General features: G+C 44.7%; 2 protein-coding genes across 4 annotated transcripts; both read right to left on the reverse strand.

Moving 5' to 3' along the window:
• Nucleotides 1–19,154: 19,154 nt before the first annotated feature.
• CFAP20 (cilia and flagella associated protein 20) lies at nt 19,155–32,688 on the reverse strand. Its single transcript, XM_055332899.1, has 6 exons — nt 32,410–32,688; nt 22,491–22,570; nt 21,617–21,728; nt 20,529–20,717; nt 20,072–20,182; nt 19,155–19,593 (listed from the first exon to the last, which is right to left on the reverse strand). The coding sequence occupies exons 1-6, from the start codon at nt 32,491–32,493 to the stop codon at nt 19,588–19,590; spliced, it is 582 nt and encodes a 193-aa protein (XP_055188874.1). The 5' UTR covers nt 32,494–32,688; the 3' UTR covers nt 19,155–19,587.
• Nucleotides 32,689–40,451: 7,763 nt separating this feature from the next.
• Nucleotides 40,452–79,900, reverse strand: CSNK2A2 (casein kinase 2 alpha 2). 3 transcript variants are annotated; one of them, XM_055331558.1, is made up of 12 exons: nt 79,741–79,900; nt 78,893–79,004; nt 69,101–69,202; nt 66,724–66,774; nt 56,987–57,046; nt 51,434–51,517; nt 50,533–50,643; nt 50,192–50,293; nt 49,560–49,660; nt 48,322–48,470; nt 46,701–46,795; nt 40,452–40,902 (listed from the first exon to the last, which is right to left on the reverse strand). In XM_055331558.1, the coding sequence occupies exons 1-11, from the start codon at nt 79,842–79,844 to the stop codon at nt 46,719–46,721; spliced, it is 1,053 nt and encodes a 350-aa protein (XP_055187533.1). In that variant the 5' UTR covers nt 79,845–79,900; the 3' UTR covers nt 40,452–40,902; nt 46,701–46,718. The 3 variants fall into 3 exon arrangements, with proteins under 3 accessions (XP_055187533.1, XP_055187535.1, XP_055187534.1); XM_055331559.1 differs by lacking the exon at nt 40,452–40,902 and adding an exon at nt 40,916–42,322; XM_055331560.1 differs by lacking the exons at nt 66,724–66,774; nt 69,101–69,202 and having other exon boundaries at nt 79,741–79,899.
• Nucleotides 79,901–111,326: the final 31,426 nt, after the last annotated feature.

The raw sequence follows: 111,326 nt of genomic DNA on the forward strand, positions 1-111,326 counted from the left end.
CTGCTGCTGCCAGGATCAGCTGAGAGCAGAGCCCATAATCGCTGTCCCCTCAGGGTTCCGCTGCCTGTCCTGGCTTGTCCTGCTTGTCCTGAGCTGCCCTGGCTGGGCCCCGCGTCCCCCTGAGGACTCTGGGAAGAGCTGGCCATCTGGGGCCAGCCGTCAAGGAGTCTTGCTTCAGCGAGGCTCTTGGCCCAAGAAGCAGCCTCCAACCAGCACTCAGCCCGGAGGAAACCCCTGCGCCTCAGGCCTCATTGTGTTGTCAGGATGTCCCGTTTCCTGACCGCCTAACCTATTTATGGGCCACAATGGCTGCTTCCCTGGGGAGGCCTCTACTGTACTTGGGCCCGTCCTCTTCAGGCCTCATCTCTGGACTTGGCCCATATGTCACATCCTAGGCCCAGCCTGGGCTCACCCTGGGGCAAGGACAGTAATGGGTGTTACCTCAGGTACTGTTCCAGTGGACTGCTGGAGGCTGCCCGGCGTGGGCTGAGGATTCCGAGGCTCTATGTGGACTGAGCAGGAGAGGGTGTGACAGTCCATCCACTGTGACCACGGTGTGGTGCTGAGTGACACAACCTTGTAGCCTGGTGACAGCAACCTTCCAATCTGGCCCAACTTCCCTTCTAGGCTCATCTCCTACCTCCCCTCCATCCTCCTCCCCTCCAGTCAAAGGTCTGCCCTTTGAACATACACTGCCTTTGCCTGCCTCAGGGCCTTTGCTGTATTGCTCTTCTGGCCTCGGGCATCCTCCTTCTCCCTGAGTAATTAAATCAGGCAAGATTTTATCAAATGGAGCATTCAGCCCCAGGTAGCTGGGTTTTGTTTCTTTTTTTTTTTTCAAATTTTATTTATTTATTTGACAGAAAGACAGAGCGGGAGCGGGGGCACAAGAGGGGGAACAGCAGGCAGAGGGAGAAGCAGAGCCTGCACAGAGCAGGGAGCCCAATGCGGGGCTCCACCCCAGTACTCCGGGATCGGGACCTGAGCCGAAGGCAGAAGTAACCGACTGAGCGCCCCAGGCGCCCCCCCAGTTAGCTGTTTAGTTCAGCAGTTCTTACTCAACCTTCCAGGCCCCAATTAGAAGATCGCCTCTTCTGGAAGGCTCTCCTGTGCCCCAGGACTGGGCCACATAACGCCCCACGCCCTGATACCATTCTAGAGGAGAGGCCTCCAGATCAGTTTTGTGAGTGTCTAGGGTCAAGCTCCCTGGAAGCAGAGCCGGAGGAGGGAATTCCTGTGCAAGTGGCTTATTGAGTGGCTTATCCAGAGGACAGGGGGGAAGGAGAAGAGGGCAGAAGCCCAGCAAGACGTGGTTCCAGGAGAAACCTTGCCTCAGCCTGCTCCCCCGAACTCCAGCGTGTGAACGGCCCCAGAGGAGTCGAGCACTCCAGAGGCACAGGGCCTGGGCTGCTCTAGCCCCATGTCAGTCGTCGCGCAGAACCTCCCGGGCATCTCCAAGTAACGGTGCCCATCGGCCAAGGGCAGCCTCTGCACAGGGATGGGCAGCCGAGGGAAGGGCACCAGCCCTGGGATCTGGGTGGGCATGAGCCGCATCTGCCCCTGGGAATGTCCAGTGCCCCCACCATGTGTGAGGCGCCCGGGGCAGGTGCAGCATTTGAGGCCCCGCAGGGCTCCTAGTTGGCATCTACAGATAGCTCAGCCCAGGGAGGGCAGCAGCTTCAGACTGAGTCCAAGGCCTGAGCCCAGGCCTTCCCAGCGGGCCTGGTGCCTACACCCCTGGGCCCCATCTCCTGGTTGGGTCCCACCTCCCTCCCCAGGGCTGTTACTCAGCCTGGCTATATGTTGAGCAGGTTCCAGGAAGGCCACAGGCCTCTGTGTAGAGGATGTTCTGGACTTGTCCCCAGCCTGTCCACCTCCCAGTCCTCCTCCTGGCCCGGGCATCATCCCCCTACACAGGTCACCTCTAGACTAGCAAGCAGGATCCCAAATGCTGCCTCCTCCTGGAAGCCGCCCTAGACTTGCCTAGCCCAGCTCCACTCCCCACCCTAAAGACAACTCTAGGACTTACATGATAGAAGATGATTTGTGCAATAACCTAAATATTAGAAGCTTCAAAATAGCCTTTCTAAAAGTTGTTTTATATCACCCATTTTTACAACCATGCCTCCACAAAGACAGACCTGCTGTGCAAGGATGTGAAGCTGGCCTGCCTGGGTTATGGTGCTGTGTTGGTTCATGGTGGTCTGTGTCGGGTGGTAGCAGCAATGTCACCACTATCTTCTGATACCGTCAGTATGGTGCTGTCAGTTATGGGCTTGGATGGGTGGCTACTGTTGACAGGCTGCACGACGCTAAGTTAGTGTGTGTATTGGCCTAAGCTTTGCCTTTCTATGCTCACTATGCTCATTTGAAATCAAGGTCTCTAATGTTCAGAAATATGGTTAATTTTGGAACTGGGGACCAAATGATAACAAATCTATACTTCATGTATCCATTTAACACCTCTCAACCTGTACCAGGACCTGACACATAGTACATATCAGTGGACAGGTGGGTAGTTTGGTAGATGGGTGGGTGAGTGGGTGGGTGGGTGGATGGATGGATGGGTGGAAAATGTGTAGATAGCTGGGTAGATGGAAGACCAGGTAGTTGGGTGGCAGGGTAGTTGGGCAGATGGGTAGATAGGTAGGTGATTGGGTGGATGTGTGGCTGGCTGGCTGGCTGGCTGGCTGGCTGAATAAAGGGTAGATGGCTGGGTAGATGGGAAGCTGGGTAGTTGGGTGGCTGTGTAGTTGGGTAGATAGGTTGATGATTGGGTGGGTGGGTGGACTGATGGATGAATGGGTGGATATGAATGAAGGGATAAGTATGTGCTTTACAAAGAGAGAAAATGGAGTTCCAAGAGGTAGTACCACTTGCTCAAGGTCAAATAAATGGCAGAACCAGAATTCCTTACTTATTCTTAGGGCACTCCAACCCCACAATTTGGAGGCATAAGGTATGGAGGAAGGAGGAGATAAGGATAACAGGTCTCTGGAGAAGGGGAGTGGTGAATTGGTCAGAAAAAAGGGGATACTGGGGAGTGGGCATGGTTCTTGCTGCTTCCTGCCCCCTAGTGGTGGTGGTTGGTCTCCAACCTGACCACCCCACGGGCTGACCTCAGGGACCTAGATCATCCAGCCACCTGGCAATGGTGTTTACACTGGGATGATAGGGTCAGGGTGCAGACAGGGGGGGGTCTGGGGGAGAGCTGGGTCCCTTTGAGCAACTTACAGGGGGAGAGATTCATGCCCAGAAAAGGGGTAGGGGCTAGCGGGGTGTCCAGAAGCCTTACTGAGCGTCCCTAGCTCACTAAGCAACCTATTTGGGTAGGGCAAAGGAATTGTGGTAGGGTTTGGGCCAGGCAGAAGAGAGAGGAAGGGGAGTGTCCTTGTGTTGATAGCTCCTCCAGGAACCAGTTCAGTTCATGCTTGGAGGAAGGAAGAGAGAAAAACAGGCCACCACCTAGACTACCAGGCAGGGAGCTGGAATCCCACTCTGCCCCAGGTGTACCTTGCAATCTTAGGGCCTAGGCCCCCCAGGCCTCAGGATCCTCACTGGCAACTGAGGACAGGAACAGCACCTGCCCCAAGGATTGGTATGAGGACAGTCAATATCCAGGGAGCTCAGGGACATGTGCCTTCCCACCTTGGCTTCTGTGATCCTCACGTCAGCGCTACTAGGGAAGCAGGGCAAATGTCATGCCCATGTCTCAGATGACAAAACTGACGCTCCAGGTGGTGAGCTCAGGCATGCCTCTTTCCCCCACTGATGCACCCTGTCTCTCCCTCACCCATGGCTACACATGCTGATGGCTGGGTGCCTCCATTTCCCACCTGCACTAGGGCTGCAACACACACACACACACACACACACACACACACACACACACACACACACCTGCCCCCTCCGCAGGGCTGCCCTGGGCTCAGCAGAACTAAGGGTGGGAGCTGGGAGCAGTGCATGGTTTTTCCAGCTGCTGAACTCCTTCTGCCAGAAAGTGAGGGAGGGAGGAATGGGAGGGGAGTGGGACAGCGGGGATGGGGGTGGGGGGTGGTGGAAGGGATTGGGGGGAGGCAGCACTGGCTGTCTATTCTATGGAAGGATCAGTTTTTCCCTGGAAACACTGAGTGGAGTCCGGCCCTCCACCCCTCTCCCTTTTCCTGGAATGAAGGCTTTTGGGGTGGAGAGAAGGTCCCAAGGCTCGCCTGGCTGCATGCGCAGTCTCACTATGGGCCCAGCTTGGGCTCCAGAGCCCCCTTTCCCCACCCCATCATTGAGGCTCCTAAGTACCTCTCTGCCTCATCGAGGGAAACTGAGGCAGATGATCTGAAAACCACCTTCCTCCACCACTGAGCTCTATCAACCCAGAGGAACACAGCTCAGTCCATTTCTTTTGAGGGGTAATGGTGACCAGTCCCCTGCCTCGGGAATGCTGGGGGTCCACTGAGGGGGCCACTTCCATTGGCAGGCCTGCTCTGTCGCATCATCAAGACATTGCTACTTCTGTCCAACCAGATCATCCCTGTTTCCTCCTCTGTGAGTTGGAGAACAGGCTGATATCCACCTTACCCCTGCCTCCCTTGCTGGCCAGTGAGGCCTGGGCTGAGGGTGCGGGGCGTGGGGGGCATGGACAATGGAAGGCCTAGGCCAGGAAGGACTGGGGGAAGTTCTCTGGTTTCTTGCTCCTCTGCCTGGCTGTGGCCTAGATCTTTCTCTCTCCCCCTGACTCCTACTCTGCCTCCTGCTTTCTGGCCTGCATATGCTCTTCCTCCTTCCTCTCCCCTCTCCCTTTGCCCTCGCCCAGCGTCTCCCTCTCTCTGGGTGCTGGTCTTGTGCAGGATCTCACTTGCTCCTTCCCTGTCTTCTTAGCCTTCTTGCCCCCATCTCCCTCCCATGTCTCTGTTGGGGCAGTGGCCCGGTCACCTCCTCACTACCCACAGGTCCCTGCTGGCTCCTTTCCTGCCTCCCCCTGGCTTCTCCCCTCACCCCCAGGTCCCCTCTGGCAGGCTCCCATCAGACAGACCCCTGGGGGGGGGCCATTGCCTTCCCAACGAAGTCCCTTCCCTGGTGGCAGCCTCGCTGGCCTTGCCCCCACTGCCAAGAGCCTCCACCCACTCCTGGCACATATTGGCTGCAGGCTTGTCCTCCCTCTGGGCCTTTGCACTTGTCCCTTCCACGCAGCAAACCCCGTGCCTGCTAAACTCACTTCCAACTCACTTCTTGACCGGGAGCCCTCTCCACCCCCTGGGCTTTCCCAGCTCAGCTCCCTCTGAAGGCAGGGAATGTCAAAGCTGCTGTCCCAGAGACCTGACCTGAGCTAGGGGTGGGAGATCCAGGTAAACACTAGCCAGGAGGAATCCCTAACAGACCCCAGGGGAGGCCAGCTGAGGGGCAGCTCCAGAATAACAGAGGTGGGGGGGGGGTTCTGAAATACCAAGCCTAGACCTTTCATTTTACAGCTGGTGAGTCACGGCTCCCTCTGTGGTGTCCCAGGCAGGCACCCCCAGACCCAGCAGGGGACAGCTCTTTGTGGCTCTCTGCTCTCAGGGCACTCTTGGCTGATCAGTGCCCCCCAGCAGGCTGCCCGGGCTGCAGGCTGTAAATCACCACCATTGTCTGCCCCATTCTAGCCCACACTTTAAAGGGGACGGACAAGAATCTCCCCTCACTGGCCCCTCCGCCAGCCAGTCGAGAGGCTGGCGCAGCAGAAGAGAAAGGGGGTCTTTATGCCCACAGGCAGGAGGGCACCACATCCCCGCCCAGTCCCCCCACGATGCCCTCTGGTGAAAGGAGCCTTTGTGAAGCCCCTGAGATGGGCCGGAGCAGACACGCAGCCCTCCCCAGGCGGGGGCGGGGGCGGGCAGCGGGGGGTGCTCTGCCCCGGGCGGGGGGCATCACAGGCCATGGTTGGGGAGGCCTCGGGGGCCCAAGGACCTGAGGAAGAGGCTGAATGGTGACAGGAAAGGAGCAAGGACACGCTCACACCACAGCACTCGGAAGTGGTCTCACGGTTGCCAAGTCCTGTGTGCACACAGGCCCTGACCTCGCCCAGCTGCCAAGGGGTAACGTAACCTCTTATGGACCCGTCACAGGGGAGGGCCGGCCTCCTGCCTTGCTGAGGGCTTTCTCACCTGCTCTAGCCCTCAGCCACTCAGCTTTTAAGGCTTCTGAACCCCTGGCCACCCCGCACCCCACCAGGGACTTTGCAATACCGTTCCTTCCACCTAGAATGTTCTTCCCCAGGAGCCTGCACCACTGGCTGCCTTCTCAGAGAGCCTGTTCTCATGGCTCCCGACTCTACCTCCCCTTCCCCACCTGCTCACCCTCTAGCCAGCTTTGTCCTTTGTCATGTTGCAATTTCTGTCAGTCTTTCCAGCTAGAAGGTAAGCTCAGTGAGGGAACTTGTGTCTTTGCTTTATCTTGCCCCAGAGCCTGTGACACACAGTAGGTTCACGCTGAATATTTCTAGGAGAGAATGCATAGATCACTCAATTTCATTTACCCTTCCTCCTACCCTGAGAGGGAGGCACAGTGGTTCTCTGTCAGGGGATAGAGGCATTTTTCTCAAGCTATGCACTGAGAAAGAGGTAGAATTGGGATTTAGAGTCAAGGTTGACTGACCCCAAAAGCCATGCCTTTAACCTGCATGCTCCCTGCTTCCCTATGGCAGGCACCCTGCACACATCAGGCCCCCACCTGGCAGGATCCCAAGGACAGAAGGCCTTAGCCCTTAGAGAGTGTTCTTGAGGATGCCGTTGAGAAGCAGCTCTGGAGTTCCAGAGACGCCATCGCTCTTGCAAGTTGGATGGGATCCAATGAGGGGTCCTCAGGCAGAGCTCCCTCCCCATGAGGACGCAAGCCCCACACGGCCCAGCTAGGTATCATCAGGTGGGGCTCTGGCTCCCCCTGGAACTCTAGTGGTCCCCACCCTCACACATCCAGGTGGGGCAGTAACATCTGCCTGGCAGGTGCATCTGTGAGGAGCACAGGTGAAAATGTGCAGGAAAGGGATCTTGGGACCCAGACAGCAAAGCCCCCAAATAAAAACATGACCCTCACCCCATCTGCAAAGGCCTGAAGCTGGCAGGAAGCTAGTAGGAAGGACGCCAGAGAAAGGCTCAGCCCCTCTTGGCCCTCAGCTGGAGGAAAAGGCTGAGCCAGGGCTGCCAAAGCTGTGAGTCAGCTGTCCCTGAAAAGCCAGGCAGCCCGGGGCCCAGCACCTTGGAACCCGGACCTCCTCTGTGGGTGGAGAAGGTAGAGAGGGTCTCTCCAGGAAGGTGCAAAGCCATCCAGCCAGGAGCCATCTGAATCTGTCTTTTCTGAGCACCATCTAAGTACCTGGAGTGATGCTGGCAGCATGTGCCTTTCCACGCTGGTCCCTGGGAAGAAGCTTCCAGACAGAGGCTGAATGGGGTAGCCTGCACCCCTGCGGACTGCCTTTGTCCCCCTCTGGATCCTGCTGCCCCAGGCCCACAAGCACAGAGTGCCCCTGGCCCCAGGGCCCCTCTGAGCCAGGGACAAGGACTTAGGGAACAGCAAGGCAGCCCCTTCACTGTGCAGACAAGGGAATCAGTCCATGAAGAGGTCACACAACCAGCTAGTGGCAGATCTCAGCCCAGAGGCCTGGCACTTGGCTCTGCTCTGAGGACAAGACACTCAAGGGCAGCTGCCCCTCTCAGTGCTGGGTCGGATGTTCTGGCACAGGCAGGTTCTGACTCCAGAGTGGAGATTCCATCCAGTGCCCCATCTCTCACTGTCCCCCACCCCCACTCATGATCCAGCGACACCGGGATGTCCGGAAGTTCCCCACAACTGGCCAGGCTCTCTCCAGCCTCTCCTCTTGCCCTCTCTGAATTCCTACTCACTCCATAGAGACCACTCTGCAGGGCTGTGGTTCAGCCCCAGCTCCCAGTGCCAAGGCCTACACACAGGAGGACTCAGCATTATCGACTGAAGGGCCTGCAGATGAAGGAGAATGAGCTCCCGGTGGTGCAGGGTCTCTTGGATGGGGGTAGGGAGCACTTTGCTCCTCCCTCTCCGGCTTCCCTCCTCTAACTACTTAGGTAGCTGGGAAGATTGGGGGGCGGTGCCTGCGAGAGGGAGGGGCTACTCTCCCCCACATTGTCTCTGTTTGCCTCGCCTTGGAAGGGCCCACTCCACCCCTGCTTTGTTGGCCCCATTTCTCACTTCGGCTTCCTGAGCCCCTGATGCAAACTGTCCCCTCCTCTCTGTATTTCCGTGTTCAAATTCCAGGCACAGGGATTTGAAGGCTGAGTCCTGGGTCACCAACCAGTCAAGAATTCATCAGCCAGTCATTTCCAGCAGACACTCAAAAGCCTATTCATTCATTCAAAATATGTGCTTTGCGCACCAGACTGGTGCTGGGCACTGTCCTAGGTGCTGGGGATACAGCAGGGAAAAATGGACGCAGGCCCTGCCCTCTTGGGCTTACAGTCCAATGGGCTCCTCCCACCTCACTCCACTTTTGAGAACCTCCACCTTCCTCCCTGATAAAGATTTCTTGCTTTCTCCTCTTCATGAAACCCCTTCTGGAGCCCTCTATGAAGGCAGACACACTGCCATGGCCCTAGAGGGAGGCCAGCTGTGATGATACCCATGAGGATGATGAAACACAACAAGAACTGTCACCATGACAACACTCCTGTGTGCTGGGTTTGGCTCTAAGCACAGTCCATCCATTCTCAGTGGATCCCCGCCACAGTCCTATGGGGTGCTGATTACTATTGTAATTCTTGTTTCTGTAAAATGCAACAGCTCAGGGAGGTCAACTTTATGGCCTGAATTCACAGGGCTGGTAGGAGCCAAGATTCAAGTCTATATTGGCATGTCCCAGAGGGAAGGGCGTAACCTTTGGCCACTTGGCTCTTCCCTGCCCAGAGTGCTCTCATCTGTTCATCTCATTACCCCACAGGCAAAAGGGCAGGTGCCACCAGAGTATGGTCCCCACCAAACTTGCTTTCTGCCTGGAGGGATGTGTTGCGGAAGTCCGTCTGGAAGAGGGGGTGGGCAGTGACCATAAGCTGCTCCGCTAGCCCTATCCCTTATAGGCAACTCCCCCGCAGTCCCAGCCTCTGTCCCAGGGACCTCCTTTCCTTCCCCACTGTTGCAGTGGCACAGGGTCAATACGGGGAGGTTGTGCCCACCTTCCCCACCCCTTCCAGCCAATCCAGACCACACTCAGGACACTAGCTAAATGTTTTGCATCCTCCATCTTGAGCCTGTTTCCTCCCTGGCCTGTTGTCCTCTACACCCCTGGTCTCAGGGATGACCGTGTCCTGCTCCCCAACACCCCTGTAATTAATCATACAGACTGCCCTCCCAGTCAGGCCCGGCTTTGGCGCCTCCAGCCCACCCTGTTGCCAGACCCCAACACAGCCATCCGTGTCTCCTGGTCAGAAGCCAGTGACCAACTCAAAATAACTATTTCCCTTCCCTCCAACACAACTGTCTTCCCTGGGGAGGATAACAGCTGCAAGGGATTAGGGGTGGGGAACAGAACCAGAGAGAGCCCCCCACCCTCAGCCCTACACCCAGGCCCAAACCCACAGAGCTAGAGGCTGGGGCAGTGGATGTGGGGGCGAGGAGGGAAGAAAGTCCCTGTCCCCAGGAGCAGGAGGCACTGAGGGGAGCTGGAGGGCAACAGCCACCCCCAGCACAGGACCCCCTACCCCCCACCCCAGGCCCAAGCCTGAGGCTGCTGCCTGGAAGTCAGGAAGAAGGAACTGCATGCTTTGCTACAACGGGAAGCCAAGGGGTGCCCACTTCCGAGCCTTTGCTCCTGCTGTTCCCTCTGGATTGCCCTTCCCTTTGTGGCCGGCGTCCATTACTCCCAGCCCCTCAGAGTCCTCCATAAAGCCCTCCCTGAGCCCCCAGCGCCCTAACCAAATTCAAAGACTGGAAATTACAGCCTTCACCTGGCCACACACCATCTCTAATGGTATGGCTCACAGGAACAGAGGCCCGGCACTGAAACGGCACAACCACCTTCAGCTGGAGGAAGTGGGGGCTCTTTGGGACCCTACTGTTGAAGGGGACCGGCCGGGCCTCACTCTGAGCAGTGACCTCTCACCCCGGGCTAGCTCAGGCCAACGGACAAGGGGAGGCATGACTGGGCTGGGGAGAGCCGCCGGCAGCTGGGGGGGGAGTCCCCAAGGCAGGGGCCGCCCCAGGTACGTCTTCCAGGAATAGGGCGCTCGCTACCTTCTAGGGTGCTGCTTTTCTCTCAGGGTGGCTGCTCTGTGCGGGAGCTGGAGTCTGGCCCCGCGGAACCGCCATCCAGCCCCGGGGCCGCTCTCCCCGCCCACTCGCCCCGCCGGCCCCGCCCACTCGCCCCGCCGGCCCCGCCCGCTCTCCCCGCCGGCCCCGCCCACTCGCCCCGCCGGCCCCGCCCGCTCGCCCCGCCCACTCGCCCCGCCGGCCCCGCCCACTCGCCCCGCCGGCCCCGCCCACCGGCCGGCCCCTCAGGCGCCGCGCACCACGCCTTCGTCGTCCCTCTCCTGGGGCAGCTGGAGCTTTGCTTTCTCCTGCCAGGTCTTGGTCACACGTTTAGAGCCCGCATCCCACACAAACACGAGAGCGGGCATGTCTCACGGACCTTCACCTGGCTGGCGGCTCTTTTCCTCCTGCCGTTTTTTTCTTCCAACTTTGAAGACAAGCTTACATTACACATATTTTTGGTAAACCATCTCATATACTTTTTGGAACCGAGATGAGATCTATGTTAGGAAGTAAATAAATATTACCTGCTCTGTCCCGTGCATTTAATTTATCCTTTCCTCCCCTTGCCTGAAGGCCCTTGGTGTCTGGAAAGGGGTGGGTAATAAAGAGGACCAGCTGGCTTTGCTTTCTTACCAGCCTCCTGTGTTACTTAGGTTTTGGTAATCTGTTGCTACTTAGGGAACCACCCCAGAGCTTTCTGGCTTAAAACAACCAATTTTGGGCAGCCCCAGGTGGCTCAGTGGTTTAGCACTGCCTTCAGCCCTGGGGCATGATCCTGGAGATCTGGAATCGAATCCCGCATCAGACTCCCTGCTTGGAGCCTGCCTGTGTCTCTGCCCCTCTCTCATGAATAAATAAATAAAATTAAAAAAAAAAAAAAACAATTTTATTTGCTCCTGATTCCTGCACCTTGGCTGAGCTCTCTGGGCATTTCCCTTGTCTGGTCTTGCTGGGAGCCACCTGCCTAGTGTCACTCAGCTGGAAACTGAGGCCATGCTTTTGCATATAGTTCAGGCCTCCCAGTCCATCCTGGTCCAAGTGGCTCTCCATGCAGTTGCCCAGACGATGGCTCCAGCAGAGGTGCTAAGAACAGAGAGTGTTTCCAATAGTAAAAACACAGAAACTGCTAGGCCTCCCTAAGGCTTTGATTCAGAACTGGCACAGTGTCACCTTTGCCACATCCCGTAGTTAAAGTAAGTCACAGGCCCAGCACTACACAAGGTGTCCATACCAGCAAGCAATGTCTATTGCAGGCCACCAAATTCACAGGCTGTCATAATGTACTTGGGACACACTGGAAGCAATTCGTGAAAGATTATGACAACAGGAATCTGACGTGATAGAAATACACAGGCTTTGAACTTCTCTATTTTTACAGTTGAAAAAAGATAAGAAATAAAGGGGATACTGAGAGGAGGCATCCAGTTCACTGTTCTGGGTGGACCTGTCTCAGGCAGCTGTCATGGCGAGTCCCCTTGATTTCTAGGAAGTTGAGGCTTTCTGTCTGATGGACCCTAAGTGGGCAGGGAAGCTGTTGCTGATGCCAGGGCCTATCCCTTTGGGAAATGAGCCTTCAGGCTGAGCCTTCCATTTACAAGAGGCCTGAAATGTAGGCTTGAGACATCATGTCTCAATGAGGTTCAGAATGGCCAAAGTATCCAGCCAGGAGTGAAAAAAGATGATGCTCATCACTCATCATGCAATTCTGAACTTGCATTCCATCCCCAAGGTTCATCACTTAAAATGCACCATTTTTAATTAATCCAGTCATCCCTCACTGTCCAAGGACCAGCAGCATTAGCACAACTTGTGGCTTGTTAGAACTGCAGATTCTGGGGCTTCACCCAAGACCTGCTGAATCAGAATTTGAATTTTAACAAGATCCCCAAATGATTCTTATGCACAATTACATTTAGGAACCTGTTTAAATCTGTTCTTAAAAACATGATTATGCTGCGTTGTACTCTTTTTTTTTCTTGGTGATAATAAAGTCTTATTTTTTTAAATTTTATTTATTTATTCATGAGAGACACACAGAGAGAGGCAGAGACACAGGCAGAGGGAGAAGCAGGCTCCATGCAGGGAGTCCTAGGCCGAAGGTGGCGCTAAACCGCTGAGCCACCCGGGCTCCCCAATAAAGTCTTATTTTATTTCAGCATTGTACAATTAAAATTTCCTTTATATATGGGCACTGCCCAATAGGGTAGGATTAGCCAGCTACAGACCACTTGGAATGTGGCTTGTATGACAGAAGAATGGAATTTTAAGTTAAATTTAAGTTAATTAAAATTTAATTTAAAGAGCCACAGGTCACTAATGGCTACTATATTAGCATGAATTTTAAATCTACTTCATTTTTTAAAAGTTCTATACACGTAAAAAATTGCTGCTGGGCTCCCTTCATCTCCAGGGGATTTGCACAGCCGTGAGCTCCTTGTTATGATATGATGTTATGATGTCAGAAGAAATAGATATTTTGGTGCTTGACCTGAGTACCTGGCCAGAACTACTAAAACCGTTGTGATTTCCTATGCCATAAAGGTGCTAAGGAGCATCTTTTTTTATTTTTGGTCTTTGACCTTGGTTCCTGACAGAGCTCCTAAATCCCTTGGAGTTTTCCTAGGTGACAGAAGTGTCTTTTGGGCAGCCCGGGTGGCTCAGTGACTTAGCACCGCCTTCAGTCCAGGACGTGATCCTGGAGACCCGGGATCGAGTCCCATGTCGGGCTCCCTGCATGGTGCCTGCTTCTCCCTCTGCCTGTGTCTCTGCCTCTCTCTCTCTCTCTCTCTCTCTCTCTCTCTCTCTCTGTGTCTCTCATAAATAAATAAATAAAATCTTAAAAAAAAAAAAGGAGTGCCTTTTGTTCCAATAAAGTGACTCTTGGCAGGCTCCTGGGTAGCTTCAGCACTGGGGCTGGTGACCTGAAAGACCAAGTGTGGTCAGAAGCTTGGAACTATCAATAGCCCTTCACACCCATCCCTTGTGGAGGGGAGAGGGGCTGAAGATTGCAGTAACCAGCAATCATGCCTCCATGATAAGGCCTCCAAAAAATTCCTTAAAGTATGGGATTTGAAGAGCTTCTGGATGCTGGTACCTCTGAGGCTCATGGAGCCCCCAGTGGGAGGGGAAGATGGCAGCTGCAGTAGGTTCCCCCTACCATGTGAGCACCCTTCAGGCCTCAGTGGCTTCCTCAGGCAAGTGGGGCACAGTTCCCACAGCAAAGGCGAGTGGTCCTTCTAGTGTTCAGCTGCCTAGGGAAGCTCAAACTTCTTCATTTCCCTTATTTGAGGTTGCTGGGATTTCCTGGGGCCTGGGCAGGGTCTAGTAAGGGAGCTTGTGGTGAAGAGCATCTCCCCTCCACACCCACTGCCAGCACACCAACCAAAGTGAGTACAACCTCTGGGATGAGCCTCTGCACCCTTTCATTATACAGGAGTATGAGAAGTACCTGTTCATTGGTGAAGTGAGGCATGTCCAAATACATGACTGGCCAGAAACGTTATCTAGGTGCCTCTGTCCCTAGTCAAATGGGGCACAAGAATTTGGCAGGCCCAGCCATGTAAGCCCTGCAGAATGTTTGAGTCTGGTATGCCTATAGGGTCTGCAGCTCATGCCCCGAACCCACCCACACACATTCAGCAGAGCATTCCCTGTGAGCCTGCTTGGTTACTTGATCCCCGCCACACATCCTCCTGTTCCTCAAGGAAGTACACAAGAAAAGAGCAAAGAGATGCTTCAACAAGTTTTTGGGACGGGTGGCACGAATCTTTCTCATGTGCTTACCAGTCAATATCATACATGTGGCCTGAGATGTACTTTCAGAGCCGCACACCACCTTGCAGCCAGCCCCAAGGGAGAAAGAACAACAGCTTTACACTGCCTCTCACAGGTGGGGGCCCCTGACAGTCACCAGGAACCCAACATATTGGCTTAGGTAGGCTTCCACAGTGTGAACCAAGAAAAGAGGCTTTGAAGAATTCTACCCTTCAGGGTTCAAGTGAACATGAGTGCAGCCTTGGAAAGGAGGCAGGTATGGAGGGTGCCCTGGAACCCAAACGCTGCTGTGCATATGGACTGATTCTGTCTTTACTGAATTTACTGTATTTCCTCCCAACCACTGGGAGGATTCACAACTGAAGACTAGACTTTCTGGAAGAGAGTTGGGAGAGACCCAAGAGAGGGAGAGCACTCATGGAAATCCTTGTTAATCTTTTATTTCCCCCATGCAGTGAAATAGCAGAGGCTCTCAGTGACATTCTACCCCCTTAATAAGGGGTTCCATCCACCGCACACTGTTTTGCTTTGCTTCAGACACCATGGATACCAAGAGGCACAATTTTTCCAAGGCTCACGCTTCATCCAGATGTTCAGAGCCTTGTGGATTTACAATCTGGAGCACCTCTACCAGGGCCCAGAGGCACTCGTGGTTTGCATTACAGGACTCCGTATTTTCAGGTTCTGGAAAGGGCGCAGAGATGTTAAGTTACATACTAGAATTTTGTATAAAAGGAACTTACTTAAAGTTCAAGGAGGGCTTTGCTCAATGCTTTTCTTTCTTCCTGGCATCTGGCCTATCTGCACCTAACTCTTGCTTCCTCCAACTTGGAGCAGCTTCATCAGTGATAGAAACACCAAAAGTCACCAGGGGACTGCCATGCAGATATCTGGGCCAGATTTAGATCTACTGAAGGAGACTCTGCATCTTAATGAGCTGGGCCCCAATAGCCTGCATTTTAATAGGCCAGGGCTAAGTAATCTAAATTTGACTTTAAACCAAGGAGTATAATCAGAAGAATGTATTCGTGTGTATAATTCAAATTGTAATGAAACAACATCCGTGTGTAGACACTTCCCAGGTTAGGAAATACAGCCCTGGTGGCCCTTGGAAGTCCCCTGAAGCACTTCTCCCATTGTTCGTGTCCCCATCCCCACCCCCCCGCCGCCAAGGTAAAGCAATCTCTCAAGCCCTGAGATTCTCAGTACCCCCTGCCTGTCGCTATGGACTGTCATTTATCAATGCAACCTAGAACAGCACATTGTTTGGCTTATCTAAAAATAAGAGGGAAGTGGAATCATTCTAAATACTGTACCTTGCTGTTTTCACTGCACATGGGGTCTGTGTGCTCGCTATTACTGCACCTAGCTGCAATGGGTCCCTTTTTCATGGCTGTATCATATTCCACAGTGTGAAAAAACACAACCGATCAAAGCCCTCATTCATGGGGGTCTCTTGCAGCCCAGTACTGAGGTAAGCTTCCTCATCTGGCTGCTTTTGTTGAGGAGGAAACAGTGGGTCAAAGAAGTCGAGTGATTTCTTGATGGGATGAGCACTGGGTGTTATACTATATGTTGGCAAATTGAACTCCAATAAAAAATATGCAAAAAAAAAGAGAAAAAAGTAGAGTGATTCAAAGCCTGGCATGGGGGTTCAACAGCCTGATTTTGCAATCCGCTTCTACTAGTTGGGGGATCACGGTGTGAGCTCAGGCATGTTCATCTCTGTGCCTTGGTTTTCTCATCTGTAAAATGAGAGTAATGGTGCCTGTTTCAGTGCTATGATAATTCAGGAAAACAAATCCATGTAAAGTAGTTAAAACTTGGCCTGGCCCCTTCAAATACTTTCAGTTCAGAAATGGGACCCAGGGCCAATCCAGGTGGCTCAGTGGTTTAGCGCTGCCTTCAGCGCAGGGCATGATCCTGGAGTCCCGGGGTCGAGTCCCACATCGGGGTCCCTGCATGGAGCCTGCTGCTCCCTCTGCCTGTGTCTCTGCCTCTCTCTCGTGTCTCTCATGAATAAATAAAGTAAAATCTTTAAAAAAAAAAAAAAGAAAAAAGAAATGGGACCTTTCTGTGACTCAAACCTTTGCCCTGCTGCTCTTTACCCTCAGCCTTAGTTGCTGAAGGTCCGCTAACACGCAACCGTGAAGTGACAACTAGGCCAGCCCCTACCCCAAAGGCCGAGCTGAGTCTGGGCCTTGGGCTGTCTTCAGCAGCCAAGTCTGACCTGGCTCAGCCACCCAAGGGATTCTCCGACTTCTCACTGCCCTCTACAAAAAGGGCACAGCCAGCCACACAGGAGGCAGGGGCCACGGACACCAGGAGGATGGGGATGGTATAAGATCAGGTGACCCACATCCTTGTTCCACTCCTGCCACTATTAGAGGGGTTAGCCCAAGCCTCATCAGTGAAATTGAGGGAGATAAGTCTAGACAAGGAGAGGACCAAGATCTTTCTCAGTGAATACCCTAACCCTTGAGGCTTTTGGCTTAAGCTGGGGAAATCACTTGGGAGACTGTCCTCTGGCATACCTATCTTCCTGAGAAAGCCCCAGAAGGGGGCTGGTCTGCTACAGGGAAAGCAGTCAACGGGCCAGCGGCACATCAGGGCTGTGGTGGATCCACTCTCCCCCAGGATAAGTCCTGTTGGGAATGGACACATATCCAGCCCATTAAGTTCATGACAATTAACACTCTCATTTTTTTTAAGATTGTATTTATTTATTCATGAGAGACACATAGAGAGGAAGAAACATAGGCAGAGAGAGAAGCAGGCTCCCTCTGGGGAGCCCGATGTGGGACTCGATCCTAGGACTCCAGGATCATGCCCTGGGCCCAAGGCAGGTACTCAACCGCTGAGCCACCCAGGTGCCCCAACACTCTCATTTGGAAGGCAATTTCTTCTAAAACATATCATGACTTTAAAGGAGCCTCATAATGCAACTCTGGCTGCTTCAATTTCTATAATCTAAGGTTGGTCTGGTCCCAGCACCATGGAGGAGGCTGCTAACCCTCACGGTCTGTCCCTCCCTCCTTCCCTCAGCCTCTTAACTGGTCTTTGCCGTCTTCCTGGTGAGCTGGAAGGCTTGAGGGCAAGGGGCCATGCAGTCGTTGGTGCCACAATTCATGCTGGCCTGGGTCCAGCTTAGATAATACATCCCTCATCACCCTCACTCCCCCTCACTTCCTCTCCAATGGATATGTAAAGCATCTGGGAACAGCTGCCGCCTTCACCCCAAAGAGGGAGGTGAGGTAATCCCCATACATAGTCTGACAAGTGCCTCAGGGTGAAAGGGGCTCTGTGTGAAGGAGAGTGTGTTACTGTATTTCTCTGTACTTCCAGGAGCACTTCCCTGATGGCCTGGCACTAAAGAGTGATGAAAAGCTAACAGGGTCTTCTCGTCTCCATAAAAGCATCTTTCATCCCACGACAGACTCCATATCAGAAGGAAGATTTCACTATACAGTGACCAGAGACAAGGAGCTCTGTTGAGGTCCCAGGCCACCCCACCACCACCATTTCTGAGGATCCCCCTGTAATGTAACCCTGCAGGCTTAGGAGATAGGCACATGGAGCCTAACAACGGCAATGCTAATATGTTTAAGGATGGAGAAGCGGGAGGACGCTCAGCTGTGACGGGTTGGCCCTGAAAGAGTAAGGCAGTGTCACCTGGGTGAGTAGTCCTCTGCGTGCTGACCCACTGGTGACTGTCAGAGGGGTGGCATCCATGAGAAAGGTAGCTCCAGTCTAGTCGTTAGCACAAAAAGAGAGGGCAAATTTCTTGTGACCGAGCCCACCTGAGTGTCAAGCACTCAGCAACTGTGGGGAGAAATGAAATTCAGGGAGTTGCATGAGGTTGCAATGGAGCACCTTCGCCTCCAGATGCACCCCCCTCACCCGCCCGCCCCCCCCCCCCCCACCTCCTGAGGGATGTGGCCCACAGAACACTGCAGGATAAGGATGCAGGATAATGCTTCTTGCCACTTAACTTCACAGAAAGTAGCAATGGCAGTGTCCAAGCCAGAGCTTTTTCTACCTCTAACCAACGTTAAGATGGCTGGTGCCAATTCCAACATCCTTCCTATGGAATGGAACTAGATCCAGGGGGGTTCCCTGGGGCAAGCACAGTATCTGGGACGGCCTTTTGTTCTTTTCTTGACTTGGAAATTCTTATTACATAAAATTACTTTTCAAAAAAAAATTTTTATAGTACAAAGTCTACATGTGATACAATAACCATTCTCTCCAGCTGTAATCACTGTACTAGTTCTTCTGTATCCTTTGGGACCCAGGTGCATCTGCATATGCTCTGCTCTGCTTCCAAAAGGCTTTCCTCAGGAATGTTACACTTGGTACGATTGTATCACCTAAGTGTTTAACTTTTGTAAATTTAACTGTTTGTGCCAGAGTTGGTCATTCCCTAAACAAGCATATGCCCAAGAAGTCTGAGTGGGTAAAGTGGGGTCCGGTCTCAGTTCTCTCATGTGATTCAAGTGTTTAAGAAAACACTTCTCCTCTAAGTCCCTAAATTCTAGGCAACCACTTCACCTGGAGCTCAAATAAGGAAATGGGGATTGGCTCCAATGCTGAGGGACACTAGTTGTGCTATTTACCGAAGAATAGGTGGAGCGCCAGTAGGACAACTTCCTAAGGTATTTAAGAGCATTCTGGGGGCACATGGGTGGCTCAGTCGGTTGTGTCCAACTTCTGATTTTAGCTCAGGTTGTGATCCAGAGTCTGAGATGGGGCTTCATGTGGAGCTCCGCACTCAGCTTAGCCTGCTTCAGAGTCTCTCACCCTCTCCTTCTGCCCTTCCCCCCACTCATGCTCTCTAAATAAATAAATAGAGAAATATAATTTTTAAAAAAGAGCAATCTGGACTGGATGCCACTTTGTCTTAAGCTTGACATAGGCCCCAACCCCTAGTAAGATGATTCTACTGGTCATACACTGTTCACATTTTTTTTCCCATTTAATCTTGAGAGTTGTTCTAAATCAGTATCTATAGATTTGTCTTGCTCTTTAAGTGCTTACTGCAAGTTACTCCATAGCATAGGTGTACGGGATGTTCTTTGGAAAGAGCTCTATGTTCACATCACAAAGGAAAGAAAAAATACTTAAAAACGAAGAACAAATTTACAAACCAAGAACATAGTATTTTATTCATTTCCGGATTATGACTATTACACAGCATATACATATATTTAGATAATATATAAAACAATGAACAAACCGTAGGAAGAAATATTGGTCTGAAATTGCCTTATGGGACATCTTTAATTCTGTAAGTTCGTGGTAAATGTATCTCCCCACGCACTGGGGCAGGCAGCAGGATAAACTCCAGCATTCGTGTTCCAAAGGACAGCTTATTCCCTACTGTACTTATAATGCAATTATGGCATTATGGCATGGTCACCGGTGTCCACAACAAAGGATACCAAGTAGTAGATAAAAGAACCACAGCACAGTAAACTAACAGAAATATTTGTTTTTTGCATTGTCCTCCAGATAGTTTCCTTTTTAAACTAAGAGCCATGTCCAGGGTCTATCCCTTGAATTGTATTCCAGTTATTGCTAGGAAAAAAGGGGAAACAAATAGAAGAGGCATCAGTTTAAATTCTCAGAAAATAGATGGTCGGTGCCACTGACACCCCCCCCCCCTTTGGTGACACTGGAAATGTATGTCAGCAGCAGTCAGGCATGTAACAGCCTGCCATTTTGTCAGAGACCAATGGGCTGCTAGTAATTTGGGGCTGATAAAGAGGTTCGGATGGAAGACATTTTCCAAGGAAAGCCCGTGAGCCGGAAGCAGCAGGATACCCACCGGGAGGGGCAGGACCACCCTGTGGAGGTAGAGACAGAGGTAAACAGAACATTTCACAGGATTGATCCCGATTCAGTGCTGGTGGATAAAGAAGACCCAAGGTCTTAGGATGAAAGGTACTCCAGCCCCCATGTCAACATGGAGAAGCTCTGCGGCTGAACTCAGAAGAGAGCACTTTCCAGCTTCCCCAAATCATGGTCTGTCCTCCTCTGAGGAAGGCTGGCTTACCTTTGCTTTGTTTTGAACTGGGAGATACAGTTTGAACTCTGCTGGCAGTTCATCTTCTGAGTAGAGTCTGTCTGAGAAGTAAACCCGTCGGATGCGACAGTTTGCATGGATCTGTGGGTGCAAGATTTTAAGAGACAAAATATGATTGACCTTCCTCTTTTCCTGCTTCTCCTGGAACCCCTCCCATGATGCTGTCAAAGCTTCATCTCGTTGGCATCTCCTCAGCATGGTGTAGGGGTGGATTCTTGGAAGAGGGATATTTTGCTTGCTATGTTCTCCCGGTATATCTGAGCAGACACCTGAATGTGTGTCCTGGACCTCTCTGAGCCTTCTGGACAGTGACCTGGGCACCCTGGCCAGAAACCCCTACTGTTCTGTCACAAGGGCCATAAGCCTGCATCAGGCAGAGCACAATCTCCTCTCCCGTTTGGGGTTCCATCAGAAAAGGAAACAGTACCTGCACTCTTAGGGTCTCGATATAATTTGTGCCATATGCCCGCCTAGTGAAGTCTGACAGATTGAACTGAATCTGGTTCCAGCCATCATCCAGCCTCATGGGCATAGTACAGATGAACGGTTTGACTCGGGTGGTGCTCTGGTAGTTACTTGCTCGAAACCGCCGACGCACATTCTTATCATCTAGTACCTGTGAAACACAGAAAAAAAGCCACACGGGCAGCCCCGGTGGCGCAGTGGTTTAGCGCCGCCTACAGCCCAGGGCGTGATCCTGGAGATCCTGGATGAGTCCCATGTCAGGCTCCCTGCATGGAGCCTGCTTCTCCCTCTGCCTGTGTCTCTGCCTCTCTCTCTCTTGCTCTGTGTCTCTCATGAATAAATAAAAATAAAATCAGAAAGAAAAGAAAAGAAAAGAAAAGAAAAGAAAAGAAAAGAAAAGAAAAGAAAAGAAAAGAGAAAGAAAGAAAGAAAGAAAGAAAGAAAGAAAGAAAGAAAGAAAGAAAGAAGAAAAAAAGCCACACTAACTCTACCTTGCAAGAAGCAAACAACCCTCGTAAGACAAGGGCCTGAACTCCCATAGCCCAGTTTCCCAAGGCTGAGGCCCAGGGGAGAATAAACAGACCAGATACAGGTCACACTGGATGCAGATGGCCCGGAAGTAGCAAGTTTATCTTGTCCAATGCCGAAACAACGCCAGCTGCTTATGACACATGACACATCCAAGGGCCCACAGACCATAGGATGATTTCATAAATCTTCTTCCATTTGAAAAATCAAGTTACCAGAACAAAGGCCAACGATAACCAGTACTAAATGGATACTACTCTAACCTTCAAGCTTTGAAATCCTGTTGCCATATTGTTCAGATTTAGTGCTTGCTGCTCCTTTAAAAACTTGGCATGACAGGTTGATTACTAATACCAAATTTCTGTTGTAATAATAATGGCCACAACAAGTGTACAGTGGAGGCAGAAAAGAACACACATAAAAGAATAAAGACACTTTCCTAGAGCTACTTTATTCCTCCAAGTTGATAGGCCATCCCTATGGTATAGCTAGGAGTGTACATAATCATATGCATCTACTAACCTGTACTTCAAAGGTAAAATACTTCTTCAGATTTTTGATAATCATGACGAGGAAGGGAAGTTTAATCCCTAATGTCTTCTTTGGATCTGCAGGACATGTGATATACGTGGTGCTGCAGAGAGAGGAGATGCTTATAAACACACCAGTTGTCTTTTTCCTCTGTGCTATACAAAGTGAAAACACTCGGTCCAAGAGGTAAACTGGAGAGCAGATTTAAAGATCCAGATACATCATCCAATAATCCTTCAATCCACAAATTAGCTGATGCTTTTATAAAAATAATGCCAGACTCTCAAACAGAAGCTTAACACAGAGCCAGACATCAACAAGAAAATACCTGAGAAACAAAGCCAGGCCGGTGATCTGAGCAATTTCCTCCAGCGAGAGAAGACTCACTTCTGGTCTAAGAGAACCATCAAGTGATAGAAAACCTGAACTAAGACCACTGTAGCCCAGAAAACCACACTGGGGCCCAGGCCACCTGGCTGATTAGTGCCACCCCTCCACACTCATCCACCACATGCTTTGGTTACATATTAATAACAATATAACTACCACTTAGCACTTAGTATGGGCTGAGCAGGCTTTATCTATAAATCACTTACTTAACTATTTACAATTATAATTCACTAAATTGTTTACAGTTCACTTACTTAATCTTCACAATAACCCCATACAGAAGGTGTCTTGTTATCCTCATTTACAGATGAGGAAACTGAGGCCCGGGGCATTAAGTAACTTGCTCAAGGTGAGCTGTCAGCAGCCGGGCTGGTTCCACAGCAGGTGGCTGATCCTGCGGTCTGTGCTATTAACCTCTATGATGTACTGCCTCACTTGTGCACAGTGTCATTGGGTGAACAAAAGGGCCATCTACCTGACATTTGTTCCTTCAATCTCTAGTACCAGGGACTGGATGTCGTTATCAGTGATTCTTTTGATATGGCCGTTCCGCACCTACAATGAAGAAAATTAAACTGATTAGTTCTGAAATATTTGGCAATTAGTTTAAGATTCTGAAGGCTGAATGGGACCATTTAAAATTTCACAGTAGCCCTCGGAGCATAACACAGAACTCTGTAACATGGTATAGTTGAGTTTATACGTAAATAAGCCATGATGTTACCTCTCTACAGGGTCCCATCAACCACCACAGGAATTGGAGGTGATCTGGCAATCTGTACATCAGGATAATGTTGTATATACTATGCACTAGGAACATTCATATACATTCTCGGACTTAACTTGAAAACAAAAATCACGAGGTAGGTGGTATTTTACACATGTCGACATTGACACCGGGGAATGTTAAACAAGGATCCTGAGAGAGTAGGATTAATGACCAGGCTTTCCACTACCCCACACTGCCTCATGCATTTTGGCCAGAAAGGCTGAATGCCGGGTCCCACTGAGAAGGAGGGTGGCTGGGGTGCCTGGTTGGCTCATTCAGTTAAGTGTCTGTCTTTGGCTCAGGTCATGATTCCCAGGTCTTGGATCCAGCCCCGTGTTGGACTCCCAGCTCAGCGGGGAGTCTGCTTGTCCTTCTCCCTCTGCTTCTCCCCCCAGCTTATGCTCTTTCTCTCTCAAATAAATAAGTAAAATCTTTTTAAAAGAGAGAGAGAGAGAGAAGGAAGAGAGAAGGAACCAAAAAATGAAAGCATTATTTCCCCAGTATGAAGTATTATGTTTATCTTCTAAAATGCTTAGTATCATGTTCCTACTTCATGCTTATCTTCTGTTCCCTAAATTGCATTTTGGAAGTTGTCTTATTTTAAAATTTTAGTTGGTTAATATACAGTGCAATATTGGTTTCAGGAGCAGGATTCAGTGATCCATCACTTATATACAACACCGAATGCTCATCACAAGTGCCCTCCTTAATCCCCATCTCCTACGTCCCCTTTAGGAACACTCAGTTTGTTCTTTATCGTTAAAAGAGTCTCTTAAATTTCAACTTTCTAAAATGAGAATTCAAGTCTCATCTTTGCCATACACAAAAGCCTTCTTCTTTAGCATTTCATCCCACATTGACCTCTCTTCTTTCTAATTTGTCTGCCTTATGTAGCCCAGATGACATAATTTAGTACTTCATCCTACATTGTTTTGTATTGTCTGCTACATATGTAGGAGGTACAATATAGGGAGGGATCAATACTCAATACAGATTCCCCTTCTCAAAATATTCAGGAAAGCACAGATACCATCAAGCACTGAACTGTGAAGCACCTAATACGGATGAGCAGAGATAGGCACAGGTATTTTCGAAATGGGGCTGGCCTATTAAGGCTGAATGTATTCACACATGAAAACAATCAACCAGCTTTAGAACAGGATGCACCAAAAGCATGTAGTCCTTTCTCAGGTGTAGTGAAAATGGCTGTATTGGTCTGTCATAGTCAGTGGCTCAATCCTTTGGCTTTCCACTAGGCTTGCATATCAAGAGAGAACATGGTGCCAAGTCTGATGGATAATTATATTTTGCAAAACCTATTATTAATAATACGGCATTTGGTTTCTAGACATCAGTCTCTGTGACCTATTATTGTGAATTTGATCCACTTATGGCATGCTTGGTGTTCCCATGTGCCCATCTTTTTCTGCAAGATGCAACTGAATCTAGTCTCCTCCAAAAAGTAAGCTCAAAGGTAGGGATCAAGCATTAAGCATCGTTTGTGTCTTCTACAATGCTTAGTATTATGCTAGGTATAAACTAAGCATTCAAATATTTGCTGACTTCTGGAACTTGTCACCCTGAGAGTTGGCAAGGATGAATAGATTCAAGGAGGATTTTTAAAAAATTCCTGGATAACATACCCACCATGGACTATTATAGGAAGCCAGAGAGCCTGGGGTATATCACAAAGCCAGGGAGGCTGCCAACGTGAAGAATGCTTTCCCACAAATCAGCCTTTGGTGCCCATTATCAGAGACAGAATGCATGGTGGATGGGCCTCAGATCTCTGCCAATGCAGCATTTCTTAGGTTCTTAAGACACAAATGTCACATTGAAGTGCTTCTCAAACAAAGCTGGTGACACCCAATGCCCTCCTGCTTCAAATTCTGGGCCTCTTTCCCAGGGAGATTAAGCACACAAAGCCTTGGGTCTGTGTAGCACATGCCAACACTGCCCACCTCATTCCCCATCTAAACACTCTTGACCGAAGTGACAATATGCCTCCTCTGTTTGTTAGCCCACAGCTACTGGGGAAAATCAAGCAGGCTTGGTGGTGAAGGAAGACTCAACTGAGAAATTATTTCCATTTCCAAGTAATGTGAGGCAGTCACATTGTTAAGAGCTGCCAGTATTCCAATAAGATGCAAACACTAATTTTATAACATATGGCTAATTATTCTAATATAGTTATATCTAATATAACTTCTTTCTTTCTTTAAAAGGTACATGATGCAACAATTAAACAGATGGTTAACTTGATTAATTAGGGCTCAAGGACAACTATTGCTAAAAGGCAACTTGTTGCCTGAAAACACTGCTTGAAAGCATGGCTTCAAATCTTACCTCCCAAAGGTCTCTCCTAGCACAGTGAGACTTCTCTCAGCTCCAGAAAGCCCAGCCAGATTTCACAGGGAGGAAATGTTAGGAAACTTGCTTCTGCCCATCTCCAAGTTTATAGCAAATGACTTCACTCCAGCAAATGTGACTTTTCAAGTCTTTACAAAAGAAAACGCTGCCTTACAATGCATGTAGAAACCACCAGACTGGAAGCCAAAACAGACTTGGTATATTCTCTTCTACTTCTGCCCTAGAAGTAAGCTCATTTTCAGTTAGACTTTCAATAACTTCTTAAAGAAAAGTTTTTCGGGGATCCCTGGGTGGCTGAGCGGTTTGGCGCCTGCCTTTGGCCCAGGGTGCGATCCTGGAGTCCCGGGATCGAGTCCCGCGTCGGGCTCCTGGCATGGAGCCTGCTTCTCCCTCCTCCTGTGTCTCTGCCTCTCTCTGTGGTCTATCATAAATAAATATTAAAAAAAGTTTTCCTCAGCAACACATCAACCACCACACTCATAGACTTTTTTTTTTTTTAAGATTTATTTATTCATGAGAGATACACAGAGTGAGGCAGAGACATCGACAGAGGGAGGGAGCCCAATATGGGACTTGATCTTGGCACTGGGATCACCCCTAAGCCAAAGGCAGATGCTCAACTGCTGAGCCACCCAGGTGTCCCTATAGACTTAACTCTTATAAAATTAACTTGGTCCATAAAACAAGAGAACTCAGGAAAAAAGGCAGCTTTTTCAAAGGAATGCCCACCAGTCTCTCTGGAGTTTGAAGTAGTCTTGTATCACCAGCTGCCAGAGTTTTGAAATCAAATTAAGTTGATCTGTTAGTGAATTATGATTTTTCTCCTTTGTTGTTGTTGTTTTTAAAGATTTTATTTATTTATTCATGAGATACAGAGAGAGAGAGGCAGACTCCATACAGGGCGCCTGACGTGGGACTCATCCCGGGTCTCCAGGATCAGGCCCTGGGCTGAAAGGCGGCGCTAAACTGCTGAGCCATCCGGGCTGCCCTGATTTTTCTCCTTTATTAAGTTCACAGGGCTGCAAATACAAACTCATTGGAGAAGAGGGGTGGGGCAGAGGTGCAATTAACAAGAGACAAGAGCACTCGAAGGAAACCTCCCCAAACCTCTTTAGGCTCTAAAGCTAGGATCAAAGGGAAAAGGAGGGTGGACAATTTGGGGGAAGGCCTCCCAACCACCCTGGCAATCTGGCTGTCACCACCTTTAATTGTAAAGTTCTTCCAGGAAGCCACCCCTCCTCAGTCCAGCTCTGACAAACACATACAACAAGATACACGGCCTCAGAAAGCATCAACTTCCTTTCCTTAGCTCCTTCCAGTTCAGAGGTCACTAAGCAGGCCTGGCTTTGAAATGAAGATAAAATGAACTGGTCAGCATTTATTGCTTAGGGTGGAAGTGGGTTTTATTTTACTTCCTTCTCTAAATGAGAAACTGCCAATTGTCTTTGACTTGTTAATTCTTTTTTATTTCATGACACATTCCCATTATCAAGGTGTTGGCTACATGTGTTTTATTCCTCAAAAAAAAAAAAAAGGCCAATTCTACATTTTTTTTCATGAGTTCCCTACCCCCCTACTCCCCACCCGACTACCCCCAAGCTATGAGCTACAGGACCCAGGCTTCTAGCTGTTACAAATGAGAACCCTTCTCAGCCTCTGCAAATGTGAGGAAGGGAGCCTTCAAGCCCTTGTTGCAATCACTCTCCCAGGCTTTCCATGGTTGCTGAGGCAACTAATAAAGAACACTGATTTTTTTTTTTTTCTCCTTCAATGTAAGCTCCAGGGAGGAGGGTCAAGCTGAGGGGAAAAAAGTACTCCTGGGATAGGGAGGAAGCTGGCCAATGCTCCATATTTCTTCAAGTGTTTTAAAAATAACAGGAGTTGTATCCATTCCCTACCCCAACCTTTCATTTCTCTGGCTCCACCCACTTATCCTGGCAGACAGCTGAGCCCTTGGCCATCTGGCATCCTAGTCTTAATGACACATGTTCCAATTTACATTAAGCCTTTAAGAGCTGTCCATTTTAGCAGGAAAGTTTCTGCCTGCGGCTAGGGGCTGGGATCTAAGTCTGAAAACAGGCAGAGGGAGACCTCTGTGGGGAAAAATAGGCATAGCTCGGTCTCAAGGCTTGGGCCTTGCAGGCTCCGATGGGTCAAAAGCTTCTTTCCCTTTGCTGCACTTAACAGGGACTCTCCAGACAGCACACAGGCAACTCTCGGCATATACAAACAACCCTTTAGTTAAAGTAAGGATAATTAAGTGCATTGCTAACCAGTCTTCCCAGCAATGCCTTGCAAGGGCAAGTAGAACTAAAACCCACGCCAGAGTCCAATTACAATAAAAGCTGTTATTCAGAATAATAAACATCAGAGTGATCCAGGGAAAGTCGGAAAAAACAAAAACAACCAAAACCCAAAACAGTTGTACTACCTTCCCATCCAAATGCCCTTGATTCTGCTACTGGAAACTGCAGCAGTTTAACATGTACCAATAAGGTTTGCTAATTAACAACTAGACTGGGGGGGGCGGGGAGCGGGCAGGAACATGGGTGGCTCAGTGGTTGAGCATCTGCCTTTGGTTCAGGTCGGGATCCTGAGGTCCTGGGATCGAGTCCTGCATCAGGCTCCCCATGGGAAGCCGGCTTCTCCCTGTGCCTGTGTCTCTCATGCATAAATAAAATCTTAAAACAAACAAACAAGAAAAAACTAGGGTATGGAAACTACTTTTCTGGAGACAATTCATTTTTAAAAATGGGAACAGGGAAAATAAATAAGTAAAATTAGGAACAGGGAATGGGAATCTAATACTATCCAGAAACAATCACAGAAAGTCTGGTTCTAATATTTCATTTTGGAATAGGCAAGGATCAGCAGCAGCTGAAAGACAAGGTGAGAGGCAAGAAAGAGAAGATGGTATGAATGAACATTCTCATCTAGTAGACTTTCAGCATGTTAGACTTATATTTATAATTTGAAATGTGAAAACTGTTTTATACAGACATAAGTGAGAACAGAACTGTCTGGTATCTTCTTTACAAACCAGAAGTAATGACTATATTAAACATAAAAGTCCTTTAGTAAATATAATATTTGCTGGTCCCAGAAGTTAAGGGAACATCAATCAAGAAGCCCCTAATTTCTCATAAGCTGTTGGTTAAAAAAAAACAAAACAGAGATCTTGGGGCTCCTTGGTGGCACAATTGGTTAAGTGACTCTTGGTTTCGGCTCAGGTCATAATCTCAGGGCCATGGGATCAAGCCCTACATTGGGCTCTGGCTCAGGAGGGGGATCTGCTTGAGACTCTCTCTCCCTCCCTCTCTCCCTGCCCTCTCTCTTGCTTTTCAAACAAATTTTTTTAAAAAAATTGCAGAGGCCTGGAAGTTTACAGTATAACCAGGCATACAGATTTTAAGAAGCTAATTTCAAGTATGAGGATGATGATGAAAAGGAAGTAGAGGTTCTATAAGGGGATAAAAATGAACTTAACCTTGGAGGAGTTGAGTGGATATAAACTAACGTAACCTGAGGAAATGCCTTTGCACTGTGATCCAGAGACTAATGAAGAGGTGGCAAGGGGAGTCCCAGCAGAGGGATGGACGAGTATAGAAGCCTGAAGGTTCGAGAACATGACCTCTTTCAGTTCAGTGGGAGGTTACTGCTAAGGTGAGGGAAGAAAGGGAGGTGAGCCTGGAGAAACAGTGAAGCGGGCACCAGACCATGTGCTGTGTGGCCTGAGAGCCATGTTAAGGCTTTTAGACAGGGAAAGCCCTGGTACAATGACTAAATTATTCTAATTTCTGAAATCTGACTTTACTGCACTTCCTATTTCTAAGCATCAATTATAGACTTATTTACTCTTGAGCAAATTTCTCAGTTTCCTGCCCTACTTAGTACTGTATGCCATAACTGCTGCCAAGCATTTTATATACACCTTCATTTAATCCCCAGAACCATGGGAGAAGGTGGAATCATTACAAAATGCGCCACAACGCAGGTGTTACATATATTAGTAACCACACTCACGACAACAGAGTTTGTTAATTCACTGGTATTAGGATTATGGCATTCACTCCACACATTCATAAGGAGACACAGCCTAAACAGAAGCCAAACCTAGGGATGCCTGGGTGGCTCAGTGACTGAGCATCTGTTTGCCTTAGGCTCACAGTGTGATCCTGGAGTCCCGGGACTTCGGGCTCCCTGCATGGAGCCTGTCCCTTTCTATGTCTCTCACGAATAAATTAAAAAAAAAAAATCTGGAAAAAAAAAAAAGCCAAAACTAATTTTTCCAAGATTATTCTTCACAGAAAACAAACTATAGAAATTCTGTCTTCATATACTCAGGCAGGGGAATAGTAAAGTTTGTGAAATCAAAATAGTAAAAACAGGGATCCCTGGGTGGCGCAGCGGTTTAAGCGCCTGCCTTTGGCCCAGGGCGCGATCCTGGAGACCTGGGATTGAATCCCACGTCGGGCTCCCGGTGCATGGGGCCTGCCTCTCCCTCTGCCTCTCTCTCTCTCTGTGTGTGACTATCATAAATAAATACATAAAATTTTTAAAAAAATAGTGAAAATAGCCATATGTACCTACTGGCAAAGGTCAGAGTCATTTCTTTTCTTAAGATTTCATTTATTTATTCATGAGAGACACCAAGAGGCAGAGATATGGCAAGAGATATAGGCAGAGGCAGAAGCAGGTTCCCTGCAGGGAGTCTGATGTGGGACTCCAGGATCACACCCTGAGCCAAAGGCAGATGCTCAACCGCTGAGCCACCCAAGCAACCAGGTCAGGGTCATTTCTAAGATAAACGTGGGCAGTCCATCCGTCTTTCCATCAAACTTTGCCTTTACTGCAACTTTGCCTTACTCCCTGAGAGTATGGAAAGGTCTTCTCTCTGCTGTCACCCCAAATCTACACAATGCCTGTGACTTAACTGCTGCTCAATAAGTCTTTGATAAGTCTATCAATTCCCAGTGTTTTCCCAACTGGGTTGGAGTCCCAAAACTTCCTGAGGACTCTGTAATACAGCCAAGAAAAGGCACACATACAACGAGGCCTATGAATCTGATCCCAAACCTGCCATTCTTCTTTTCCTTACCTTGCCCCAGGGGAAAAAATTCACCCCTAAACACTTTGTAGTCTAAATACAAAAAGTAGAAATGTAATTAACTTTTACTATTGAGAACTTTGTTGAAAATGAGTGTTATTCTATATGTTTTCTTTGCTCAAATGTGTTTCATTTAGGCCCTGTAACCCTGCCAGTTGTTCTAATGTTTTCACACGTGTTTATGTCATCAGGGTACCATCCGACCTCTAGTGGTGTTGTTAAGGGACACAGTGCACCATGGTTACTTTGCTTTTATACTCCATGTGTAAACATGTTGACTAATCAAAAATCTGTAAAAAATAGGCTACAAAAGATCAAGCCCCAAAGGGTTAAAATGGACAACTCTGGTAAGTTTCACACACTAGAAATGCTGAGGCCTCCCTAACCCTGGACTTGTTTCAGTGTTAGTAAGTTCTCTGACCTGCTCTGTAAAGCTCTCCTAGATCAAGTCCCATTCTCTAGTTTGACTGCCTCATATCGACAATTCTGTTACCATTCCACGTTCAAGGGCACAGAAGGTCACTCTCTCCAGGCCTCCTGACAGCCCATAACTAAGTCAAGCCACAGCTGTGAAGCCATCATCCTTACAAAGTTTCTTTTTTTTTTTTTTATAATTTTTTTTTTAAATTTTTATTTATTTATGATAGTCACACAGAGAGAGAGAGAGAGAGAGAGGCAGAGACACAGGCAGAGGGAGAAGCAGGCTCCATGCACTGGGAGCCCGACGTGGGATTCGATCCCGGGTCTCCAGGATCGCGCCCTGGGCCAAAGGCAGGCGCCAAACCGTTGCGCCACCCAGGGATCCCCCTTACAAAGTTTCTAGGTATATTTATTCTAGGTTCTCTTTGCAGAGATGTGATTTCAGAGTTTACAGTGTTTATTCCAATGTGAACAAAACCATGGAACTGAAAACCTCAGTAATGTAAAATAAACAAACAAACAAATAAATAAATAAATAAATAAATTTAAGGAACTACTTTCCTGTGTAATACTCCTGGTATTAGCCTTAACTTGTAAAAGAGGAAAACTGGTCAAATTTTTCATATATGCATAAGCTCCAAATAACTCACTATACTCAGATCTTTCAACTATCTTATAAAAATGACATTAAGAACACACCCTCAAAGCTGCTTTGGAAATGCAGAATTTCCTAGTGGTGACAGGCAGAAGGCTGTCCCTGTTCTCTCCCAATCTCTGGGTTGCCCAAAACACTATCTGTGGATAAGGGAAGACAAAGAGTTGTTCTGAGATGAAATCCAAGATTCTTGGCTTCATGACCAATAAACTGATTATTTAGATGATTCCACATCCATCTCTATAGAAACACCATTCAACATACTACTTCTCTATGTTCTCCCCTCAGGAATCACAATAAAGTGCCTAACTTATCCTTAACAAAAAAAAAAGGGGGGGGGAGTACAGCTGACTGGGAGTTTGGATGAGAAATGAAACGACTCAGGACAGGATCATTATCTCCAGGGGTCAGTGAAAAAGTGTTATCCAACGGATACCTCAAAAAATAATAATAACAACAATGAGGCTGAAACCTGGCTCTGAGTTTATTAATCCAAACAAAGCTTTATCACCATTTTGTAACTTTTTCTGATGCAGGCCATCAAGCACGGAAGGCACAGTACTGACCCCAAGTAGCACTGAATGTGGAGCAAGGTTCCAAAGGCCCCCGAATTCTCCCTGGAGATCACTGGAAGGAAAGGAGCAAATGAATGAAACCCAAACATAACTGCCTCTGGCTGTGTGCCTGGAACAAAGGTCCGTGTCTTGTGCCCAGCACAGTGCCCGTCACCCAACAGGGTATCAGTAAATATTCGTGAAATCAGCGAACAGCAGCTTCTTTCAACTGTGTGTTCCGAAAGCGACCTCAAGTTGTAAGTTTATGCGTTTCACGCTAGGACACGGAACCACCGATCCCCCCGCTATATAAATGGGGAAACCGAGCAAGTGACTGACCAAGTCAAGACCGCGGCGAGGTTCGGCGGTCCCGGCACACGGCGGCCGCAGGCCACGGAAGCCCCGGCCACGCCCCCACCTCGCGCCTCGGGGCCGGGGTCCCGCCGCCCGCCCTCAGCGCCCGCACGAGGAGCGGCGCGGCCCCTGCGCCCCGCCCAGCCAGCGCCCCCAGATCCTGACCTTTTTGTCCCAGATCTGCAGGGGTTTGCTGCCAATGCTATAGAGGATGGAGAGGAAGCCGCTCTGGAACGTGTTTTTGAACATCTCGCCCGCGGCCTTCCCAGCCGCGCCGGAGCCGACCCAGATACGGACGCCGAGGGGCGAAGGGAAGGCAGGGCCGGCCCCGGTCCGAAGGAGAAGCTGCGCTCCTGGCCGCCGGCTCTGTAGTCACCTGCGGCTAAACTTGGACGCGAGACGCCACGTCCTCCAGTTTCAGCTCCCCGAAGGCAAAAAAAAAAAAAAAAAAAAAAAAAACCTCAACTCGGAAACCACAGCAACGGCCGCCCGCGCCGCTCTCCCCGCCCTAAATGGAGGCGGCGGACCTTCCGCCGCGTAAAACGGATCCCTCCGCCCCCTTGGCCCGCCCCCGAGCGCGCGCGGCCCAATCCTGACACGGGCTCACGGCTTCCGGTCCCTCCGCTTTTGGGCCCGGGTGGAAAGAACTCTGTTGTCAAGGGAATATTTTTCCCATCTCAGTCCTCCTGAGTTGCTTTAGAAGGCGGAAGAAGACGGGAGATTGCAGAAGGTGCGGCGCACCCGCGAGATGTCAAGGAAACGTGGCGGGGGCGGGGTCAGGGACCGGACGGCCTGGCCCCGCCCCCGCCCCCGCCCCGGAGGGACTGGGAGGAGTTACAGGGGCCGGAGCGGAGAAAGGCGCGGAAGGTGCTTGGTAAGCAGCGGCTTGCCTGGTGTTCGGAGAACGTCGGGGCAAGGTTAAAGCCGCCGACCGCTCTTGCGCATTCACTGGGCTCATTGCCTCATATGCATCACTGCTTTGATTATCAACAGGGTCACATGAATATACACCGTGTTGTCCTGTGGGATGCAAACCAGTGCCCTCGGGAAAACATTACCTGGAATTCACTAGCAAACAAAGCCTGAATATTAATATAAAAGCAGAAGTGGGATCCCTGGGTGGCGCAGCGGTTTGGCGCCTGCCTTTGGCCCAGGGCGCGATCCTGGAGACCCGGGATCGAATCCCACGTCGGGCTCCCGGTGCATGGAGCCTGCTTCAACCTCTGCCTGTGTCTCTGCCTCTCTCTCTGTATGACTATCGTAAAAAAAAAAAAAATATATATATATATATATAAAAGCAGAAGTTAATAAAATTAAAATAAAGTTGAGTTGGTTGAGTTGAATCAACAGGGTTTTTTGTTTTTTTTTTTGCTTTTTTTTAGATTTTATTTATTTATTCATGAGAGAGAGGGAGAGGCAGAGACACAGGCAGAGGGAGAAGCAGGCTCCATGCACCGGAAGCCCGATGTGGGATTCGATCCCGGGTCTCCAGGATCATGCCCCGGACTGAAGGCGGCGCTAAACCGCTGGGCGACCCAGGAGTCCTTCAACAGTTCTTAAAAAATCAACTAATACTTAGAACATTTTTTATTTATTTTATTTTTTTAAGAACATTTTTTAAAAGACATAAAATAAGCTCTGATATTTCACGTGTGGAAGAAATCCCAAATGCTGGAGACCTATCTATCACTCACTGAGCATCTACCTCCATATTATACCGTATGCCCAGGCCTGGTCTGGGTGTTGTGGCTACGGAAAAGGGAGTTTGTAGTGAACATCATCATCAAAACAGCTACAAATGGCTAAGATCAGTGGAGCATTCATTAGGTATCTGGCACTATACTAAGAGCTTTAGCTTTTACTAAATCATTTAATCCTCACAGCAACCCTGTGAACAATCTAGCCAGAATTTCCAGACATGGTAGAGGGGGAAATATATGGATCTTATTAGGATAGAAACTAAAAAATTTTTTATATGAAATAATCATTTTTGGATGACTTCTGGGAACTCTATATACTTTAGGCCAGTGAACAATTTATCCCTTCATTGTTATTAAATTTTTAGGGATCCTTATTTGCCTCTTCCAGCTTTCGATGGTCCTAGCTGTTCCTTGGCCTGTGGCAGCATTACTCCAGTCTCTCTGACATCTTGACATAGTTTTCCTGTGTCCCCTCCTCTTATAAGCACACCAGTTATTGGATTTAGTGTCCACATTTAATCCAGTATGACATCATCTTGAGGCTTTCAACTTACTGCATCCACAAAGACCTATTTCCAAATAAGTGCCCATTTTTGAGGTTGTGTGTAGACATTAATTTTGAGCAGACACTATTCAACTCAACATAGTACCTCATCAGAGAGGACTTCTTTGACAATCAACCTGAAATGGACCCCCTACCCCACTTTATTTTTTTTCACAGCACTAATCACCACGTCATAGTCTATATAGTTACTTATTGCTGTCTCCTTTCCCCTGATTTTGATCTTCTAGGAGAAAAAATTTGGTCTGTCTTGCCTATTGATGTATTCCCAATACCCAATGCAAGTGCCTGCATAAAGTGGAAATGCAGTAAGTATGTGTTGATTCAGGGAATCAGAGTCACAGACTTGGGGTCCTGGTTACTACAGATCCAGCACAGGCTCTGTCTCTCCTAGTTTCAGCAGCTCCACAGCCATCCAGCTAATAGAGATCTTCTACTCTGAATTAGGGCTCACCTAGACCATTTGCCTGCTCACATTTCTCTAATTAACCATGCATTCTCCTCAAATAAAGTGAACACCTTAAGTGAGTGTGGGCCTAAGTGCCTTGAACAGATAGCCAATCAACGAGCAAGCTGATGGAGAAAATGAAACCATTTGCTTCTCCTAACTACCCATTCTCAGTAAGTGTCTGCCTGAACTGTGTTCAGTTCTTCCTTATATTGGATTTCAAAGATGATTGTGATCATGACCTTGGCTACAGTAAAAATGATTTGATCAAAGGTTTGGAGAGCATGAATTAGTGAGTTGGCTCCATTACGGACCTAATTTTGGTATGCTTTTTTCAGGTGCAGATTGTATCTCTGTGCATTGTATCCCAGCACCTACCCAGTACCACCATCATGGCAGGCACACGATGAATGAATGGATGGATGAGTAGACTAGAGCCAAAAGGACACCTCTGACATTTATTTTCATTTCAAAGGTAATGTTGACCAAATTAACCTAAAACCATGTGTCTCTCACAGAAAAATGCATTTAAGCACTAAAATTCTTTAGGATTGCTTTCCATCAACATGGAGTTATGTAATGACAAAACACAAGAGAAATCTTGCTAATTAGTTGCTTCCTTCAATGATTCTCTAATTAGAATGGAGTGGGTCAGTTAAAAAAAATTAATAAATAGAGAGGAAGCAGAGCTTACTGAGACAGTAAAGGGATTCCAATCTGGGTAGTTGGTGAGGATGCAAATAGGCCATTAAGAGTTTTAGAACAGGTAACATAATCCTAACCCTCATCAAGTAAGGTATAACATAGGGGTGGCCTTGAAAACCCCATTACTACTGCAAGGGGCTTAGTTTGTTTACCTGAAATTTGGGTGAAACCATTGCAGAAGTAGCAACTAGTACATGACCAGCTCAGAATCTCTAACCATGAATGTATCACAGTCCTGAGTTTAGATAGAATATGTTACCTTGGTAGGATATCAAAACATACACAGAGATTATGGCAAGTAAATTAAAACCCTGGTTATCAGTAATCTATGTCAAATTGAGGAATAAGTTTCTGATTATTGTGATATTTTGTTAAGATAATGTATTAGAGAATCTGATACGTTGAATTTAATTTTAAATGCTTAAAGGAATGTGAAATTAGATCTGTGATTTTAACAATGTCGAAGAATTGTAAGTATATAAGCATTTGATGTTTAAAGATTTTTATTTATGGGGATCCCTGGGTGGCGCAGCGGTTTAGCGCCTGCCTTTGGCCCAGGGCGCGATCCTGGAGACCCGGGATCGAATCCCACATCAGGCTCCCGGTGCATGGAGCCTGCTTCTCTCTCTGCCTCTCTCTCTCTCTCTTTCTCTCTCTCTCTCTGTGTGACTATCATAAATTTAAAAAAATAAAGATTTTTATTTATTAAATATATGAGTTTAGACATAAATATGTTCATATTTGAATGCTTAGGAAAACTTCATCTAATTTTAGGTCTTCCCTATTAGCAATTGGAAATGTTTGTGGAATTCAAACAGATTGGGTATGTGGTTGACTTTGAAATATCTAAGGAGACTAGATTCAATGTACAAACAATATTTACAGTTTATTTTTTTTAATTATTTTTTTAAATTTTTATTTATTTATGATAGTCACAGAGAGAGAGGCAGAGACACAGGCAGAGGGAGAAGCAGGCTCCATGCACCGGGAGCCCGACGTGGGATTCGATCCTGGGTCTCCAGGATCGCGCCCTGGGCCAAAGGCAGGCGCCAAACCGCTGCGCCACCCAGGGATCCCAATATTTACAGTTTAATCCATTAAGTTTTGAGATGATTGAACCATCAGTCAAGGAATAAGCAAAAGTGTTTATATACAAAACCAACTAGTTTGTAGTTAGAACAAGACTTGGAAATCAATGTTAAAAACACAAATTAGATTTTAAATGTACAGCTTTAATAACTAAGATACTATTAGAAATGCCAGTAATTATAAGCATCCTTTTCAGTGTGCAAAGGCTCTGGTCAGACACCAGAATCTGATGGACAGTGTTTATTCATGTCAAACCCTAGGAACTCTGAACACTAGTCTCCTCCAAGAGACATGAAGTACTTGCCACACTGCAAGATAGAGTTTATGCCCCACCCTCCTTGCTGATAGGGATGGGAAGGTCTAGCAATGAGAGTAGTTGTACCTGGAGAATCACCCTTTTCCTAGGAACAAGGATGGAAGAGAGCCTTGAAACTGGGTGTTCAGCTGGTGGATGGAGAACCACTGCACGCCAGCACCAGTGGTTATACCCAAAGACCATCAGCCCTGACAACATCAGTTGAAGAGCCAGTGGTAGGCAGATGAGGCTCCTGTTCATCTGAGATGAAATTCAAATGGGACTCTGTTGGGCCCTAGCATATTATTGTTTTTAAAATTTATTTTTTAATTCACATACAGAAAATTTGTGTGTGTGTGTGTGTGTGTGTGGTTTTGACAAAGGCACCAAGTCATATAACCATTTCCGTATTAGGATACAGACAATTCCATCAGCCCTCACATTTCCTCCTATTATCACCCCCCTCCTTCTGCCACAGGCCATGCTTAATCTCTGGCAACCACAAATCTGTTCTCCATTTCCTACATTTTGCCCTTCCCAGAATGTCATATAAATGGAATCACTCAGTAAGTAGCCTTGAGTCTGGCTTCTTCACTTTTATAATGTGTTTGAGATGTACATTTTAAAAGCTTGCTGAATATTCCTCAAAGTGTTCATCCATTCCATACCCACCCCTCTGTCCAGGGATATTTTAGAACATTTGCTGTCCCCCTGCATGCTTACTTTTGAAGGCTTCCCTACAGCATTTCAAACATATTAAAAGGTAGCCATTTTTCATATTTAAGGTAACTTTTTCTCGTATTTTTTTGAAAAGATCTTTTTGATCTTTTGAAAAGATTGCTTTTGAAATTATTTGACTTTGTGATTGTGACACTTCACCATAATGAGAAAAATAATTTTTTAAAGCAAATAACAATGAGGCTCATAGGATTGGAAAGACATGTAAGTACATTTATTGATTTTTTACTTTGTAGCTTTCTTATGTGAGCACCAATGCTTTTTCAGGCTTCAAACATTCCTGTTTCCCTGGAAAGCTCAAAGACTCTGGACACCGTGTCTCAAGTGCCTAACAGGGCCCCACAAGAATTCCAAGGCTAAAGGCATCACGGTTCTGACCTACACCAGTGAAAGAAGGGAAAAGAAGACTGCTTTCTCTGAATCATAGCAATGCTCTTTCTAAAACAAAACAAAGCATAGAGCACAGTAATTCTTTTTAAAGATTTTATCTCACAAACACAATGAACTGTGTAAAAATGTTATGTGCAAATGTGTTCACTGCAGCAGTACTGGTAATAGAGTCAATCATCAGTAAGGGATTGCTTTGCAGGTCGTACATCACACACTGGAACACCACACAGCCATGAAAAGGGGTGAGGTAGATCTTTACGTGCTAACAGTGAAATTGTCACAACTCAGTGAAAGCACAAGTTGCAAAAAAAAAAAAAAGATGGTATAGTTTGATTACATTTCTGTAAAAATAAAAATCATCTTGATGTTAGTAAATGTGAAGAAAAAAATTCCACAAGATATATGCCAAATTTAACCATGGCTTCCTCCAAGGGAGGAAAGAGTTTTCATATGTTCTTGTGGTAGGATGGGAGTTGGGTGTGGTGGGGGAAGGTGTTCATGATTTACTTTTTGCAACATTTGAATTTCTTGCCACCAGCATTATTACTTTGGTCATCAGAAAAGTTAAATAAACATTAAACAGCCCAAAACACAAGCGGGAACATTGACAGATGTGAATTGATGTTCTGGATCTCCAAGCACGTTGTGGATGAGCTTTACAGACTGTTTTTGGGTAAGCAGGTCCCTGTCCCCTTCCCTCAAGGTCAAAAAAGCCTAAGCAAAAACTCTCTCCCACCCAATAGTAATCATCCACACAAAAAAGAAACTTATCTGATATGCTTGAGAGGTTTCTGGAAAAAAAGACTTTCCCACTGGGAAGTTAAAGAGCACCTTGGTTGAGAGGATAAATGGGGAGCTAGCATTCAAGTTCTGCATGGCATCTAAGAATTCCCAAGTCAATCAACCTCGTCTACTCTGGACAGACCCTTATCCCCTGGGAAGGCTATCAAATGCTGGCGGGTCAATGCGAAGGGAACGTGCTATGTAGACAAACATGCACATGCAAAGCACCGTGTCGGTAGGAGCTTCAGGGACGTGCTCATTAGACCAAGATATGGAGATGCCGTCCCCCAGAGACCTGGTCATTTGCAGAGCCTTGAGTCAGAAGGGCCGCATGAGAGAGCCCACTTGAGAAAACCAGGCCAGTGATGGTGCTGCAAAGTCCCAAGTCCATTCACTCGGCGTCCTGTCGGCCTTACAAAGTCTGCTGGCAGTGGGCCTGCAGGCCCTCCTCGCTGATGTCCGGGGGGCAGGCACTGTCTCAGGCTCCCATACCTGTGGAACTGCTTGCATACGACAGAAGCTGCTCCAAGGGACACTGTGATGCTGCGGTGACCCCGAGGGGCCTCTTTGCTTTCCCCCCACAATTGCTTCAGAAACTGTGAGTGTCCACACCTGGTTCCCACAGTCACCTGTTCAGGACAAGCAGCAAAGACAGAAGAAGGAATATTGTGGGACCAAGTGGCTTTTGTGGAGAACTAGTGGGCGCCCCTGAACAACCTGGGCATCAGGGTCAGCCCATCACTCCTGCTCTCTATGGGCTGTGGCAGGACATGGGCCATGGCCCAAGGCAAAGCTGTATGGCCACCAGGTTATGGCTGCTTTCACCTCCTGATGGCACGGCTGTCCTGGGAGGGCAGGCCTGAGGGAGCCAGGGAAGGCTCATTTGTAAAGCAGGTTTCCTTTTCACTTAACAAATACAACCGGTGCTTCCACTGTACCCTTTCTCACGGCTGAGTGGGCCACTTTTCCTTCCGGCTCATGGGAGCTTCCGAATGCCACAAGAAACAGCCCATGGATCTGGACCCGAGACCCTTGATCCCTTCCCTGCTGTACAACAGCAGACTCACCCAGCCTCCAAGGTAAGATGCCTTTCCAGAAAGGGCCAGGGGAAGAAGATGGGGAGTTGGAATGAACTATGGAGACACCAGCAACAGAAAGCAAAGAAGGGACTAAGGCATCCTCCAGACGTCACTGGAGGTGACATTGGTCTACCACCTAATCACTAGGTTAGAAGGGTCAAGGCAAAACATGGCTTTCCTGGCTTGCCCAGTCTACTGGAGTCACCTGCCATTTGCCCCACTCCAAGGATCAGTTTACGATACCTGTCCCACTTATCTCTGGTCAACAGTGTCCTTAAAACTGGCCCTTCTCACCTCTGGAACTCCCCCTGCTTTCCTCTGGCTAGAACCTGGCATGAATGCTCTTCTATTTCACTCAGTTCTCTGTGGCCATGGGTCTTGGTTAATGGCCCCTTCCACACTGAAAACTCTCCATACATTTCTTTTAAAACCTTTTATTCAATAATATATACTTTTAAAATTATAATATGTAACTGCCCGTCATGCCATATATTGCCCCGTTCCCCCACTCTGGAGTCTGTGGTCGGCTAGTTAACGTGGTCTGCTGGAAAAACAGGCGGCCACAAGGCCGAGTCAAGGGACACGGGGGAGCAACAGTAACCAACAACCATTTTGCATACCCTTCACATTTCCCATGCTTTCTGGGTCAGGAGGAAGTCAACAGGAAGCCAAAGGCGTGTGAACCTTTTACATTCGGAAGTGAGGTTTGATATACGGTGGTGGGCTGCCCTTCGGTTGGTCTGGTTCGTGCTGGCCAAACCTGCCACCATTTTGTGTCTGCTCACGGAACGTGATCTCTCTACACACGTTAAGACGTTTGATTTGGTTCTTGTTCTGCTTATGGAAAAGTGGGAGGAACCGCAACAGACCTGGGGAAAGAGATGGGAGGAGGGGAAAGATGGCATTAATCAATCTGACCTGGAGTGAGGACAGGCTTCCACTTGCCTGCGGCTAGAGTGCTGGGAACAGAGTACAAGCTTAACTTTCCCATGCCACTTTGTGGAAAACCTAGTAAGAACTAACTTTATGATCTCAGGTTTCAGAGCAATACCCTCTTCCTTCCTCTGTGATTGCTACTAACAAAGATGGTCTAAGGTGTGGTCTTCTGGAAAAGCAAAGGGAAAGCTCTGGTTGTAGCGTGTGTTCCCTGGGTCTCCTCCCCACCTCTTGGGCCCAGAACACAGATTTAGAAGCCCTGAGGCCTTTTGACCATTCTGTGCAAGCAGAGCAAGAAGCTCGGCATTTCCAACTCCACATCCCCATCAGCCGTGGCCCCATTTACTGAGGACACCTCGGGACTAATCAGAGGACTGTATTTACACCAGGAAAGTGCCAAGTTCACAAATAAACAAAGAGTAGAAAGGTTAATATTTTTAACTTTCCCCTGGGAGCAGCTGTGTGGCATGGCCTGAAAACCCCATTTCTTCTTCCACGTCCAGCACAGTGAAGTGGGGCGGTGAGATGCCAGCAGAATTATAGCAGTGTCTCAGAGATCCACCCTAACACCAACAAGAGAAAGGACTATGCCCTTGGGAAGGAAGCTGTTACAGAAACATCGTCTCATGAAAACTTTCCCTGGACAAAGGAAGGGTTCTACACTCTTGAGCAAGGCCACATGGTGTGGAAGGTTAGGAAAGAAGGGTCTTATTTGCCTTACAGCACTTCGGCAACTGACTTCCAATTGTCCAGCGCCACAGAGGGATCCGTCAGTGAGAAGCACACTAATTAAAGACACCACCATCTGCCAAATGCAGACTCAATAGCGTGTGCCTGCTTGTGATGCAAGGAATGGGGGTGGGGAGAGGTTTTCATCAACACAGAGCGCTCTGCCACAAAGGTAAAAGCTGTGCACTGGAATGGGCCGATCCCAGGAGCAGGTGCCTGGGGAGGGCAATGAGGAAGCAAGTGCCAAGGAACCACACAAGCCCCCATTGGGACACCAGTCTAGCCCCGCCTCTCTCAGTAAAGGAAAGCCCCACCGGAACATAGGGATTCACTGCAACCTCCATAGCACACATCTTTGCAGTTCAAGGTTTCCCCCTTCTCTCCCCCAAGACACAGGAAATACAAGCTTAAGGTCCTCAGAACAGTGGCTTGTCTCCCGCTTTGGGAAGATGGTGGTTATCAACATTTTTATTTATGAAAACAGGAGTTAACATGGCATTTGTCTTTCCTCTAAGGGCAGCAGCACGTCAGTCATGCATCAGTCATCCAGTGATACAAAGAGATGGCCAAGTGTGTCTGAAGTGGTCATTTGGAAAGGATAGGAACCCAGGCAGTGGTGCTTTTCTGCAAACAGAAGGAAATAGTTGGCTCCATGGGTCTTGAAGATTTATCCAAGCTTTCCACAGGGTGTCAAGATTTCTGTCCCAACCTCTTAGTCACCATTTACAGCAAGAAAAGCCAGCAAGTGCAAAACTGTTAATTTATTGATTCAATGAAAGGTTTTTTTTTTTTGAACAATCCCCAATACATGCAGTTCAGGGTTAAGTATCACATTTGTAGCACATTGTTGAGTCTCTACACAGAAGTACTCATCCCATCAGCTGTATAACCCATCACATCGCTTTCCCCAGCCTCCACAGCACCTGCTTGCAGTTGTTTCCATGAACACATCCATAGAACTCAAAAGTATGTATTATTACTGGTTTTCTTGGCCAGATGCTTCACCGCCACCTCCTCTCCCCAACTCCCACCCTGGGGTTAGTTATTAAAAGCAGGATGTTATGCCATCTCAGATTTATTAAACTCACTGATAAACTGTGGCTTCTCGTGTGCCCCCATGGACCCTGCTTTTGGAAGGGCTTAGATTTCAATGACCTTAACGCTGATCTGTTATTATCCAATCCCATTTATTTGTAGGAGGGAAGTTTGCTTTTTCCCATGGGTGCTCATGCAGTAACAGGTTTCTAAACAAATCGTGCAGTCTGAACTGGCATTAAGGGAAACTGCTGAGTGGGCTTAGAACCATTTCAATCATATATAAAAATTCTTCCAATTGCTGCTTGTGTTCCCCAAATAGTTTTTTTTTCCCCCAAATAGTTTTGCTTCCATCCTTAATACAGCACCTGGGAGAACCTAAGTTATTTCCCTGAGTAGGTGTGGACCAAGACCCAACGCCACCAGCTCTTTCTGGGACTCAGCATCTGCCCAAGGGCACCATCTTCCAGTCCCACCAGGATCAGTCCAGGGTGCCGTGCCCAACTCAGGACACAATTCCAGATCATGAACATGGTGCCCCCTAACTCTCTCAAGAAGTCATGCTCCCTCCTCAATATCTACCCTTTGACTGATTTTCTTACTGTTCCCTTTCTTATGACCACCTCCTCTGAGCCCCCAAGGATTAAGCTCTTCTGTCTTCTCCAGCCAAGCAGACTGAGCCTCTTCCTTCTCTGAAGGGAACACAGCAGCTTTGAGCCTGGTGAGCAGCGGTGTGCTAGAGAAGGTCTGTTAGACCTGGCACGTGGCCGGTGTGTAGGTGCCTTAGAGAGCCGCCATCGGCACTGCTCTCATTGGTGAGAAGACCCAGGAATGCTTGGTCTGCACTGTCCACTTGGCTTCTCCCACCCAGTCACCTCCTATAGGAATAGGACAGGGGTAGACAGCTGATATGATCCAGGGGAGAATGAACTGCAAGCAAACTGCAGATGAAAAGACCATGTGGCATTTCATCAGTTCTGCTCCTGCCATAGGGACCTGTCAGCTGAAACCAAGCCTTGTACTTATGCTTACTTGTGGCCCAGCAGCCCTGACAGACCAATCTGAATTTGGCAGGGGAACTTTTTGTTCTCACCATACCAGGCCTATGTTGTTGAACACAGGTGGAACCTGAGATGATAGTGTAACGCTACCCTGTTCCCCACAGTTTTTGCTTTTCTTTAGGAAATAACTAAGTCCTTATCATAGGCACTTTTAATTGGTTATAAGGTAACAAAGCAAATAGATGGCTAATCAAAATTACTGAGATGGATTTAAGAAATACTCTGCTGACCGAAAAGGATATTGGGTGGGTAAATCTACCATAGCTTAAGTCTAAAATATAGGAGCAGACTCCCACTCATTCACACATCCACCCACACACACATCCACCTACACCCTTCTCTCTCTCATCATCTTCCCCTGCCTCTTCCCCCAATTTTGGAACTCTCCATGGACCACCTCCTAACCCAGGTAAGTACTCTGAAATCTCGGGGAGCTACGGAATATCTGGAGATGGGTAAGAGAAAAGGTCTGGACTGGACTCACTTTAGTTTGGGAAAGAACAGCCTACAGCCAGCCAGCCAGATGTCAAGGCCAGACTCAGAAAGGGGTTAAACTCAGTTATGTCAAAAAAAAAAAAAAAACCCCAAAAACCAAAAAAACAAAACAAAAAAACTCAGTTATGTCGTCTAAGGTGGGAAGAGAAGTGAAAAATATAGGTGGTGGAAGAGTAACCCATGCATAAAAAGGAAGAATTACTCCCATGTCAGAGCCACAGTCACAGAGCCCCAGGATAGGCAGGTTAGCTCTGTCTGCACTGACTAAATTATGATCAACGGAGATAGGCAGAAGTACATCTGTACAATGGTAAGGACCCAAGTGTACTCTTCCAGATGCTTTCAACTGCCTCTTGGGAACCCAAGGGAAAGAAATGGGGTTTGTACTTCAACAAGACCCTTCAGGTACTCCCCATGCCTAGTTCAGACAGGCAACTTAAAAAAAAAAAAAAAAAAAGATTGGGGAGGGGAGAGAACGAGTGACAGAGGAGACGAAAGGCAGGGGGGCAAAAAAGACACAGTGGCACATCTCCCTGATAACTACCAACAGTGTTGCCTAGAAGGGCACATCAGAAAGCTGCTGCTGCCTGACAGGTCCAGCTGAGAGCTCATGTCTTGGCTTTGATTTTCAGGTAGAACAAATGCATACATTGACACAGAATGTGCAATACAGGCAGGTAGTACTGGTACGAGAACCTTAAATGAATGCATTTCCTGGCTTTGGGATTAGGATCTTTTTAAAAATTTTCAATCTGAAGTAAGAGTTTTCTCTGCATTTTAAATTCCCACCAACCAAACGACAAAAATACAATCTACATTTAGAGATAAGATAGGACCTGCTACCAATACCAGTATGATTTTATTGGAATATGGAATGTAAACAGATGTTTTCAAATGAACAATCTAACCTTATAAAAATGTATGGCATTATTAAATAGGTAATAAAGAAATCCTAAGGTATGATGTGGGTAGACACCTCAAGCTCTAGCCTAGCTGTAAAATCCCCACAGCTGTGGCATGGCTCTGCAACTGGGGGGAGGGGACTGCCTGCAAACCATACTGGTGACAAGTCCCCAAAATGAAATCAGCCCAACTTTTTACTTTTTAAAGCAGAATCTAGCTTCCTTTGCTAACCTGAAAGCTAGCACAATGGATCCCAAGCTCTGACACTTGCTCCAGGAGCTCCAACCCGCACCCCCCGGCCCTCCCTGACCCCAGGTCCCTCGTATGATGTTGCTCTGCTCAGCCGCCTAGGAGTGGGCCACCTTGCACATGCAACCCCAGTCCCTGCATGTGAAGAAGACAGCTCTGCCATCACATCCACTTATCACCTCTCAGAGCTTCAAGATGCAGATTACCCAAATCATAGAGGGAAACTGCTTCTCATGGGGATAAAGAGAGGCAAAAAGGGGTGGGGGCAGGGGACTACATTTTCCTTAACCAACAGGTCTTTCCTAAGTACACTCTAATAGGATATTTCCCTCACTCCCCAACCTGCCTGAAGACCAACTTTCCAGCTTTCATTACAGTTGTAACCAAAAAGTCTCTGTTTCAGAGAGGTGCATGAACATAGGTGCACAAACAGGGACGTATGTGCTAGGAAATGGTAAGGTTTTCCTTATAAGGCTGCTAAAGGAAAAAAAAGGCTACACAGAAAAAATAGCAACAAGATTTTATGGTTAGGCAAATCAACAAAGGTTACAGTGAGCTCCAAGTTATGCACTTCGCATTGAACTTTTGATGAGTCAGATGGACCTGTTCATGGCATCACAAGGTCTCAAGTGATGACTCCTGACATCAAAGGGGCCTCTTATGAGTGATTGCAGTTTGCTCCCAAATGAGTACACTTAGAAGAAAACTGCAGTGGTGAGGTACATTTCCTAGAGAGCTCATGTCATAAAAAAATACATAAAACATGAATTTGTAAAAGCTTAAAAAAAAATACTGTCACTGTTTTAATATCTCCTTTTCTTAAATGAGGCTGGTGTGTCAGTACAGACTGCTGACTTAGCTAAAACTTGAGCCTGAATCTCACCAAAGGAAACCCAGACCACAGTGGAATAGATAGGAAGTCAGATATTCAGAGCTTGTTGACTGAATGGGTTAATTTAACAGCAGTCTCCTGTTAAATAAAGGTAAATGTACAACAACTCCGAGTCTCTCATCTCCCATGCATTCCAAAGGGAGTGTTCCCTCAGATCCTGAACTATGTGCATCGTCACACTGCCACGATAGCAGCTCCCTGTAGACTAGTACTGGGGGATTTCTTTCTTTTTGACAGACATTTAGGTCTTTACTCTTCTTTGCATTTAGAAGGAATGACTAGAATTTCTTTTTATCACATTGTAGTTTTCCTTCAAGATTTGTGTTTGGTTGGTTGGTTTTATTGGCAAGCATCAATGCCTCATTACCCGTCGTCTTCCAAGTTTTCACCGGGCTGCCGTGAGGCCACTGGAAAGCACAGCATTGTCTGCACAAGGCTGGGACTGCTCCTTTACCACGGGGTCTGCAAGAAAACAGGATGGGAGTCAGCCAAGTCTGGGCTTGGAGGTGACAGAGACATCATCATGACAAATCCCCTTCCACAGTGGGACAGAGAGAGAGATGGACAGACTGACGGGAGAGCTGAGGCCAGAAGAGCGACAGAAATCACAGAACGAAGGTTGGAGAAAAATCAGACACTGAAAAATAACCGGGAATTTGCTCTTAGAGTCAACCCTTATACTTGCCTCAGAGGGCAAGTTCAACGACTGAGGCCCACACACACTGACTTCTCACAGCTCAAAATCACTACTAATCTTCCTGTGTGCTACTTTCCTTAGATACTATGTCAGATCCACCCCCAATTTCTTCAAATCATGTGCAGTAATGAGCACTTGGGAGCAAAGGAATGAAAAGAGCCAGCCATTAGAAGACCTATTAATTTTAAGCAACAGTTATTTGAAACATTTTTTTTTTTGACAGAAGATGTGTGTTCAGAAAAGTAGGCGGATCATGAATTACATATTACAAACACCAAAATTCTAAAATTCTTAATTCGATCTAACTCAAAGGTGAAAATAGCATCTTGTGCCAGAAATTGGAAAAAGGACCTCTGGGTTGTACTTGTTAGAGGTCTAGAAGGTAAAAAAAAAAAAAAAAAAAAAAAAAAAGAGGTCTAGAAGGCCAAAGGGTAAAACCTTTCCAATTTGCTGTCTACTAATGCTTATGGGCCAACAGCTTTAAAATTTGTATTCTTCAGGTAAGATGCGCTTAATCTCCAGAGGGGAAGAAAAGAAGGGTAGATAGCATACTGGCCAAGCAAGAGACAGGCTGAAGGTTTTCTTCTTGATCCAGAGAGTGGGCTGAGACTGGTCCTGTAACCTGTATCCCCTATCTCCTCTGTGCCTGGACTAAATAATCTCCTGTTGCCAACAATTAAGGGGAAAGTCTATCTGAGACAGACTTTATTGGGAGGGAGGGGCCAGGGAGCTGTACGCAGGCAGCCAAGAAGCAACCATGTGCACTGAATACATACATACATACATACAATACACACTCTGAAGTGAGACCTAAAAATTCTTTAACTCAGGTAGGATTTTAGTGAGGTCCTTCCATAGCTGCTTTCCTTTCTTCAGATTCCTTTTACTGAATTTAACTCATTTCCTTCTTTAAAAATATACTATGGTCATCTTATTACTTTTAACCAACTACTTTGTTTTTTGAGGGGAAAAAACATGCTTGATTAAGTTTCCACACAGATATATCCAAAAAACAAAGTTCAGATATTTGTGATCTCTCAACCCAGGGCCACAGGGAACGGTCTGCAGACCAGACTCAAGGGGAGCTATGGCAGTGGACAAGCAAACACCTCTGCAGATCAAGAAAAGGAACTGCAAGAGCTGTCTCAATAGTCCAGAATGAATGAGGCCAAATTCCAAGGATGATTCAATCCAAACACCTAGAATTCTCCTGACTGGCCTCAAAGATAAAGAACAGGAGACTTATTCCTTTAATAAATCAGGCCCCTGCAAATGGTCCCTGGAGACTCACAGAAGTAGGGATGCTCCATGGCCTCTTTGGCGGTCAGTCTCTGTTGATGGTCGTATCGCAGAAGTTTGTCCAGAAGATCTAGGGCCTCAGGGCTGACGAGGTGTCTGTTCTCACTATGGATAAAGTTTTCCCAGCGTTTCCGTGAATGTCTGAGGAGGAAAGGGAAGCATTGGTACTGAGATTCAATTCAACAAGAATCCAGACATTACCATGGTTAAAGCCAATAGAATCTTAGAACCCCAGGAGGATTATAAACTCATTAAATCTCATTCTCACAGGTGTCTGCCCCACCCTCCACAGGAGTATCTGAGGCATCCTGAAACAAAAACATGCTCTCTGATAAAATGAACTAAAGCTTCTACATCTGATTTAGAATTTGTGGCACCTTCCTAGATCATTTCTTACATCCTGAAACAAAAAACATGCTCTCTGATAAAATGAACTAAAGCTTCTACATCTGATTTAGAATTTGTGGCACCTTCCTAGATCATTTCTTATGCATCAGGCTTTTAGTCAATTCTGGTGAGGCACAGAGGTTGTGCAGCAAAAATATTTAGAGAGCTAGCCTTGGAAACAGAGGCTCCACAAAACACTGGGAACTGTCAATGCATTTACTTTTCAACACTAGTGCACTGTACCTGCAAATATGCTTTAAAATTTGCCACGTTGGGGGGATCCCCGGGTGGCTCAGCGGTTTGGCGCCTGCCTTTGGCCCAGGGAGCGATCCTGGAGTCCCGGGATCGAGTCCCACATCAGGCTCCTGGTATGGAGCCTGCCTGCTTCTCCCTCTGCCTGTGTTCTCTGCCTCTCTCTCTCTCTATGTCTATCATGAATAAATATATAAAATCTTAAAAAATAAAATAAAATTTGCCACCTTATAGAAAATCCATTCAATAGAACAAGAAAAAAACTATAAATCTCTTCTTCAAAGAAGAATCACAGCTTTCTAAGATTTTCCATTAAAATAAGCATACACTGTCCTGCAGAGCCTTTCACTGTAACAGGATTTTGTCTTCTCTTTTCTATGGACTGACAGGTTATCTCTTGGAGAAGTACAACGATCAGAAGACACATGTAAACAATGCCCAAACCTCAAAACAAGTTTTAAAAAGCACACATGAGAAAAAAGAAGGGTATTTTCAACTTTGCTATGATTAGCAAGTGATTTCGGCGAATATTCCCTCTTCTGAAATGGGTTTAGTTAAAACCCTCGTTCTCTCTTCCTCTCTCTTACTTACTGTCCCAGGATATCGTTGAAGTGCGGATCTAGGTCTATGTGATACTTCTTCAGATACCCATACAGCTCATCTGTACCCAGAACCTTGGCAATGCGAACAAGCTGAAACACAAAACAAACTGACCAAATTACTGAGCACAGAGCTCACCGCAAGCCTGTGAGGATGCTATCTCAAGAAATGAGAGGACTTCTCCATCACTGAATCTCCAGGGACCAGAGGCAGATTGGAGCCCGGGGCTGACAGGAGGCAGACCAAAGGCCAATGATATTCACAGAAAGCAAATTTCCAAACTCCCTTTAAAATGGTAATAACTTATGACAATAATCTTCCAGAAGCTGACAATTACGGGGGCATCACAATCTAATGACTAGAAGCTAGTTTTGTTAGACAAGGTGTGTCTGACTTCTTCACAGACTCACTGTGGGGCATACGTGGAGCTTAATAAGATAGCTTTATCTGGCTCTATGTTTGGGGACCTGGTAACCACAGACAAAATCTCATGAAGCTCTTTACCCTGAAGGAGAACTTAAGTGCAGACACTGAGTGGCTCAAGGATAGCATCCCTGTCAACAGACTCCCATTTCCTTGGCATGTGCCCCCACATGGGGAAGAGCCAGTTAGTGTTTGCTCACCTGGTCATAGTTGTCCTGTCCGTGAAAGAAGGGCTCCTTTCGAAAGATCATGCTTGCTAACATACAGCCCAAACTCCACATGTCCAAGCTGTAATCATACATCTGGGGAAACAAGGTCAGCCTGTTAGTGAAAGGTGTTGCTAATGTATTTCTTTGATCTGGATTTCTAGTCTTCAGTTGACCTTTGCACATATTTTATAATTCAAAGAAAAAAAAAAGTCACTGAGAAAAATCTGAAATGACTGCTTCAGGCTGGGGTTTTGAATGTATCCAAACTGACTTAATAAACAGCACCCGAGCAGAAGCCCTAAGGAAACACACAAAGGAGGCGTGAGTTGTACCTGATAATCCACAAGGAGCTCCGGGCCCTTGAAGTACCTCGATGCTACACGGACATTGTATTCCTGAGCAGGGTGGTAAAACTCTGCCAGACCCCAGTCTATGAGCCGCAGCTACAAACAACAGAAATCAAACCCGTAAAGGAGTGTTTCTAGACGCCTGTGCCTTAGAAAAAGGCCACATCACGTTAGCTGACAATACGTGTGCTACATAACAAATGTTAGCCAGTGCACTGGCAAAAATTACCCTTTCAGCAACTGTGGAAGAGGTCACCTCTAGAGTAGAGCTCTCAGAATCTTATTTGCTTTTTTTTTTTAATTTAAATTATCCTGGCTTATCATTCTCTTCCCATCAATCAAGCTTAAACTTTTTACTCTGCCTCTGTTTTACTTGCATATAACACATTCCCCCATTATTAACAGCTCCCATCATAAGCTAAAGCCACAACAGAAAGGGTTGGAGACCCAGGCCCCACCCCAGGATTGAAGCATTGCTCCAGCTTTTTATTAATCACACAGTAGTGGAATCACTTACTCACCAATCAGGGACAACCAGAATTGGATATGAAAAACAGGAGGGACCCAAGTGTAAAGGCTAGGCAGACTGGTCTAAGGGTCATTAAAAGAAGTACAAACCATCTGCTGGAGTTTCTTTGCGAGGCTCTCTGGAAAACCATGACCAAAATAAACAAGGGACTACAGATAGGCTCACGGGTCTCCTTTCCTTGTGTACCATGCTCATGCAGAGCAGAAAGCAACACTGGAGACTGGAGAAATAACAGTAACACAAGTCTGCCAAAGAAAACAGTACTGGTTTGCAGTCCCTCCTAGGTCAATACCTAGAGTTGTGGTCTGCCCTAGACCTTCTAAGAAAAGCCTTGTTGCTGCCTGGCTGCAACGGTACCTTTTTCTGTTGGTGATCTATCATGACATTGTGAGGTTTCACATCCCTGTGCATGATTCCCTTGCTGTGGCAGTAATCCAGAGCCTATTAGATAAGAAAGGACAGAGAAAAGTAAGCACACTGTCTACCAACCTCCCAACGCAAGCATATTATTTGTGACAGCTTCATGTGAATACAATCTCCCAAGGGGCAGCTTACTGCTGCGACAGAGGACAATAATCATGCCTCAGATGGTACCCCTAGCGCTCTGTGCACACTATGCTGGCAGCCGGCAGAAAAGGGGCTGCGTTAAGGAGGGAAGATAGGAGACACTCCTCTGGACACTCTTGCTACTTGCAGTTAGTAAGTAACACTTTACCAGTAACTTTGACTTAGGAATCATACATTAATCTATTGGTCTAACTCAAAGGGTTTAAAACCAGACCTGGGAAACTCACTAGAGTCCCCTCTCATAGTGATTCAAATGGGAATGACAAACTGTGACATTTGACATGGTTTGTCTTCTAGACAAGTGCCCACTGTGGACTTTTGGGATTAACAAGTATTCTAGTATTAGTATTTTCTTTTACAAATAATCCTTAAGCCACCTGGCCTTTAAGGATTCTATTTTTCCTCTAAGGGAAGATATTGCTTCCTATAAGATAGAGGATATACAGGTAAGATTTTAAGTGTATAAGCCAATGATTTTTTTGAGCACATTCATAAAATTGTGCGACTGGCACCACAATCCAGTCTTGAAACTCCTGCCATCATCCCCAAAATTCCCCAGCAGCTTGCCTGGGATTGGTCACCACTCCCATTTGCCCCCTACCTCAGCAGTAACCACAAACTTGCCATTGCTACTGATCTGCCTTTTCTGGACAATTGTAAAGTGGAATGGTACAATATACAGTACTCTTTTTTTTTTTTAAAGATTTTATTTATTTACTCATAGAGAGAGAGAGAGAGGCAGAGTCACAGGCAGAGGGAGAAGCAGGCTCCATGCAGGGAGCCTGACGTGGAACTCGATCCCAGGTCTCTAGGATCACACCCTGGGCTGTAGGCGGCGCTAAACCCACTGCGCCACCGGGGCTGCCCAGTACTCTTATCTTCTTTCCCTCAGCATTATGTTGCTGAGATTCATCTGTGTTACGTTTTTCTTCCTGAGTAGCATTCCACTGTATGGATGTACTAGTTGATGGATATCTGGGCTGTTTCCAGTTTGGGGCTATTATGAATAAGGCTGCTTATGAATATTCATATACAGGCCTTTGAGAGGACACAGGCTTTCATTTCTCTCATGCAGATTCCTGAGGGTGGAAGTGCTGAGTTTTATGTTAGTTTACATCAAACTTTTTAAGAGTCTGCCTAATTGTTCTCCAAAGTGCCTGCTCCAGTTTACATTCCCACTGGTAATGTATGAAGGTTCAGTTTCTCCACATCCTCGTCAACACTTGTCACTGCTTCATCTTTGTGATTATTGTCGTTCTGGCTGGTCTGAAGTGGGATCTCATGTGGATTTGAATTATATTTCCTTACTCAGGGATCAGGTTGACATCTTTTTGGGTGTTAGTGGTCATGCTGTATCTTCTCTGGATAAATACTGATTCAAATCTTTTACTCATTGTTTCTTTGGGTGGTTTTAGAGAATACAAAAATTTCCTTCTATTTCTCCTTTTTTGAACACAGTAACTATTCCCATAAATTTTAAATTATGCCCTATGGCTTGTCTTAAAAAGCACTGAAGCCTACCTGAGTGCCATGATTTTCTTCTTGAGTAACAAAACAGCAACCCACCATCTTGTGGTTCCTACTATGTGCTTGGCACTGAGTGGTTTTAGGGGAGTTTTCCACAGGACAAGATCAGGGTTTTTCAACCTCAGCTGTGCTGATATTTTGGACCAGATAATTCTTTGCTGTGGGGAGCTGCAGGATGTTTAAAAGAATCCCTGGGCTCTTCTCACCAGATGCCAGCTGCACTCCTCCAAATTGTGACAACCAAAAATGGTTCCAGATTTTGTCAATTTGACTTGGTTGAAAACCACTGGACTGGGTCCAAGAACGATCCCCAAGATCAGCAAATCCAGGAATAAACAAATTTTGCTTTTCCCCAGACACAAAAAAGTAAACAGTGCGCGATGCTTTTTATATGAAGGTAAAAAACATGCAAAACTAAACTGGTGGTAGAACTGAGAATATTATCTTCAGAAAAGGAGATCCGGAAGAGAAGGGGCACAGGACAGCCTTCTGGGGTACTCTTTTTTCTCTGCCAGCCCTGTCCAACAGAACTTTCAGTGATGATAGAAATATTCTATATCTGCACTGTCCAATATGGTAGCCACTAGCCACATGAGGCCACTGCACATCTGAAATGTGGCTACTGTGATAAAGGAAAGGAATTTCAAATTTTTTTAAAAAATTTATTTATTTATGATAGTCACAGAGAGAGAGAGAGAGAGAGAGAGAGAGAGAGAGGCAGAGACATAGGCAGAGGGAGAAGCAGGTTCCATGCACCGGGAGCCCGATATGGGATTTGATCCCGGGTCTCCAGGATCGCGCCCTGGGTCAAAGGCAGGCGCCAAACCGCTGCGCCACCCAGGGATCCCGGAATTTCAAATTTTAATTAAAACTTAAATAGCTGCCTGTGGGCAACAGCTACTGTACTGGACAGCATAGTACTACATAGATCTGGGTGAAGGTTCCACTTATGTAAAAACCCAAAATCCTGTACACTTAAGATTTATTCATTTATGAAAGTTCTACTTCAATGTAATTTTTCTCTGTTTTGTTTTGCAACAACAGGTGTGTAGCAAGATTCCACAACGGCTTTGTGGCAGTATCTTAGGAAACCAGGGCTCCTGAGGACAGAGTTCCCTGGATCTGAGCACAGGCACCCAACAACCACTTCACAGCCCTCTGCCTCAGTTTCTTCCACTTTTTCAGTGAAGCTGAAGATTTCCTCTTCCTCATCTAGTTCCCCCAAAGAGAAAATCTGGCAAGTGTCAATTCTGTTATTTTGCCTAGTCTTTGTCCAAAGGAATGAACTAATAAGGACCATAATACCTGGGGTGTGAGAAATACTTGAGCAGAGGCTGAACAAGTAGAGGAAGGGAATTAATTCTTGTGCCAAGTTCACTAGTCAGACTCCCTATGGAGTCACTGACATGCTTTTAAATTCCTTGGGGGAGCTATTTCACTTTCAAAATCTGGCATTACCTGATCATTAGGCATGAAAGACATTTTTCAAGCTTCGTCTGGGGTCCTATGCCTCATTAGCAGAAAGAATGTCCTTACTGCCTGCCTGGCCGCTACCTCCAGAAAGCAGAAGGGATATCAGACACAAAGGACTATCTGAATGACCAGCCTGTGGAGACTTGTGTCATCGGGATGTCTTTACTTGACCTAAGGACAACTGTGCAAGGTTATAAATCTTCATCTTTGGTGTGGTAAGTTAAAAACACAAAATCTTAACACCTTACTTAAAAATAACCGACTGTGAGATTTAGATTGCGGCTCTCATTGGGTGAATGCATGGGGTTCTCTGGAAAGCACCCTCAGGGAAGGAGCTAGCCTGACAGCTCACAAGACCACACCACCACTAATAACCTCTTCTCCACCAACATCTTTAATTCTGGCATGGAAAGGATATGCAGAAAGATGTAATACACCAAGTTCTACCTTCAAATGTTTCTGATCTTATTGACAAAAGAAAGACCCATTAGTTTTAAGAGTGGACTCTTAAATCTACCACCTTGGTACTAATGATAAGAGGTTTGTGTAAGTGCTTCTAAGAAAATACATTCACCGTACGGGGCTAGTTCTTCAAACTCCCATTCCCTAAAACTCAGCCTTAATTAAACTTGGGATTTTGCTCAAGTAATTGTTCACAATCCCATCCAATCTCCATCTTGGCAATTTTCTTCAATAATGCCAATAACTTAATCATCTCTATCTTTCAGAGGTTCTTAAACTGAGATCCCCACACCCCATAAAACTTTATGTAATACTGTGTATTTACATATGCATTTTTTTGGGGGGGGGAGTTTAAAAGTTCTCATTAGATTCTTAGTGATCCAGACTCAAAACAACTTAGGAGCCATTGGTTTATTCCAATTTACAAGCCTTTTTAGAATTCTTTACCTAAGTGTGTGTTTTTTTTTAAAATATTTTAATTATTTATTCATCACACACACACACACACACACACACACACACGTAGAGACATAGGCAGAGGGAGAAGCAGGCTCCATGTAGGGAGCCCAGTGTGGGACTTGATCCCAGGACTCCAGGATTGTGCCCTGGGCTGAAGGCAGGGGCTTAACCCCTGAGCTACCCAGGTGTCCCAGAATTCTTTACCTAAGTGTGTACCTAGACAAACTAAAAAAAGGTCATTCCTCCACCAACCAGTAATGCTTCAAAATTTCCATCTTGGGATTACTAAGTGTCCTAAAAGGGCCACCCATCACCTCTCCTTGCATGTCTAGGTCAGTCAGGGCTAGAGGATAGGCTGGGAAGGGGATTATGAGTGATGACAAGAGAAAGGAGATCCAAATGCCTGCCCACCCAGTATGCGTGTCCCTTTCTACTGGGACTTCAATGCTCTGGCCCATCAAAAAGTGAAGTCTACTTCCCCACCCTTTGAATCTAGGTTTGGCCAGGATCTGCTTTGGTCAACAGGGCATTAAGAGACATGACACAAGTAGACACTTGAAAAGCACTTACATATTTAACTTCACCCTCTCATACTACTAGAAACCCTGAGGCCACCACAGGAGGAAGTAGCTTAGACTACCCCCATAGAAAGAGCCTTCAGCTATTCCAGTTGCCATTCCAGATATGTGAATGAGGCCATTTGGGACCAATGTGTACCAGTCAAAAGACTCACCCAGCTAATCCCACAGAATTATGAGAAATAGTACATAATTTGTTAAAAATTGTTAAGTTCTGGGTGATCTGTTACACAGTAAAAATTGACAGAATTAAGCAAGCAGCAAAAAGAAAATCCGAAGGCCAACAAGAACTATGAAGAAGGAAGTTCTGATTTTTGGCATGTTCTTGGTATCTCCTGACTGTTCCACAGGAGTTTCTACGTAAAAATCCCACAACAGAGATCGCAATGGAAGTTAAAACAAAAACAAAAATAAACCCTCAGGGCACCTGGATGGCTCCGTCGGTGGAGCCTGTGACTCCAGATCTCAGGGTCATGATTTCAAGCCCCACGTTGGGTGTGGTGCCTACTAAAAAACAAAAAACAAAACAAAACAAAACAAAACAAAACCACCTCACTAAATTCTCTAAGTGTCAAGAGAGAACCTACCTGACTGAGTTCTCTTTGTCCTCTCAAAAACTTCTTGGGAAGTGGGAGGGAGGATGGAGTAACTGGGTGACAGGCATTGAGGAGGGCACCTGACGTGATGAGCACTGGGTGTTTGTTACATGTGACTGATAAACTACTGAACACTACATCTGAAACTAATGACGTGCTATGTGTTGGCTAACTGAAATCATAAAAAAAAAAAAGTCTCCTTTGATGAATACACCTGAAAAGATTCACTGCCTCTGAATGCCACTTACCTTAAGTAGCTCATACATATAAAACCGGATATCGAAGTCTGTCAGGATCTGGTAAAGTTGCTGAAACACATTTCAGATAGCAGAAAGTTAATTTAGTCTCATCATTTTGTCATCCCAAATATTGGCCATAATTCTCTGTAAACTTTACTGCTTAAGTCACTGAAGAACCCCAGGACTTTTTACCACCTGATCTGGAACAAATGAGACAAAGACCAAAGATGAGGGTGTAATACTTTAGTTTTTTTTTGTGTGTGGGGTGGGGTGTGTGTGGAATTCCAAGGGAGAGAAACACTTAATTCACTGTGGATCTTCTAAAAACTTGTTCAATGCTCCATCATTTCAACACCCTAAATTACATTATTATGGAGATAAAGCCCAAGTTGTCCAATTGTCCTCATATTCTTAGTATACTTCAAAGTAATCCACTGGAGCAGCAGTGTCTGTCAGAGAACTAAGTTCTGAGTGCAGAGCAGAACCTGAAGAACTTCATTGGCCCAGGTGGTAAAAAGTGGCAAGACAGTCCACCTGCTTTGGTTCTGGCAGATGGTAAGAGACTTAAGAAAGGAGTACGAGAGTGAGATGTTACAGGAAAAAAAGAATAGACATAGGCACTGAAAATGATTCCAGGTCAAAAGGACATGCAAACAGTTCTCATACTGGGACACAGACATACCCTTTAGGAGTTTTGTTTTTTTAATTTCAATTTCTAAGAGGCAGAGTAGCATTAATACATCCAGGTTCATTAGTCATCACAAACCTTCATCACAAACTATACTATTAAAAAAAAAAAAAAGAAACTATACTATTATTTTTAGTAATCAATTCCAGGTATATGTTTCCCCATCAGTCCAACGCAGCACCTTCTAGAAAATCAGTACACTTTTTAAAACATCCTTTGTTTCTTTACTGAAGACTCAGGCAGTAAGAGGGAAGCTCTCTAAGGAGCTCTGATCAGCATATATAATGTATCTGTGTAAGGAGGAAGTAAAACTACACATCCCAACGTGTTTGTATTTATAATGATATATGGACATTAATATGTGGGTGATTTTGTATATATGTGCGTGGGGGATGGACAGCTGGCACACGGGGAAATAAAGGAAATTTTTCATTGTATACCATTTTATATTCTAGATCCATGTAACTACATCACCTGTTCAGAAAGATGAACAATTTGCCAAATTTAACATCCTCTAAGAACACCAGGATTTAGCTTCCTCCTCAAATTTTCCATTGAGAAGAGTAATTCTCCCTCTGGCTTGGTAAGAGTATTTGATTTCTTCAACCTCAGGCAGCAGCCAGCACAGAGCATGAGAACGTGCGGATCAAACACCGGTGGTGCCTGGGAGCTGCCCTGCTATGGGAGGCTAACCTGGCTTAGGGGGAACTACACAGATGGCACTAGCACAGCACCACTCTGGCTCAGGAGTGGATTCAACTTCAGAACAGCCAAACACCCAAGTATTCTGTCCTCCAGCTTGGCTCCACATGGCAAGGAAGATTTCTCAGCCGGCATACCAACAACCCATATGTACAGACATGGGCTGAAGATACTATCTCTGGGTGTCAAATCAGCTCCTCCTCCGAGGATTAAGGACATCACTCCTAGACTGTGCCAAGTTTAACCTCAAGTCAATATACAGGCACATGACAGTGAAGCAAGCATTTCCTAACCCTCAGAAGGTTGGAATATTTTACCTACAGAGAACAAATATGCAGTATTTTATCATTTGGACTTTTATCTGTGGAAGGTTTTCCTCTCCTATCATGTGGTATCCATACCAGGCATCTGTGTAAATGGTGTTAAGACAGAACACAAAACGTCCTTGGATTGCCAATATAATATTTCTAGCTACTCCAACCAACCTCAATGTTATGTAATATAAAACACTAAATGAATACAGTGGTCAGGCCTAATACATTATGAAGTCCCAAATGATAGGCTGACATTCACTCCCATCTCTTAGGAGCTGTGGGAAGGAGACCAAACTACATCTAGAACATTTTACCTCCTGGGCCTAAAATTCAGGACTCGCCAAGGTCCACAGTCTGGCTTCGTCTACTTTTGTGGCTCTGTTCCCACTGTTGCCCCCAGGGGGTCTCCAACTCTGGCCAAATAAACCTGCTTGCCTCCTCTGTTCTTTCTTTTCCAGGGTCCCCACCTCTTTCCAAACCTAGAACACATCATCCCTCTCCCTTAGCCTGTTAAGTCAAGAGAGCTGACGGTGGTCCCCCTTCCTTATCTGAACTCTCTTGCTATTTACTGTCCTCGGGGGTGTCCCTGCAGTTAATGTTCCCCACTCAGGCACTTGGCTGTGTGCAACAAGAGGCCGCTCCACTCTGCCTGCATCCCAAGTCCCATGCTAGTGTCCTGGCACATCAGGCACACACCTCATGGGGAAAAAATAGGTGCTGTGGCTGGTGGTAGTCACCAGCTTACTAACTCAAGATCTTTGCTTTCCCTCCCTCAAGTATGGTAGGGGCCACCATACAACCTGGTCCATATTCTAAGTATTTGGGTAACACAAAAGCAGAGTAGCACATGCTGTATATATACCTCACCCATGAATAGCGGTACCCAGAAGGCAGTCGATAAATATTTGCCTTTGAAGATGTTCACGAGTCAATGGAACAAAATTAAAACTGTCTTCCAGGAAACACAAGTGTTAAGAGTCCATGACAAGTTATAAAGGGAAATTTCACAAGAACCACACTTTTCTTCCATTCTTCTTGGCCAGCTATGTGGAGAACATTGTTAACCAACCAACTGTGAAATGTTGGCAGGAAATTAGCTTTGCTTGTGTTTTCATGAAATAAGTGACTTATCAAAAACAAGCCTATGCTTCCCAGAAGATTACAAAGGTGCTGAGGAAGAAACCAATCATCAATCCTTGTTTGGTCTCAAAGCCTCAAACACACTGGCATTTTCTTAGAAACCAGGCCTACTCTAGGACTACCCAAAAGGCCCAAGGTGGAAATTTTCTGGGACTTTTTATTAATCTCAGAAAGTCTGAGGAGGACAATGGAAAAAAGGCAATCTGATCAATGGCCTCAGAACCTCTTTGGTCTCAAACTACCACCCAGAATGGAATGGCCTCACGTGGGCCTCGTTCTTGCTGTATACCTGTTGGTCCTCTGACTGCAGGTATATTTCAGCATACCAGTCAGCTATAGGTTCCTCAGGCCCCATCCCCGAGAACTCATTCAGGAGGACTACACACCTCAGCAAGCCATATGTGGGAATCACCAACACAGCTAACTCTCACCCTGCACACAGAGCTTGCAGATTCCCTTACACACACAGCTTGGTCTGTATCCAGAAATCCCAGTGGTCCCCACGTAGGGAGAAGAAAAACTGGGGGGGGAGTGGGATATAAAGTCAAAGATGCTTAATGTAGTTATCACCAGTTCTGGCATTAACACATAACCCCAAGATCCAGAATAAAATCAAGGTCAATATTTTTAGAAATTTAAGGAAGTAGAACAAATCATTAATCAAGCAAATCAAAGTTATTATTAATCACCCGAAAACATCTTAGAAGATCTCCACATCAAACTCAAACAGCATTAACAAGGCCTTAGGACATCAGCTAGTCAAGGCCCACCTGTATAGGAGGGATTCAGAAATTCTCCACAGAGCAACATGGGTCTACTATCTTCTCAAATGGACTCTACTCAGGGTACCTTATCAATCTTTAAAATGTCCAGATGATATACTTTGCTTAAAATGTCTATTCATTTTCATTTATACTCTTCCAAAGGGAAAGAAAACTAAGAAACTTTTTCTGCCATAAACTGTACATTAATTTCCCTGAGAAAATGTCAAGTTTGTGGAGTTTTCTATAACTGTTTATTCCAACTTTTAGAGACTGGCTTTTCCTATTCCTTTGTTTGGAAGTTTTGTCTTTTTTTTTTTTTTTTCTTTTTCTGAGTGTCACTATGTATCTGTTATGATCCCTTTGACACATACAAAGCATTAACTATTTCAAGGAGAAATTGACCAAATCAGTACCTCTACCATAAAATGCAGTATGAAGGGGAAAAACGATTAGGCCACAGAAGATCTGAACTAAATTAACAAGCTTGATGTAAAAAATGGCCATGCACTAAAGTCACAAAGCAATCGCCAACAAAGTCCAAATAACCAACATTATATAGTTCATGTTCCTCTAAACACAGTGCAGCCAAATTAGAAATTAACAACAAAAGACTATCTTTGTTAAAAAACCATGTGGATCCTTCCTCATATTATTCACAATTATACAGCTTCTATGAAGGACATTCCTAGGACTATTACTAGGAAACTCTTAAATATGGACTCTACTATATATCAGATAGCATTATCGTTTAAGTATTGAATTCCAAGTGTCCTAATAGTACTGGCAAGTAGGAAAAGGTCCTACTTAGTTCTAGTGCTAGCATATTTAGGAGTGAAGTATCAAGATGCCTACAACTTACTTTGAGATGATTTCAACAAAAAGATAAAGAAGGGAGGGTAAGGGAAGGAAGAGAACTGCAAATATGGTACATATTATCAACCAGTAAATCTAAGAGAAAAACATGAGAGTATTAATTGTCCTTCCAATTTTCAGTAGGTTTAAAAGATTTCAAAGTACATAGTTTGAGGAGAAAACCCCAAATTCATGAGTTTGGAATTTGTACAACTTTAAAATGAAGATTTTTTTAAAAAAATGAAGATTTATTTATTTGAGAAAGAGTATGTGTGCATGCAAGCCCATTCGTGCAGGTGGAGTTGCAGAGGGAGAGGGGAAAGAAACAAGTAGATACCACACTGAGCGAGGGGCCCACAGGGCTCAATCCCACAACTCTGAGATCATGACCCGAGCTGAAACCAAGAGTTTAATGCTCAACTGACTGATTCGGGTGCCCCTGGAAATTTAATGTTTGATTTGAAACCTATACAGAAGTGAATTTCATAAGCACAGAATGTAGCTAAGATGGTCCTTGGAGTAAGCACAGATTTAAAGCCCACTTACCATTAATCAAGAAAGACATAAACACTTGAAATGAGCAGACTTCGACTCAAGAAGTTAGGGGGAAAACAATGAAAACCCAAGAAAGAAAAGAGTTAAAAGGAACAAAGAAGGGAGGAAGAAAGAAAATAGAAGGAAATAGAAAAAACAAAAACATTTAATTAATAAAACCAAAAGTTATAAGGGAAAGGAGGGGAACTGAGTGGGGAAAAATGAGAGAGGGAGACAAACCATGAAAGACCCCTAACTCTGGGAAACAAATGGTTGCAGAAAGGGAGGTGGGTAGGGGGATGGGGTAGCTGGGTGACAGGCACTGAGGAGGGCACTTGATGGGATGAGCACTGGGTGTTATACTCTAAGTTGGCAAACTGAATTTAAATTAAAAAAAATTAAGAAAAAAAAACAAACCCAAAAGCTGTTTCTTTGAAACTACTATTGAGATCTCTAGCAACACTGGTAATTTTTAAAAAGAGAGAAAAGGTACAAATAATGTTAAAAATGTAAAGAAAGAGGTGCCTGGGTGGTTCAATCGGTTAAACATTTGTCTTCAGCTCAGGTCATGTCCCAGGGTCCTGGGATCGAGCCCCGCATCAGGCTCCCTGCTTAGCAGGAAGTCGTCTCCCTCTCAGTCTTCCTCTGTGCTCTGTCAAATAAACAAAATCTTTAAAAGAAAACGTAATTACAAACATATTAAAGTCTCTGAGCCCTAAGAGAATTCTATTAACAGCTTTAAGTAAGATTGAAAGTGAACAACTTTAGGGGTACTTGGGTGGCTCAGTGGGTTAAGCATCTGCCTTTAGCTCAGGTCATAATCCCAGGGTCCTGGGATTGAGCTCCACATCAGGGATCCCAGCTCAGCAGAGAGTCTGCTTTTCCCTCTCCCTCTTCTCTAACTCATGCTCTCTCAAATAAATAAAAAAAATCTTAAATAAGAAAAAAAGTGGACAACTTTAGAAATAGATACCATCCAAAAAGACTCAAGAAGAGACAGAAAACCAGAATAAACCTTTCATTTATATGTGTGTACATTCTGAAAAGGATAGTCCAAAGTCTCCCTTCCCTCCCTAAAGATATCTAGATAATCCCTATTTCATATAAAGTTTCAGAGAACAGCAAGGAAAAGCTGCCCATTAAACCCATAAAACTATTAAACCAGGGACAAACTACCTCTGGGTGATACCTTAAATCCAGGTACTAATACAAAGAACAATAAAATGAATAGTAAAAATAAAAAACAAGCTTTTCTAATAAGATACAGGACAAAATAAAAACCGTGAAGGACATGAGGACATTAAACTAGCTGATTTCTCTATTTGTGGCCCGTCATACTACCTGAAGAAAATGATAGTCTTACCATGATTTGCTCTTCCAAAACACATCTGCTGATACTGAACAATCTAAGTTGACTAAAATGGCAGGGCTTGACCACGCATAGGAACCCTTTGGCGTGACATGGGAGACCAAACTCATCCTACCCTCTGCTTCTTCCTCAAGTTCATCTCAGGCAACAATAAAAGGAGTGGGGCTTGGCGGGGATGTGGAGATTCACTCACAATAACTAAGAGAATGGAAGAGACAATGACTTTTTTTTTTTTAAAAGATTTCATTTCTTTATTCATGAGAACACACACATACACGGGGGGGGGGGGGTGGGTGGGTAGGGCAGAGACACAGGCAGAGGGAGAAGCAGGTACCATGCAGGGAGCCCAACGCGGAACTCTATCTTGGGTCTCCAGGATCACGCCCTGGGTGCTAAACCACTGAGGTGCTAAACCACTGAGCCACTCGGGCTGCCCTACAATGACATTTTGAAGCTAGATCAAAATGTCCAACTGACACAGCAGACCAAAAGAGCAGAGGGAGTCCAGAACCAGACAACCTCACATGGAAGAACCATAGGAAGGCCCAGGAATCAGTGACCCTGGGTATCAATGAAAGAGTAAACAGATTCAGCTGAAAACAGGAAAATAGGCTTAAAACCACCACACTGAAAATGGGGAATTATGAGAAAGTATGTGTAACATTCCCCATAGCGCCCCCCTGCTGGAGGCCAGGAGGCCCATAGCCAGGCTTGCAAGCTCTACACAGGAGCTGACAAGCAGTCATCAGTAATTTCATGACTCTATAAGAGTAGACAGTCAAAAACCATGACATATCAGACAAGTGTGACAGAGACAAAAAACAAGAACACACAAAAAAGGAATTTAAGAAATTGAAGAAAACATCATTGGGGGGGGAGCCCACACATTCTCAGTGAAAAAATAGAAATTACATCAAAGAACAGGATACTACCTTTAAAAGTTCAGAGAACAGAACAGAGCTGAGAGATGAAATCTAACATTTGAAGGACTTCTAGAAAGCGAGAACGAAGAAAGGAAGGAAATCAAAGAATGTTAAAAATATTCTTTCAAAATAGAAGGACATGAATTTCTAGATTGAAAAGGCCCAGCAAGTGTCCAGAACAAAAGATAAAAGTGACCCATTCGAAGGAACATCATTGTGAAATTTCACAGACTGTGACTGAAGAGAAAATCCTAAAAGCTTTCGAAAGAAAAAACCAAAAGCAAAATCAGATCACGTAAGGTGAAGTCAGAATGGCTTCAGTGGTAATACTGGAAAAAGCTCTTCAAAATTTTGAGAAAATTATTAGTTACAATCCAGAATTCTATGCCACGGCCAGTATGTTAACTGGAAAGATAAAATAAAAATGTTTTCAGATATGCATGGCTCAAAAACATTAATTTTCCATGACCTCTTTAAAGGAAGCGCCTAGAGAAGAATGTGTGCCATTAAGGCATTCCTTTGAGAGCTAAGATGTATTAGAAGTAAGATTTGTCCAGGGAGTTAAAAATTCCTGCTGAACTGTTGCCTGCTGTTACATCATCAGGATACCCATCAATTTAAGAAATACAAAATGCTGAAGTGAAAATTTTATATGTGTGGCCAGACAACTGGTAAAAATTCATTAAGGAGGCAAGAGCATGGGTGCCTGGGTGGCTCAGTGGTTGAGCATCTGCCTTTGGCTCAGGTCGTGATTCCGGGGTTCTGGGATCCAGTCCCACATCAGGCTCCCTGCATGGAGCCTGCTTCTCCCTCTGCCTATGTCTCTGCCTCTCTCTCTGTGTCTCTCATGAATAAATAAAATCTTAAAAAAAAAACCAAAAAAACAAAAAAGGAGGGCAGCCGGGTGGCTCCGTGGTTTAGTGCTGCCTTCAGCCCAGGACGTGATCCTAGAGACCTGGGATCGAGTCCCGTGTTGGGCTTCCTGCATGGAGCCTGTTTCTCTGCCTCTCTCTCTCTGTCTCTCTCATGAAAAAATAAATAAAAAAATCTTTAAAAATAAAAAAAATTTAAAAAAAAGAAAAAAGAAAAAAGGAGGCAGGAGCATTTAAAACTCAGGCATTTCTCCAAGTTTCATTAAGGCCAGCTTTTAAACTTTTGGCATTTAGGAAAATGTTTGGTTTCATTAAGAAATACACATTCCCACTCATGTATCTACACCTTGATACATTGGGTCATTAGTTGCAAAAGTGGGATCAGATGTTTGTATCAGTACTAGCTAAGCACTGCTAGGCTGATGAAAAAACATTTATGTTCTACTGCTATGAGCTCACTATTAACTTCACCTTTGAGACACATTAACAAGGAAAGTTGTTATATATCGAAAAACTGTACTGTATATAAAATTTGCTTGTTTCATAAATTGTAATATCTGTGTTTACTTATTTTCTACTAATAAACCTTAGTGTTGTTTTTAGAGTGGTTACCTGAGAAATATTAAAGGTGAGATGAAGCTCTTTTATTTCTATCCCAAAGTTTCACTCTCAATACTAGCATCTTTCAACTACAGATTTGGTTTTGGCCCTAACTTCCATCACAACAAAATCACATGCCTTTTATTCACTGACAGAGTATTATCACCTAAAAGGTCTCACAACTCTTCTCAAAGTCAACACCACAATTGTTTTTATATTGGTTTTCTTTTTTTAAAAATATTTTATTTAAATTCAATTTGCCAACCTATACTAGAACACCCAGAGCTCACCCCATCGAGCGCCCTCCGTACTGTTCATACTGGTTTTCATATATTATTATGCTCTACCAAGTCCAGGATGCCTGGCCCCAGAGACCTTACCAGAAGTTAAGGTTGTAGTGTCTGAACAATACAAACTCATGAAAAACCAGCTTAAAACCATCCTTTTAGAAGCATATTTTAAATCTAAATTAATATGGATTAATTTATAATGCATTTATAAGAAATGTAAATACCTAGGATAGGGCTTTTCTAAAGTACAGTGACACTTAACTAGCTCTTCAGTGTCCCTTGCTTTGTTTAGTGTTAATAGACACACACACACTCATAGCTTGAATCCCATGTGCTGTTTCTTTTCACACAGGCCCTGTATCCCTTTATTGCTTCCTATCAGCAATGGAAGATTCCTATGCAAATCAAGTATCTGCCTAAAACTATGTTGTCTAAAACAGGAATGTTACAGATGAGGCATTAGTTTAGACCCAGCCCAGTAGTTATTCCTCAGGTAAGCAAGGCAAAGGGTGATGAGTAATTTCACCAAATACAAGAACCCAACCCACTTTCTTCATCCTATACTCATGCTGTAAGGAATCCGATCTGTTGCTTCCCACTCTCACCAATGATTTTTCCTGGCCCCCTCCTGTTCTGTACTATCACCACCTGCCCATCCCCCAATTAACCCATGCCAGAAAGAAAAAGCATATACGCACCTTAAAATCTGTATTATTGATATATTCAAATACCAAAGCTGGTGTCTTTGACTGCAAGAGAGAATAGTAATGCCTTATAAGTATTCAAACAATAAAGTCCTTTGCCTCTGTTGTACCAATCCATCCCCAATCCCACTTAAATGAAAAAGGGATATACTCATCTTGGAGAGCCTATTAAGCATCTTCTCAAGACTAGGTGACTGGAATTTGCTTTCAAATAAGTGGGGATGGCAGTGGTGGGAAAATGGGTGATAGGGAGAGGAAACAAATTTGGCAACAAGTTGAGGCACTGCTAAAGTTGAGTGATGTGTGCAGGGAGGTTCATTATATCATTCACTTTACTTCTGTAAATGGTTGACATTTTTCACAAGTGTTTTTTGTTTTGTTTTGAAGGAAATGTATTCTCTGACTAACCTGTCAGTGGGCCTGGCACATTATGTGCAGATTTATACTCTGCAGTGTTCCAGTCTGCCAACCACAAAAGGAGTGACATGTTTTCACCTTGGTTTAGCAAGCCAGATGCATTTTATAAAATTATCATAGGTCTTGGGAATCTATCAGAGGCCTTTTCAGGATCCAAAAGGAAAATATCTATGATTATCAGTAAGCTATAATGTGAAATTATTGCCTTGGCTAGACACCCCTAGAGAATGTCTCAATTTACAAAGTAGATATGTTCCCACCCCACCAAAATCATACATAACCAACTATTTCTAAAGTGCTACAATCTTTAATGCAATGAGTACAAAATGTCCAATATTTATTTCCTTGTACAAATTTTTCAAATGTCAGATTTACTTAAGTAAGATAAAAATGCTCATTAGCAGTAATAAGCTTCCACAATTGGGGGAGAAGCAGGGGTTTAACAGGTCAGAGAAAGAAAATCACCTTGGAAATCTTTAAGGCTGGGAAGTTTTGCTCAAGGAAGCAGGTGAAAGTTACCTAGTTAACAGGCCACAGTACATGCACACCGGTCTTTGTCAGAACAAGCAGCAGTAGCGGCAGCCCCGGTCAAAGGGTTCCTCACTAGCCTAAAGGTGACAGGATTTCAAGACCACCAGATCGCTCTACTGCCTGGGAGCAAGCCCATTTCCTTAAGTTTTGGGGATGAGGGCTCCCCACACCTTGGTTTTCATCCACGGATTTACTTGTGTTATATAGTCTATAAAACACACACATGCCTAAGGCAACAAATTACAGTATCAGTTAAGACAAGTTATCACTTAAGTCCTATTAACTTAAAAAAAAAAAAAGGCAAAATGAAGAGGCTCCTCATCCAACAATAGTATGTACTGGCTCACACTGCAGGCCAATTTCAAAGATTATGGAGTCCAGAGCTAGTCACTCTAAATAAAGTCAATCTGAGCTGATCAGGCTGATATATTTTTAATGCCAATTAGCTAGAATCTAACATATAACCATTCTTCTCAGTCTTATTCTTCAATTTGATGATACTGTACAATCTTGAACAAATTATTGAACCTTCATAGCCTTCAGTTTTCTTATCTGTACAGTATCACATTTTGGCCAACAACAGTACCTACTCCAGTGGATTGCTGAGGATGGTTGTGAGGTCCACAACAGGGCCTGTACATAGTAAACTTTCAATGCATGTTAGCTAGCACATCGTTTCTTTAGAACGTCTTCAGCAGACAGAATCAAAGACCTACCTCTTACACAAAAAGCTATCATGGGAGGACAGGAAAGCAGGTGAGGTAGAACAGGTGAAGGACAGAAATGGGATGGGAGGTGGTACATAAAAACTTTAGCTAATCAGAAACATAAGGTTAAGTTACTCAAGAAGAGAAAACAAAACCAAACACACCTCAAATGGCTACAAAGTAAGCATTTTTAACAAAAACAGTTTAGTTGTATCAGTATATACAATGTGACACCATGAATTAAAGCCTAGTATGAGAAACAGCAAGATGCCTTCCTTAGTGGGTCAGTGGGGCTGTGATCTCTCTGCCAGGTATCCATGTGGAGATATTTGGTTATTTCCTTCTGTAAAGTCAGACTTTCAAGTGTCAGGCTTAAGTGAAGCAAAATAAGGCTAAGTGGCGATAATAAGCTTTCAAAATTGGGAGAAAAGTAGGGGCTTAAAGATGACGTTCAGCGAACATTTGTGGGCTGAATCAGAACGAGGTAATAAACTGGGGACAGGGATTTTTAGGTTCCATAAAAGTGGTGGTGGCTACTTTTATCACTGGGCCATCATGATTTTTTCTGGTTTCCAGAACTACTCAGGAATAAAGACAAACACAATCATTCCCACTATGTAATAATGTTGCTCATTATTTTGACATTCTGTGTCTTGCACACACATACTCACTCACTCATCCACTCTCTCCATCTTCCCCAACCACCAGGCACCTACCACAGGGTCCTTCACAGTGTCAATCAGCTTAATGATATTTGTTCCACCACGAAGGTTCTCCAGAATCTTAACCTCTCGTTTTATCTTCTTTTTCTTCACTGGCTTAAATACACAAGAGCAATTGGAAGTGAGATTCCTTTTGAAGTTAATAAATAAAACCTTAAAACAATGTCAGCTAATCAAGTGGATACTGCACTATCTTGCACACCGTGTTATGTTAGAATGTCTAAATCAGAAAAGAGAAATCAAGATAAAATGGGGCCTGTCCTTGAGAATGTTTGAGATTAAGTTAAATACAGACTCATGTAGCATATGTGTCAGATCTTTAGGTAGTTACATTTAGGACACTTACAAATTTTGAACACCCATGTCTTACTTTAAAAATAAAATGCTTTCTAGATAACTGCCAAATGGAATGTGCAGTTATAGCTCTGAACAGCTGTATATCATGCACTTGTGAATAGAAAAACTGAAACAAAATGGTGAGACACCTGCTCTTCCAATGAGTTACATGTAATTTTGTCTTCCAGGAGCAAAGACCAGTTCACTGACATCAAGTTACAAACTTGTTTCCCAGCTGCTGGCTCCTATTTCCTGTTGCCACTCCCATTTCCTCAACATCTAGAATCTGAAATCAGCACAGAGCCAGTAAACTACCCAACAGATCCCACTTCTAAAGAAAGAGATGATGGATCAGCAGAGGAGAAAACTGATCTCTGATACAGTACTGATTGGAAACTGCTACCTGCTAACCTCATCTGCTGGACAGAAAAACTAAAGCTCTCAGTCAGAAATACAAGCATTATATGTGCTATTTCTTGTCTTAAAGAATCTGAAGAATGTAAGTAATTCTGGAATAAGAGACACATCACAATCAGCTACGTTTGACAAAGCACTTAGAACATTTGATTGGCACATGGTAAGCACTTAATAAATGTGAGCTTTATTATTTTCATATTTTTAGTTAGTAATAAACCACTAAATTCCTATGTAGTGGACTCAGCCTAGTTGAACCATTTGCCCAAGGTCCCACAGCTGACAGTGAAGAGCAGGGGCACGATCTAGATCTAGACAATAACTTTGCAGCCTCCCTCTTGCCCATGGTGCTCTCACTTCCCAAGTGTGGCTATGAGAGAAAGGGAACTAAGGAAAAGGAGTATTCTATCACTGGGTACTAGACACTATTCTGATAGCATAGGCAAAGAGAGTCCAATGGGTTGGCAATGAAATAAGATTTGAAAAGCCTGCGTGCATGTGGTGGTGGGAGGGAAGAGATGTATACGTATGCCAGAGAAACTGTCATCTCTTGTTGGTCACTAAGCTACAGCTTTAAACAGTAATAAAACAGAGGGAGATTATGAAACACAGAGCACCTGCATCACCTCTAACTGGGTGCTTGACCGACTGGAATCTAGCTGTATTCTTCCAAGCCAGCTGCCACACTCATGTCCCCTCCACTTTGTCAGGGTTCCCAGGAGAGTAGATCTGGCTAATGTGTCTCTCTCCCAATTCCACTAAGGAATCATACCGATTCCCTTTTTTCATAATTAGGGAGCTCAATACTTTGGGGAAATAAATCACTCAAACATGAAGTACAACTTGATCAAAAAAACATCCAGAGAAGGACGTATTACAAAATAAGTAAGCTTTGAAAATGCCAGTCATGAAACAGATGAAACAACTGTTCCAGATTAAAAAGAAATGGCAACTGAATGTAACACATGACCTGGGATTTTCTTTTGCTATAAAGAACATCATATGGACAACTGGCAAATGAGAACAATGGCTGTAGAATAGTTAACAGCATTGTATCAATGTTGATTTCTGATTTTTTATTGTGGCACTGTGGGATTACATAAGAATTGTCCTTGTTTTTAGGAAATGTACACTACAGTAAAGATTACCGCGATTAATTCTCAAGCACATAATTATATATGTATATACATATATGTGTATTTATACATATATATAAGACAGAAACATTAAACAAATGTTAACATTTGAGAAATCTGAGTGAAAGATATATGGGAATTCTTGAAACTTTTCTTTAAATCTGAAATTATGTCACAAAGTTAAAAGAAAAATAAAAGCTGGCTATCGTATCTATTAAATTCAGACACTGCTACCAGTATATTCAATGTAAAAAAATTTGAGAGTTGTCATCCACTCCTGGAAAGCAGTTACAGATCTGAGACTGATCACACAGGAAAAAATACACCACAGTCAGAGATCTGTATACACTAAAACCCTTCCTCTCCCTCTAACAGTGAATTAGTAAGGGTAACCCATTAAATAAATTGCCTTTATGACAATGCCCCATATAAAGCCTTGCTTTGCTCTCCTGTAGTTAGTAACAGGTCACACAGGCACACTGTTCCTGGACAATGCCACTGAGATTAAGGTATCTTTCATTATGTCATAAGGTAACTTATGAAGCAAGTGAGCATATTTTGCTGCCCAACTGTCACCTGTCCAACAACTTTCTCAGAGACTGCGACAGCAGGGCCATTCTGAACTGGCACAATGGTCTCACAGAGTACCTGAAGTCCTTACATCCTGACGAAAGACCCAGAGCTTGTAAAAAAGGAAAGTGACCAATGGCCCAGGACACCCCTCCAAAGCATGGACATCTATTCTCTACAGGAACCAGGTTACAGGTAACTAACTCCCTTTAGCCTCAAGCTTGTTTCTCTGAACCTGGGAGATGCCCCAGAAGCTAAAAAAAACCAATGAGCTCCCAGGGAATTGAAAGTAATCATTTTAAGGTTGTAAACAGAATGGGAAACTGTTAGAAATTCTGAAGGAAGACCCTTGGCATCCTATGGAAAATAGATCATGGATTTTACAAAAATATTCTGCTTTACACCTGTAGCCCAGTGTCTGCCTTCATCTACCCACAGCTACATGGAGAAAATGCTCACTTCCATCACAGTCTCATCATTTCATCCTGCTAGACAAAGTCTCTCCCACCTAAGGTTAATTTACTCCAATTGAGAGAATATCTGGTTAAAAGATTCGAAATCCATCAGTTTAACGGCCTCCCAATCCCTTCACCATTTTGTTTTTTTACAAAGTCTAGTAGATAAAAAAATTTTTAAGAAATTAAAGTACTATATCAAGTTTCAATAATAAATGAATTCTGGCACACACCTAGAGGGAATGTTTAAAAGGAAAAAACTCAATTTGAAATTTTTTGTGCATGAGCTCAGGAAAGGAAGGAAAGGGAGGGAGGAAAGGAAAAAACAGGAGAGAAAGAGAAAGAAAAAGAGAAAGAGAGAGGGAGTAGAAGGAAGGAACTTTCTTAAAGGTTTCTGCCCACATGGTAGAGAGTCCCAGCTACTGAGGACAACCCTATTCAATGTAATCCAAGAGTAAGATACCACTTCTTTCTCCCTATTGATCAACATTGAAAAATTTAAAAGACAAATTTAGCAATGGGCTGCTTAGTTAATGAAGTCAGTGAGCTGTTCTATTTACTTACGGCTGATTTTAAAAAGCCAGATCTGAGCATGATTTCAACTGCTAACATTCAGTTGTGATTCAACTTGTGAACTAATGTATACACAGGCCATAAGAATTAGAACCTCAATAACTCCCAGCAAATGCTAATGGCAAGGTCTCATTTTAATTTTTTTCTAAGCACAACTGAATTAATAAATTCAAGACAAGTGGGAAGATAGCTCAGAACTTTCAAACCTGTAAATAACTTTTATTTCAGTGCCACAGCAACAACTGAGAGATTAATGTCATCACCTGCAGTAAACAATCACAATGAACACTGGCTGCCAGGGATGAAGAACAGAGTAAGGCAGAAAAGTTCAGCCTGGATGACAGCATTTGACTACCTTGGGAGCATCTCTCAAATCCCCTGCAACTGACCCAAATACAAACATCATCTGAGCAATGTTCTTTCTTTTTTTAAAGATCTTATTTATTTATTCATGAAAAACATGGAGAGAGATAGACAAACAGAGGGAGAAGCAGGGTCCCTGCAGGGAGCCCGATGGGGGACTCGATCCCAGGACCCCAGGATCACAACCTGAGCGAAAGGCAGAGAGGCCCAACTGCTAAGCCACCTAGGCATCCCTGAGCAATGTCATTTCTTCACAGCAACTTTTCCCTTAATCGTTCAAGTCCCATCTTTCCAATTATGTTATCAATCCTTGAGACTGGTTACTCTCAGAATCTTTGTGTTGTTTCTTCTTAATTTAAAAAAGGCATACATCAGGCCTTTTGAGTCTCATCAAGAGAATGGTATATAGTCCTTTCTGCTACTAGTCTTGCCCTGTGAAATCATTCACATGGCCCAACTGTAATATTATTAGAACAATGCTTTATTGCTAAGCGCTAGGCATAATTTTAGGCATATTTAATCCACTTTTAATAGTATTCTAAGAGGGCAGCCTGGGTGGCTCAGCAGTTTGGCACTGCCTTCAGCCCAGGGCGTGATCTTGGAGACCCAGGATCGAGTCCCACGTCGGGCTCCATGCATGGAGCCTGCGTCTCTGCCTCTGTTTCTCATGAATAAATAAATAAAATCTTTAAAAAAAAAAAATAGTACTCTGAGAGGAATACTACTGGCACGATTTTACATGAGGATACTGAGGCAGAGTTTAAGTAACTGCTCAAGGTCACAGAGCTTCTCAGTGTTGGGAATGAAGATCTGAATGCAGGCAGTCTACCTTCAGGGCCACTTTTGGGAAAGCAGCACTGTGTAGATCACTAAAACACTGTCATCTACCTACCCTCCCCAGATCTCATTTAATTCTCCTAACAATCCCGTGAGTTTCACACAAAACATTTATGCATTTTACAGGTAAGAAAATAGAATCAAGTAGGTATAAATGAGGAAGCTGGTTCTAGAACCCAAGTCTTCTTCTGACCTCCATTTACAACGTCTCTTAACTACTATATTAACCTCATCATGAGGTGGCAGATGCTAGAATAAGGCTCTACAAATTATCTAGAGCCATGCTGTACACATGAAAATGGGTACTCTATGTCAAGATTATTCTTTTTATACAAGGCTCACTCTCCAACAAACCCAAATATATTAAAGGGATAAAGCTGTTAGCCCCCAAATCTGGCAAGTCATCATAAGGAAACTGTATGTGTTAAAAAAGTATAAACACACTGGTTATGGTGGTTTCAAACCAAGAGAGCAAAGTAACATTTTTCATTTATGCATTAACCTCACTCTGTCTAGCAACCTTCAAGTCAAGCATTTAACTTCCAGAAGAATAACTCCCCCAAATCATTAGAAACAAATTCATTTGACTTCTAATGAGTGTTTATCCATCTTCCCAGTACAGTTCAACACCTCAAGAAGTCAAATATGCAGCAAAGGTCCTAATTGCTCCTGACATCTCTAAGACTCCATGATAGGGACAGAGGACCCTAGTGCTTCTACCCCCTAGCCACCTGATCCTGAGCAAACTGTATGCTCTGGGTCTCAGTTTATCTGCAACAAGGATTTGGGTTCTCTGCTCCTTATTTCGTGATTCTGTTTCACTGTACTCTCAAGCTCAGACCCTACAATCACAATACTGGGAGCAATACTGATTAGGGCCCCTCTGGGTGGCTTAATCATCTGGGTGGCCAACTCCTGGTTTCAGCTCAGGTCACGATCTCGAGCCCGAAGTCAGGCTCCGCACTCAGCATGGAGTCAGCTAGAGATTCCCTTTCTCCCTCTCCCTTTACCTCTCTACTTGCTCATGCTTGCTTACGCTAAGTAAAAAAACAAAACAAAACAAATCAACTTAAACCCTCATCACTGACTAGTTCTCACATAATTTTTTAAAAAATATTTTATTTATTCATGAGAGAGAGAGAGAGAGAGAGAGAGAAGCAGAGGCAGAGTGAGAAGCAGGCTCCCTGCTGGGAGCCCAATGCAGGACCCGATCCCAGGACCCCCAGATCACGACCTGAGCCAAAGGCAGACACTCAAACACTGAGCCATCCAGGCGTCCCTCTCACATAATTTTTAAAATTTATATACTTTTTGATGTTACAACACTTTAATAATACCATTTTAACTACTTTTTATCATATTGTGGGACTCAAAAATCACAAAAACTTTAGATAATACTAATGTCTTGCTTCAGGAAGATGTTTTGGTACACTTGCCTAACAAAGTATAGGAGGGCAAAAACCTACCCACCAGAGAAAGCAGAAATAAAGGAGCAAGCCCGCACCAGCATGGAGCAGACATCATTTTGATAGAACCCACTAGACAATCGTCTGCTCACTAGGAAACAACCCTACAAGATAGGTCATCGGTATGCCTCCCATTCTTCTAACACTACTGCCTCATAGCACAGAATTTTAGAAATATCTACAAATATGTTAAGCACACTTAAAAAGTAAACTTGTAGTAACACCATTCTTTGCATTAATCTTGAGATTTAACCTCTGGGGGAAAAATGGATTTGCCCAACTCTTTATTATTTTTTTTTAATTTTTTTTTTTATGATAGTCACACAGAGAGAGAGAGAGAGAGGCAGAGACACAGGCAGAGGGAGAAGCAGGCTCCATGCACCAGGAGCCCGACGTGGGATTCGATCCCAGGTCTCCAGGATCGCGCCCTGGGCCAAAGGCAGGCGCTAAACTGCTGCGCAACCCAGGGATCCCTGCCCAACTCTTTAAATAAGACTACCAACAGACTACCAACTTATTCTTTTATATGAAAATTTCCAAGTTGGTGCAGCATGGGTTTAAAACATCATGTTTATTTAAAAGTGGTATTGCTCCTAACTTCTATTTAGGAAATAGCAGTTTTAACTTGAAGAATCCCAAGAAGGGCTGAAATCCACACATAGATGGTGCCCACAAAATGCTACCAGTTGTCCAAAATGGAAAAGTGCTTTCATTTCTGCACATACCTTCCAATGAGGTACTAACAAGGGAACTGAGAAACGGATTTTTCAAAATCAAAAGATGAAACTTTCGGCATTTCAGGGGCTTTCTGCCCTCCAACGTTAACCCTTACCACCTACCCTCCTCCCTTTTCTCCTCAAAACAATTTCTGCCAAAAAAAATACATAACCTTCCTATTGATTGGAACATTTTAAGATTTTAACCTCAGGATTTCACTTCAAGAGATTTCTTGAAAATCATTTTGAATTGAATTCAGTATTTCTTGAATATCAATATCAATCTTGATTTCATATCAAGAAATTGTGCCCACCAAATTCTAAATCCCTAAAACCTCTTAAGAGCTCCAATATGTTTTGACCAAAAAAAACTAAAAAAATCTACTGATGCTAATTAAATGACAGAACTCCTCTTGGGCCATTCACCACCATCTGACCATCCTCATTTATTGGAAAGAACTGAAGGAAAACGTTATTGACCAAAAGGGAAGACATACCAGCCTCATGGAATATACCCTCTATCTTGGTCACCGTGTAGACATTAACATTCATTTCCTTCCTGCAGTTGAAGTACAGTAGGCCTTTTATGAAGAGGAAGTTTTCTCTAGATTCCTCTCAATTATGAGCAGCTGGTACTCTGTTAAGGACCTAATTTCCTATGACCAAACACCATTAACAGCAGATGACAGTTATAACTTCTCTGAGTAGGGGCACACACAACTTGGGATCAAGACCCTGTCCATTAAAAAAAAAAAAAAAAAGTAATTTTAATCTACTTTAATTCAGCCTGTGAAAATGAGACAACCACAATACCATCAGCAGTTTCTCACCCCATCCTTCAGCTAGAACAAAATCTGGGGAGAAATGCCACAGGGCTTTGAAAAAAAGAAAAGTGAAGGTGGTTTTCTTCAGCAGCAATGAGTTGGTTCAGGCTGCAGCCTGAAAAGAACTTGTATGGAAAAGATACGAGAAACACTTCATTAACTAGAGCTTCGAAGGAACCTCTCAAGTCTTATTCCAGAACACAGGAACTTATTTGGAACATCTTACAAACCAATGCTAAAATGGGGTCGGGGTGGGGGATGGGAAACAGGTGTTCTAGCTAAGGGTCATTTGGACATAGTGGTTATCAAGTAAGGTTTCCCGTGCCTAGGTTTCTTGTCTGTAAAAATAACCTTTGGCTTCCATGTTGGATTCCCTAAACATATCCAGTGAATCTTTAGAGGAATGATGCCATGAAGACCTCTACACAGAAGTCTAAAGAGCAATGCAATGTTCTCTTGCATGAACATACTCTCACTCATATACCTAAAGGCCATTCCTCCAAAAAAGACCACAGGAAGTTATACACTTATTCTAAAAATGTTGCTACGGCATAAAAGTTTAGTTATTTTTCTGAAATTGTTCTGGAGCCAGCAGTTCATTCTTTCAAAAGCACAGCCGTGGAATATGGATATTCCTAATTTCAATTTATGCCTTTGCTTACTTTGTGTCGGGCTCCACACAGGGAACCTGCTTCTCCCTCTGCCTATGTCTCTGCCTCTCTGTGTCTCTCATGAAAATCTTAAAAAACAACAACAAAAAAACAACAACAAACATTTATGCTTACTTATAAAGGAAAAAAAAGTCACACGGCTTCCCCAGGTAACTTCCCGGAAGGGAATGTTTTGTTAAATATTCATGCTTGTAAAGGGGGGAGGAAAAAAAGACCATGTGACTTTTCAGGTCCAATTCACATTTGGGGAAGAAGGGAGTCAAACTCCACATCTCCAGTATCAATTTCTCACTTCTCACCCCAGTGCCTCTGATGGCACAGATAACTCTGCCTATTTCTCTCTACTGCAACTCTGCTTCTTCATCACTAGGCTTGGATGGTACTGAGGAACAGAACAGAGCTGGTCACTTTTCTGAGAAGTGATTTTCAGACGGTGTAAGCCTGACCCTTCATACGAAACAGGGACACAGCTGCCTCAACTCTACCCTTAAAACACAAAAACAGTTTTTCAATATATCCTTTTTCACGGAGCCTCTGCAAATGGCCACACTGGAAATCTTGTATATGCAAAAGTGCTTATATTATTAATTATTATCATTTCACTAAATGACATGCACACACATTAAACGATCTGGCAACAATGGGGACCCTTCACAGACTAAGAATTACCCCCCTTTTTAAGTGCATCCTATAAAACATTATAAAGGAGAATTTAGCCAACTTACACTCATTATCATGTCTCTACTGAAGAGACAACAAAAGGTGTATCTTTATCAAAGTTAGGCTGCTAAATCAGACACTAAGATGGTTTGTTCCAATTATTAACTTTAGTGATTAGACATGTACTCTTCTACTGCTCCCAATTTCACTTTTTCTATTGGATAAGCATCGATGAACCTTCTGGCTACTACTGGTTCACTGTATCGACTGCATCTGACAAACTTTTACTGCCAAAGGATACGAAACAACTGATCATCCACTGAGGTGTTATGCAAGCTTCAAACCCATCTTTGAAGCTGCTCTAATTTTTTCCAACTTTCTTTCTGAAATAATTTTGAGCACCATGGGTAACAAACTCAGTGCTCAAGGAGCCCCTGAATTAATGGGATCTTCACGTAAAAGCTTTTCTTTCAACTGAACCCCATTTCTTTAATAACAAATGGGACTCCTTTGGAACCTTCGCTTTGGGAGCCCACAGTGACATTTCAGAACAAGTATGTTCCTGAACTATCATACTTAGATTTCAAACAGGTGTACATTCTTTCTTCAAAGTTCACAGGAAAATGGGTGGGAGAAGGAACAGTAAAGGGGCGTCAGAGAGAAGACGTGTAAAACGAAGAGCTTGCACTGCTCATCCTACAATGTGGCTGGAGTTTAGTCCTGACCAGTTAACAAAAATCTTAATGCCATTCATAAGAAACTCACCTTGAGAATTTTTACAACCACTCTCTCATTGTTGGTGATGTTAATGGCCTCAAATACTTCACTATACTTTCCCCGACCAAGTTTTCGAACCAGTTGGTAATCATCTTGATTACTGTGAAAGGCAAGAGTGACACATAAATGCCAGGACTTGGGATTAACCAAGCCTATGCCCATTCTACACCCCCATCCAGCCACTTCCATTAATCAAGGGTTGGAAGCGTCTATACATCACCACACAACTCACTCCCTAAGTGAAAGCCACAACATAAACTTGGCTCCTTTCACTGTGCGCACGGCTCCTAACCTAATTGGACCAGCACAACCTGGGGAGCAGAGGTAGGAAGGCAGGGCCCTGAGCCACTGCAGAAGGGTGAGCAAAGCATCCATCCTGGAGGCTCGGAGCGTGCCTCTCTGCCTGGGGCTCCACAGCAACTGCTTTAGACTTCACGTCCCAAAGGTGGCCAGCGCCTGCTTTGAGAACGTGGATGTCTTTAAAATATTTCCTCTCACCCGGGCTCATTTCAATAAACTAAAAAGGCGGAGAATTTTAATAGCTCCAGAGGACAGCTGCTGCCTGCCCACCCCAAACAGAAACCCAGAAGTGTAAGGAGGAAGGGCTGCTCCCTCATTTCCACCAGGCTCCAGTCCCTGGACCCTACACTTCCCAGTAAGAAGCATTCCTCGGGGTAAGGCGGAGAGAGGGGTGCGCAAGGCGGGGACAAGGGGGGGCGGCGAGGCCAGGGCTGTGCGGTGGGGGAGGGGGCCCTGCCTCCAGCAGCCGGGCGGCGGGGGCGGCCGGGCGCGGGACGGGGGGCGGCCGGGCGCGGGGGGGGCGGCGGCGGCTTTACCCCCAGCTCGGGACGTGAGCCTCATAGTCCCAGTACTCGCGGCTCCTCAGGCTGTTCACCTCGGCGTAGACCCGGGCCCTGCTGCCCGCGGCCGGGCCGGGCATGGCGGGCGGGACCGGGGGGCGCCGCGGGGCGCAGAGGGCGGCGGCGGCGGCGCGGCGGGGGGCGCGGGGCGGCGGGCGGAGGAGGCGGCGGGCCGCGGGGCGCCGGAGGAGGAGGAGGAGCGCGGCGGCGGGCGGCCACGCCAGGCCGGGCCCGCGGGGGCGGGCGGGCTGGGGGCGCGGGGGGCGCCGGCCGAGCCGGCCGGGCCCTGGAGCGGCCGGCGGGGCGGCGAGGCGGGCGGCGCTCGCGCTCCGCGGCGGCCTCCGCTCGGCTCGCGGCCCCGAGGCGGCGGCGGCGGCGGCGGCGGCGGCACCAGCAGCGACGGCTGCCGGCCGGGAAAGGGGCAGCGGCGGTGGCGAAGAAGGAGGAGGAGGAGGAGAAGGAGGAGGAGGAGGAGGAGGAGGAAACCCGGAAAAGGGGCCGCGCTCACTAGGAGCGGCCGCCGCCGGGCCCCGGGCCGCCCAGCCTCACAGCGCCCCCTGCAGCGCGGGGGGACCGGCGGGCCGCCCCGGCCCCGCCCCCCCGCCCGGCCCCGCCCCCTCCTGCCCGGCCCCCGGAGCCCCTTCCCTCCGCTGCCCTGCGGACCTGCGGCGCCGTGCGCCCTCCCCGGAGCCTGCCCACCCCCGCCCTTGAGCCCGGCCCCTCACGCCCCTTCAGGACTGTCCCGGCGACGCCGGCTCCGAGCCCTCCAGCCGTCCGCATGCCGACCCTTCCCGTCAACCAACCCGTCCTCATCAAGTCCCTCCCCCATGACTCACTCCTAACCACCGAGAGCATCCCCCACCTCAAGATTTTTCCCTCCGTCCCGGAGACGCCCCCTCTTTCTCCGATGGACCCTGCCCTGTCACCCAAGAATCCCTCAACCTCAAGACTTCCCCTTCTTTCTCCAACCAGACCCTTCCTCACAAATCCTTCTCTTGCACTCCCCCCTCATTCCCTCCCAGAGCCTTCCCCGAGAACCCTCTGAATGCTCACTGTGTCACTCGGTTAAGCAGGAGTGGGCCAGGGAGCTGGCTGCAAAGTTCCTATTTTTCTCTCTGTGATTAATAAGGGCAGTTCGTGGGGAGGCACGTTGAGACCATGTACCTGTCCTGCTGTTTGGGAGGACAGAAAGCAGGAGAATAGTAAGTCCTGCCTGAAGGGTTGGGGGAGGTGTTGGGCGTGGGTGGAGGGGGAGGTGGCCGACCAAACTTTGTCCTATTTTATGATGATGCTTTTTAGCCCCTGACACTCTTCTCTCTTTGATCTTCTGGGACTTTCTTTGCCTTGTTTTCCCATTCCACATCCTTTATCAACAGCATTTCCCACTCAGCTCAGGTTGCTCTGACTCCAGTCTTTTTTAAAAAAAAAATCTGTTTTCTAGGTGAGACCCTGCTTCTCCGTCCTGATATAGTTAAAAGCACAGACTGAAGTCAGATGCATCTGGGTTGAATCCTGGCTGTGTTGCTTATAAACTGTGTGACCTTGGGCCAATAACTTAGCCTCTCTGTGCTGCCATGTTTTATAGCATAAAAACAGTAATGGCCTTTTCACGGGACTATGGGGAGACAGGCAAGGTAAACCATGTAAAACACTTAAAGCAGTGTCTAGCAGTTACGAAGTGCACAGTATCATTATTGGCAGGCATAGAGCCTTTTTCCTATCACTTCTTCCTCCCTGAGGACACCTCATGTCCAGCTTTTGGTTCCTTCCACCCTCCAGGCTTGGCTGTGGCTGCCTCTTCTCCCTCCACCTCCATGTTCCCATGCTTGCCTTCTTTCTCCTCCTCCCTGAGTCCCACCTTTAAACTCACTTTATTTACTCGGATGTGGATTATATCTAGTTGTAAACATGGGATGGTGTGAGCTCAAAGTCCTTTTACTCTGCCACCTTCCCAAGATCTCTTTAAGTTCATTTTACTCTTTTCAAAAAAAATTTATTATTTTTTAGTGGATTTTTTATTTAGGGGCACCTACCTGGCTGGCTCAGTTGGAAGAGCATGCCATAATCTTAGGATTGTGAGTTCGAACCCCATGTTGGGTGTAGAGATTACAAAAAAGTTTTTTTAACCTTTTTAAAAAATAGATTTAGGGACTACAGAGTGGCTCAGCAGTTGAGCGCCTGCCTTCAGCAGCTCAGGGCACGATCCGGGGGTCTGGGGATCAAGACCCACATCTGGCTCCCTGTGAGGAGCCTGCTTTCTCTCTGAACTATGTATTTGACTCTTCTGTCTCTTTCTGTCTCTCATGAATAAATAAATAAAATATTTTAAAAAATAAACTTATTTATTTGAGGGGGAGTGGGAGAATCTTAAGCAGACTCCGGGCTGAGTGCAAAGCCTGACATGGGGCTCAATCTCACAACCCTGAGACCATGATCTGAGCTGAAATCAGGAGTCAGACTCTCGAGCAACTGGACCAGGTGCCCCATATTAAAATTTTTTTTATAGATTTTTAAATTTAAATCTCTACTTTTATTTTTTTAAGTAAGCTCTACACCCAATGCGGGGCTTGAACTCAAAACCCCAAAATCAAGAGTTGCATCTCTATGGACTGAGTCAGCTAGGCAAGTACCCCTTTAAGTTCACTTTAAATGGTAGAGTTGATTCTTCTCTATCTCAGCACTCTATCCTTCAGAAAACTGCATATTTTGTAATGGTAATTCTGTCTCCACTGTAAAAACAGCATGAGAGCAAGGACTGAATCTGGATGCTCACCACTAGCTCACTCAGCATTTGCCGCATTTAGAGGCTATCAATGAATACAGTGTTACCCCAGAGATCACTTACTAATTACAAAATGGAGGTCACCACTTTAACCACAAGTCAAATTTAACATCATCAATAAGGGACCAACTAACCCTGTGATGTGATGCATCAAGAAGGGACATGGCATCTGCCCAAAATGCTTAACTTGGATCTCATTATGAGGATACAAGCAGACAAATCAAAACTGCAAAATATTCTGCAAAACAGCTAAGACTGGGACTCTTCAAAACTATCAATGTCACAGGAGAAAACAACACGAAAGAAAATAAAACTCTGGAATAGTGTTCTTGATTACAGAAGCCTGAGAGATAGAACTAAATGAAGTGTGTAATTCTGGATTTGATCCCAAATGAGAAAGGTAGGAAGGAAAAGGAAGGAAGGAGGGGTGGATGGAGGGAGGGAAGGAGAAAAGAGTACAGCAAAAAACGCATCCTAATGAATGCGATTACTGGAGCAGTTTGAATATAGGATGTTCATTACATAATAGTATTACATCAGTGTTAAATTTTGTGAGTGTGAGACCATCTTGTGGTTATGCAGGAGAATCTCTTGATCTTAGGAGTTTTTGCCAAGTGTTTAAGGATGAAGTATTATAATGTCTGCAACTTGTTCTCAGATGATTCTCCAGAAAAATGTGGGATCCCAAGAGTACAAGCATACCTGGGCATAGGGGAGCAATGAGGCAGAAATGTTGACAATGGTAGAATATAGTTGAAGACTACAGGAGCTTGCAACTTTTTGATTTGAAAATTTTCAAAACAGAAGCTGGAGAAGATAAATAAAGCATTTATGGAGTGAGTGGACTTTGAAATTCAAGACAGATGCATCTTAATGCATCTTAAGATGTCTTTCTTAATCCTGAGCCCTTGAATGAGCTTCCTGCATTCCAGGAATACCTGACATGGTAGGCAGAATGTGTGGGTCCCTTCACAAGTGTGAGTATGTGTGTGTATGCATGTGCATTCTTTCCTTAGCGTTTATCAGATTCTCAAAGGAGGTTGTAACCCAAAAAGGGTTCTAAACTCCTGGTATGATTACTAGGTCTAACCCCAGTGGGGGCCCCATTCCTCGCCTCCACCTCCTCCCACCTCTGACCCCACACACCCTCCCTGCACGTTCCTCTCATCCCTCACCACCTAACCCACACCCATCTCACGTAACCTGCTCTCACACCTGCTGGGATGCCAAGGATTCACCCACACATTACTCTGGTGCAACATGCTCCTGGATTTGGCTGACACTTCACTAAATCAGCCCTGAAACCTGCAGCCAGTCCTCCCACAGCCACACTATGTTTTTATGATTTGTTGTTAGGTAGGTTGGGCTTTCTGTAGCACTGGTGGAGACCCACCACCTCTCTTTCCTCCAGCCCACTATACAGTGTGCTTGGTGTGAATTAAGATTGGTGATGGGGGATTGTGCTAATGCAGTCCTCACTGGAATAAATCTCACTTGGATATGAGGAGGGACAGGCTAGTGGCTCTTGCAGGGTTGGGTGACAGTGAGCCAGAATTGACTTCTACTAATTACTATGTGTGTGTGGGTTTGGGAGTGAGTACAATTCAGGATTACACAAGGGAGAATGCAAGAGAGCATCTTGGGTCAAATAGCTCAACAATTTCATGCCAACTCTTATGCTCCCAAATTCTATCCAAACACACACATACACACACCCCACAAAAATATAAAACCCTCAGAAGAACACTTTATATCTTCTATTTCTATTTCTGTCTATTTCTAAAACATTTGAGAGATTTTACAGGCTTTTATCTTATACGGCTAGTTCTAAGAACTCAGCCTAATAAAATAACATAAATTATGATCAAAGAATTATTAACAGTGGTGACAATTCATGTGTTCAATATCACCATATCCCGTAAAAACCCTGAGGTTAAAACCCTGATTTTGTAGTGGGTGAATTACATGGTATATGAATTATAGACCAAGAAAGCTGTTAAAAAATCCTGAGATTGGAGTGGTAAGGATCCTGTTTTTGTAGTTGAGGAAACCAATACTCTAATGACATGGAGAATTGAGGCAGAATCTGGATTTGAATTAAGGCCTTTCTGACCATCAACTCCACTTCTGTAACCTCTTTCTAATTCTATATATCCCCTTTCCAAAAGATCAAAAGATGTTCATCATGAAAATTGTGAAAGATAAAACAACCCAAATATCCTAAATTGCAGGACCAGTTAAATAAATTGCGGCATATCCCTATGGTACAATATTAGGCATCATTAAAACTTATGATTATCCTGAACTTTAAGTGATGAGAAAATTTTTATTTCATAAGATTTTAAAATAAGGATTATTTATTTATTTTAAAAAATATTTGTTTGGGAGAGAGACATGAGTGCAAGTGGGGGGAGGAATAGAGGGAGAGGGACAAGCAGACTCCACGCTGAGCTCGGAGCTTGAGGCAGGGTTCAGTCCCACAACCCAGAGATTATGACCTGAACCAAAATCCAGAGTCAGATGCTTAACCAACTGAGCCACCCAGTTGCCCCAGTAAGAGTTTTATAAAAGTTATAGAAGTAGTGGTGGTAAGCAGAATAATGCCATCCTTCCCACCTTGGTCCCCCAAAATAATCTACTTCCTAATCTCTGTGGCTTGTGAACTTGTGACTATGTTATCTTACTCGGAAAAAAGAGACTTTGCAGATGTGATTAAATGCAGGAATTTGAGATGGAGAAATCGTCCTGTGTTATGTCCAGGTGGGTTTAATTTTGTAGGGGTCCTTAAGCAGGAGAGGGAGGCAGGAGCATCAGAGAGGTAGATGTGATGGAAGCAGAGTTCAGAGTGGTGTGTTTGCTGGCTTTAAAGAAGGAAGGGGGCCATGGATCTAAGGATTGTGGGCAACCTCTAGAAGCTGGGAAAAGGCAAAGAAATGAAAATCTCATCTAGGGCCTCCAGAAGGAATCCAGCCCTGCCTACACCTTGACTGTAGTCCAACAAGACCCATTTTGGACTTCTGAGCTCTTGAAGCTTAAAATTATAAATTGGTGCAGTTTTATGTCACTAAATCTGCGGCAATTTATCATGGTAGCGATAGGAAACTCGTTCAATAATAAACATTTACCAGGAAATGCAGAAGTCCATGAGGTGAAAAGTCAAAGTTGCCCTTCTTTGCCTTTCAGGTTCCCACAAGTTGGCAAGTATCCTTAAAAGCCCTTTGCACTAAGGACATAAAATACAACCCATGTTCTTTTGTATTGCTTTGCTTAGTTTCAAAGCAGGATACCAGAGTGTATGTATAGATTTAATGGGTAAGTTCTCAGACATGTAACAAAAACATAGGAAAAGACCTGGAAGGAAGCATACTCTGTGCCTTGGAGTCTCAACATTAGAAAACATAACCTGTGTTTACGGGCTGTTGACTATCCTAGCCCTTCCCCTAACAACTTGTGAGTTAATGGAGACTTTTGGTCAGTTGGGAAAGGCTAGAGAGTAGGGCAGTAGGGTCTTAAATTCTTTCTGTAACCAAGGAGTCTACAAGGAATGTTGGATCCTCATATCTGTCTTTGAGGCTCCAAACAGGTGAATAAAATATGTTAATTAGAGTCCTACTGGCTGCACTTCACCTGGGTACATTTATATGCAATATGCTTTTGTCTCTCTCTCTCTCTCTTTTAAAGATTCTATTTATTTATTCATGAGAGAGAGAGAGAGGCAGAGACATAAATAGAGGAAGAAGCAGGTTCCCTAAGGGCAGCCTGATGTAGGACTAGATCATAGGACCCTGGGACCACTCCCTGAGCTGAAGGCAGATGCTCAACCACTGAGCCACTCAGGTGCCCCAGGGCTATCTCTTTTTAATTCTTTTTTTCCTCTCTAATTATCCTTAAAGTATGACCCACTCTGCCCTCCAACCCACCCAGAAAGTGCCTCTGAGCGGACAGGCAGGGATGGGGGCACAGCCTGCCTAGGCTAGAAGTGATAGAAACAGACATTTTTTGGCTAGTGCTGGGGGGAGTCCCCTTTTATTCAACATTGGCTCACTGGGAAAGGGGGCACACTTTTAGCCACCATCCCTCAATAGCCAACTATTCCCAGAAGCTCAGTGAATTAGAATTCTTCTAATATTTTCAGGGAAGGATGGATAAACTCGTTCGGGCTAAAATGTGAATAACAGCTCTCTAAAAAGGGATTTGTATTTTAAGGAGGGTCAGGACTCTTGCAGAATGTATAGGGAGGGGTACTTTACAGGGTAGGTGGGATTTCTCTGGGGCTTCACCCACTCCAGGAGGTTGTGGGAGGCATTTAGAGGGAAGTGGGCTAACCTCTAAAGAAGCAGGCACCGCATCCATGGTAAGGCTAGTGTACTGAGAAAACCTTCATCTGCTTCCTGCCCAACTGCTCTTCCAAATTGTCCAGAATCACCATCACCTCTCATGTCCCATCTGTCACTGAGGTCTGTCCGGCTCACTTCTAGCCTCCTGTCTGGGTGCCCATAGCCTTGCCTTGACTTACGCAGGCATTGTGTCATCCTTGGGCTTCCTGCAGGTCCTTTGCTGAAGTGATTTCTGGGCTGTCAGACCCACCACGTGATAACTCAGTATCCTTAACCTGAGTGGGTGGCTAGGACTTAGGATGTTCATAAACTTGGACACCAATAATTACATCCTTATTCACAAACCTTTAAATGAAATTTAGCATTTCCTTCCATTATGGATAAACACTCAAAAACAAAAATAAGAACAAAGCACGTGAGCTGTACCTGAGAGTTTGTCACCATTAGAAATCACAGATAATTGCTTATCACTTTGCAGTTGGTGTTATTTTAAAGTAGAAAGTTTTCTCTCCAAAAAGGACCAGCTGCTCTAATTATTGGAGGCAAAAGAATATGAAGGGACCTCCTAACACTGGGCTTTCCGCCCTATGTTCTAGCCCCTACCCTTCTTCATCTTAGGGTATCTGTTTAGAAGATTCTGAGCCTGAGATTTTGTTGCCTTTTATTTTTATTTTTCTTAACTTAAATTCAATTAATTAACATTCATTATTGGTTTCAGAGGTAGAGGTCAGTGATTCATCAGTCTTACAACACCCAGTTGTCTTTACCTCACATGTCCTCCTTAATGTCCATCATCCAGTTACCCTATCCCTAAGCCCCTCCCTTCAGTTTGTTTCCTATGATTAAGAGTCTCTTATGGTTTGTCTCCCTCTCTGATTTCATCTTGTTTTATTTTTCCTCTCTTCCCCTATGATCCTGTTTTGCTTCTTTATTTCCATATATGGGTGAGATCGTATGATAATTGTCTTTCTCTGACTTTTTTTTTTTTTTGCTTAGCATAATATCCTCTAGTTCCATCCATGTCATTGCAAATGGCAAGATTTCATGTTTTCTTTGATGGCTTAGTAGTATTCCATTGCATATATATCTATATCCTACATCTCCCTTATCCCTTCATCTGTCGATGGACATCTGGGCTGTTTCCATAGTTTGGCTATTGTGGACACTGCTAGCTCCATAGCTTTCATTTCCCCCAATAGATACTATACCAAGGAATGAAATTAAAACACGAGACAATGACAACAACAACAAAACTAAAAGATGTTGCATCTGCAAGCTCTACTTTTGTTTTAGGAAATGCATCATTTCTGGGTACTTGCAGAAGTCTTCCTGTTTGACTGGAAGACAACCTGAGAAACCCAGATGCTAGCGATGGGCCCTAGGAATGTGCAAACTTGGCAATTCAGCTGCCCATATGGGGACAGAGGACAACAGAAGTCCTCATGGATGAACTGTCAGCCCCAGAAAGCACAACCCAAGCCCAAGAATAAAATCCAAACTCCACATCTCTGAGGTGGAGGTTGATCCCTTCATTGAGAAAGTGGAGGAGGGGACACAGGTGACAGTGGCAGAGATGATTGGGATAAGGTGGGCCTGGCACAAGCACACTAGACATTGGTAGCATTGGTGGAACCATCATGGAATCAAGTAGAGACTCCCCTAGGTAGAGCAAGAATTGTGTTATACTGCCAACACCATAATCCTTAGACCCCATTCTAATTTTGCCATTTGTCCCAATAATATCCTTTAGAGTCAAAACATCCCCTCCAGAACAATGTTTAGTTGTCATTTTTTTTTTGAATCGAGACATAGTGACATATAATGTATTAGTTTCAGGTGTATGACATAATGATTCAACGCATGTATATACCATGAAACAATGACCATGTTGTGTCTAATTAACATCCAGTGCCACACATAGCTACAGAGTCATATCTAGTTCATTTCTCTCCATTTAGAGCAGTTCTTCCATTTCTTTTCAAAGAGTATTATCAGTTATTTTGTAATCTGTTCCTCGATTTGGGGTTATCTGATGGTTTTTCATGGTTTGATTTAGTTGTATATCTTTGGCAGAAATCACAGAAATAATCACAGAAAAAAATATAATCACAGAAATAATATTGTGTACTTCTTGTTTCCTCCTATCAGATGGTGGGAAATTTCTATTTGTTCCATTTCTTGAGGTATTAACTTCAATTACATGACTAGCATCTGCCAGATTTCTCTACCGTAAAGTTACTCTTTTTACTTTTTTAAAGAAATTTGTATTTTATGGGGAGACGTTTTGAAAACTGTGTAATTATCCTGGTCCTCACCAAACTTTTTATTTATTTATGTTGACAGGGGCTCACAGATTCCTATTTTACTTGGAGAATTATAACTGATTATTGTCATTAGTTATTTTGGTGTTCAAGCTATCCTTTATTTGGCTAGTGGGAGACCCTTCAAGCTAGTTACTGTACCTTTCTAATGTGTCACACAATCCTTTGAGCACTTTCTTCTTCTTCTTCTTCTTCTTCTTCTTCTTCTTCTTCTTTCTTCTTTCTTCTTTCTTCTTTCTTCCTCTTTCTTCCTTTCTTCCTCTTTCTTCCTCTTTCTTCCTCTTTTCTTCCTCTTTTCTTCTTCTTTCTTTCTTCTTCTTCTTCTTCTTTCTTTTTTTTTGGCACAAAGATTGTTCCAGGCTCTTCTTGAACTTTCCCTGCCCCAGGCCTGGAATAAACCAATTCTCCAAGAGGTCCTGATTGTTTTTAGTGGAGAATAATATGTGAAAGTCGAGATCTGGGCATGAGATATGCTCATTGTTATTGGACTGTTGCTCCCAGGCTTTCACCAGTGGCCTGAGTTCAAGAATATATGTACACACACACACGCCATTTCCATCTGTATTTATTGCTATATATATTTGTGTCTATTGAAAACCATGAGTTCACTCCATATCTCTGAATCTAATCTACCACCCTAGAATTCATTCTAGTCTTTTCCCTTTCTATATTTGTAAGCTGCTTTTCTGACAGTGAGCAATCTGGCACGTGCAGGGCTCTTTTAGGTGGTGGAGGGAGTGCTAAGAAATGTCTCTCTGAGGAGGTGACATTTAAGCTGAGACTCGAAGGGAATGAGGGCAGAAGCCATGCAGATTCTGGGAGAACAGTGTTCTAGGAAGAGCACTGCAGTCATTGCAGTGGCCCTGAGCAGAAGCACCCTGGTGTATCTGAGGAGCAGCTGGCTTCCTGTGGCTGAGCCAGTGGGCAGATGACATCAGCCAGGTAAGAGAGGGTAGTTCAGGCAACACTTTGCAGACCGTTGTAAGGACTTTGGTTTTTATAGTGACAAAGATAGGAAGCCAAAGGAGCATTTCAAATATGGGAGGGACGTTCTTTTGTAAAGGATTGCTCTGACTGCAAAATGGGGAAGCAGGGAGAGCAGGGGGAGATACGCAGCAAGCCTGGGAGGAGGCACATGGCTGGAAAGGTGGTGAGAAATTATCAGACTGGGGGAGCCAGCAGGATCTGTGCGAGATCATGGATGTGGCACGTGGAGTGTGCGAGATGGGTGGCAGTACATGGGGCTTTACAAGTGCTTGTTGTATAAATAAAACAGAAAAGTTGTATTCAAAGCACTTAGTACACTGGGTGGCATGCAATAAAGTAATCACAATCCCTGTTTATTATCATTGATGAATGAAGCCGGCTCCTTTTCCCCACCAATCCAATTCCAACCCTGTTCTGGCATCCTAGAATGTTCATACTTGAACAGAGCTACACCCTTGCCACCAGAGCTCCTTCCCATCCCTTCCTGCCTGGTCCAGTGAGTCAAAACTCCCACTTCCTCCAAGCAGTACCTCGGGAGAGTGTGGGTCAGCATCTGATAAGCTCATTCACAACCAGCTATTGACTTCTTGCAAGATGTCTACCCCTCCCAGAGGTATTCACATTTTCAAAGGTGGCAACTTATTTGCTGAGTTTGGGGATAGGGTGGAATCTCTGACTCAACTCTGATGGTAGTGAAGGAGGTCATTTGATTGTGGGCAGTACCCAAATGACCCTTTGCAGAGATTGGGGACATTCTCGAAGGGCCCAGCCCAGGGCCAGCCTGCTTTTCCCCTCTCCCTTGCCTCACTCAGCCATCCTGGGCATTTATTTACTGCCTCCTTTTACATGAGGATGATGTGATCCATGTCTGGCCAGAAGATCATGCATTCTAGATGCTTCCTCCTAGGTGGGTAGGATTTGGTGTAGGCATCCTGCCCCTTTGGGAGCTCCCATCTGTGAGATAGCTCAACAGGGCAGTCTTCACTCATCCATCAAACTCAATCTACTAGTAGAGGCTTAGAACCATCAAGCAATTGTGCTTAGTTCCTCGGTTGTGTGCAAAACTGTTTTCTGTGCAAGACTGATTTAGGAAGCAAGGCCATGAAAATACCATGACAGCACTTCACATCCATTAGGATGGCTATAATCAAGAAGGCAGATGATAACAAGTGTTGACAAGGATGTGGAGAAATTGGAACCCTCCTACACTGCAGGTGGGAATGCAAAATGGCAAAGCCACTTTGGAGAACAGCTTGGCAGCTCCTAAAATGGTTAGGTATTATTACCAAATGGCTAAGAAATTCCACTCCTACGATATGCAATGAAAACATAGGTCCTGGGGCAGCCCGGGTGGCTCAGTGGCTTAGCGCCTGCCTTCAGCACAGGGTGTGATCCTGGAGTCCTGGGATCGAGTCCCGCGTTGGGCTCCCTGCATGGAGCCTGCTTCTTCCTCTGCCTGTGTCTCTGCCTCTTTCTCTCTCTCTCTCTGTCTCAAATGAATAAATAAATAAAATCTTAAAAAAAAGAAAACATAGGTCCTCACAAAAACTTGTAACTCAGATTTATAGCAGCATTTTTCATAATAGATAAAAGTGGAAACAACTCATGTTCATCAACTAATTAAAATATGTATATCTATCCAGGGGCATATTATTCAGCAATAAAAAGGAACAAAGTAGCAATGCATACTACAGCATGGATAGACTTTGGAAATATTGTGCTGGTTGAAAGAAATTAGACACAAAAGACTCACATGTCATATGATTCCATTTGTAAAAAGGTCATCCAGAAAAGACGGATGTAGATTACCAGTTGCCAGGGGCTGGGAGGAAATGGGGAGTGATTAATGGATAGAGGATTTCTCTCCAAAACTGATTATATAACTGTGAATGTACCAGAAGCCATGGGATCATGCACTTTAAAGAAGTGTGTTTACATGAGTTGTATCTGGCTAGGTATAGTGACTAATTGGAAATACCCAGGTCCCTGGGGACTGATCTCCCCTTCCTAGAATGGAGGAAGGAGGATGAGGGATGCCAAGAGCACCACCAAAACTGTGGCCACTTTCTCTGAGGGAAATCTTGCCAAGAATTTGTTTGGGGAGCCAGGGAATAGAATGAGAATATTCAGAAAAATTATCCCAAATTTGGAAATACGGCAAAAGGAGACTGGTGCAGACTGGGGGGGGGGGGCACAAACAAACAACCCCAGCATTATTTCATTATCTAGAGGATATACCTCTGTTTCACTTCATCTGTCCTCTTGACTGGGGCCCCAATTCTGTAAGATTGTGTGCTAGGTTATAGAATTTTGTTTGGTGGAGATGCAAATGATTTTTGTTAGGATAACCTGAAAGGTTATGGTTTTATTGCCCTGTACTATATGAGTCCATTTTGCCTTTAACCTAGCACACTGATTTTCATATGCCTATCCTCATGGATTATATAACCTCTTTCCTCTACTTCTTCTTCTTTTTTTTAAGATTTTATTTATTTATTTATTTATTTATTTATTTATTTGTTTATTTATTTATTTATTCATGAGAGACACAGAGAGAGGCAGAGACACGGGCAAAGGCAGAAGCAGGCTCCACACAGGAAGCCCTATGTGGGACTCGATCCCAGGACCCCTCAGCCAAAGGCAGACACCCAACCACGAAGCCACCCAGGTGCCCCTCTATTTCTCCTTTGTACTAATTTTTACCATCCCACTGATTCCCTCATTAACACGTTAAATATATCTGGGGTGGGTGCTCGTTTGTCAAGTGCCATGTTTTCCATGTTCTTCAAGTTATACTTTGACCGGGGACAGAGGTTATTTTGTCGTGTGTTAACAATGGTATGGGCACAGAATCTCGTCAGTGCCATCAGAACCTGAGCAGTAAAGCAGAACCTTCTAGATGCACGAATAAGGAGCGATTACGAAGGACTCTTGGTGCTTAAGGCAAGAAGAGATATTACAATATCCTATTTTCTTAATATCCTATTTTTAAAGGGGGTTTTGCTTAAGATTTTATGCACACATCTAGGTATATATACAGATACATATTCTACACAGAGGAAGAGAGAAAGGGGAAAAAAAAGACCAGAAGGCTATGAAGGCAATTATGTTATCAGTGATTATCTGGAAGGGATCCAGAGGAAAGATTTTAATTTTCTTTCCTGTGTTTTTTACTGTATTTTCTGATTTTCAATAATAAATACATATTACATTTGAAAGTTTTTCAAAGTTCTTTATAAGAAATCCAGCAAATAAACTTGACAAGGGGAAAAAACTTGGGATTAAGGAAAATTAACCCTGTCTGGGCACTCAGGGAATGGCATGATGGGACTATACATCCTCCTCTAGAAAAACATAGGTAACTAGTTGTAAGGGAACCAAGGGAAAAGAGCGAGCTGACCAGTGTACAGGCTGCCAAGAGGACTTCAGATCATTTTATAGCAGTGGTTTTCAACTGGGAATGATTTTGCTCTGGGGGACATCAGGCAAAGTCTGGAGACATTTTTGGTTGTCACTATTAAGTGTGTGTGTGGGGGGGTTGCTATTGGCATCTGGGGGATAGAGGCCAGGGATGTCACTAAACATCCTAGAAGACACAAGTCAGCCCCACAACAAAGAATTATCTGGTCCAAAATGTCCACTGTTGCAAAATTTGAGAAATCCTGGTTTTTAGCAATAAAGCCAAAGGGGGAAAAAACCGGAATCTGAAGTGTACACCCTGTCATTATAATTATGTACATGTACATAGACTCAAGGATATGGTTAAAGCTATGTACACCTCATTACCACCCACCAAACCCTGTCCCTGACTTTGTAGCACTCCCCTGGGGAGTCATTCCATCCCTGGGGTATAAGGAGTGAGGGATAGGTGCTACCCTCCCTTTTCTTTCCTCTGAGATAAAATTCCTGTCCCTACCATGGGACATTACACAGCTATTTTATTTTATTATTATTATTTTTAAAGATTTTATTTATTTATTCATGAGAGACACAGAGAAAGGGGCAGAGACACAAGCAGAGAGAGAAGCTGGCTCCATCCAGGGAGCCTGATGCAGGACTTGATCCCAGGACTCGATCCCGGGACTTGATCCCAGGAGTCCAGGATCATGCCCCGTGCCAAAGGCAGATGTTTAACCACTGAGCTACCCAGGTGTCCCATATGCAGCTATTTTAAAGAATGAGGTAGATCTCTATATATTGACATTGAAAGAAGTCCAGAATATATTTTTATATATATAAAATGATCCATTTTTGTAAAAGTAAACTATATAAAGAGGTACTGATGCTTGCTTATGTTCATAATGATGCATTATTGCAGCAATTTCTATTATCGGAAAAAATGGAAACATGGCACTTTTAGTTAAAATAATAGATTGAGGGGATGCCTGGGTGGCTTAGTGGTTGAGTGTTTGCCTTTGGCCGAGGGCATGATCCTGGATTCCCAAGATCTAGTCCCGCATCAGGCTCCCTGAAGGGAGCCTGCTTCTCCCTCTGCCTGTGTCTCTGTCTCTCTCTCTCTCTCTCTGTGTCTCTCATGAATGAATAAATAAAATCTTTAAAAAGAGAGAGAGAGATAAAATAATAGATTGAGGATATGTGTTTTCCTTTGCCCCCTCCCCAAAGCCCAACCAAAATCATGGTAAATAAACCAAATTGGTATAAGCTCACAAGAGAACCAAAAAGAACAGGAGAGAGGACAGCAGCGGATGAGAGGTGTTGACAAATTGGGGAGGGGTAAGGTGGAGAGCAGAGGAATGAGTAGAGTTGAAAATGCCTGCTGAAGGCAGTGCCAGTGAGCAGCCAGGCCACCCACTAGCCCTTAGGCTAGACATGTGCTTCTCAGCTCTCACATTTGCACACGGAGGCCCCCACAAGAAGCAGGAAGATTCATGGACCCAAACCAAAAAATGCCAGGAATTGAATCAGAATGATGTATCAGAGGTGGAGAGGGATTGCCAATGGAAGCGTGGCTAGAACCCTGAGAAGCAGGGAGACGCAGTGGTAGGTTGGATTTTCCAGAGATGACCCCAAGCATATCACCCATCGCTTGTGTTCCACAATGTGATTGTGACACTCCTCCTACTGAGAGATGGGGTCTATGTCCCCTCCCCTTGAGTGGGGCAGGCTTTTTACCCACTTGTGACAACAGAACATGGGGCAGTAACACTGTAATCTCTGAAGCTGGGACCATTGTGCTGGAATCCTAAGTCTCTATATAAGCTGTGTGACTGTCCTGAGACCATGATGCTGTGAGGAAGCTTGTATGGAGGAACATGGAATGGCCTTGAGAGAGAGAGGAGAGAAAGAGATTGAGAGACACAGAGACAGAAAGGAACAGAGCAGTAAGTAGATGCCTGGTCCCTGGTATTCCAGCTTCAATTACCTCATGAGAGATCCCAAGCCCATTCCGAGCCTTTCTAAAATTCCTCAGCCACAGAAACTATGAGAGATTTAAAAAATGAATATTGTTGTTTTGATTAGTTTTGGGTGATTTCTTACTTATCATTTATAACTGGAATGACCAGCTGAGGCCACTTTCAGATCTAGGGCAGCCAATAAATTACCTCTGCCTGACCTCGGTAGACATTTGTTCTACAGAAAAATGGAAGCAAGGAGGTTCCAGACCTGAGGACATCAGGCACAGCAGAAGGCAGGAGAGACACTGAACAAAAAACAGAAATGTTATGTGAAAGTCTGTGTGCTGACCAGGAAGATTCCTGCCCCTCCTGCCCCCTGGCTCTAAGGATGCTGCCAGTCAGGCACAAGTCCTCATCACTGTAGGAAACTGGAGGATGGGATCCCTGGGTGGTGCAGCAGTTTGGTGCCTGCCTTTGGCCCAGGGCGTGATCCTGGAGACCCAGGATCGAATCCCACATCGGGCTCCCGGTGCATGGAGCCTGCTTCTCCCTCTGCCTATGTCTCTGCCTCTCTCTCTCTCTCTGTGGGACTATCATAAATAAATAAAAACTAAAAAAAAAAAAAGAAACTGGAGGATTATCTATAGAGAAACCCGCAAAAACTAACCTGTAGATATTATGAGCCAAGCTAAGTCTCCATATAGCAGCAGGAGTGAAACTTTTTAAAACAAATGTTGGATCTCATTGTAATTAATATCCTCAGAGAGATAATACAGTATTGCATCTATGAAACACAAATAAGATTCTATTTAAGAAGAAAAAAAGGAGTGTTTTGGTTTGGGTTTCCCCAGATGCCCATTCCTGAGATAATAATTGCAGTGCAAGTGATTTTTGGCAGGTAATCCCAGAAAATATGAGTTGAGGAGTTGGGAAGTGAGGCAGGGAAGGGAAGGAAGCCAAGAAAAGGTGTGTTATCCTAGCCAGTTACTACTATGGGCACCTGGAGCTTGATATTTCTGGAGAACCCCGGGAACTGGTGTAGAACATGCCTCAGAGGTATCCCAACCAGTGCACAGGGATCTACTAACTGCTTCCAAGGGGGAGTGACTTCTTATTTATAGTTTGTCCTGCACTTAGGCTGAGGATGCTGTTGGGAAGAGAATAGCCCTTGGGCAGAGTATCATAGATATTTGTAATAAATAGCCTTGGGCAGCACTCAGGGGTGAATGCCAAGGGCCTGTGCCAACAGGGTTTGCTGCAAGAAGCAATCAGAAAACAAGAAAGAGTTCTTGTAAATTAAAAATAAAAGAGTGGAAAGAAAATATTCAATGGAAGGTTGACAAGGAAAAAGTTGAAGATAGCCTGACTTAATCGATCTGGAGTGCAGACTGGGCTTTAGGATTATTTAAAGCTCCCAGGTGATTTAAAAGCTCCCTGGTGGCAGTTGAAGTTAAGAACCTTGGCTTGGCAGGAAAAAAAGAAAAGATCACAATAATGTAAACTGCGAATACTGATCTAACCAGAAAATTGTCACATAATCAAATAGGAAGAACAGAGAGAGGGGAAGTAAGTTGGTGGGTATGGTGCATATAAAGTATACCTACCTCAATAGGAAGGCAGTAGATCATGTCTCAGGTTGATAAACGAAGAAATAGCATATAAGTTTCTTAATTACAAATATGGAGGTCAATGCCAGAGGAAACAGTTGGAAGAATACTAATTTTCTCAGAGAAGCAGGACTTAGGTGTGTGTGTGTGTTGCCTTACTGATAATTGCTAGAAACCTTGTAACATTATTCCATGGGCTGTAGTGAGAATGGACTCAGATGAAGGATAAAAGTCATGACAGATTTTGTACTGTTTCATTTTTTCTTCCACAGAAAGTAAATTTTTGCATTATTTGTAAAATCAAATTAAAATTTAAAAACTGAATATTCATCAAGAAACCCAGAAGACAAGCCACAGATTGGGGGGAAATATTTGCAAATGGCATCTCTGACAGAGTGCTATTGTACTCAAAATATACAAAGAACACTGAAACCTCAACAATAAGAAACAAACAACTCAATTAGAAAACGGGCCAAAGACCTGCACAGACATCTCACTGAAGAAGATAGTCAGATGGCAAAGGAACACATAAAAGATGCTCCACATAATATGTACCAGGGAAACACAAAATAAAACACTGAGATACCATTACACACATTTTAGAGAGGCCAAATTCTGGAACACTGACAGCGCCAAATGCTGGAGATGATGTGAGGTAACAGGAAACTCATTCATAGCTAGCAGGAATACAAAGATGGTGCACCGACTGTGGAAGACAGTTTGGCTATTTCTTACAAAACTAAGCATACTCTTACAGTATAATCCAGTGATCACAGTCCTTGATATTTACCCAAAAGAGTTGAAAGCTTATGTCTACACCAAAACCTGTACATGGATATTTATAGCAGCTTTATTCATAATTGCCAAAACTTGAGAGTGACCAAGATGTCCTTCGGTAGGTGAGTGGATAAACTGTGGTACTTCCAGACAATGGGATATCATTCAGAACAAAAAAGCTATAAAAAGACATGCATTTTTGTAAGTGAAAGAAGCTGTTCTGAAAAGGCTGCATACCGTATGATTCCATCTGTATGATGCTCTGGAAAAGGCAAAACTGTGGAGACAGTAAAAGGATCAGTGGTTGCCAGGGTTTGGGAGTGTAGGGAGGGAGTGTATAGGTGAACACAGGGGACTTGTAGAGCACTGAAAATACTCTACGTGGTTCCAGAATGATGGATACATGCCACTATGCATTTGTCCAAACCTGTAGAATGTACAACACCAAGAGTAACCTGTAATGTCAACTATTGACTTTGGCTGATTATGTTACATAAATATTGGCTCATCAATTCTAACAAAAGTACCACCTAGGAGGAGGATATTGGTAATGGAAGAGGCTGGGTATATGTAGGGGCAGGAAGGATATGGTAAATCTCTACACCACTTCCCTTCAATTTTTCTGTGATCCTAAAACTGCTCTAAAAAAAAAAAGTCTTGATAAAGAAAGTTGAATATGATGGGATGCCTGAGTGGCTCAGGGATTGAGTGTCTGCCTTTGGCTCAGGGCGTGATCTCGGGGTCCTGGGATTGAGTCCCACATCGGGCTCCCTGTAAGGAGCCTGCTTCTCCCTCTGCCTGTGTCTCTGCCTCTCTTTGTATTTCTCATGAATAAATAAATAAAATCTAAAAAAAAAAGAAAATATAATATGCGTTATACAGGATCTGGAATGTTCCACATGAAGCTATTAATGGTTTCCTCTAGTGCACAGATTGAGATGGAGGGCAGAAAGGAGGGGAAAGCTTTCTCTTTCCTGTATGCCAGTCAGTAATGATTGTTTGACAAAAACTGTGATAGTATGAAAGCCTTTTCAATAGACTAGGGTTCTGAGAGGCCTGGTAGTTTTGGCTGGCAAGTGTCTTTTGCTTCTGACAAAGGAGGAGGGTGAGGGTTCCAGCTTGGCAGGGATGGGGCAGCTCCAGGGGATCTGGTAAAACCAGCTGTGACATCACAAGGGCATGTTGACAGGGTGACTCACTTTGCAGGAGGGGTGGAGATGGCTCCCTCTTTTTCTTCTACGTGAGCTGCCCATGGGCCTGGAGCCTGCAGAGCGCCGTTGTTTTGGCAATCCTAAAGGAAGAGTTCTTTCCAAATCAATAGAAACAAGGGACCATTTCAACCCAGGCCTATACACACCCAGCCTGGGGTGGGGGTGTGCATTGCTCAATCAAGGTTCATTGATTGGAGCAAAGGAAAAAGAGGAGGGATGGAGGAGGGCTGGGGATGAGCCTTGAAAATGGCAATCTGAACAGTCTTGGGCCTGTAGGTGTGTGTGGCAGTTGGGGATAGCAAAAGCTTCTTATCAGCCATTGAGCTTCATTAGTAACCTTTGATTTAAAAACATTTTTGGGATGTCTGCCTGGATGGCTTAGTTGTTTAAGCATCCAACTCTTGATCTCAGCTCAGGTCTTGATCTCAGAGTTGTAAATTCAAGCTCTTCATTGGGCTCCATGCTGGGCATGGAACCTACTTTAAATAAATAAACAAATAAATATTTTTAAAGTAAATAAAAGAGCTTTTAAGTATAGCCATTTTCTTACTTGGCCCTCAGGATCACCTGGTATAAACATTCCCATTTTCCAGTTGGAGAGACTGAGGCCTAGAAAGATTAGATCACTTATCTGAAGGGTAAGTTAGTAGCTGTGTGCCATGTCCTCTTAGCCAGGCCCACAGACCCTCTTTGCTTTTTTATCTGCTACAGAGTTCCTCCTTAAGACACAGGAAAGATACCTCTGTCCCAAGACAATGGTTTCCCTCCTTGGAACAGTGTTAGCTAAGCAGCTGGTGCCAGGCTAGCAGGTGCAGAGGGACCCTTAGACAAGTGCTGGTCTCTGAGTGGGTCATTACTTCTGCATCCACCCAGGGTTGGTGGAACTGTTGCTCTTGACTGGGCACAGTGCCAAGTACCCTACATGCACAATCTTACCACAAGCCTATAATTTAAGTATAGTATAATATAATAGCCAGGCTCACCCTATGGGCAATTTTTATAACCCTGTTTCTATGCTTCTTCATTTTGCTTTTTAACATATAGTAGTAAAACAGTAACAGTTGGTCTTTCTTGATGCCTGTTGGCCTGTGTTCATTCAATATGTACTTAACTGAGCACTTGATCTGTGCTGGTTTCTACTAGATGTGGGCATATCACAGGGGACAAAATATGGTGTCCCTGCCTTCAAAGAGATTACAGTTTCCTACTGGTGAGGTGGTCCAGAGAGACCACAAACAGATGTTATCACTCTTGACCTTCATAGCATGCTGGTGATATGGGGATAGAGGTGAAGGAGATTATGTCTCAGGTCATGCAGAAAGGAGCTAACAGAGGACTGGGATCTTCTGTGGTCAAAGTGGGGACAACGGGATCCCTGGGTGGCGCAGCGGTTTGGCGCCTGCCTTTGGCCCAGGGCGCGATCCTGGAGACCCGGGATCGAATCCCACATCAGGCTTCCGGTGCATGGAGCCTGCTTCTCCCTCTGCCTGTGTCTCTGCCTCTCTTTCTCTCTGTGACTATCATAAATAAATAAAAAAAATTAAAAAACAAAAAACAAAAAACAAAGTGGGGACAACTGGAGCCATGATGGTATTTATAGAAAAGTGTTACTTATGGGTGCCCCAGAGGTCCTGAGGCCCCACAACACACAGTAGATGGAGAACTCTGGACATCAGCCATCCCTCCCCATAGCCAATTTTATCCAATTTTGTTAGCAGCCCTTTGTAGGGAAGGCAGGCAATATTTCTTCACTTAAGGGAGGTTTGGAGAAGCTGAGTCCCTTGTTCAGGCCACACAATTAGTGGGAGATATAAAAGAATGGGGGTGGTTGGGCTTAGACTCCAAATCCAACTCCCTCTCTTACCCAGCCACTCTGTGGAACTTAGAGGAAGGAGGATGAAAATAAGACCAAGAGGGACCCTGGCTTTCCAGACAGATATCCTCACCATAGTCCCATGCTTTGAGGTTGACAAAGCACTCTGACATTCACATCCTTGTCACACTGTCTGTTCCTTCTTTTGTGGTCACTTAAGACCTCACTTGTGCCCTAGAGGTGAGCATATGCATCAGCAGGAAGGACACAGGTGGTAAGTCACTGAGGAAAAGTATAATGAAGGATCTCTTACAAAGGTGAAAGTAGGATCCAGGGAAACCAACAGGAACTGGTAGTCCCCTGGGGCCTTCAATGGCTAGCAGCCATCATCCCTCTTAGCCTAGAGAGGCAAGGAGAGAGAATGGTTACAGGGTCCAGGAGGAATGGTGTTGTGTGGAGAAGGTCCTTTGGCAGGAGCTGAGACCTTCAGTGGAAACATGCAGTTGGCTCACAGCAACCCAAAAGGGAAAGAGCTAGAAAATCCATACCATGACTATAACCTCTTCTTATCCTCTAGGCTCTTGTGTGTGCCTCCCATTTGATAAGTCCAACCTAAATTCAGAAAGCAAGAGAGTCTGCTTTTGTAGTTTACATGTGTCCATCTCCCAAGGCACAGAGGAGGGTGGAAAGGGTGGAGAGTGGTCATGGAGGGGCAAATAGGAGAGATCTAGCATGGCAGGACCCAAACAGACCAATAGACCTTTACTACCTTTACACTAGGAAAGACACATTCTCTCTTTTCTGGGATTGCTCAGCTGGTAGGACTTGAGGCTGGGGCCACTGATCATCTTTTTACCACATAAAAGTGAAGGTTCATAGTGAAGCCAGCACGGAGGAAAACTGAGTCCAGAAGAGATGGAGGGGATTGATGGCATAATTGTGTTCCTGGATCCAGCTATGCCTGAAGATTGAGAAAGCACCCTTAGAGCCAATGAGTCCTTACTTTGTGTCACCTGGTAGGAGTCAGGATTCTGGAAATCCTGCACTGGAAAGGATCCTGACTGATGCAAGTATCTGATGCACAGGTGCCTGCAGGTGGCCAGGACTGAAGACGGGCTGGAGTGGCCATGACTTGTAGTTTGTGAGCACCAATCCTTGGGGATGGAGGAGTCCTGAGGCCCCGATTTAAGTGATGAACCTAGAGTGGGAAGATGTCCCTAAAGGCAGCAGCTTTCATGTGAGGTCATGACACCAATATAAAACTCTTATGTACCAGCTACTGCTTCTTATGTTTGACATACATCAGATGGTGTTATCCTCTTCAATATCCTCTGGGGGCAATACATCCCTATTTTACAGATGAGGAAACTGAGGCAAAGAGAAGTTAAGTGATTTGCCAGAGCCAGGATTTTTAAAAAGATTTTATTTATTTATTTGAGAGAGAGAGGTAGAGGGGGGGGGAGAGAGAGAGAGAGAGAGAGAGAGAGGAGAGAGAGAGAGACTCTCAAGCGGGCTCCATGTGGGTTGATCCCATGATCCTGAGACCACAACCTGAGCCAAAAACTGATAGTTGGATGCTCAATTGACTGAGCCACCCAGGTGCCCCTAAAGCCAGAATTTGGAATCAGGTAGACTGGTTCTTCTTAATCACTTTCCCTACCCTTCTGCCCTAAAACTTCCCTCAATAAAACTGAGTAAAATCCCAATCAATCAATGTATAAAACAAATATTAGCACAGTTGTTCTGCAGGTAAAGGGGTCAAGGTCAAGGTTCGGAGAAGAAAGACCTGAGTTCCCTGAGATTCACCATCTCACTGTGGGCTCCCCCATCCCCAATTAAGCAGTACTGACATGGGGCCATTATGGAGTGTGCTGGGGAGACAAGGAGGTGATTGGGACCCATATTCAAGAAGAACCTCAAATGCATACTTGGTGTAACTATCTTATGAGAAGCACTGTTATATTTGCATCATACTTTTTGTTTTAAAACCATTGATTTGTTGGGGCACCTGGGTGGCTCAGTCAGCTGGGCGTCTGACGTGTGATTTCAGCTCAGGTCATAATCTTGGGGTTGGGAGATCGAGCCCGGCATTAGGATCCCCAATGAACTGTTAGGATCCCCAATGAACGGGGAGTCTGCTTGTGATTCTCTCTCTCCTTCTTCCTCTGCCCCTCCCCCCTGCTCACTCGTGTGCACACACACTTTCTCTCTCTCTCTCAAATAAATAAGTACAAGTCTTTTTTTTTAAACCATTGATTTGTTAAAACATATACTATAATCTTTGTAAACCTCCCCACCCCCCTTTTGGGGCCCCCACTTCCTTTCCTTTCTCCTTTTTTCTTCTTCTTCTCCTTCATTGTTTTTGAAAGTTGAGGTATAAATTCTCCACTAAAAGAAATTAGAGCTGTTTGGAAAAATGGCTGATTCCAGATTTGGGTAAGGGCAATATAGGTGAACATCTAGTTTGCCAGAAAGTAAGCAATACACAAAAAATGGTAGCAACATGTCAAAAGGAAAAAGGAACCAACTTTAAGGAGCTCCCATTGGCCAAATTCAGTATAAATTGAACATCAAATTAAATAATGACAATAAGGGATTACAACTCATAGAATAAAATAAAAATCCACGAGTCCATATTGATATAAGTAAATAAAGTAGAATTCTGACTTAAGAAACATAAAAGGAATGGTGGAGTTTAAAAATTGCCATTTGCCAGCTGCCATAGTAACAATTTACTCAGCAAGAGTCAACAATGAATACTAAAACTGATGGGTGAAGGTATGATAGGAAACAGGTTATTTACATAGACTTGTATCTCCCCACAAGATACTTATAAACAACAAAGAAAAAAATAGTAACTTTACAGCAGAAAAAATCTGGCAGGCACCACCCTAACCAAGTGATCTAAGTTAAAACCACATGATGTCACATGCCTCCTGACACGTTGCCCTGAGAATGACGCATCACTTCTGCGATATTCCTGCCCAAGATGCAGAACCTGAATATAATCACAAGATAACATAGGACAAGTCCAAATGGCGGAGCACTTTTCAAAATAACTGGCCTTTACTCTTCACAAATGTCAAGGTCACAAAAGACAAAGATTAAGAAACTGTTCCAGATCAAAGGAAACAAACACATGACTTAATGCAATTCTGGACCAGAAAAATTCATGTAGTTATTTTGCTAAAAAGGCAGTAATGAAACAATTGAGAAAACTTAGGTAAGATATCTACATTAGATAACAAAATTAAATCAATGTTTAGATCTTGATTTTTATAATCTTTTAAGGAAATGTTCTTGCTTTTAGGAAATACAAATACTGAGATATATTTATACAAATAAATACTGAGATATTTAGGGATAAAGGGACTCATCAGATCTGCAACTATTCTCATGTTTCAGGAAAAGGGAAACATTTGGGTAAGGGATATAGATGAACATCTAGTTTGATATAAATGAGAGAAAGAGATATTTAAGAGAGAGGGAATGATAAAGCAAATGTAAGATGTTAATTTATGAGTAATGTGGAAAACCTGTGTAACGGTTGTATGGCAATTCTTTATTATATTGTGCGACTGAAATTATTTCAATATAAAACATTTAAGATAGCACCATATTAAAAATACACCTCTTGGAGGGATTATTAATGTGGTCCCAAAAGGGATAATTTATGATCTGAGGCTGGTGTTTGGATAACATAGGATAACATAGGCAAAAAATATACATTATTTTATCAGATAAAATAAGTTAATTATTGGCTTGTTAAATCTGAAGGTCATAACTTCTTTACAGGCCATTACTAATCATAAATAAGTGTATGATTGCAAATTCTTGAATTGTAACATATACACAGTGTATGTTGTAAAGTGTAATTTTGCATTATGTATCATCACACATAGATATAAACATACATGTTTAAATTTTGCAAGCTCTACTACCATTGATGCTCATCCATTGCATAATTTGTTCAGGAATCAGGGAAGGTGGGCATCATTAACCTTATTTTTAAAAAAATTTTTTAAAGATTTTATTGATTTATTCATGAAAGACACAGAGAGAGACAGAGACACAGGCAGAGGGAGAAGCAGGCTCCTTGAGGGTAGCCTGATGTGGGACTCAATCCCAGGACCCTGGGATCACGCCCTGAGCCAAAGGCAGCTGCTCAACCACTGAGCCACCCAGATGCCCCCATTAACTGTAAAAGGAAACTGAGGAAAATCACACACAAGCAAGGGGCAGGATCCAGATTCAAATACCCACCATTTGCTTCGACGTGGATGGAACTCGAGGGTATTATGCTGAGTGAAATAAGTCAATCGGAGAAGGACAAACATATGGTCTCACTCATTTGGGGAATATAAATAATAGTGAAAGGGAATAGAGGGGAAGGGAGAAGAAATGGGTAGGAAATATCAGAAAGGGAGACAGAACATGGAAGACTCCTAACTCTGGGAAACGAACTAGGGGTGGTGGAAGGGGAGGAGGGCGGGGGGTGGGGGTGAGTGGGTGGCGGGCACTGAGGGGGGCACTTGATGGGATGAGCACTGGGTGTTATTCTGTATGTTGGCAAATTGAACACCAATAAAAAATAAATTTATTATTACAAAAAACCCATCATCTTTTGAATTTATTTTATCTTATTTTTTATTTTTATTTTTTAAAAAAGATTTTGTTTATTCATTCATGCGAGACACACAGAGAGAGGCAGAGACACAGGCAGAGGGAGAAGAAGTCTCCCTGTAGGGAGCCCGATGTGGGACCCAATCCTCGTACCAGGGTCAGGTCCTGGCAGAGGGGGAAGTCAGATGCTCAATCTCTGAGCCACCAAGGTGTCCCCATTTTTTTAAAAAAAAGATTTTATTTATTTGAGACAGAGAGAGAGAGAGAGAGAGAGAGAGAGAGAACATGCAGGAGCGAGGGAAAGGCAGAGAGGGAGAGGGAGAGGCAGAGAATCTCAAGCAGACTCCTGCTGAGCGCAGAGCCTGAGGCAGGGCTTGCTCTCAAGACCCTGAGATCACGACCTGAGTCGAAACCAAGAGTCAGGACACTTAACCGACTAAACTACCCAGGCACCCCAAGCCATCATCTTTTGAATTCCAAAGCCAGCATTTTTAAGCACTCTGCTATATCAATTAATGATATCATCAACAAACAAATGCCGAGGACCAGCCTGCAGATGTCTGGTCCATAGAACCAGACGAAGGGGATGCCCTGGAAGGAGTGGCCTCAGCTTGTAGGACACGGAGGTGGGAATGTCAACATGGCTGGGAGGAGCAACTGCCCCTATCTGATGGAAGTCCTCCTGGTGACTACTCAGGTGACCTAAAGCATGTACAACTGGCCACCCCCCACCTACATGTCTCAGCTGCTCCCATTGGTGCAATGATCTTGGTGAATGAGTCCGGTCCTTTTATCTGAAGATCTCCCTGCTGGCCCTGTAGGTCTCTGCCAGGATCAGTCAGGGTCTAACCCTGAAAAGAGAAATCATTCTTTTTTTTTTAAAGATTTTGTTTATTTTTTCATGAGAGACACACAGAGAGAGGCAGACACATAGGCAAAGGGAGAGGCAGGCTCCCTGTGGGGAGTCTGATGCAGGACTCAATCTTGGGAATCTGGGATCACGACTTGAGCCAAAGGCAGATGCTCAAACACTGAGCCACCCAGGTGCCACAAGAGAAATAATCCTAAAGCAACTAAAGAGGGTATGATTACAGGGAAATGATTGGATGCACAGGTGGTGGAAGAGGGGGAAAGCCTAAGAGCCACCAAGTGTAAGAAGCCACTGCTACCCATCAGCTGGAGGGACAAGAGAGCAGATGATGCTACTGAAGCAAAGGGCCAAGGTCACCTGAGGAAACTGGAATCATGGAAGATACACAGCCACAACCAGAAACATTGCCTCAGGCAGACAGAGGGAGAAACCCTCACACCTCTAGATTTTTCCTTTCTCTTGTCCACTGACTTGCAGCCAGTGCCCACCAGCTGACCTGGAGCCTAGGAAATACAGCTCAGAGGGCTCCCTAGGTTATCCCTGTCCTCCTCCTCACACACACATTCAAGGGGAAGGAGAAAAGAGAAGGGGATGGGGAGGGGATAGATCTCAGGGCACACAGAGCCAGGATTAGCCCATGGCACTTCCACTGTGGCCTTCCAATCCCTCAGTTAGTGCCTTGCACAGATCCAGGGTTCATAAATGTGTGTGAATAAATGATTGTGGGGAAGGAGGTCACCATGCCCCATGTCACAGATTGTTTTAAAAAGTGAACTCTGGTAATCTCTGGAAAACTGTTTGGCAGTGTCTACTAAAGTTGAACATACTGTGACCTAGCATTTGCACTTCTAAGTGCATATATAACAGAAATGTGTATGTATGTTCACCAGAAGACATCTACTAGAATGTTCATAGTAACTCTTATTACAACAGCCTCATACTGGAAACTCCCCCAAAAGCTCACCAATAGTGCAATGGATAAACACAATGGAATCCTGTACAGCCATGAGAATGGACGATCTATGATCACCCATGTCAATGTAAATGACTCTTGTCAAAATGGTGATGGTGAGTGAAGGAAGCCAGACACAAAAGAGTGTGGGCTGCACCATTCCATTTGTATAAACAGAAAAAAGGGGCAATATTAAGGTCAGCTTCGGAAGTCAGGGTCGTGGTTATCCTAGAAGATGGTGGTGACAGTTAAGAAGTATTTGGAGGGCTTCTGGGATATTAGTATTGCTCTTTTTCTTCAACCATGTGCTGATTACACAAGTGTGTTCAGTTTTTGAAATTTTGTCAAGCTGTGCAGTTTCCTGAACAATATTCTTTTATAAAAAGCTAACTTTAAAAAAGTGATCCAGTGAACAAACACTAATTTGAAAAGATATATGCACCCTGATATTTATTGCAGGATTACTTATAATAGCCAAACTATAAAAGCAACCTAAGTGTCCATTGATAGATGAATGGATAAAGAAGATGTGATATATCTATATCTATATTTATCACATGTAAAGAAGATGTGATATATATAATCTGTATATACGTATAAATATATATGTAGTGGAATATTACTCAGCCATAAAAAAGAATGAAATCTTGCCATTTGCAACAACATGGCTGGATCTAGAGGATATAATGCTAAGTGAAGTAAGTCAGTCAGAGAAAAACAAATACTATAAGATTTCACTCATATATGGAATTTAAGAAATAAAACAAATGAACAAAGAAAACAGACACAAAAAAAATAGTCTCAACTATAGAGAACAAACTGATGGTTACCAGAGGGGAGGTAGATAGGGGGATGAAGGAAATAGTTCTAGTCCGCTTCTAAATTACCTATGAATAAGAGTACATTTATCCGATGAGCACTGAGTAATGTATAGAATTGTTGAATCACTATACTGTACACCTGCAACTAATATAACACTGTGCGTTAATTGTACTGGAATTTTTTTTTGTACTGGAATTTTTTAGAAGTGAATACTCTAATGGAAGAACTGTTTTGTTTTCCTGCTTCCTCCATCTCAGCCGAGGGAGCTTCCCTGGAAACTGGATAAAGGAGTAGGGTGGGCCTGGGTTCATGGTCAAAGATGAGAAAGAAACAAAGCCAAAGGTCTAGGCATTTTTGGGTTCCAAGTCCTGTGTAGACCTCTTGAGTGGTTTTTGTGACTCCCTCAACACACACACACACACACACACACACACACACACACACACTCCTCTAGGGGGCATCACTATGGTAATGAGAAATGAGTGACTTGCTTCAAATCACAAAACTAGGAATGGTCTGGGGCTGGATTTGAACTCAGTCTTTGGCTACAGAGCCCAGATTGTTAATATCTTTGCTCCTCCATGATCCAGAGAGAGCAGGATACACAGTAATGTTGACTGTGGGTCCTGGTCCTTGGCTACATGCCTCTGATTTTCTGATCTTCAAAGTGGGGGCGACCTTGTAAGTGGACTAGCCCCAGCTCTGATGCTTACCCAGGACTTTCTGCCTCTGTCTCACCTTGGCTGAGACTAAGTGATTTCCATATATTTGATAAGACACCAAAGATATCTGGTTATGCCTGATGTTCCTTCTGCTTCTAGATGAGGTCAAAGGCCTTTGTCCTTACCTGGGGATCAGACCTAGATGAGGGTCTCTGAAACTGAGAAGGGAGTTGAGTTCAACAAGGACAGCAAGAGAAAGCATCTAATAGCAGCTCATATTAGAAAGGGAGGTCAAAGGGAGTCCCTGGAGGACAAAGAGGAAAACCAGAAGGTGGATCTTAGCAATGACCTTCTTTGCTTTCTTCTCCTGGGAAGGTAAAGCCTAGACTGACCTTCCTTCAATTTCCCAAAAGTGCTTGCTCTTCCCTCTGGGCCTTTGCATAAACTCTCTCCTCTCTCAACCCTACTCTCCCTTTGGTCTTTGCTTGGGGGCTAAAGTTGTGGTTGACTTTGGACTAATGAGCCTAACCTATCTGTTTGTGAATCTTACTCAGTCTTCGAATCTCAGCTTAGACCTTACCTGCTCTAGAATACCCTTTATAACCCCTTGAAATCTGAGCACTTGTATTTCCTTACAATAGCACTTACCACACTGGATGGCTAGTGTTTATATCACACTGGAAGGTTCATGTGAGCAAGCATACCAGCCTTGCTGCTCACTATTGCATTCCTAGGGCTAAGCTTATAGTAGCTGCTAAACAAATATATGTTGAAAGAATGGAGGAAAGTGCCTGGCAGCCATCAGGTGATCGTCCACCTCGCAGGGCTGGTCCCTCTCCCATAAATTGCAAAGCTTGAGTTTCTTTCTCTGGTTTTTGATCATCTTCCCTTTTGGGAAAGAAGAAGCCAGGCATTTCTTATTTATGATTGAAGCTTGATATTTTGGGTGGATCTGACCATATCATTCTTAAGTCAAAATGCAAAATGCTGTAAAAATGCCAGGCAGGGGGCAGCATCCACATGGAGATACTGGGGGCTATCAGAAGAAGGAGTGGTCCCAGAAAAGTGGAAAGAGAAGGAACTCTGGACTTGATGGCACTCTGAGACCCTTTCTGTTTGTAGCTGTGTGGATTAACAGAGACACATACTCCTTGCTTCCCAGAGAAGAAATGCCTCTTTCTAAAGCAAAGTTTCTCAACTTCAATACTCTTGACATTTTGAGCCAGATAATTCTTTGTTTGGGGGCGGGGCTGTCCTGTGCCTTGAAAGGTAAGCAGGTTGAATAGTGTCCCCCCAAATTCATGTCCACATAGAACTTCAGATTGTGACCTTATTTAGAAGTAAGGATCTTTGCAGGTGTAATTAGTTAAGGATGGTGACATGAAATCATCTTGGATTTTGGACTGGCCATGAATCTAATGATCATTGTTATCATAAGAAAAGGAGAGGATACATAAAGACACAAGGAAGAAGGCCACGTGAAAGTGGAGGCAGAGAGTGGAACGATAGAGCAACAAGCCAAGGAATGCTAAAGATTGCTGGGAGCCACCAGAACCTGGGAAGCGTTCTTCCCTAGATCCTTCAGAAAGAGTGTGGCCTTGCTAACACCTTGATTTTGGACTTTAGTCTCCAGAACCATGAAACAATAAATTCTTGTTTTCAGCCACCTGAAATAAATACAAGTACCATCACTGCCTTCTGTCCTCTAGATGCCAATAGCAACCAACCCCTTCAGTTAAAACAAACATAAGCATCTCTAGACATTGCCAAATGTCCCCTGGGGCACTATTTTGCACCCCACCCCCACCGGAACCACCACTCTATCAGGTGAATACCATGAAAGAACAGAGCAGAGTAGGATGAACCCAGGCTTGAATTTCAGCCCCAAGATAGCTATGTAGTTTGGGCAAAGTTGCTTAGCTTCTCTGAGAATTGGTTTCCTCACTAGTAAAATGGGCGTTAAGAAGGTACCTGTATCTCAGAGAACCATCAAACTGATGCAATGAGACAATGTGTAGAACGTGCTTAGCATGACGTCTGGCACATAGCTAGCAATCAATAAATAGTAACTGAAACAATATTGTTATAAATGTTTTCATTAAGCAATAATAATCTTACCTAATTGGCCATAAATATATTAAGAAATAATAATGGCAATTGTCATCACTATTATTTGAGGCCTGCAAGCTGAGTCAATTTTTCACTTAATAATCTACTACAGATAGTTGTCAAACTAGGGTAGTGGCTCCTTCCAGATGGAGGATGTGCGCTGAGTGTCCATCTTAGTGTCATACTTTCCTAACTACTGTTTTTTTCTTACTCCATCTCATTTCAGCCTGAAAATAAACATGTAAGATGCATAAGGTAGTCATTTAAAATATGTCATCCCAGAACATGAGAGACTCCTAACTCTGGGAAATGAACAAGGGGTAGTGGAAAG

The sequence above is a fragment of the Nyctereutes procyonoides genome, unplaced genomic scaffold (genome assembly GCF_905146905.1).
Source record: "Nyctereutes procyonoides isolate TBG_1078 unplaced genomic scaffold, NYPRO_anot_genome, whole genome shotgun sequence".
Taxonomy (NCBI): domain Eukaryota; kingdom Metazoa; phylum Chordata; class Mammalia; order Carnivora; family Canidae; genus Nyctereutes; species Nyctereutes procyonoides.

Bases quoted from the DNA above. Each gene is read 5' to 3' on its own strand.
- CFAP20 (XM_055332899.1), bottom strand. From the start codon at position 32,493: ATGTTCAAAAACACGTTCCAGAGCGGCTTCCTCTCCATCCTCTATAGC. The intron at 22,571-32,409 runs GTCAGGATCTGG...TCTTCATTGTAG, and splicing joins TGCAGATCTGGGACAAAAAG to GTGCGGAACGGCCATATCAA. The intron at 20,718-21,616 runs GTTAGTAGATGC...TGTGTTTCACAG, and splicing joins ATTTTACCTTTGAAGTACAG to GTACTAGATGATAAGAATGT.
- CSNK2A2 (XM_055331558.1), bottom strand. From the start codon at position 79,844: ATGCCCGGCCCGGCCGCGGGCAGCAGGGCCCGGGTCTACGCCGAGGTG. The intron at 79,005-79,740 runs GTAAAGCCGCCG...TGCCTTTCACAG, and splicing joins GCTCACGTCCCGAGCTGGGG to TAATCAAGATGATTACCAAC. The intron at 51,518-56,986 runs GTAAGTGGCATT...CTTATCTAATAG, and splicing joins ATATGTATGAGCTACTTAAG to GCTCTGGATTACTGCCACAG.